Below are 121456 nucleotides of genomic sequence, written 5' to 3'. Positions count from 1 at the left end.
AATGACAGAAACCCCTTGCATACTTGAAAGTCCCAAGTGACGAAAGATGAGTCAGTAGCTAAAGAAGCGAAATATACATGATAAACATTCACCGTTAGCATTTGTGAAAAATATTGTTTGCGCTTATGCTAACGCTAACACAACCTAGGAGGTGTCTTGGCTGATCTGCCAATATTATGATGGAGCACTACGAGATGCTATTCTCCAGCGTAGCATCATCAGGAGTTTTAGGCTGTTACTGCAATTTTTACATATTGTGCTTTAAATAGTACAAGTTGCTGTCTGATATAAATGAATCTTGAGCCAATGTTCTAATGTTAGCGCTCACGCTAATACCGGAATAACATGAGAAGTGTCCTGGCTGCTCAGCCAATAGGATTCTAGAAATATGCTAATGCTAACACAGCAAGAGAGGTGTTGTAGTTGTTCCGAATTATAGTGCAATAGAAGATGCTATTCTCCTCATTATAAACAGGCGTAGCATCTGTGAGATTTTAATGCCGTTATTGCAAAGCAAAGTTATTAAATACCATGCTTTCAATTGTATAACTTTCTGCCTAATTCTTGGACGGAAGTCTGAGCCACTTTCTGGACTCAATAAGAACTAAACGGAGCATCTTTGTTTACTCTAGCAGCAAAAAGGAGTCGGAATAGCCCGCGCGAAAGTCTTATTGAAACACCGGATAATTTTTTTTTTTTTTTTGCAGGATCAACGTCTGGCGCAAATTATGCTGTTTGAGTGCGGTATGTTACTGTTCTGTGAGGGAAAACAAGCCAACATCAATAATAATTTGGGGGAAAAAAATAACAAAAAAGAAAGGAATCCATAAGATGAGCGGCGAACATTTGTTTTTGACCAGACAATTTGGAGCCGTTTGTGGACTCCCATCGCTCTCGCAGCCTAGATACAGGCAAATACACGTCGGAGCGCCAAAACAATGTCTTAATGGACCATCCATCAGCCGCTTCAGTTCGCCTGTCTTTGACCCGACGACTCTGGCGAAATTTCACTCATGTTCGGCTGCTTGGCTTCTGAAGACAAATCACAGAGGCTGTCTCCCTGTGATCGATTATCATCTGGATTTGTATAATTGTCTTGTTTTTTTTGGGGGGGGTGTTGCTTTTGTTTTTTGGGGGTCTTTTTGTTCTTTTTTCTTAACAGTGTGATTTACGTGACTAATGGCCGCTCGTTTAAGTCTCATGTTTAGCAACAAAGACAAAACCGTCGAATGCAGGAGTCACGAAGGGCCGTCTGAGTAGGCCGCGGTCCTGTTCTAAAAATAGCTCACCTCTGATGGGACAATTGTGATTTCCCAGGAAGGTTGTAGTCCTGATCGTTTGAATATGTGAGCACAGGCAGATGTTTATAGAAATAAAATCATGCTGGATCATATATATATTTATCCGATCCCTAATTGTCCTGGAAAAAAATAATTCACGTGATCAGTGTCCTCACCTAAATGAATACCTAATTGTGACATATCGATGGGGATTTTTCTTTTCGCCTGACGCTGATTCCGATGTTTGGCAGAGTAAAATTCCAATAACCGATGGAATCGGGCGATATATTCATAACAATCAATCAATCACACTTACAACAATAATGATTTGAACTGCAGACACACCATTTGACTCTTTTGTACAATACTTTGTCCTTTCGTATTTGTTTAACTTTACAGCAGAGAGGAAAATGGAGAAAAGTTAGAGGGTGGGGTCGAACGTCATTTCCCTTGTATTTAGTGTGTTCAAGAATAAATAAAAAGAATCGGCCGATATTTGACGCCGATATTTTGCCCAATATAAAACTACGCACATCGATGAAAAAGGTCAGGTGTTGTAATTTGGACACATTTATAATTTCCCAAGCGCATATCAAACCGGTAGGCCTTTGCATTTATCCGTTCCCCAGACAGAAGTTACTCTCGGCTTCAAAAAGTTTGGTGACGCCCGGTCTAATGCTTTACCAGCAGCAGGAAAACCACGTCATCAAAACATCTTAAATTTTGCTCCCGCTTCTCCATCAGCAATGCAAAAATACAACCGATGATAACAATCACAATAGAAATCATTATGATTATTTTTAATGAAGAGTCATATCACGCAGTAATAAAATTGTACCAAATATAGAATTCAATGTTTGTCTTTTTTTTTTTTTTTTTGGATGAATAAAAACAGCACATGAGGAACACATGCTCTCCATTAGACAGTAATTATTTATCACAATTTATTTTTATTTCATTATTTTCATCAGATAAACAACCAATGTAACTTGATCGGGTTTTAGATTTAAAAAAAAAAGGATTTATGTTAAATGACACGATTATACAAGAGGATTTTGGGCCAATGAAGAAAAAAAAAGCAAGAGTCTCACTTTTATCTCAGGATTCTGAGTTTATTCTGAGAAATCTGATTTTAAAGCCCAAACTCGGACTTTATTCTCAGAAGTCAGAATTCAGAACTGTTTAAAGTTGACTTTATTGTCAGAATTTTGACTTTAAAGCCAGAACTCTCACATTCAAGTTAGAATCCGGACTTTAAAGTCAGAAGTCTGAGAATAAACTTTAAAGTCAGAATTCTGACTTTATTCTCAGAATTTGGACTTTAAGGTCTGAATTCTGAGATAAAAGTGAGAATCTTGCCAACCTTGTTTTTTTTTTCTTCTTCTTTGGCCCTAATCCTCTTCCGTATGATGTATCTGCAGATGTGTTATTGTTATTATTATTATTATTCTAATAAAAATATTTACATACTTTTATACCCCCCCCCCCCCCCCCACCACCACCACCACAAATAAACAACAGAAATGCCTTTGTTTTTCTTTTTTTTTTCCCTCCCCCAAAAATCTCAGTTTTACTTGACGGTAATGGAAGTCAAAGTGTTGTGCCGCTCTTAAGAAAAACACGACAAAAAGCGAGCATCGGACAGCAGACCGCGGCGCAGATGTGACGCCGTGCGAAGCCTTTGGAGCAGATGTTGCACTTCACGGAGGTCTGCCTGCTACTTGAAAAGACTGTTGATGTACTCTGACTTAAGCTGCAGAATGAAGCCCCGAGTCCAAATAAGTGCTAATAGCTCATTTGGCGCATACACACACACACACACACACACACACACACACACACACACACACACACACACACACACACACACACCACTCAGGTCATTTTTTATGTCACCTAATGACTTTTCATCACTTGTGAGATTTCCTAAAATGTCTTTTGGTGCTAATTGTCGTTCACAGAGGGGGGTTTTGTTTTGTTTTGTTGTTGTTGTTGTTGTTGTTTTTTTGTGTCCCTGGAATCACGCCGACTTCCGCAAGGGAGCTGTTGAGGGGCATGTTTTGTTCCTCTGTCAGGCCCGGAATTGAACCTCGAGAAGCAGCCTAAATATCTGTGGTCAGCACCACAAAGTAAACACCATCCTGTCCTTGGGCGAGGACGGGCCAACAACAAAAGCGACAAAACATTTCCGTTGCTTTGACACGAGGCGAAATGTGATCCTTTCACCTGAGGCCACGGAAGCCCCGCATACATGCTTTTTTGTGCATAGCTCGATATTTTGAGTGGAAAATGCTTTTTGGCAGTACCCATCCACACAATTCTTCCAAAAACATTTGGGTTACATTTTTATTTTTTTAATGACCCGATCATCATGCATGTATTGCCACGGCGACTTTTCCAGCCATGAAGTTTCCACGAGAGGTTACACGTCCGAAGACGGCTTCACACTTTCTTGGCTATCCGAGTGACCTGCTGAAATGACTCGATGTCAAATTTGTTTGCACTGAAAATAACTTCCTCCGTTTCTCTTTCAGTGTGAATTCTGCGCTCAACATTTGATCTGACCCGATGCGCCGGTCAGGTATGTGCATTTTTATGTGAATATTATTACAGCTTTGTCAATGGGCTTGGGGTTTCACCGAGCTAGCGATTTTCCAAAGCTTTTGAGGGACTGAAAACACTTTGAAACTGTCTCCTCATTTTACCGACTGATGACGCGGCATCGATAGCAACCAAGGATTCATTATCCTGCCGCCTGACCCACGCCGCCCCTTTTGTGGCTGAAATTTGTATACTGTATATTTGTCTAATACGAGCGGCGTCGGTTATTCATTTCAAAACCAGAAGCCATTCATTTACGAATGCCGTTGCACTTTAGATTTGAATGAGGCAAAATAACATGCTTTTTCTCTCAAATATATTATTATAATCATTTGTTTCAGATGTACTGTAATTATTTTCAGTATAAAAAATAATTTGGTGTTCAAAAAGTCTTTTTTCAAACTTGAAAAAGAGGGGGTCGTCTTATAATCAGGGCAGTCTTATATTCGGGCCAATATGGTATTTATTTGAAAACAAAACAAATCCGTGTGTGTGTGTGCGTGGTTAACACCGAATGCAGTCAAGCCACAAACGCCACAATTTTGATGGAAAATAGTCTGCAGTACAGTCCTTAACCGATAAGCTAACAGTTAGCTTAGCCTCCTCTTGTGTTTCTTCTTCTCTATTCCTATTGTTTTCTTTTTTTTTTTTTGGCTGCCCTGTTGCACCCTGCCGCTTCTCACGAGTCAGTCACTGTGCTGCGACAGACGTTACATGTGTGGTTTGCTCTGTCGCTCATCTGGAGTTCTCACACATGCAGTCAGAACACAATTTTTTCTCCTCCCCCTCATCAGTCTTCGTGTCTTTCACATCAATCAATGTGTGTATGAACCGTGTACTTAATATTTTGGCCCCCAAAGTGTCACTTCCTCAATTTAATGTGGGCTCCTTAAATGCAAAACATTCAAAACAAAAAGTTCATCACTCAACATAAAATCATTTGCAAAAATGTGCGATTAAGCCCTTTGTACATTGTCGAGCGCCGACCGCACAACAATTTTTTATGTCTTTTGTGCGTGATTCGTCCTCTGATGGATGAAACACATATTTCCTATATTTGAGATAAAAGAAATGCTATTATTCTTGCAATATAAGAGGCCTTTTTTCTTGTCAGCAGCAACGTTGGAATCTTTTTTTTTTAACTATTCTTCATCTGCTGTGTGTCGTTGCTGGCGACAAGCCTTCACATGTGGTTCGCTATGTATTGCAAAAGCCTTGCTGCCTATTTTGTCATCCTAAAGTTGGAGGTGGCAGCTTAATTAAGCGGGAGACATCCTCTGTTGCGTAAAATGAAAGCCACAACAAATGCACTTGAAATAGGAATGAAAAGGAAAATTTGATGTGGGAGTAGTTGTGAGCAAGCCTGCCTGGCCGATCTCAAGGGTTCTTGTTCTCAGGGCCTTCCTGCATATGCCGTTTGTATGTTGTACCTGCGCTTCTGTGCGTTCATTTCAGACTTTTTGTTGTCCACGGAGGTTTCAAAAGCATTCGCTCTCTCTTTACTTACCGTATTTTCACGACTATAAGGCGCCATTAAAAGTCTTAAATTTTCTCCAAAATCGACAGGACACCTTATGAGTTCCAAAACCTGACTGACAGCCGACACGCTGTATATATAGAGAAAAGGCAGAAGTGACTGTGGACAGGCATGCGGCAAAGAAGTCGGCCAATCAGTGAAGGGTGGGCGTGTATATATACATATATGGAGAGAGAGAGAGAAAAGGCAGACGTGAGTGAGGACAGGCATGCGGGGAAGAAGTCCGCCAATGAGTGAAGGGCGGACGCTAAAGGGACGCCCCAAGCAGGTACCAACACCTGTATAGAGTGTGGCTATGTGCATTGTTGCAAAACAACTTCGGTTTTGGTTTCTAAGAACCCCCGAAAATAAATTCTACAAAGAGACACGCCCTACGAAGCTCAGTTCAAACTTCAAGCCATCGGTTATGCTTTTGGCATGCGTGCCCATCTCACAGCAGCGGTGAAAAACCAAGTCAAGCAAATGAACTCTGAGCTTGCCGTTATTCCCGGAGGCTTGACTAAAGAACTCCAACCGCTGGACATCGGCATCAATCGGGCGTTCAAAGCAAAGTTGCGACCGGGCGTTCAAAGTAAAGTTGCGAACGGCATGGCAACAATGAATGATCGATGGCAAACACAACTTTACAAAGAGTGAGAGGCAGCGCCAGGCGAGTTACGCCACAATTTGCGAATGGATTGTGGCTGCTTGGACGAACGTGTCTGCTTGCACTGTTGTTCGAGTTTTTGGCAAAGCCGGCATCATTTCTGTGGAGCCACAGGGCAATGAGAGTGACTGACAACGAGAGGGAACACGGCGTTTTTGATGGATTACCGGTACTTGCACAATTGTTCAATTCTGATACAGAGCATGAGGACTTTGATGGATTTCTGGGTGATGATTGATCGAAAACGTGAGTACATTGTACGATGGCTAAATAAAATACAACGGAACTCGGTTTTGCTTCCGTTGCCTTTTTAAAAACATGTTTTAGCTTGTATCTGTATGTCTTGGCATGCTACCGTATGCTTCAAGCTAACGTGTTTTTAGCGTGCACGCATGAATGCCGTATGTTTAAGCTGGCGTATGTTTTACCACTTTAAAATTGCGCCCAATAATACAGTGCGTTTTGTCTATGTGTAAAATACAGAAATAGCACCCATTAATGAGACTGCGGCCAACCATACGGTGCGCCGAATGGTCGTGAAAATACGGTAACCCTTTACTTAACCGCTGTCCCTCAAAGGGTTAAGGTCAAGTGCAGATACTAATGCATCCATCCATTTTCCGATCTGATTTATCCTAACAAGGGTTGGAGAGCGCGGTGCTGGAGCCTATCCCAGCCGTCTTCAGGCAGTAGGCAGGGGACACCCTGAACCGGTTGCCAGCCAATCGCAGGGCACACACAGACGAACAACCATCCGGGCTCACGCTCACACCTACGGACGATTTAGAGCAGGGGTGCCCATTACGTCGATCCTGATCTACCGGTAGCTCTAAGACAGATCCCAAGTAGATTCGAGGAGTGTCGAGGAGAAAAAAAACAAACAACCATTTGTGTGTCTTTCTACATGTCACTAATATATATTTTTTGTGTTAATGTACGCTGCACCGTAATCATTCTATCAGTCTCATTTTCACAAAAAACATTTAAAAATAAAATAAAGCAGGTAAATCTTGAATTTACGATGGTGCGTGATTACGTCACCGGAAGTTGTTAGCGCTCAGCAGTCTGCAATTGCAGCTTTTGATCAGAGCTGTTGCGCTCTATCTTTTAGCGTCATTATTCTCATTCAGAGTTTGCTTCGTGTACAATCACCGAGGGCACGGGCAAAGAATAGGAATCTAGGAGGGTCCAGGGAAGCACTTTAAAACGGTACGTGTGAGCTATGATAGTTAACAGGCTGCAAAAGTGCATTGCATGCCTCAGTTTCAGGCTGTTTCTCATCATGGCGTGTGTGTGTGTGTGCGCGTGTGTGTGCGCGTGTGCGCGCGTGTGCCGGTAAGGGTGGATCCCGGGAGGTTAATTGATCGAAAAGTAGATCTTCGGTCCAAAAAGTGTGGGCACCCCTGATTTAGAGTGATCAATCAGCCTGTCATGCATGTTTTTGGAATGTGGGAGGAAACCGTAGTACCCGGAGAAAACCCACGCAGGCACGGGGAGAACATGCAAACTCCACACAGGAAGGCCGGAGCTGGAATCGAACCCGCCTCTGCACTGTGAGGTCAAAGCGCAACCATTGGCCCCACTGGGCCGCCGAGATACAAATTTAAAAAAAAGAAAAGAAAAATGAAATTCATTTTAACTCTATGATTTTTTACCATACTTGTTTTGGAAATTTGCCACAAGAAAATAATTATTGGCATGCAAAATCTTGCTATTTTTTTAATGGCTCGTAAATGTTGGTGTCAACTATGAATCCGGAGCAACAAAACGGAAAAGCATTCAAAGGTGATGACGCTGCCTGGTAGAATCATTGCAATTCTTAATTGTGTGTGTGTGTGTGTGTGTGTGTGTGTGTGTGCATCAGTTCAAATCTTGCAAGAAAATGGCTTAAACAAGCTAAAAAGACCAGAAAATGTCTACTGTTAAATATTCTGTGACATTTTTTTTGTTGCCCAAAAAAAAATTATATATACACAGTATATATATATATATATTGGTGCAAAAATCAAATATCCACTCATTTTGTTGCACTTTTGAGCCAAGGTTTTACCATTTTTCTACACAGCAGTTGTCCGCAATCTACGTGTCCAAAATAATCTGCTGATATAATAATCAAAGTTCATCAGAATATCAAAATGACCTGATTGCATCCTTGGCCTGTCCAGTCGACAGAATCCACCAAAAAATCAAGTCGAACGCATTGATTTCTCTCAAATCGCCAACACCTTCTCACAGAATTCCATAGCAGAAGAACAGGATTTTTCCGTGTCAGAATGTGTGCTATCGTCAGTATATCTCGCCTGTAAAACGTCAGGGTTATTTATGTCGAACAGCGGCGTTGACTTGAGCGAGCGAAGCGCGGCGAGGCAGATTATGACGTGCTGGCATCCCAACACAGCACATCATAAAAGTCCAAACACTCCCCCGGGACATTACATTTGATACTGTTGCCGGGGTACACTTGAGCATGTTTTTCCCAACGTGTTGCACAACCAACTTAGAATCTGAAACGATACGCTCTCGTCTTGTCCTGGCTCCAAATAAGCCTTGAGTGGTACTGGCAGAGATCGAATCTGTCAACAGTCATTCTTATTTTCACCCTCTCCCCTTATTTTGCTCAGGTTTTGGATTTCCTTATAAACTCCATGAAATGCGGCGATTGTTCCGAAGGAGCAGAAACTGGAAGACTTTATTTCTCAACGCGTGGATAGAATTTGGCCTTGAATTCCGGGAAATGCGATCATCCCGATATCACCAAATCCCCGTCATGAATTTCACATGAGATCAGAGTGAGCGACATGAAGGATATCGGACTTTGGATCACGCTATTGTCCTGGCGTGGGTATTGCATGTGTACTCTATCAGCTTGTCTTCACCAAATAATGCCGCTATGTGAAACAGATGCGTTATTTTTTATTTTTTTGATTTCACATTCAAAATCATCAAATAGCAGCAACCTCAACTCCTAACCTGCTGGCCTGTTCATGTTTTTTTTGTGTTGTGCAAAATGTGTAACCATAAAGCGACAGAACTAGCCCAGTGAGAAAACGCATCGCTGGAAACGATGACTTTTAATCAGACAGAATTGACATTGAAATTTGGATTTTATTCGAGAGGTTATGCAGAGCACCAAAAAAGCGGCCTGCTGCAGCTGACGGGGTGGGAAAGCTTTTTTATTTGAAGGCTTCAACTATAATTGATTAAGAAAAAAAAAAGGATAAACCGGCCAAGTCATTCTTGGATGTGGCTTAAAAAATAAAATAAAGTCTGCCAAATAATTTGTTCAAAAGAGTTTATTAGCTCAACTGAACTTTATTTATATATATTATATTTATATATTTTATATTAAAAACATTTTTTTAAGGTGCTGGCCACTCTATTTGGCAGAATAAATGATGGCACCATGTAACCTGATCACATGATAAGCTGTCAACTGTAGTGACCGCTGTCCCTCAAAGGGTTAAAACATTCGTCATGAATAAAAGAACTTCTTTTTGCGGCCCCGCAAAGCAATCGATATGAAGTACAGGCGGAACAAGTGACAGTTGTACATGACTCAAGGACAAACCCCTGAGTATTTGCTTAGGGCAGGGGTGTCCAAACTTTTCCATTTGAGGGCCGCATGCAGAAAAATGTAAGGATGAAAGGGCCACTTTAAAATTCATCAACTTTTTGAAATGAATGCAACCAATACCGAATAATGTAGCGGGCCGTCTGCGGCCATCCTCTCACAAGAAGTTGAAATATGATATTCACGAACGCCTTGTCTTTCCTCCAAGCAACTTTATTTTATTGCAAAAAACCCAGAACTTGAATTTGTGCCATGAAATTGAAAGGGGCGAGGGGGGGGGGGGGCTTCATGTGAGTTCTCGATTCAGGGACCCAAATTATTCCCATGGCCTGTTTTTCCTGCTGATTGCCGTGATGCTCCATTCCCCAAAAGTCGGGTCTCTCAGGTTGGTTTATTATTTATTTGTGTTTGGAAACTGGACGAAGGATCAAGGAAACGAGCAGTTAGGAGACCATTTGCACATCCGGCCGCACCAATCGGAATCTGCGTTCAATCATCTTATTTATCCTCCCATTCGCAGGCCTGACTATGTGGGTGTGTGAGCGTGTCACCGTTCCAGATCGACGCATTGTTTCCAGCGGAAAGGACAAAGACCTTGACTAATCACTGCAAATTGGAGATCAAAGCCGCAAAGACAAATAGGAGCGTAGCGTCGCAATGCCGGCAAGTCGGAACGAAAACTGCATCACTTCTGGGTTGATCGCAGGTACTCGCGAATGGCGTCAACCGTGTTTTGTCAGCTTCAAAGCCAACCGCCGGGTTTGACGGATTGTGCAGTCGTTCTTGGTCGTCAGGATTTGAGGTCCTTTGCTTTTTAGCTTAACCCTTTCAGGGACAGCGGTTACTCCAATGGAAAGCTTATCAGGTGACGGGCTATCATTATTTGTGCATGAAAGGGTTAAATCTGAACCCATAACCTTTAATGAGTTTTTTGACCCCTACTAGGGGTGTCCCGGTGGACCAGTGGTTAGCGCGTCAACCTCACAGTGCAGAGGTCGCGGGTTCGATCTCGGCTCCAGCCTTCCTGTGTGGAGTTTGCATGTTCTCCCCATGCCTTCGTGGGTTTTCTCCGGGTACTCCGGTTTCCTCCCACATTCCAAAAACATGCATGGCAGGCTGATTGATCATTCTAAATTGTCCGTAGGTGTGAGTGTGAGCGCGGATGGTTGTTCGTTTCTGTGTGCACTGCGATTGGTTGGCAACCAGTTCAGGGTGTCCCCCGCCTACTGCCCGAAGACAATTAGGATAGGCTCCAGCATCCCCAACAACCCTTGTGAGGATAAAGCTGATTGGAAAATGGATGGATGGATGGATGGATGGACTCCTATTAGCTTTAAAACTTGCTGAACCAACTCATTCCTTATGGACGCAGTGCCATGCTGCGGCGGCTGGCAGTGGCCGACGCACCCAAATTGGAAAATCTCGAATAAGTACGCTGCACGCAACGACAGCCGATAGGAGAGATGATGGCGGCAGAGTGATTTCAGAGTGACAACAGCAAGCGGTTTTGGCGGAGTTCTACTATCAAAATAACATGAAGGGACAAAATAGAGCAAACCAGAATGGATTTGTTGTTCCGAGTTGTAGACCACGAGAAAGATGGCGTTACCGTGATGTGGTCGAAAAAGAAGCTACTTCTACGCAACGCAAACCGGGAAGCGCCTGATTGGACGAGCAGTCCTGGTATCACTCATAGTATTAGTTACCACCTGTTTTTTTTTCCAGAGGGGAAAAAAGGGATGTTGGAGGAGAGGCATTTATCTGCTTCATCATTTGGTGACATCATGGCGTGAAAACAGACCATCGTAACTGCATGCAGAGTCATTAACGTACGGCCGTAAAATAAAAGCACATGACGGGCGAGGTGTGGACAAGTGAGGCTGCCAGAAGCGCGGCGAGCAGACATCTGTGCACATGGAAGACCAGCACGGAAAAGACCTGAAGGCTGCGGGAGGTCAGCTGACTCAACGCTGAGACATTCTTTTGTGTTTGTCCTGCCAAGTTCACTAAACGAGCGCTGATATACAGGATAGAGATCGGGCTCACCTCATCGGCTTTGCGCTTGAGTCCCCAGGGTTGTCTCGAAACACAATTCTTGTATTCAAGTCTCCAGTTTCAGGTTTTTGTTTTTTTTTTAAATGTCACAACATAAGACAAAGAGGATGACATTGAAAAATCCCCTCCCCCAAAAACCATCGCTACAAACAAAAAACGGCAGACTGCTTTCGTATCATTGTGCGATATGAAAACTAAAAAAAGTGAAAAAAAAATGTATCCATGGCAACTGAAAAAGACAAAAATAAAATTTAAGCCTCCCTCGACAGCAGTGGTTCTTAACCTGGATTCCATCGAACCCCAGGGGTTCGGTGAGTCGGTCTTAGGGGTTCGACGGAGCCTCTGCCATGGAGGGTAAGACACACAACTCAACATGTTAATTACTTAAGACACGCCCGCTTGGCCATCACTGGCTGCAGATTATCACATGACATTGCCCTAGCCAATCTGTGCTGTGGGAAATTTAGTTCACTTAGTAGTCAACGTGTGACTGTCGTGACAGTACGTCGTACAATTAAAAAAAAAAAAGTATACTTATCTCTTGAAATTTTATTTACTTTTTTCTGTTTTTAATAAATGCATATATATATATATATATATATATATATATATATATATATATATATATATACACAGTATATATATATATATATATATAATATGAACGTGCATATTAAGTGGTTGGATTCGGTACCTCTAAAATGGTTAAGAACCACTGCTCTAAAGACTTAAATCCACACTTCACCCCCCCCCCCCCCCCCCCAGTCCCTGCCCCTCCTTCCATCCTGAGGTCAAGGCAGATGGGCCTTCAACTCCAATCTTCACTTTTTCATTCTTCGCCTGTGTTTCACATTTAGACCCGGGGGGGCGGGGCGGGCTCTGATTGTATTTGCTGCAGATGTCCACTTGGCAACTTGCTCCTGCCGCCTTTTGTGGGTGTATTTTGACGCCAAAGGGTCAGTTGAGTGAATTCAGGAAAAGTCGACACGTTCCAATCACTTCTTCAGTGTAACACAACAATGTGGAAATGTTTCATAGCTCTGGTGTTGATGGATCAAATTCACACCCCTCCCCCACCCCCGCCCTCTGTGCTCTTTGTACCTGAACTCTGTCTTCATCCATCAAGGAGCAGTCAGATTAGTTTATGTTCGTATGATTAACTCATGTTCAGACGAGTGCATGTTTAGAAAGGCCGCAGGTTTCAAATGTCAAAATAACAGACGCATTCAGGACAAGGAAATAAGTTTGGGAAGTTTTATTGTACTGTCGTCTGTGCTATCATCATCAAAGAATTTCCGTCAAGAAATCTATTTTGTAAATTAATTAATCGGGTTTGGGATTAGTACAATGAGTGAAGGGGAACGGAGGACGGACGGTCGTAGTCGCCTGTCACTGGTGTCGGGCCGAAACCTCCTATGTCTAAATTTGGTCAATTTCATATTTTTTTTCACAAATCAATGCCGATTGACAAGAGTCAGTCCCCCCACCCCCATCCCTGGATATTCACGTATTTAGTTATTATTCTGCTATCAAAAGCCCTTTCTCAGTCTTGTTTTTGTTCTTTTATAGTCACCAATCAACACATTTTAGACATCTGCTTGACTAGTTTTTTTTTCTCACAAATATCTTGTTTTCTCTGCTTCCTAGTCAGAAACCGATGCTTTTGGTGAAACCAACCCATGCTCTACTGCTGATTATTAAAGAACCGACAAAGCTAGAAACAAACTTAATTTTTTTTTTTTTTTGCGTTGAAACAACCAGAATCTACGGTACTCTTTCTGTTTGTAGCTTCAATGCTTATTATCACGGAACACAATAGTCAGTGTGGGTCTTGAATGATCAGTGAGAATGCTCTAGTCTAAAACCTCCTCATGCAATGGACTCGTCCATCTTACTGCGCATGTGCAGACTTGGTGAGATGCAGCGGGGGAGTGACATGAGTGGGGCTTTTCGGCACAAAGATGCACTAAAGCAGTCCAATGGTAAACTATAATAAATGTTGATTGATGTTCTTGTCAATTACAGCGAAAGCATTGCCATGATCCACGTGTTATTTCATAGTCTTCAACAAGGACTTAATGGACTTCCACGAGGTTCGAAACTGATAAAAGGGGAATGTTCTCAAATTTACACTTTTTAGGGCCCCGCAACTGGATTTGCCCCCCCCCCCCTCCCCCGAGGGTGATCTTGAAGACCCGCTTCAGTTCATGGGAAGAGAGCACACGCAGTCAATGGTTGTAATAAAAACCAAATCTGGGCTCAGCTTGCGCCCATCTGTCACACTGACAGCTACTGTTACCTCTCGTCTCAGCCGTGGCCTCCTGCAGGTGCTGCTGCTGAGGTCCACCGTCAGACAGACCCCCATTTTTTTATGTTTAGTGGTCATAAATCCAACTATCCACCCAACTTTAGTACCACCATTATTCTCAAGAGGCTCATATGGAGGAGCAATTGCTAGGAATGACGATTAGAGCTGCGCTGAAATAATAGTCACAATACGTCGGCGCCTCGACTTATGAAGTTAAATCGTTCCCTGATCGTTTTTGTAAGTCATATCACTCAAATCCTCCCATTAAAAGGAAAAAAAAGGATAGCCCCTCATCTGTTCCAGGCACCACCCAAAAAAACGGCAACGCAAAAAAATGATAAGAACAAGCACGATCGAGTATTGTACTGTATTCAACATTCAGTCGTAATCTTGATAGAATTTCAAGAATCAAACAGTTTGTGCGTGGTAAGAACTTGACGGGCATTGTGCTGCTCCTGGTGTGTGCCACAATGACACCTATAGACATACTACACGCAGATTTGGTGATAAAACAGAAGAAATCCGTCACGACGAAACTGCAAGGACATACAGTATCCATGTTTTTCACTGAGGATAAAGAATATATGCCTGTAAGTATTTTTGTGTGCTTTGTCCACTTGTTTTGACACCGATTTTGTTTAAATGCAAGTAAAAGTTTAGAAACACCACAACATTGATACGAGTTTTGTCAGCGCATCTACAGCGTTAGCATTCAGCTAGCAGACTTTTGGAAGACCAAGTTAACGTGGCTTGGTTGAACACAAAAGGTCGAAGTCTTTGTTTTAGTTTGTTTTACAGTAAACTTCAACTGAGAGTTAGTTTGCATGGCCTCGTTTCCTGAAGAATTTCTTCAAAACCTGGCAAAATGATGCTTGTTGTTAAAGTTGCTGCCACTGTCTCGAGCTAACTCAAGACAAACAAAATAATCGGTTCCATGACAGCTTGTACCGCGAAAAGCTCGGGTCAAATATTACTCCATCCCAAAATGAAATCTATGTCCTTGATAAGTGTTGTATTGCTGAAGTTTCTCCTTCTCCTTTCGGATTCGTCCAGTTACAAGACAGATGTTTTACCTTTGAAGCGGCGCGTATGATCTCTTTATGTTCACATCTCTGACACGATCTCTTCCGAGTGAACGCCTTTCATAAGGACGCCATGATAATCCACTCGTGACAGTTCTTATGGCAAATATTACCGTCCTAAACGGTTTGGAAACGCCCACGAGTTGTCTTTCGAGTGGATTTCCTCGCAAGGAAAAGGAGAAGTTGCATAGTGGCGGCAGGCGGAGTGCCGAACTCAAGCTATTGTTGACGAACTCCGTTGCTGTCACACACGGCTAAATATGGAGCCGTGTCATGATGACAAACACACCGTACATTTGGAATAACTCTGGCGAGCGAGCCCACTGAGGAATTATTTTCTGATTATATGCAGCAGCCTATTCTGGAAATTTTCCATTACACTGCGCTCTTGATTTTTGTTTTCGTATCCAAAACAAAGCTTGGGATCAATGTCTGGTCAAGCATCCTATTCATTTTTAATTAATCTGTTTGGGAAATTGCAATTATGTTTAAATGGGGGGGGGGGTAGTCATCAGATTTCACATTTCACAGCTTGATGGTAAAGGTTTTTGAGTCTTCTGGTTCAAGACTTTAACCCTTTGAAGGGCAGCAGTCACTAAAGTGGACAGTTTATCATATCCTGTTCCGTCCTCCGGAAGGAATCGTGAGTGACCTTGCAAGGTGGGAGTGGTCCTTAATAATTCCAATGGCTTTCCACAGGAGTCCGCCAGTGTAAATATCTCCGTTAGGAGGAGACTCTCCGTCGGTGTATCTTAAGGTGTTCCTCAGTGGGTGTTGGGGGGAGCTGGGCTTGCCGTCGTTTCCTAAGCAAGATCGTCTTTGACGTGCTTTCCCCACCTGATGGGAAATGTTGATGGATCAAGTTAGGGCTGCCTGGCTAGGCCCTCGTCCGTGATCGTCTTTGTCTTGGTGTGAATTTGCCTCCCAAGCCATTAGCCTGCGAGTTGGACCGCCTCCATGTAGGCTGTCTCATCGTTGTCCCTGATCAGTCCGACAAGGGTGGTGATGGTGTTGCAGTTGTGAATGAGACATTGATCATGTTTAAAGAGGGGAGCAGATGAGGGCGTGGGGGGGGGGGGGGGCGCATCCCTGTGGTATCCCTGTGTTTGGAATGAGAGTGAATGAGGATTATTGTTGAATTCCCATGCAAGGATGCGATTTGTTTTGAGTATCATATAGGAGATAGAAGCACAGTCGTGAATGTGAAATGGCAGATGATTTGTAAATCCTTTTCATGGTCTACTCGTCATCAATCTTAATTCCTGGGATCACTGTTGAATGTCCAAGCATGTGAAGCGATATATACCTAACAAAATTAGAAACCCTACACTTTTGTGTACCCATTTTTCACGAGCTGAACTCTTTCTGGGTACACAAAAGGCCTGTTTCTCTCAAATGTTCTTCACCACTCTAAATCTGTGTTAGTGAGTGACTTCTCTTTTGCCGAGATGATCCATCCATCATTTTAAATTGTGCAGTTTTACTGTATTTGGAGACTCCGGGGAGGGATCAGACAACCAGTCAGTGTCTGTTGTGACCACGAATAAACGTCGACCATGATTTAATGTCCGAGCAAGAATCTTGGTGATTTTGGGCAAGATCATGTTGCACATATTGGAACACGGACTTTTAAATTTGTTTATTTCTGGAGAAACAACAAAAATTCCCTTGACACAATACTTGTTACCATTCTATATTGAGATTTTTTTTCTCAAAAAACGAAACAAGAATTTTGACTGCAGTCTCAGCAGATGGAAAAAGTTATGAGCGGGCTGACAAATGAAAAGGATAAACAAAGATAAAGTGTCAGGCTGGGGCCACCAAGGCAGATGTCGTACAAGCTGGGCAAATGACTGAAACAATGTTGTGATTACATTCTTCCATGTGGTGTTTTTTGTTGGTGGCTCTCCTCTTTTTCTTTGTATGGTGGCCTGGAAGGTCATCACATGTGCTTCTCATCAGGCAGCAATGACTGGTCGTAAATCCTACGATCAGTTGACGTTCTCCGGCGATATTCTCAAGAGGCTCTTTGAACGGAGGAGCAATCAGTAGGAAGGAGAGATTAGGCCCACAATGAAATCACGTTTTATATTACCGGATACATGACGGAAACACGATCTGAAGTACAAGTCGAGATATACTATGAGTTGAGTCAGAGTGCAATCATAAAATCACACTCCAGTATCATATTAGAAAACATTATTTTCGAAAAAAGTTGACAAGAATATTACCACAAAAAAAGAATGGGGGGGGGCATCCACTATTATATAAATCAAACAAATTTTTATTCCAAAATATTTTAATAGTAAAATAATTTGTATGCCCTGTATAATTTTGCCAATGTGGGAATACTGTATACTTTTTAGATAAAACGATTCCATTTTGGAAGTTGGGTAAGATAAAGTTTCCCAGATCGGAGGAGGTGGACACTACTTTGGGGTGCAACCCCGCATGTGTACCCCCCATGGACAGCACTGTTTGCATCTGGGAGCCAGCTGCCACACTTTTGATGCAGAGGGTGGGGGGGGGGGGATTAGGGGTCACTGGTGGGTCTCCTTTAACACACAGCTGATGGAGTGACGGTGGGGAAGAATCTGATTTTAAGAGGCGAAGCCATGCGGACTGCTTCAAGGTCGTCCTGACATCACATTTCATAAGCTCGAATGTCTGTTACCTTTGGCAGAACGCTCTTGCGTAATGAGACAAACGAAATGAAGCTCGTTTTGCTTGGGAGTTAAAAAGGCTTTACTGGACGAGTAAGCTTCGGAAGGGTATCCCGTGCTGGTGAAAACAAAGCAGCTGATTACACGTGTCGGAGATGAAATGCCACATGGAACACATTAGCAACCTTAGACGAGCTGTCACAAAATACTGGAGAAACACTAGGACATGCAAAATGTGCTTGGTAGGAAAATAAACACACATAAAAAATAAAAATCAAATAAAGTTAAAAAGTGATAACGGTGGATCATAATTAAATATACTTGTATCATGGTCGTGGGCGTGTCCTGATTCCATCATGTATGTTTACATTTGCCCAAGGCACTCAACATTTACAATACACAAGATTACAGTATAAAGACACACACAGCTACACTTTGCGTGAGATCTTAGGTACCCAACCATCATAACTTACTCCCCCCCTCCAGCTCCAAACTCCCTGTATCAAATCAACACTAAAGTCCAAATTGCTAATGCTAAAGTGACGACCTAACCAATAAGTCATCTGTACCCTAGCCTCAAAGTAATGTACAAATCCTAAATCCCCTAGTTTTCAAAATCACACCATCAATCCCCCCAGGTCACACACCACGTTGTACGGAATGTAATTTCAGGTTGCCGCAGTGCTTGTGACAGAGAAGTGCAATGTCAAGACCAGATGAACTTTGACGAAGCGTCTGAACTTTTTTTTTTTGGTACAGTTATATGATTTCATAGTTACGATTTTTCATCTGAGGGCAACCATAACCGACGTGGACCACGATGAATACAGCCCTGAGAACCAGAGCTGCGTCAACATCACTATGAGGTGCCTTTGAGACTTTCCGATTTTCAAAGAGTTGAAAATTTAACTCCATTTTCAATGTGATAGGAAGATGTCATTGTGTTTTCGTTCCCACACATTTTTATATACAGTATATACACATTTAAGTGCAAGCGGACAATGATTGCTTGGTGACAGGGTGGACATTTTTGGCTCATGTGAGCGTTCTTTGAGCACTTATTGGTCCTTTATTTTTGCAACGTGATTCACTTAGCAAGCCGACTGTGTACTGTAGAGCAAATATGTGACTTTCTGAAAGGCTTGTTCGATTCATATTTCCGTGGATATGTTAGGCTTTCAGCCACCGCTTCCAAAAGGATAATCATAATTGAACTGAAAACGCCATGGGAATTCTTAAAGGGGCAGTTACCCCATTATGTCAGGGTTGACTTTGAGACCCATTCATTCAAAATTGAACATACCATGACCAAAATGATTTGCATGTGTGCAAATATTTTGTCACTTCTACAAGTACCTCCGTTTTGTTCTTTTGCTACATTGAGACAATGACAGTTGATTCTGATGAGGACAACAAAGGCACTTTATAGTGATCTTGACTGAGAGACTCTAATCCGAACCATCTCTTCTGCAACAGGTGTCCAATAAACTATGTCTCAAAAAAAAAAATCTAATCAAGTACATAGAGCACGTAACTAAAAACCACCCCTGTGAGGAGCAATGACTGAATGGTCCCAACATCGGCCTGTCTAAATGGCAAAAAAAAAAAAAAAAAAGAAAGAAATTCAGTGTCCCCTGTTTGCCGAGCAGAACGCTGTCTATGCCTTTTCCAGAGACTTGTAGTATTCTTTCAGCACAGCCCAGGCCTTCGGCGCCATGAAACCGTCTGGAGGGTTGTCGCCTTCGCGGGCCATCTTGCGCATGCGTGTGCCCGAGATGAAGTCATAGTCTTGATGGCTGCGGGGGAGAACATTAAAAGGTTTACTTTTGGCTTGGCTTCAAGCTTTTAGGAATTGGAAACAGGGATGCTTTTGGAAGACTGTGTTCTTAGAGTCGGAATTAAACAATACCAATGTCACCATGTATATCGAAAAATGATAATGTGAGGAAAAGCTGTGTGGCTGAAGAAGTGAAATTTTTTTTCGGGTATGTTTACATATCGTTTCATGAAACTTGCAAAGTTGAAGTGATTTGTTTTGTTGAATCTGACTTACTGACTTGTTTACGCTACACTTGTTTGGTAGAATTGGTTTTTTAAAAATATTAATTCATGGTTCATTTGCCTTTATTTTAGCATAAACTTTACTTGTAAGACCAACACGTTTATGTATAATACATCAGATTTTTCTAATACAGCTTAATTTATTGCTCATTTGTAAAAATAAATAAATAAATAAAATACATTGGAAAAGGACTTTGACAAAAATGATTATAATTGCAATATTGAGGGGAAGGAAAAAAACTTTTCAAAATCATTCAGCCCTACTTGTGAAACAGTGATTTGAAGTATTAATACTTACGTTTTGATCTAAAACTGTTTTATTGACACAACCTGTATAACGATCTGAAGATGCCCTCAGACATAATCAGTCCATGACCAAAAAAAGAAAACTAAACTAAAGCAAGGACTGCTCTTTGAATCGAGTCCACCGAGAGCCATGCCCAGGCACCTTTTGTTTTGTGTACATTTTATTCGATGTGAAATTGGAAGCAGCCTCTTGTGACCTGAACCATGACTTCTTCATGTTGGCAAAACTGTCAAGACCTCATGAGAGAACACTCGGATGGGATTTTGCGTTTCTTGCAGTGGCGAGTCACTTTTGAGCTTTAAAAAAAAAGAAAAAAAGAACGAAAACTGAGTGAACTGTTCAGACCTTCGAAGTTTTGTTCTCGTACGGAATGTTCTTGATAAACTCCATGTCACACATTGTGCTTCACGGGCAAACAGAAACAAGCCATAGTCCATACCAACGTTCACCCTCCCCATTCAGATTTTTTTTCTTCCTTTGCCATTTCACTTGCGGCAAAGGAGGAGGAAAAAGAACGGTCAAGCCGCTTGGTGCCACGCTACTCACTTTTTGGCCTCGTAGAAGTCCATGGCTCGCTTTACTTTATTGTATGCGGCGACCTTGAAGGGGACTATCTCCAAGGTAATGAGACCTGGGGCCATGGTGAGGACTTTGGCCCCGTGGGTGGGCTCGTACAGGTCCTTCCCCGTGTCGGGGTGGGGCATGCCGGCGGGGTCGCGGCCCACGATGTAGAAGTTGGCGCCGGCTACCATTCGAGCACGGCAGTGCCACTGCACCTGTCATGGGAGGAAAACATGCTGATTGGCAAATCTGGACCCAAAAAAAGGGGGCTGCAACCATTTTAGCGTTTAAATCAAGCTTTCACGAAACAGAGTCGGGGGAAGGGGGGCGGGGGCTTGGAAATTTAGCGCTGCCCATCAGCCTAGTCTAGCTGGTTTCACCTGGGAGTTGATTAGCCCATCGAGTTTGTCCAAGTATCAGCACTTGAATTTGCTTGCAACCAAAATGGTTACTTGAAACTTACTGTTACTTGAAACGACTCAGATCTTATTTTGGTGGGGCCTGGGTTGTTGGCTTGCAGATTTCAGATATGGGTCCTTAAATGACAATAAATCTGTTGAGTTGAGTTGACAAGTCGGCCTAATTTTGTGCAAATGGGTGAAACTGGTGTCAGGGAAGTTGATTTCCAGTTTTCCGGGGCGGTGCTTCTCTGTGAACCTACGGCGGTTGGGAAACACGAGGGAATTCGGTAGACATTCACCTCGGTGGGCCCGGCGTACATCATAGGTGAGGGGAAGATGGCGACGATGGTGGAGTCGGGGTTCAGGATGCCCTCCTCCAGCACGGCGGCGTGCTGCCTCATCCGCCACGGCAGCGGCACGTCGTCATCCTTGGTCCAGCCGCCCAGCGGGTGCAGCAGGAGCACGGGCCGGCGATAACCGCGCTCTGTCAGACGCTTGTGGGTGTCCTGCATCAGGAGAGCGTGGCCGTTGTGAACCGGGTTGCGCAGCTGGAAGGCAAACACGGCATCTGCGGAGGGAGGAAACGTGGAATGGAATTAGCGTCTTCACTGATTTTTAAGGGTTTCTTATCCTCCAGTGCGCTACCTCCAAAGAGGAATGCTGGGATGAGTTTGGTGGGGAGGAAGCACTTTCAATTCCTGTCGGTTTAATGATCCAGAGATGAAAGACTTTCCTGAAAATTCAAATGATGTCTCTCTCTCTCTATATATATATATATATACATACAGTGTACATAGACAAAAAATCTCCATTCAAGTCCTTTTCCTCAAGCCATGACCACTTGAACGTGTTCCTAACAATCGCATCGATTGCACGTATGTATGTCAGCTTGCCTGTCTACCTGTTTGAACATTGCGCTGGCCGATCACGCATGAATTACTTTACACAAAACGCTATTCAAATACTTGACATTCAATGATTAATCTGCCTTTTGTGTGCACACGCGCACCCTTTGTGGCTTCCGTTCTCCTCAAAATTTCGAAATCTCCGAGATAGGCAAGGCCATGAGAATGCGAGGGCAAGGGGTGTTACTATTCGTAGTGTTAGTGCCGCAACATGAATACGTTCGTGAAAGCAAAACAACAAACTCAAACGCGTGTTCGTTCAATGTTGTCGACTAATACCCGGATTAATTTTAGGCAATTTTTCCTCAATTTTCAAGAGGAATTTTCATGAAAATTTGAAAACCCGGAATTCTGGGAAATTCCGCAGGACTTTCATCACTGATGATCTTGGCCCCTGCAGAAAAAGAAAAAATACCTGCATTCATTTCTTTAAACTTCTGTTTGAGCTCGGTGGGCGTCAGTCGATACTGGTCCAGTCCGTCATTCCAGTAGATTCGGTCAAGGACCTGCAGGTCGCCACCGACGAGCCAGTCGCCGCTTTCCATCACCATCTGAAACAGGAGTCGGAGCAGCGATCAACGCTGAACGCAAACACAGTCCAGACACGAGACGTTCGCGGGCCGTTTAAAAAAAAAAAAAAAAAAAAACGCGGAGGCGAGCTGGAGTGGCGCCAGGCCAAGGTCTAATAAAGTCCAGACTTATCAAATCTGAAACAGCGGGGACACTCACAAAATAGATCCAAAGTAGAGCCTGTTCAAAAGGTTTTCTTCGCTCAAAGAGGTCACCAAGCATACAGGCTGTTTTAGCAATCTTTAAAAAAAAAAAAAAAAAATGCCGGTTTGATGGCTGTCTTTCGACTTGGTGAAACAGCGTGTGGCTCGCTGCCCAAGGTTATTTTTGTGCGCTCCGTTCCAAGTAACTGTCATCAATTCGATGTTATTGTCACGAGACGGCGGTGTAAGTGAGACAGCGGCTGTCATGTTAGTCAGAAAGACCTTGTATACTGCGCTCGTGTGTTTTCCCGATGCAACATCTCATCTTCCAACAGAAATAGGGGAACTATTATGGTTGTATCATTGTGAATACGGTCATATAGAAAGCGTTACCTTGACAACACGCATTAAGACGGCCGGACGTCAAGCAGTTCTGCCGAACGTGACCGGTTTTGCAGCTGGTGAATAAGGGCGCAGCGTTGGCAGATCGTGTTGCTACGATTCCGAATTTGAATTGCAGGTGAACGGCTTCACACAAAAAAATTCTACAATATTCTTCTAAAAAATAGCGCTGTTACGTTACATGCGCCTTTCAGAGCTCTGTCTGCTATTTGTGGAGGAGGGGGGAAAAAAAGCTTTATTTATCTTATCTACCTGAGCCTCGCAGCAACAGACTGGAACAATTTACAACACATTCAGTGAGAGTGAGTCAGCATCCAGAAATAACACCTGCCAAAGCGCACTGGACCAAAAGCGGGAGATCAGGAGATTAGCCCGGGCGTCCGGACAAATTGGGGAGGAGGAGCGCCTGACCCCGACAGCTTCCCTGCTTTTCAGTCTTTCCATCAGCCAAGTGAAACGGACGCCACATCAGATCTGTGTTCTATCAGCGCTGATTCCGAGGCAACGAATCGTGCTTGTGCGGAAGTTCATCACTTTTTTGACGCTTTTGGGTGTAAACATTTGTCTTTTAATGGCACGCCTGCTCGTGGAAGTGCGCACTTTCGTCCAACCTTGAGAGCCACCCTGTTGGGGTCGGTCAGAAAGTGAGCGGCACCACCGGTGTTGCTAAGGCTATGCCCACACAAACATTGCTCGGTTTTTTTTTTTTTAAGAAACTTATGTTTTTTAATGAACTGTGGGCCTTTGTCCACACGGAAAATGAGTTGGAGAGGGTGGAAAAGTGAGCTTTTGGAAAACTGTGGTCAGGATGAAAACAAAGTGTTTGAGTCCAGACTGGGGGAAAGAGCATTCGTGGGATGAGTGCAGACTCATTTAATGTCAAAGCATTTTTTGTCAACAGATTTATTGTCGGATTTGACGTGTGTGGCAACTGATGTAAAAATCAGAAATCAGTTATCGAAAATTACTCAAAACTAGGGCTCAACTGATCAGGATTTTTTTTTCATTTTCAGGCCAATTCTGGTGTTTGTCAGAATAAATCCCCGATAACAGATTAATTGACAGCGTAATTTAAAAAAAACACACAAAAAAAACCTTAAGTATTGAATAAAATTACTTTTTGGTCCCTGAATGCCGATAACAATAAAGAACTGAATCACAGGCTCAACTTTTGACTGTCTGACAATACTTTATTTGACTTTAAACATAAAAAAATTATAAAATAAAAAAATCACTCATTTTTGGTGGTGTTCAAAGTTTCAATCTTTGACATATGTGGTATATTATATGGTGGGGCGGGGGGTGTCTCTGGCAAGTAATCAAGTCGGGCCCTACTCAAAACATAGCTGGTACAATTAATGAAGGTTTTATTATGCAAGTATGGGACACAATTAAGGGGGAAAAAAATCTAAATCTCATCCCAGGTTGTGCCCCGCGCCTATCTGAAGCACCCTGGTCATCATCATTCCGAGTCTGCGTTTGGCTACTGACCTTGATGTAAGGATGGCTCTTGCATGCGGTGCCCCACTGGCGGGCGCAGCGCTCCTCCTTGCGGTGCTCGTAGAACTCGGGGTTGCGAAGGATAGCCACTCGCCTGCCTTCGTACACCAGCGCCATCGCCGTCAAGCCGTCCAGGCGCTCTTTGTCCTCCGACGCCACCGGCAACACCACCGGCACTGAAAGGTTGATCACACCGCCTGGAGCACAGAGTGAAAAATTTCATCAGCAGTTATTTCAAGTTAGGTCCGGTATTTGGACAATGCCGAGAGTGCGTCCAAGTGCGTTTGATGACCGTTTTGAGAATTTGCCATGAAAAACGTGAGTGCTCTCGCACATCATGTTCTATTCAAAATTGTTGGGTTAACATAGCAAAAACATCCCTGCTATTACCCACATACATAGGAACCACGCTGCCGAATGAAAATGTTCAAAAAAAACGTATAAAATGGCCTTGTTAGATGATGGTCATATGATTTAAGAACTTGAATTGTGAACGCATGCTGATAAGTTATGATGGATCTTCTTGCTCTATCGTCAGAGGGCGATACAGACCCCCGGCGCGCTGTCGTCTCGTCCCAATGTGCCGGCCGAGCAGCTGCTTCCCATTAAAACTCACACGAGCCAGCAAGACAGACACAAACAGGACTTTTGTTGTTCATCTTAGCAGACCGTTCAGTTAGCGGCGGACTGCCGGCTTTGATTGACGTCGAAAATAGGAATTCCTCGTGCTCCCCGGCTGCAGTTTACTGGCACGCTGAATGACATGTCAATCTGGGACATGTCGACACCTCATTTACATACTCGAGTTATCATTTCAGCTTTTTACTTGAGGATATTCGTGCTTGGACAGCCGTTGTCATCAGCACCTGCCAAATTCTGACAATGATACAAAAGTGATGCTATTTTTCCCCCTTTTATTTTAAAAATGTTTTATGCATGTGCATGTAACAAAAACATTTGGCAGAACAGCTCAAGCCTGAGGAATTGGAAAAGGGTCACATGGAAAATCTTGGAACGTTTGTGAAGCATAAGTTGCAGTTAATCGCACTCAAAACTCCTTTCATTGCCAAAACAAAGAGAGGTTTTTTTTGTTGCTCTTTTTGAATCCGAACGAAGCTGTCAATAATCAGGGTGCCTTGTTAAATTAAATGCATTACTTCTGATATTTTGCAGATGTCCAAGTGGAAAGAATTCCTAAGGTAAGCTTTCCCCCATCTAGTGGCCTTTCTGGTGTACTGCAAATATACTGTAAAACGAATTGCTTTGGTGCCAAGCAAACAACCGAATAAATATTGTCTCTCTCTTTTACTAAAAACGGGTGGGTGTTCTTCTACCGGTAGATTGCTTCTCGTCACTTTTTTTTAATGATGAAAATGCATGTGTTAATTTGCTTAATTCTTTTTCCACTAAGCCAATATGAATCAGAATACAGAGTTTCAACTCCATAGTGATGGCACATAGAACATATTGAAAAATAGAGGTTTGTCTTGAGTTTCCCCTACAATGCTGCGTCTCTTAATATTATTATTTTTTTAAATACCATCCAGCAGGCAGTCAAAGTGGAGACACTGAAGATACTCCCGCTCCCTCATGAAGCCGTTGAGTGGTGTGGCCCAGCCTTCGGCCAGCACCTGCACCCACTGCATGTCCACCTGACGGTCACACGTGCAATCAACATCTGTAAGTCTAATTTACAGGCAGTAGAATGTCATAGAAAATCAATGTTTATGGATTTAGAATGGATAACAAAATGCTGAAACTGTCACGTTCCCTTCTAAAATTAACAGTGTCCCAACATAGTGGTTGTAGTTTGCCGGGCAGGAAAACCACACCAAACTATACTGACAGGTGTCGCTGTCTTTTTTGTTTAAACAAAAGAAGGGCCGTGTTATATCTGTAGAGGCACAATATATGACACAGCTCTTGTACTGATTCAACAAATTGCATAAGTGGTCGTAATATGGTGGTTAGCCTCACTACAATTGCTTGTGCCTCTCTGAAAAAAGGACAAAAAAAAAGGAGAAACCTTTCCAATCTGAAGAGAAGGCAGCGACTCCGCATCAGCTTTGGCCAGGTCCAGTTTGTTCTCTGGAACGTATAACTCTTTCACCTCATAGGAAGCGTCCACCGGTACAATGTCCTGCGATGATGACAGAAACGCAAACCAATTGAGAATCTGTACGGTCCCGGCGGACGGGTTGGAGGGAGATTGTTGGCTCGGCATTCACCCTCTCCTGAAGCAGGTCAACCAGCTGCTGGATGCACTCGTTCACGCTGCAGGAGTCGGTTTTCAGCACCAGTTCAGGCGCCTCGGGTTTCTCGTACTCTGAGTCGATCCCGGTGAAGCCTGCGCAGCGGCGTGAAAAATGTCCGGTTTCTATGCTTCACGAGTGCATTATGACTTCATTGTCAGAACATTCTGCGTAGGAATCCCACAGCTGGACTTGTCAAAAGCCCTCTACCTCTGATTTCGCCCGCTCTGGCTCTCTTGTAGAGGCCCTTGACATCTCTCTGCTCGCACACGTCCAGCGGGGCGTCCACAAACACCTCGAAGAAAGGCAGCCCCGCCGCTTCGTGGATCTTCCTGGCGTTGAGACGATCCTGCAAACAGCTCGGTCATGAGAAACAATTGGGTCGAACTATTTCTGACCACTGATGATGGCACAAAAGAGAGCAAGCGCTCTACAGCTTTTTTTTTTCCTTAAAGAGAAATTCAAACTAAATATTGAATAAAATTACTAAATAAAAACTTTACATTGCTCAAATGAAATTAAACTTCAAAAACCTTTTTGAAGTTTAATTTGGAGTAGACGGGGCTCAGAGCTAAAGCAGGCAGCATGGTGGTCGACGGGTTAGCACGGCCACCTTAGAGTGCAGAGGTCGTGAGTTCGAATCCAGCCCAGGCGTTCCTGTGTGGAGTTTGCATGCCAGTCCCGTGCCCGTGTGGGTTTTCTCCGGGTACGCCGGTTTCCTCCCACTTTCCAAAAACATGCATGGTAGGTTGACTGAACGCTCTAAATTTTCTCTCGGTGTGACTGTGAGCGCGGATGGTTGTTTGCCTGTGTGTGCTCTGTGATTGGCGCGCAACCGGAACACCGTGTACCCCTCCCGCTGCCTGAAGACAGCTGAGATAGGGTGTGGCTGCGAAAGCGCTGTAAAAAATGTAGATGGATTGCATTCCATGACCCAATGAGAATCGATAAGACACTTCACATGGAATCCCCACGAAAAGCAGTCTTATCAGAATCGCTCAATTTCTTTCCATTTCCATTACCCACCCTGCTGTAGGGGGAGATGAAGCTGGCCAGGCAGACCAAGCCGGCGTCTGCAAAGAGCCGCGCCACCTCGGCAATGCGCCGGATGTTCTCCTCGCGGTCCTCAGGGCTGAAGCCCAGGTTTTTGTTCAGACCCTGACGGATGTTGTCGCCGTCAAGCGTGTAGCATGGGATGCCGTGGCAGACGAGATACTCCTCCAGGGCCATGCTCACCGTGGTCTTCCCAGCGCCGGACAGACCTCAGCCGCAAAAAGAACGACCAAATAAATCACAAATTGGTGCAGATGTAACCAGACCCAGCCAAGCCTCACAACTTACCAGTGAGCCATACAGTGCATCCTCTGAAGCCACCTCTGGTGCCCACCACCTGCCCACGCTTGTTCCTGCTGACGTGGTGCGCTTGGTAAGTGACATTTGTGGCACGCTGTGCCCCCTGTATTGATTCAGGAATGAAAATTGATTGGTGGTTGAATTCACCCTTAGGAATTGGGTCGATTGTGGTCAGGAGTTGTTGATTAATTGCTCCTTGATTAATATCTCATCAACACTCTTTTTCTCATTGTAAACTTTGTCGACATCCAGTAACCTGTCGCAATGATGTTGGATTTGATCAAGTTTTGGTGCAAAATGTATCGTTTTGCGTTGAACAAACGACACGATGAACGAGAGTGGCTGCCTTTCCAGCAGCTCCTATATTTTGTAGTTCTTCTTCCTTTCATAACTTTGCTGCTGTGAATTGGTAATTTCTCCATTGCGAGACTGAATAAAGGGGTTCTTATCTTATATACCGTGCACACTTTAAATAGTATTTAAATGAAATAAACGAAACAGAACCCAAAAAAATCGACGATTCAAACGGGGCGTACAGAAATGTATTTGAATTAATTCCTTGATTATACACTGTAGTCATGTCCGGGCTGTCCGGGCAGTAACGACGGGGTTGCGACGAATGGCCCTTGGCCAGGTGATCGCGGCTCAAGACACTCACCCAATTCTGCGGCGCGTTGGTCAGCTTCTGCTTCTTGTACGAGTTTCCGTATGTCTCCATCGTATCAGCCCGCCGATCCGCTTACTTTGTTCCGCCGTTTTCGATCGCTTTTAAGATCTGAGGAACCGTTGTCCGCGTCTACCTGTGATGTGTGCCCAACCCGATGCCGTTAGGTGTCACCCGAGCACGGAGGAAAGCCTCGGCAAATTGAAAAAGGGAGCGACCGACAAGAACCGGTAGACGAGCGAGGGAGCCCGAGCCACGTCGCCCTGCGAAGCTGTGACGTACAGTACTTCCTTTCTTCTTCTTCTTCGGTTTATAATACGGTTGCCGAATAACTTTTAGTGCATTACCGCCATCTTCTGAAATACTGCAGATTGTGGGTCTGAACAATACAGTACTACTGTACTGTATGCCAGAGCCTCCCATTTTATCCTCTCTCCAAACAACAAGAACAGAAATTTTAAACGTACCCCAGAGCAACCGATGAGCCTTACTTGATAACATTGTTACTATTCAAAATCTATATTTCTTCCCTGAAAAAAAAGAATACTCCAATGTTCAATTGATGTAATTTGGTCATCACTCCATTTCTCCACATTTCGTTATTTTCATCATATCATGTGTGCAGTCGGATGTGAAATTGACACTCGACAAAAACCTAAGAAATTCGAAATGCCGGTTAATAAATAACCGAGTCAGCTTGCTAACTGAGTCATGATGCCAAGCGACGTGTATTCATAAACTGCTAACATGAGCGAAAAATGATTACCTTGTCAGCAAATACACACATTGTGGCAACAGTCTAAAGCACTTAATGTAAAAACAAAAAAAAGCTTAACGGCGCTTTCAGAGACTGATGTGGGTACAGGCAGAGATGTCCACATTCGTGTTGGTGGCGATTGGTCGTGGTTTTCTAACCAACATTAAATCTTACGCTGACACGAGGCGTTTTAGACCTTCCCTAAAATGTTGCTCTTCGCTTGTATGTCTTGTTGCAGTTAATTCACATCAAAATCAAACCTGGGAGTATAACCATTATGCATTTCTAACAGCATCTTGGGTATTTATTTATATGAAGTGAAATTAGAAAGAAGGGCCCATAAATCATCGAGCAGCACACTAGAGGCCGCCCTCGATCCGAACACAATGCACAGCACACCAGAAGCCGAATCGCACACCTCTGTTCGTCACAGAGTCCAACGTCACCGCTTTGGCTTAATGACGCCCGTCTTTTCTGACGTCGACACCGGGTGAGTCGACGCGATTGACATTCGAAGGTGACCGAATGGGATGGACGCGAGCGGAAGGGCGAGCGCAGTCTGGTTGCGGTTGGCGCACGGCAAACGATGGGCGGCGGGGAGGAGCGAGCCCCGGAAGGCGAGGGTCTGTCCCTTGAGGAGCCGGAGCACTCCTCCCTGAGCCGAAAGAGCTAAGCATCCTCTGCACACTCTTGCCGACACTGCGACGACGATACAAGACACCCCGAAGACCGACGAGGACAGGTAAGACTCCTCCGAAAAACGGACTCTTGCTAAAACTTACTGTTGCATTTCGAGAGGGATCCATTCAACAGTGTTTTCTGTGTTGTACTTTGCAGTGCTGTCCATTAGAATGTAACTTGGCTGTGCCAAGCTACCCAAAGTATAAGGCTCATAATGTCTGTCATAATTTAGTATCAAGACAATTGTAAAGGCGGACTTTTTGTATCGGCCCTCATGTTGTGACCATTGAATTTGAACTGATCCTATCAGTTTTCAGCACCCCTGAGACTTCAAGAGAAACAAAGAAATAATAGATTGTAGTTTTTATAATCAGCATTTGCGGGTTAAATACTATTATGATCTTTATTATATCTTTATTTTTTTCCCTCTCCCTGCCCAGTGTTTTCCTTTCTGAACTCTGACTTTAATTTCCCCATTGCGGGACAAATAAAGGATATCTTAATATTAATTATTATTATTCCTTCGTGGTCATATCTATCTTATTTATATCAATCAATCTAGCACCCTTTTTGAAAGTGAGATCTATGTCTTACATGCTGATGAACGCGAAGTGCCACCAGTTGGACACACTTCTGAGAGAACACATGTACTCAGATTACCTTGAATCATGTTACAGTTCTCGTCAAAATGAATGATATTAATGGATGGCATGCGAAGACACTGATCAAGTTAACAATTTCTCGTAGCGATTCAAGAAACAGAAGAATATCATCATGCAACAATGTTCTAAATTTCAAATAATCGCTCCTACGACATTATGAGGAAATCACAACGTCCTCTCACTCGCGAGCTTTGTTTAGAACAGGCCTGAGGGCTACTCATGTGCCTGCGGGTACTAGGTTGGTGATTTCTGGCCTAGTGATTAGCATGTTTACCAGACATCCGTCCGGTATGCAGTTTGCATGTTCTCCCCTTTCTCGGACGAATTTTGTCCTGGTACTCTCTCTCTGCCTTCTGGCTACATCGAAGGATAATTACAATGGCAGATTGCAAACCAAATTAAATAGCAAATTATCAATGATAGTCCGATGAATTTTCCTCTGATCATGTAAATCAAAACAATGTAGGCACAGTATATGTTTCATATTCAGAAAAAAAAACAGATCCAATGTTTAAGCTGTGTGTGACACGATGACATTTGTACTGGTTTGTGTATCTGCTACACAGTCCAAAAGTTTGTTGTTGTTTTTTTTGTGCTATTTGACTTTCTGCCACATTCCAAAAACATGCATGTTCGGTTTAAATTGCCTGGCGGTCTATATACACTCCATGGACTGTAGCTTTCTTACCTGCATGAGATGAGAACATACAAGCAAGACGTTCAACTTTTATTGTGTCCCTGTGGTTAAGAACGCTTTATAGGTTTGCGTACACATGCGATGAGATCAATTCTGAATAGCGTCGTACATATTGATCATAGATGAGAGCAGCATCAAAACCTCACTTTGAAATAGAAGCATTAAAACATTTCCAATGCTATGTTGGTTTTTTTTTTTTTTTTCGATTCCGAACTCCCAGATGTTGGGAGGCCCGCCTGAAAGGGAGAGAGTGTAATTACAAGACAGTGCAAATGACCTGTTGCCCCACCCATGAGTCTCCTCTGGAGCATGGTGTTTAACACTGTGTGTGTGTGTATCTAAGACAGACTCCCTCCAAGGGAGACGCCCAGTCCTGCCTGTCATTACTGACAACGTACGCCACACTTGAGACCCGAAGGCACCCGGGTCCACCCTGTCCAATAAGAGTAAGCATGTTTCGCATCACATGTGGCTTTTCCACCTCTACCACACATGTGTTCCAAGGCCCCTTCATGTCCACTCCATATGTGGTACCTCCAGGTCTGCCCTATCTCACATCCAAGGCACCTTGGGCCACCCAATTTCTCATCTAAAGGCCCAGCAACAGGCCAGCTACATGTGAGATGTAAGGCCCCACCTGTGGTCATAAACCTCCAACATGTCCACTCCATTGATAGTTCCAGTCATAACCGCAGCTGACCGTTCTTCCAAACCCGATGGATTTCGTCTCAACAATCTGAGGTCAGGGGAACAAATATGTGGGAACACAACCCAAACATTTCAGCATGTTCAGAGCTTGAATATTGACAAAAAAGACATTTTCTGGAGCCTTCCATGAGGGCTCCGCCTTTTGACATGACTTTTCTTTGTCACTGCCTTTGATGGAGACAATCCACATGCTGCCAGGAGGTAAATGAGTGGGGAGCTGTCGTAGCATGTTATTACCGAGGCCCCAAAATGGAGGCCCAGCCCTGGTTCTTGTGGAGTATAAAACACAGCCTTCATCCGGGCTCTCTGGAAATAGCCTGGTTGAGTGCAGCCGGCCAAGTTATCCATTACGCCGTGTGGACATGTGGAATTGCTGTTCTTGTTTTTTTTTTTTTTTTTAAGTCATTTTTCCATCACCACTCATTCCCTTCAGAGCACTGGCGGGCACGCTGGCCGGTGGGAAAAAAAAAAACTTCTCTTTGCTTCCCATCAGAGCAGACTTGCTTGAACACTGCTGAACAGTGATGCCATGTTTGAAAGCATATTTCCCTCATGGGAAATATTGTGATTCTTCCGTTCCAGGGTAAACTGCAACCATCCTCAGACCTTTACAGGCTGTACAGGAAATCTTTCAATTACTATGTTGTGTTTTATATATACAGTATATATATATATAGTGCAAAAAGAAGCTAACTTAAAAAAAAAATGAAATAGCAAATTTTCCCAAAATGCTTCTGAAGTCCCAATTGTTTGTACTTTTGCTGCTTTTTCAACCACATTTAATAAGTTTAAGGCCCCATCATGTCCATTTTTCATGCCATCCAACCCGGTCGACCCTATTAACAGGGAGACAGGTGAAAAAAAAATCTTCATATTTCTTCATTCAAATGAAATGCATTCAAGCATTAGGCAGTTGTGAGTGATTTTCTAATTATTTTGCATCGATAGACACGACGGTTCCCGGCAACATAGACGTTACATCATCTCATGTACAGCAACGCGAATGAGCTTGTGTTGTTTGCACGTGGCCGCCGTTAATCAACTTTGCGACTCCTCCCCGCCTGTCAAAAGTGGTCATTCGCAGCCATCCATCAGCCGCACCTCGCAGTGTACAATCCACGATTCTCAGACTGATTGTCATTTGTCCCTCCCTCCCAAAATTGATCGGGAGCAACATGATACCTGTCTATTTCTATCCCAATTCTTTGCCCGGGTGCCATATTTGTCCACAAGTAAACAATCCCATTGTCTATGCATCCTAAGTAGGCTCTCGGTTAGGATTGCTATTCCCAGAGCCATTAGCAGTTAAAGGCGCCCTTTAAAACCTTTTAGATGTGAACTAATGAAAATGTTGGAAGTAGAGAACGTCGTACGCTTGATGTAGGACTTCCACTGGCCATTACGTGGAGCACACTGAAAAATATTGTGATTGTAGACATTTTACAAACGGTTCACTTCTTGCTCCATCCACTCTCACTCGATGTTTAGAATTGGACAACATGTGGTAGCACCCAACTGGAAACCGATGGCAATTGCGAAATTTGACTGAATAAAATTCCAATTAAGCAATGAATTAACCAATTAACTCAAAAATATTTACTGTGATAAGTCAAAAAAATAATATTTTGGTCCTCAATGTTTACAACAATAAAAGTTTGACTTACAGGCAGAACATTTGACTGTTTGAAAATATTTGGTTCCTTAGTATTAGTTTTTCCAACAATTGGTAAAAAAAAGCAATCACTTTTTTTGGGGGGGGGTGTTTGAACGTCATTATCTTTGTTTTATGGTGTTATGCATTATGAGTAAAAAGAAAAAAAATGGGCAAAGCCACCGGGTGAATTTAAAGGAGCCAATATCTGCTGTTGAAGTCTTCTGGCCGATTAATCGTTTGGGCCCCGAATGCGCATAGAATCGAATGATTTTCAAGCGCAAGAGTCAATTCAATAGCCCATGTTATTTGCAGTCTGCAGCTGAAAATTATTTGACCCAACGTGGCGCCGATTGACGTGTAGAAGTGCAGATGACTGAAAATAAGGAGGAATGTCGAATTTATCACAGAAACACAAATAGTCACAGACAAGTGGAAAAATGAAAGCGGAGAGATTTTTATAAAATAATCTTGGGCAGAGTTAATTTTTTATTAAAAAAAACAAAAAAGTACCGGTACTGTAATTGATTGAACCAAATAAAGAATGCATGGAATTCTTGTTGCAGTCCCTCCACCTCCATTCAGAGGGGTCCCACCTGTGAATGGACAGAGCAGGAAGCCATGTCGTCGTCCCAGGCGGATAGCATGAACCAAAAAACGGAAGGCGGTGCCGGGCACAGCGGTGACAAAAAACCCTGCCCTGTGCACACGCCAGGCTCGGGCGACACCAAGCGGGGCTTCCGCAAGAGCAGGCACAATGACTACGTCAAGATCTCCATGAAGGAGCCCGAGGTCAACCGCCTGCCTCCGGAGTGGTGGAAAACGACGCTTCTCTTCTTCTATGCCGGCCTCAGCCTGGTTCTGACCACGGTGGTCATCACGGTGGTGCACGAGAGGGTTCCGCCCAAAGAGAGCATCCCGCCGCTGCCCGACACCTTCTTTGAATACATCGACAGAGTCAAGTGGGCCTTCACTGTTACGGAGGTTAATGGCATCGTGCTGGTTACCATTTGGTTCCTGCAGCTCTTCTTCTTCAACCACAAGTGAGAAGCGTATGCATACCGAGATCTGTTTCAAATATTTTGCTATCACCTTTTAGTGATGTTTCGCTTGAGATTTTTGTAGGGCGGCAAATAAGTATTTTATTAAAGTGTTAAATGTTGCACCTCAAGATGCCGTCTTGGGCCATCATAATGTCCTTGCTGGTCCTGAGGTCCTTGATACCGGCATTTTAATTATTCCAAGAATGAGATCAAAATGTACAGAGAGGCTGCATTTAGCCGTTACTGCGAGTGACTGTTGGAGGGCGCCAGGAGAGCAGAGACTGTTGGTGTTTTCAAAAGTAAGATGAAGAATCACCTGATGCTGTCTTAAGTTAAATATATATTTTTTCCTATATGCCCTAAAAACAGTTTGGTAAAAAATAACCCAAATTCAGTCAAAAGTGACCAACTTTATGGGTCATATAATTTTTAGGCTCAAATGAATAACCCACGAAATAACACGAAATTATTAATAATGTACGGTAAATGTTGCAGGTCCATTGTATGCCGCCGTTACTTTTTCCTCCTGGGCACCTTGTACTTGTACCGCTGCGTCACCATGTACATCACCATCCTGCCTGTACCCGGTATGCATTTCAGCTGCGCGCCCAAGGTAAGCATGACACAAACCCCGGAGGTGTCAGCAACACCAACAAGAGAGATGGGGCTTTTTTCTTCTTTTATGGATATCATTCAATTCATGTGTGAACACGACGAATTGCCGTCTTAGTATTCCAATGCCAATTTTCCATGGCAAAATTTCCCAAATGAATGCAGCTCTTTTAATGCATTTACCTTGTCCGTTCTCATTTCTCAACCGATTCAAGCCATTCCAACGTCAAACTCCTCAGCCCGGCAGACATTTGCTATGTTAGCATACCAACTAGCACGGTAGCATGTTAACATGCGAACACTTCTCATTCGAAATAGTGGCTGTACACATGGCAAAATATCAAACCGTTACACCGACCCCTAGCATGTTGTCTTTTTACCAGTTATTATTAGAAATAATACCGGATTACAAGGCAAAATGTCAAACCCATATCAGTCTGTCTGAGCGCTTTTTGTACTTTCATTCACGCGATGTTAGCCAACATCAAGATGTAAAACCCCAATCAACCCGCCTCTGGAGTTTTTGTACTTGTGTTGCGGTCTCGCTACTGTGAGCATAAGAACTGCTTGCATTTCGTCAACAACTTCAACCTCACTGGCTTTGCTTTTTGTCAGCTGTATGGAGACTCGTATGCCAAGTTCCAGCGAATTCTGAAGTTGATTTCCGGCGCCGGCCTGTCCATTACCAGTTCTCATATTATGTGCGGAGATTTCCTGTTCAGTGGACACACTGTGATGCTCACCCTCACTTACCTGTTTATCAAGGAATGTGAGTCATTTTTATTATATTTTTCTGCATTTATGTATACAGCATGTGTGTTGCTTGCCGTTTGTGTATGTATGCCTATGTACGTATGGATGCACTTTCAAGTGTTTACTGACTGGGACAAACTGAAACGCATATAAAAAATGAGAACAGTTGCTAGGAGCTGCTGTAAGGTCACACTTGCATTTTAACCTAACCGAGCTACCCCACCTCCAGATCCTGACGTCACAAACTCGTCTACGCTTCTTAAATGCACACATCCGACGCACAAATACTACAGCACATCATGAATTTATTATGAAACCAGTTTATTTCTTCCCCTTCTATTTTATTAGGTATTTACACAATACTGTATACTGCTATATTTGAAAAACATGTAACAAAAAGTGCCGTTATTTGGTGGGCTGTAATGGATTAATGGCATTTTTAATCCATTTCAATGGGGAACATTTGAGTTTCAAACTTGGTCACAGAATGAATTAAACCCGAAAGTCACGGTCTCATTCTAAACTTAAAATGAGAGAAAATTATTCATTTTGTTTGGCGTCACTCCTTTGCCGTGTGGTGGGCTTCCCCCGCAGACTCACCTCGCTCGTTTTGGTGGTACCACTTGATGTGCTGGCTGCTGAGTGCCGTGGGCGTGGTGTGCATCCTGGTGGCGCACGAGCACTACAGCGTGGATGTGGTGGTGGGCTACTTTGTCACAACGCGACTCTTCTGGTGGTACCACAGCATGGCCAACACACAGGTAGGTGTCACATCTCGACAGCTAGTTTGCTATTTTGTAACATAAAATTTGTCAGTTCATTTTTTTTTTTTCCCGATGCTGGCATTCGCCGTCCTGTTCTCCCCCTCTGCGCAGTGTGAGTGCTCACCCAACAACTACCTCACCAACACCTGGTGGAACCCGCTGTTCAACTTCATGGAGCGCAACGTGAACACGCCCGTGCCGCGCGTGTACGGTTGGCCCATCAGCTGGGCGCCCGCCTGCCTGAAAAACCCTTGTAAGAAGTACTCCATGGTACAGAGCACACGTGATGAGTGACAGACTCGGGGGAGGCTAGGGGGGCGGCAGTGTTCACCAGATAAACGTGCCAAGGAGGTTAATTATGCTTTGTCTGTGTTTTTGCTGTTGTAATTTAAAACAGCTGCATAGTTGTCTGTTTCTCTATTTGTGCACGTGTGTGCGTGCGTATTACCGTAGATATTCTTCTGCCAGCTTCTAGCGCAGAGGTGGCATTTAAAGTGCATTTATAGTGACTTCACTTCCCAAAGTAAACTTCCAAATTAAAAAAAAAATGTTCAATGAGCGGACCTCACTATGACTGTCACAAGGTGCCTTAGTTCAGTGTTACCCAATCTTTAAGGCGCCAAGACACACATTTTACATCCCCAAAAATCTGATGCCTCATGACAAGCAGTCAGCCAACCACCAGGGGGCGAATGCATCTAACAAGAGAGCAAGTCGTGCTGGGAGAAGAAAGCGCAGCAAAAATTGGAGATGAGGAGCATCATGATAAACAACTCATCTGTTGTCTTGACTTCGTATTTGCAAAACAAATGTTGACACAGTTAGCCATTTCTAAATTTTAAACGCTTTGGTACAATTTTAGTTCTTTTTATTTATCATCATTTACTCTTTCAGAGTTTAGTAATATTTACTTTGCACCGGCTTAGTAATATTTACTTTGCACTGGCAAAGGCATACAGATGTTTTCCTTGCTTGAGGGAAATTGTGATTATAACGAAGGTTACAATATTATAAAATACAATATTACAATATAGATCAAAATAATCATGATTATCATTTTGGCCATAAACATGCAGCTCTAACTCATGCCATAGCATCATTCAAAAATATACCCCAAAGTATATAGTACTTCAGTACTAAATATGAAGTACTTCCTGAACTAATGTTGATATTTGGCGGTAGTAATTCACGATCTGTCCCTATACGCAGCCAGCAAAGATACATGAACAAGGTTACATAATTTGTAGTCCAAAAAAAAAAATTGGATCATTTTGCATAGCACACCTGATGATTTCCCACAACACACGAATGTGTTGTGGCACAGTGGTTGGGAATCACTGCCTTAGTGGGTTCAACTTTAGTCTGTGTGTGTGTGTGTGTGTGTGTGTGTGTTTACCAAAACTGCCTTTGAGTTTTTATTATTCATAATGATTAATTAAACTTGATTTTAGAACCTCTCTATTTATGTGTATCATCTATGTGGTATTTGCCTTGTATTAAACTGAATTAAGAACACTTAAGTGTCTTATTTGCACTTGCGAATTAGCCAAAACGTTAAAAGTCCCAGGCATGACATTGATCTCTTAGATTTTTCCTGAGCTGTATATTGTGGCCACAATTTAGATTCTCCCTCACAACTGTGACATCTCTGGGTGTTCATGAGCCGCGATGTTTTCGCTTCCCTTTTTCACATTTTTTTACACTGTGATGCTATAGAAAAAGCTTGACAAACAAACTGTCCTGGACCAAAAATAACATGTTCAAAATAGTGTACACGACCAGCACCTGTGTAAAAAAATCGATGGCATTAATATCTGAGATTAGTTTTGGATCTGCGTGCGTACAATGACGCTAAGCTATGGTCTATACTTTCTATTACCTTTGATAGCACAGTCGCCCCTGCCAGCATGGCCGCCACATTAGCATGCTCTTGGTCTGCTCTATTCTACCATAAATCTGTTTGGCTACGACGGAAAACAGAGCAAGCCGGAAACACCCGATCAGTCTTTGTGGCTAAACGCGAGCCAATTCTAAAACTAATTGACTTTGAAACACCACTGGATACGATTTTCTGTCCGTTGCATCCAGGGTCGGATGGTTCCAGGTCCCTTAAATCGAGGTTCAACTGTATGAACATGAATCATTCCTGGACAGTTGGTTATATGCATTGAGGTATGATGTTGCATTTTAAACCCTATATTGTCTTTTTGTCAGGCGCTGCATATCAGCGTGTGTTGTACCAGAGAAGTGAGGGCAGTTCCATGACTGAGGATAGCACTACACAGCCGATGGGAGATAGGGTCATGCTGATAGGTCTCAATTCTTTGAACCATGAGGGACAAGCGCTCGGCTGCAAGTCGTCGGAAGTCGCCAGCCGAGCCCTTAGCATGACTCGGCACGACGACGGCTCCTCCTGTGCATGGAGGAACATTACCAGTCTGATCAGGAGACTCGTGTATGGTCACTGCGACACACGAATATGTGACCTCCCACGTAGGGAATGTGGGGAGTGTAGTTAGGCTGTCATTTGTGATTCTTTTTGTTTTTTTAAGTTTTTTTTTTTTTTCTTGTAGATCGCAACTTCAAGATCAACACAATCGTTCGAAAGTCATGTACCTTCCGTCCCCTTGGTACTGGTGCGTGCTCACACATTCCAAAAACTTGCAATGTTGGGTTTAGGACTCAAAATAGATGCATTGACAATAAAGTTGTATTCAATTCAATTGTAAAATACAAAAATAAAATAACCTTCCGCTATTTGCAGGTAATAGAAACTGAGCACAGCCATGAATCAGAGAAACCACGAGTAATTAAAAAATGGTTCTCATTGCCTATATAAGTCATTCAAAGCCGTGATTTCCAGTGTGTTACGTTCCCCGCTAGTGGGACGTGTGCTCCATAAAACCATCAAATCTCAAACGGCATTTTACAAACAAGTGCGGCACTTTCGGAATTACCAGTGGATTCACCAATGGAATCCTATTTTATTAAGTACAACACATTGCATGATAATCTGAGACCACTTTAGATGTTCTTTTTTTTTAGCAGCACACCATTTTACTTTAATCATTTCTGATATATCCGTAGGCCTGCTGGTGCTATTTTTTAAAGTACTGGCCATGGAGAGATAAGTATTTTTTGAGGTTGTACTTCGGGTGACAAGTTTGCAAATCATTGGTTTAAAGCGTGAATAACAGTTCAAACTAATAACTGGGTGAGACTTAACAGGGATAGAACGTCTTTTTTTGTACTTGTGTATGACTTCTCGCCCCAAAGTCATCTTGGACAAACTCCCAACTCATCCCCAATCCTAATGAGGACGAGCTATAGAAAACGGATTGACGGCGAGAGCAACAATGATCAACAGAATTGATCCGAAGTGACAAAAGTGTTGAACCATTTTCACTGCAGTGTCAAACAGCAAGCAAGATTGGTCAGTGAAGATATCTGAGCCATTTGACTTTGAATTCCTTCCAGTGTCTGTCACATGACCAATGGACCATCATTTTATTGGCCGGATAATGGTTGAAGTGTGAAAATGGATTTACTCTCTCTAACCTGTGCTCTGACTGTACCATTTCATTTTGAATTTGAATGTCGACTTTGAAGATTTGTATTTATAAGAAATGTAAAACACGTTGATAAAACAATTCTGTTGAAAATTTATATTGAGAATCAAAAAATTACACTTTGATGCCTGCAAGACAAGTTTCCGGGATAACTGAGCAAACCAACCTATCAGAGAAGCCTATTTTTTCTGTCCACCAATAGGAGACCAGCTCACCACAACATTGGACAGATAGTTTGTGTATGTTTACCTCGAAAAGCAAACATGGTTTGATTTCGCGTACTAATTTAGTACCCTAACTTTCACACTATGCTCCCGCATTGGAGCAAGTCGCTGCTGTCTGAAGTAAACGTTGCAACTTTGCTCGTCTTCGTCGTTGTGTATTTGTCTCTTCACTACCACCTAAAACGCTGCCGCCGCCGCCACCGTCGTCTGGCTAACATACCCCCGGGTCCCAAGCCCCTGCCGATTGTGGGCAATTTCGGCGTTTTTCTCATCCCATCGTTCATCCGGAGGAGGTTCGGGAACGCGTCGAAGCCAAGCTCGACACCAATGGGGGCGCTGACGGAGCAAGCGGCGATCTACGGCGAAGTGTTTAGCCTGTTTGTCGGCACACAGCTTATAGTGGTGCTGAACGGCTATGACGTCATCAGAGACGCTTTCCTCCACCATCCTCAAGTGTTTTCAGACAGGCCGGACATCCCTGCGGTTACCATCATGACCAAACGCAAAGGTGCGTAATTACTGGAATTAATGTATTCGTATTCCAAACGCTTCAACTAATCTACCGTATTTCACTTACACCTTCGTAAGTTGTAAATGTAACAGCATATTGAATAGTTTAATTTTGTTTTTATTTAATTACACACAGAGGTGCAATGATTAATCAGCAAGTATCAATTATCAAATGAAACAATTATTTTTGATAATAATATATCAATAAACTCAATGTAAGCCTCAGCAGGAAATTTCTCCGATTTTTTATTTATTTTTTTGCAGTCCACCGTGAAATCACTTACTCCCTTTGGCATTTTTTCATTTATTGACTTTTTTAATGGCAGTAATTTCTTAAATCGTATTTTTAATGATTTAATGAGTGTCTATAGTAATGAAGCTGGATGTAACTTGGGAAGTTACTTGCTTCCGTACTAAATCTTCCCTGTTGACAACCATCTACGTCACCGCCACAACCAAGGTATCGTCTTTGCGCCGTATGGGCCGGTGTGGAGAAAGCACCGCAAGTTCTGCCATGCCTCCCTTCGAAACTTCGGTGTGGGGAAGCTTAGCCTGGAGCCGTGCATCCTCCAAGGCCTGGCGACGGTCAAAAGTGAGCTGCGACTACGACAGGAAGTTGGCAAGGGCGGCATGGACTTGACGCCGCTGGTCAGCAACGCCGTCTCCAATGTCATCTGCTCTTTGGCCCTCGGCGAGCGCTTCCCCCAAGACGACCGGCAGTTCGCGACCCTGCTGGGCCTGATGGTACGAGGCCTGGAGCTGTGCGTTAACAGCCCCGCCGTCCTCATCAACATCTTCCCACCACTCTACCACTTGCCCTTTGGCGCCTTCGGGGAGCTCCGGCGTGTGGAGCGTGACATCACCGCCTTTCTGAAGAGGATCATTGCTAAGCACCGCGACACGCTGGACCCAGAGAACCCCAGAGATTTAGTGGACATGTACTTGGTGGAGATAGCCAGCCAGAGAGCTGCGGGTGTGGAGGACAGCAGCTTCGATGAGGACTACCTCTTCTACATCATTGGGGATCTCTTCATCGCTGGCACTGACACTACCACCAACTCTCTTCTGTGGATCTTGCTCTACATGGCCGTGCATACTCACGTCCAAGGTAAAAAAAAAAAACAACGAACAGAATCAGCAACCAGGTGGCTTCCACAGTAATAGAGTTTCCATGCTATTTGCAAATAACAAGAATCCTCGAGTAAATGACACCCCTTAAAGGCCTAATTGATCTCAAAACGCCATTCCACATTGAAATGAATGGGAATTTCATTAATGCGTCCTAATGTGTTTTTTGATCAAAGAAATAGCACTCTAGAGTAGGGATAGACAACTTAAATACTGGAAGGGGCCACAATTTTCCATCACTGCTACTGACAACTACCAAGAACTAAGCGGAGGCACAGAGGGATCGGTCGCAGGTGTACCGTTACCCGAATTAAGTTAAGAATTTCACAAAATGGATGGAAGAATTAAGATAATAACATTTTTGCTTCTACCGTGGATTCAGACAAGGTCCAGGCAGAGGTGGACAAGGTGGTGGGACCATGCCGTGTTCCGTCTCTGACTGACCGGGGTCGTTTGCCCTTTACCGAGGCCACCATCATGGAGGTCCAGAGGCTGACCAGTGTGGTTCCGCTGGGCATTCCACACATGGCATCCAAGACCACAGGTGACATCATATGACACCAAATCGTGCCGATTTCTTTTTTACCTGTGCCAAGCACATAAGAATGTGTTTTGTGTGTACAACTTCCGTTTTTTTACTGGGTCCTATTTTAGCAACACATTTTTGTATATGTATAAGGTTTTCTCTGACCAATCAACCAATTGGAGGGCATAAAAATGCTGAAGTCATCGAAGGCCAGTGCTCTTGGCCCTGTGAGATGAATTTGAAATCTGATTCGTCAAACAGTCACAATGACTAGAGTTGAAGTTACTGAGAAGGCCTTGCTGGCCCCGAAAGCTGAGTAGTTTCACTTGATTTTTAAATTATTTTTACTTTTGTGCAACACATTTGCAGACTTCCGAGGTTTCACGATTCCGCAAGGAACGGTCCTTCTGCCCAACCTGTGGTCTGTCCATCGCGACCCCGCCGTGTGGGACCAACCCGATAGCTTCAGGCCTCAGCGCTTCCTGGATGATGAGGGCCAGCTGGCCAGAAAAGAGTGCTTCATGCCTTTTGGGATCGGTACCTTACTCATCCTACATGGCAAATCTGCGTGTGAACTTATGTCATTTTCTATTTCTCTCCTGGGTGTCAGGTCGCAGGGTGTGCATGGGCGAGCAGCTGGCCAAGATGGAGCTCTTCCTCATGGTCACCGGCCTACTGCAGGCCTTCACCTTCCGACTGCCGGACGGAACGACGCCGCCACCCATGCATGGACGTTTCGGATTGACGCTGGCGCCGTGTCCCTTCGCCGTGTCCGTCAGCCCTCGTGAGTGAAATCAGCCAATTGGATGTCCACAAAGGCAAACAGTGCAATATATTGTACTTACAAAGTCACTAGACACTTTATTGGGTACACTATCGGTACATTATCATTTTGAATTAGTACTGTAACGCAGGGGATAACAAAAATGCTGGTTGTTTATTCACAGTTGAATGAACAAAGCCTGGTGATACATTGTTCACCTGGTCACTCATAAACCATGGAAATTACATTTCACCTCGCGTGAGAAAATCACTTTTGTAGGCCAGGAAACACGAGCAACAAGCATCCGTCTCCCAGCATCTGTGTGCACTAACTAGCGGATCTGTAGCCCCTCCTTAGTGGGATTTCTTTTTGCTAGTTTCCCCAATGTGTTACAATACACCATGCACATTTTTAAGTGTTATTTTAATTAAAACAAATATAATTGACACCATGGCGTCCATACATTGAGAAATGTGGATCAGTGCGGTTTTGCTGCTGTGTGGTTTTTGATTTTTATACAATCTTTAGTGAACATATTACAAACAAAGATATCAATACACATAGGAAAGAAAGAATAGCCAAAGGCATGTATTTTAAATAAAAACATTAGATAAAGAACATAAAGTAACACTCTTCTTTGTTGGTTTTGCAATCCAAATGGTATTCCTACCTATACTGTTTGCTCTCCGCCTCAAAAATCAAAGTTTTCAGTGACTACATTCTGTAAATTGAATTTTGCTCCGATAATTTTATTAGAAAGGCTTCCGGGTTTTTTCCTCCGACTCTGCGTTGTCTCGGCTGGCCCGTCGGCACCTGTTACGTGGCGTCATCAATGTGTGTCAAAAGTCACACAGGCGGAGAAGCGCCTGGCGTCACGTGACCAGCAACCGTCCTGTTAGCTTCCAGTAGGTGGCCAGCTACTTGTCGTTGTCATGGCGTTCTTCGGGCACCATATGTGCAGAGCTTTCTCCTCATCGGCCTTCAGGAGTGTGGCCATCAAGCATGTGGTCATCATCGGCGGAGGACAAATGGGTGCGGGAATCGCTCAGGTGAGCCGAAAAAGAGTTTCGAGTGTTAGCCCAGCGGCTACGTGGCTAACCGATTGTCACCGAGAGCCTGGTGACCTCACGAAGACTGTCACCTGGATACTAACGTGCAAATTAAAGTATTTGCTGTTATTTATGCTGCAGTTTATTCAACATTTGCCTCCCTTGAAATGTGACAATATATGTCGTTCAATGAACTCACCTAGCCAAGTTCACTTTAACTGCAGTTGAATGTTTGGCCAACAGATGTCGCCGCCGGCTTGGTTTGTGCCCGCTTAGGAAACACGCAACTGTAAAAGTCAATCATTTTCTTATGTTCTTGAGTTTTTACTTGTATGGGCCAAATTCACCCTCAAGATTCCAGGCTGAAGGTGGTGGGACTAAAAATAGTTATTTCACAGTCGAACTGTTGACTTCATCAATAAATTGTTATATATATTGTTCTGGAGGGACATAATATGAACATTTAATTTTTAATTGTGAATCAGTTGTTCTTTAGAGTGCCTGCCCAGCCGTCAATTATGCCACTTATGTAGGTAGGCATAAAAAAATAACCGCTGCTGCTTACATACGATGACAGTTAAAAAAATAAATTCATCACTTAAAAAGAGCAAAACAGCACAAAACATAGCAATATAAAGTCTCATGCTGAGTCAAAACTGAAAAACAAAATGTATTACATGTCCTCTTATGAAATATAAAAATTACCAACAAGTTAGATGTCTTTCATCGGCGTTGCCTGAGATCCATCCTGAGGATCTCATGGAGAGACCACATCACCAACGAGGAGGTGATGAAGAGGGCAGGAGTGGCTGAACTGTCAGACATTGTCTCTGAAAGGAGAAGGAAAATGATCGGCCACGTACTCCGACTGCCAAGAGAGAGACCGGCAAGTGTGGCCATGGACTGGATGCCAGAGGGTGGAAAGAGGAAGAGAGGTAGGCCAAAGAAAACGTGGAGACAGACTGCCAAAGAAGACCTCAGTGAGATGGGTGTCAGCTGGCATGGAGCAAGAAGGGTCGCCAGTGACCGGAACAAATGGAGGAGGCTCCTCGTCCAATGTTCCAAATAGGAGCGGGCGGAACTAACTAACTATGAAATATAATTTCAAATAGGCGAACCGCTGTTTACGGTAAAATGTCTAAAAAGAAAACGCAGCATCATAAGTGCATTCTTTTGCCCAGAAACTCCTTGAATGTTTGCGTTAGGTTGCTGCGTCGACAGGTCACCAAGTGACGCTGGTGGACACGTCAGACGCCATATTGACGAAGGCGGTCAAGGGCATAGAGGCGAGCTTGAAGAGAGTGGTGAAGAAAAAGTTTGCTGACAAGCCTGAGGTTAGTAGCCTGATCGTGGCGAAAGAGCAGAGCTGCAACTAGTTTACCTAACGCGTTCATATTTTCTTTCTAGACGGGTGAGACGTTCATTGAGAAAGCTCTGCGCAACGTGTCCATCGCTACAGACGCCGCCGCTGCCGTCCAGAGCGCAGACCTCGCGTTAGAGGCCATTGTGGAAAACCTGAAAGTCAAACAGGATCTTTTCAGCGTGCTTGATAAGGCTGCGCCGGCGTAAGCGTTGCAACCTTAAGGGCTTCCTGTGTGCTTTTTCCTTCAAAAGCTGCAAAAACACGATTGAGTTATAAGTGTTCGTTAAAGGAATGGAGAGTTCACACCATGTTTAAAAAAAAAAAAAAGAAGTATGTGTCAACCGAATCTGTTTATTATTTAAATGTGAGCACGCTTTCCACATTATTGAATTTTTTTTTTTAGATGTACCTGAACTATGCTGGTCCATTTTAAGTCTTTTAGGTGTCGGTAGCACTCTTCTTTCTTCTGCTCTTTCTTCAATCCAATTTCTGTCTGACTTTCAGACACACCATATTTGCCAGCAATACTTCGTCGCTGCCCATTGGCGACATCGCGAGCGCCACCTCCAGACTGGACCGCTTTGGTGGCCTGCATTTCTTCAACCCGGTCCCCATGATGAAACTCGTCGAGGTAACGCAACACACAACCTAACGAAATGTTGTTTATTCGCCTCACAATGGGGATATTTAATCTGATACCGTCTGCATTTAACAAATTAAAAATGACCTCTATCTGAGAACATTACAACAAATCTATTTTTGTTTGACCAAAATTGAACATTTAATGCAGTACCTCCGCATGGATGATGTCACTGTTCCACCCCCGCCAGGTCATCGGAACATCCGCCACGAGCCAGGAGACGTTCGATTCCCTGATGAACTTTAGCAAAGCGCTGGGCAAAACGAGCGTGTCCTGCAAGGTAGGACGGAAGGAAAGACAGGGAAGGTCGCCGTCTTTCCTCCAGTGAGGAAAGTAAACCGCAACGCTAGCCGGTTAACCGACACGCTTCCGTTCAGGACACACCAGGATTCATCGTGAACCGTTTGCTCGTCCCCTACATGTTGGAGGCCGTTCGTCTGCACGAGAGAGGTACGAAACCGCTCTTCCGAACTTGGATCTATGCGTGTATGCCGATGTCAAACTATGCCCCCGCGCACCGTCCCGCTGCAATGTGTCTGACAGAGTTTTGGGGAAAAAAAAAAGATGTTGCGCATAAGTCACGACAGCGGACACTTGCGTGTCATGGAAGGTCACGTGATTGCAGGTCACGGGTCCAAAGAAGACATCGACGTGGCCATGAAGCTCGGTGCTGGCTATCCAATGGGACCCTTTGAGCTGCTGGACTATGTGGGTCTAGATACAGCCAAGTTCATTTTAGATGGTGAGTCGAAATGTTGCTTTTGCAAGACGACAAATGAATCTGGGCTCGGGTTGACCAATTTGTGTTGTGATCAGGTTGGAGCGCCATGGAGCCAACTAATCCTCTCTTTAGCCCGAGCCCTTTGCTCAACAAGCTGGTCGCAGATGGAAAGTTTGGCAAAAAAACGGGAGAAGGATTCTACAAGTACAAGTAGCTTCACTTTTGTTGGGAATGGCGACAGCAGCGGAACCAGGCCGATGAATAAGTACCGGTACAATGTTGCTGTGATGATAATGTGACTCACGATAATGCTGTGTGCCTTTTCCCCTGAATAATGATGAGATTAGCACTACCAAAATGTGCTAACTGTGGATCATAAATAAACACAGGGGTTGGGGGGGGGGGTATTTTTGTCAATTACCAATTGTTTTTTGTTTTTGTATTTGAACAATGAAAGAAGCTATTTAACACTCTTGTAGTAATATTTGAAAAGCATGACTTTGGCGATCGTCAGAGAATGCCCTGCCATCCTGAAGTGAACACAGGGGGGTGCTGTTGCTCTTGAAATGAGAACCTAAGACTCGCTTAATGAAGCTTAAATTGTTTTAGGTCAACTTTTCACACAAATTATTAGTTATGCACTCAATCTGACTCATTTTCACTCGTGTCCCAAGTTTGGTATTACTGAGCGCTCTACATATTCGTATGTACAGTGGTGCCTTAAGATATGAGCCATCAATCTCATTGCTTGCTCTGACTTGCGAGTGTAAACTTAGGATATGAGCGCGTTTTGCTGCCAGGTGGGACTCGACTCACTTCACCCCAAGCGTCAGTGGTGACAGATAAAATGTGTGAAAGGTCTGTGCATCGACTGTGGCTATTCACATTTTCTGTCGGCCAAACATTTAGCGATACAAAGAAATACATAAACGGATGCGAAGTAGACATTTATCGGTCTGAAAAGGGTTACAAAGCCATTCCTAAAGCACAAGGACGGCAGCGAAGAGCGGTGAGAGCGGAACAGTCGTGTCCCTTCCCCATCTGTGGCCAGCCTCCGAAAATTAACTGAAGAACACAGCAACCACTCATCCAGGAAGTCACAAAGGAACCCGGGTCAACGTCTAAAAAAAGGTAAGTGACTCGACACAAGAAAAAGACTACAGGGCAAAAATGACATCCATTGCAGAGTTCCCAGGTGAAAACCGCTCGGCATCACCTTTCTGTCGAGAATCCATTGGTCGTCTTTAAGATTTCATTGTACCCTGCGCAGATTCAGGACACTCTGTACCAAGTGCAGAAAAGCAGCCCCAGGACATAACTGAGCCTTCTCCGCGTTTCACGGTAGGGACAGTGTTCTTTTTTTTCTTGGTATGCTCCGTTTTGCTTCTGTGAACATCAAGCTGATGTGCCTTGCCAAAAACGGCCAGTTTTGTCCCGTGTCTGAACCAGCGTGCCACATAGCTCCGATTTTTGTCAACACAGCGGGTTTGCCCACCTCATCATGTCTCCTCATTTGCACTTGTGTGTGTGTGTGTGTGAACTGATTGACTTGAGGTTTTCAAAAGGAAAGCTGGAGTGAAGGTTAAAAAAAAAGGAACGCCTTATAAATTAAAATCCTAATTTAGATCTGAATGTTGCTTAAAACTAACCCTTTGAGAAATTCAGAGGAAAGTCAAGAAGGTGAAACGTCAGTAGAAATAGATTTGTAGTTAAGATGGGTTCATCCAAAAATAACTGCTTAGCATCCCAATTGAAACCAGGAGTGTCCACACTTTTGAAGGGCCGCATATGGAAACATCGAAGTTGGCCGCCTTGACATTTTTCATTTCGCACTAAACCATTTCATCAGTGGGGGTAAAGACCTGTGAAGTTGACAAAAAACATTTAGGTAATGAAGCAAAAATTCAATCAATGACATTTTAATATCCTTGGAGAGCGACTTTTAGCCTTTAACTCGACTTGTCTAAAATGTCCTTTCTAATCTTGTCGGACGACCCGCTCCTTCACTTCCTCTGGTCCATCTTCAGTGTGGTACACACCACCAAACAGCTTCAGGGATTTCCACACCTCCATTACGAACACGCACACACATGATCAAATAAGCAAATTGTGCCTTTTTATTGATTTTTCTTAAAAAACAACAAAAAACGTGGAAACATTTCAAAGACGATCACTTGGGAAGCAAAAATGCTCCTCCAAGATGACAGCGACCCCACATCGTATAACACGGGATAGGCATCATCATCAAAATCATCGTGGAGCAATAGTAAAATAGAGAAAATATTACAGAGATGCTTGCGTGGGAGGGGGCGGGGGGATGACAGAACAAAACAAAGAGCTCACCATTTTGCTACCAGGAGGGAAGGGAAAAAAGGTCCATTGCAATAAAAGAGACTGTCAAGTGCTGGAGTAAATATAATATCTGCTTCATTTGTCTGCATGTCCATCCACAAAATATAGGCCTCACTCTCGTATGTTGCCTGTAAAAAATAAAAGTCCAAGGAAAATGAACTGGGGAAAAAGTACACACACACACACACACACATTCACCCACTCACAGCATTATTTTTACAAGATTTCAAAAAAGAAAGAAAAGGGGAAAGAATGGCTTTCAAAGCTTATGTTCATATATAAGAAATGTACACCATGGTAAAACAAGGGCTCAAGATGATTTAAAAAAAAAAAAGTAAATGGAATAAAAGGTTGATCCTTTTGGCCAAGTCGCTGGTCCAACCTATTCAAAAATATATAAAAAAAAAATAATGTGATGAGATGAGAAGAAATCCCTCCATATTCCTTAGTGCAATCCAAAATAGGCGATTGGTCCGTTTGGTCGGAGGGGGGGGCGGGGAGGTACCCCGAAATGGTCGCTGGACTCCAGTGAAAAAGTGGGAATGTTGACCCGAGCCAACTGGGGGGAACACCCCATGGGCCTTAAACTACATTTCTGGAAAAATATAGTCCACATATTTATGATTGTGTCGTATCAAAATTTGTGCTCACCGATTTTGGAAGCTTTTAGTTAATTTCTCGCGGCCTGTTCAGTTTCTCACTCCTGAATTTGACAAAAGAGCGAACAAATAACTTAAAAATAACTTAGTTGGAGTGTGCAGGTGGTGTGTGTTGATTATTGGTGCGCGATTTGTGTGTGTACAGGGAGTGACACACGCACACTTTGAGTGAACGAACGTGAGTGACGGTGATTGTCGTGTTCAGTTCAGTGTCTTTCCAACAGGGAGAGTGTGACGTGTAACTTTTAAGGGGTGTGAGGTGATAGGTGTTGGGTTAGTTTCGGAGGTGGGGGGTGGTTGGTCCTCTGAGGGTCTTCATGGAATCTTAGCAGGCCTCCATCTCAAGCAGAGGCCCCGCAGCGGCTGCCTTCGCTGTGCATGTGGAGAAGTTGTTCCGTTTTCCTCCTGTGATGACAGAAAGACGTGTGTGGCGGTCATTTATCACCATAGCAACGAAAAGGGGTTGCGTCAGGAATTTTTAAAATATATATACTGTATATATACTGTATATATATAAACTTCATATCAAAGGCATACAAATGAAACACGTCTGGAACAGATGAGGGACTATTTCCTGAAAATCTACTTTTTTTCTCTCTCTTGAAAAGATCCATTCCTATTCGTAAGAACGGTAATATTAGATTTAAAATTATATCTAAAAACATGTCAAAGTCCTATATGATGGAAAGAAAGTATTTCTCTGTATTTGTGACATTTCACAAAAAATGTGATCTTCAAGAGGAGAACTTTTGGATACTGTATCGTTTTTTTTTCCAAACCCCGTCGTTGCATTTACTTTCAAAATGAAACTAATTTGATATTTTTGCGGAAAGTCGAGGGAAAAGGGCATTCGTTAAGTTTGAGTGAAAACGGCACGTTTTTAAAGAAAGTTGTGCATCAAACAGGATCGGCCATGAAACGCAGAGGCCAAAGGTTGACCAGTGCAAAGAGTAAAAAGACAAACAAATAAATAAATGATGTCACTTCTCAAGTTAGCATCTTCCCGTTAGCCGCAGTATAAATCATCTTCACCACATGCTGCATGAAAGCAACCACGGCCTCCCATCTCGACATCTCCAGCACAACCCTGCAGGTCCCCCCCCCCCCCCCCCCCCCCCCCGCCGCCCTCAACTCCTGCCCTTGCAGCCGCCGCAGACATGAAACGATCTAGCCTTCCTGCTTCGGGAAAGAGCAGTGTGTGTGTGTGCGTGCGTGCACGCGCGTGCTGTCGGCAGCGGGCCAACACTTCACAAGGTCTAGCCGACACAAACACCAGGATTCAGGAGCAACTTGACCCCTCCTCTCAGCCTCCTCCCGCCTGCATTAGCACTCAGGAATGCTGGCTAGCCTTTTTTTCCCCCCTTTTCACAGGAAATGAAGCACTCCTCTGTTCATACACACACACGCAGACACACACCCACACGCACGGTGATCCCTGTCCCGGGACACAAACTCTCCGCCGGGCGTTTGAAGTACGTGAGGTTAAGATAACTGGCGCGGCCTCGTGTCTCAATCGCCGCTTTCAACCTCCCGCGCGCCCAATCAAAAAGGGCCGCGGTTGGGAAAGGCCCGCCTCTTAGCATCCATTCCGCCAGTCGCCCCCCCGGCCCCCCCCCTTTTTTTTTTTCTTTTACTGGGCTGTTTCTTCTGGTGCCATTAAGAAGGAAAACACGGCGGACAAATTGGTCTTTTAAAAGGGGCTGGGAGAGAGGCCACAAGCAACATGGCAGAGGGAAAATTCACTCGATGGATCAAAGTATTGGGTCCATAATCGAGTAATTGAACAATTCGGAAAGCAAACAAACATACGTTTCTGCTTTCGCACCAATTGATTTCTTCCCTTGTGTCTTTCAGATGGAATTTGCCAAAGCAGGACATTGTCGCACCCAAAATGCGTGTTTACGCGGCCGCTGTGGGTTGCACGTTCAGATGATTTGATATATGATTTTTTTTTTTTTTTTTTTGGTCGAACAAAAAGTTGCCGTTTTAGACCCCCTCCCACCCCCCCCCCACTCCCTCCTTTTGTATTTTGGAGAGCAAAACAAAAAGCACTATTTGGAACGAAGACTTGATGGGCCCGTAGGAGCTTGAGAGCAGGCGGTCCGGTGACCTTGGCCCACATTTGCCGGACGGCTTTTTCAAAAGCGGCAGTAAAGTTGCGCCAGGGAAAATAAAAATGAGCGGGCCCATTAAAGGAGGCACCTGGAGGAGAAGGAAGGGGAGGTTTTGCACGCTCAGCACTGCCCCCCCCCCCAACACACTTTTATTTTTATTTATTTTTAAAAACGGGCCGTCGCAAGGCCGTCCAGGAAGCGCTCGAACCTGAAAAAGGGTGCCCACAAACCGCAGGCATGTGTGGGTGTGACTAATGGGAGGCGCTGGCCACATCAGACGCGGTAAGCACGGGGGGTCCGCAAAGATCGAGTCTGGCCCCCCCCCCCTACCCCCTCACCTCCCCCGCCAACGCGGATCAGTCTGAGTGGGTGTTGGGAGTGGGGAGGTCGTGGCGGCACGTTCAAAGAGTCTGAACAATGACTGGTCCCTTCACTGTGGTCCCACTTGAAAGCGAACATGACGAGGGAGGGAAAGGGAAGGGAGTCCAAACTTTGCAGAATTTCAGGGCTAGCACGCACTTCAGGCCAGCCACTCAAAAGCTGCTTTCTTCTGTATTCATGAGTCTTGATGTCAACCTCAGTCACTACAGTGGACAGCTATTCAAAAGCTGTTTTTTTTCCCACTCCTGGACGTGAATGAGTCTTGATATTACATCAGTCACTACAGTGGACTTGAACCATACTCTTGCATATCCTGTCGCACAAAACAGCTTTTGAATTGGGTCCACTGAATTCATAAAAGTAGGACAAAAGAGCTGAGTAGTAGTCCAGTGTAGTGACTGATGTACATTTTTCTTTAAACCACGTGAGCTCATTCAAAAGCTTTCAAGGGTGGTTGTCATAAGTGACGCATTAGAGGGTTAACGAGCAGAAAATGGAATGAAGCATAACGTGTCCCCTCCTGCCTCAACCCAGTCAGTAAAGGCATCTGGCCCGGATTCGGCATGAAGCTGGCACTGCTGGCCTTGAGTCGGCACTGGCATAATGCATGTGGGCCGAACACGGCCCAGGAGTGGCAAAGGAGGCACTGGCTTGACTCTGGCAAACCAGATGAGTTCCAGTTGTGGAGTGAAGTATTTGGGCCAGAAATCAATTTACAACTCCGGCCAGCCAGTATTGAGCCACCCTTAAATGCAGTTTCAGATTTATTTTTTCAACACACAGCCTTGTTTTACAATTGCACACTGATGCGGAATTCCATTCATCACACACACACACACACACGCATGCACTCGCGCGCCTTTTAGCCGAAAAAAAACAACCATGTATAGTAAGGCGTTTTTAGACAAAAAAAACGACAATGTATGGTAAGGCGTTTTTAGCCAAAAAAAAGGACCATGTATAGTAAGGCGTTTTTAACCGAAAAAAACAACCATGTATAGTAAGGCGTTTTTAGCCAAAAAAAAAACCGACCATGTATAGTTAGGCGTTTTTAGCTGAAATAAATGACCATGTATAGTAAGGCGTTTTTAGCCGAAAAAAACAACCATGTATAGTAAGGCGTTTTTAGCGGGGAAAAAAACGACCATGTATAGTAAGCCGTTTTTTTTCCGAAAAAAACCCAACCATGTATAGGAAGCCGTTTTTAGGTGAAAAAAAACGACCATGTATCGTAAGGCGTTTTGAGCCCCAAAAAAACGACCATGTATAGTAAGGCGTTTTTAGCCGAAAAAACCAACAATGTATAGAAAGGCGTTTTTTGCTGTAAAAAAACGACCACGTATGGTAAGGCATTTTTGGCCCAAAAAAAACCAACCATGTATAGTAAGGCGTTTTTAGCCCAAAAAAAAACGACCATGTATAGTTAGACGTTTTTAGCTGAAATAAATGACCATGTATGGTAAGGCGTTTTTAACCGAAAAAAACGACCATGTATAGTAAGGCGTTTTTAGACAAAAAAAAAAAACGACCATGTATATAGTAAGGCGTTTTTAGCTGAAACACCCCGACAATGTATAGAAAGGTGTTTTTAGCCGAAAAAAACGACCATGTATATATAGTAAGGCGTTTTTAACCGAAAAAAACAACCATGTATAGTAAGGCGTTTTTAGCCAAAAAAAAAACGACCATGTATAGTTAGGCGTTTTTAGCTGAAATAAATGACCATATATGGTAAGGCGTTTTTAACCGAAAAAAACGACCATGTATAGTAAGGCGTTTTTAGACAAAAAAAAAAAACGACCATGTATATAGTAAGGCGTTTTTAGCTGAAAAAACCCGACAATGTATAGAAAGGTGTTTTTAGCCGAAAAAAACGACCATGTATATATAGTAAGGCGTTTTTAACCGAAAAAAACAACCATGTATAGTAAGGCGTTTTTAGACAAAAAAAACGACCATGTATGGTAAGGCGTTTTTAGCAAAAAAAAAAAACGACCATGTATAGTAAGGCGTTTTTAGCCGAAAAAAACAACCATGTATAGTAAGGCCTTTTAAGCCGAAAAAACCCCCATGCATAGTAAGGCTTTTTTAGCCGAAAAAAACGACCTTGTATAGTAAGGTGTTTTTAGCCGAAAAAAACCCGACAATGTACAGAAAGGTGTTTTTAGCCGAAAAAAAAACTGACCATGTATAGTTAGTTTTGGTTGTAAAGTGTCCGAGAGTGTCTTGAAAGACGCTTATAAATAAAATGTATTATTATTATTATTATAAGAAATTTCAGGGGTTATTTTTACTGACCATTCATTGTTCATGACACGTACAAATGTTTGTTTTCCTAACACACTGTCCATTCTTGTTTTCTTACAGTTCTTACAGCCGCTATGAGACCTAACAGCCTAACATCTTGGGCCTCAGACCAGGAAATTGATGTCACAAACAAAAGATGGCTACATCTGGCTCCTGATCGGGATGGTGACAGGAAGGAGAGCATGAGAAGAAAAGAGGACATGGAGAGCGCAACAATTTGATGGACAGAAAAATACCGTTCAAGAGTAAGCTGCATTCCAATTTGGACTTTGTGTTCACTGTTAAATAAAGAAAAGTGCATTTTTCCAGTGTATGTGGAGTTATATGTGAGGTTCACAAATTAGGACAATAAACATATTTTTATAACAGTTGTTTTTGAGACTTTTTTTAATGTGGGTCAAATATGGCTCATGAAAGATGTGGCTTAGTTGAGGTTGAATTCAGGCTGATATCAGGAACCTGTTCTGGCCCAGTAGAGTAGGGCCAGATATGGTTTTACAATGCGGCTCAGATCTGGGCCGAATGCGGCCCACATCGTGGATGCCAGACGTGGGCCACTGCAGGACCGTCATTCATTGAGGTACAGTATGTGGGCCGAGTGTACGTGCCGTGTCTGCCCCAGAGCTGGGCCAGACCAATTTTGCTGACTGGGAAGTTGCCCCCCCCCCCCCCCCCCGCCCTCCCCTTCCTCAGCAGATAAGCGTTTGGCAAGGCCCCGCGACTCGGACTCAGGAAGTGCCGGAGACATGACAAAGGCCCTCATGGCGTTTAAGCGCGGCGCTTGACAATGGGCCCGTGACTCCGGGTGAACGCACGCAGAGGGAGCAGTCTAAACAACAGGCCACGTGTCAACAAACACAGTTGAGGCTTTACAACAAGCTCCTTTTCATGCTCGCTTCCTCTCAAAGGAAGGAGGAGAAATATCAGATATGGCGGGAGGCGACTGCATATGTATCCCACATGGGGATCTAATCATTGTTTATGCTTATTGTACACGGATATGCGCTCGGGCCTTTCTCAGATGTCGAACAGTCACCTTTGACAGAGTTGTGTTTTAATACAAATATTAGTGCTGACAAGCGATTCAAATTTTGGAACGAATATGATCATCGCTCGCTCATAATATAGCATGAAGGAATTGTATGACGTTTGAAAAAACATGGCTGATTGCTGACCAGTGTGGCCAAAAATGACGTCCGTCCAAAATAAGGCTAATCACTACTATGTTAAAAAATTATAAAACTGTACGCTAATATTTTGATGCTTGCAATAACAACAAACACATTTTACGGCCGATTGTTGTCCAGTAAGGCGCTTATAAATAAAATGTATTATTATTATTATTACTGAACGCGAACCGAACTTGCCTAAGTCATAGCAACATGAATTAAAAAAAAAATAATAATTTCAAAACAACACATCAAGCTAATGTTCTGATTTTCCCAAAAATATGGCCGATTCACAGTGGAAATGGTCAAACAGGCCACCGAAGAATGCATTGTGTAACTTCGGGCGAGGAGGAACAGAACAAATGAAAACATTGTCTTTCATTTTAGATTACGTCAGATTGTTGCCCAATGTGGCCACATACTGCCAAAAACGACCAAAAACATACTATCATACAAAATATAATTTTTATGATGTTATGACAAAAAAATAATATTGTAGATTGTTAGATTGTGTTCTTTCCAGGTTGAATCACAACATATTCTAAGATTGAAAGTAAGCCAAAAAAAAACAAAAACAAAAAAAAACAACCTTGGATACCAGCGGAGGTTGCAACTCAACAAACAGGTTTTTTTTGTTTGTTTTTTGGTGGCATCTAAACGCAGCTAACCGCAATCCGGCTCTGTGGGATCTGCATAAATTGAGGGCTCGGGGAATTGCGGCATTATGCATATTATGTCAAGGGCTGTCACCGAGAATCAAGGGAGACGTCCATCCCGCCGCGGCTAGGCGCTGCTAATTATTGGATCCAAGATAAAAATGGCTTCTTAGCGCTTTGAAAGCCAACTGTGGCCAAAGAAGAAAAAGGAGGAGGGGGAGGGCAGGGGGTGGATAGAGAAAAGCAGCCCAATTTGGGGAGCTACTGGGTCATAAATCGATGGACGGGGTGGGAAACCTTTGTGCCATTTTTTTGACGCGAGAGTAGATTGGTCACAACTGACCGGCTTTTGCGGGGGTGGAATAACAGGATGCTGGCAGGGGAGATAAGTATCCATCCGTATGTATTTTCTGCGGCGCTTATCCTCGTTAAGGCCATCGGGAGCCTTTTCCCAAGTCAGCTGACTCTGGGCGCGAGAGAGAGAGGGGGGGCTGGGGGGGGGTCCAAAAACGTACAACGTTTTTTTTGTTTTATTTGAGTTATTGTTATTTGTTTTATATCAAGTTATTTGAGACATGGCCTCAATCGATGCATCTCACCCGCTTTGTATAACGGACACCGTGAAATCTTATTAAGGCAAAGCACCTCATTTAAAAAAAAGAAAAAGCTCCTGGATGCTTACTTGACAAAAGAAATGTGACACATGTCGACCATATGGAGCAGAGATGATGTAAAATTTTTGCTGGCGGGAAGTGGGGGCGGCGGGAGGGGGGGGGGGTGCTCTTGATTTATCCTTTTAATCAAAAGAGATGAACACTTTTTTTTAAAAATTCACTTCATCCACTGTTTGTGCTCCAAGAAACACACGCACACATTTTAATGGACGCAATGACTATAATGTGGACCTTTTTTAGGATGAGTCTGTTTAGCTTTTTTTTTTTTGCTCAAAGAGACTTCTTGTGTAAGAGGTGGGAAGGGGAGGTGTGTCTTACCATTTTCTCAGATGTACGCCGTTTTCATTCTCTGGCCCGTACCTGCAGAAAATGGCAGTTTTTAAAACGGGGGCGGGGATGGGCGGGGGGGGGGGGGGGGGGAGGGATTTCGAGGCAGCTCATCGCTGCTCGTTGGGTTGTAAACACAGCGAGACCATAACAGCGCAAGTGGAACGCACAGTTTGAAAATTCAAGCTAAACTTGACGTGGAAAGAAAAGATTTTCTTTTGGCTTTTTGGCGGGATGCAAAAACAGCACGATCATGATGATCGCTCAAGAAACAATAAAAGATCAAGGGGGGCAAAGTTCGCGACGCCGAGTGCCGTAGTGACGAAACTCGTCCGTACTGCCGGTTGAACAGGCACCGACTTCCTGTGAGACTTTTTAGCGTCGTGAGTACCTCAGGTATGAATTCAACAAGTGGGCTTTTTTTTTTTTTTTTCTTGTGCTTTTGTTGTGATGCCAACACAGACGCAAACGATTTTGGACAAGTGTGACCGCAGCGGTTCAGGATGGGAAGTGGGAAATCAAGTGGACTTCACCGCAAAAAATCTTATGAGAAGCGAAAACTTTTGTGTTTTATTCCAGTCCAGTCCGTTTGTATTGAACGTTTTCAAACATTTATTGAGGTACACATTTTAACTTTTTTGGATTGAATCTTAATTGAACCCTTTGAGGGAGAGCAGTCACTACAGTGGACAGCTTGTCAGGTTGCAGGATGCATGAAAGGCCTAAGTACCATTTTTTTTTTTCTTCCCTATCCAAGCACCGAGCCACTGTATTTCGACATACGAAAGCAGTCGATGCATCCCTTTGACTTTGGAGGTTGCATTTTGTTTTTTGGTTTTTTGGACTAGCGATGACCTCATCAACTTGTTTACGCAAGAGCGTCTCTTAAGACGCATCGAAAACGAGGTCAGCAGGAAGTAACGCTGAGCAGGCAGACAAACAAAAATGTGCAAAGCGCCGAGTCGCAAGAGAGAAACGACCAAACTAAGCCCAAAGGAGGCGTGACGTGGACAAGATGGCAACGGCGTAGGAGGGCGAGCGACGGGCAAGCGGGTGCGCGAACTCACCCGCAGCTGATTCCTGGATCTTCTCCCGCTTCCGCTTCTTCTTCTTCCCCTAAAAATATACAGAGGAACGCATAAAGTGTGGCTCCAGCACTCACGTTCACTAGACCACTCTGATTGGCTGCTGCTGCTGACTGTCATGTTCACTCATCCCCTGCCGGACATCCCGCCGCCAAGCCCCGTGTACACTCTGAAAGCCCGCTGCCGCCAAACAACACCACAGCTAAGCTAACACGGAACTCCATTTACAAATATCTTTCTTTTTGAACCAGTCGGATTTTTGATTCACCACTGTGCGCCTTCTCCAGCTCTCACCGTGACGTCGGCATTTTCTTGATTGGTTAGGCTATGTTTTCACCCTTTGATTGGCTGAGCTTAAAAAGTCAAGTCAAAAAATGTCGATGCACCTCCGCTGGTCTAAACATGATATTCTGATTGACGTTGAGTTTGTGGAATATGAATTAGGCAGGAACATGCACGCATTTGTATCCATCTCAGGTGGCGGCCATTTTGCCACTTGCTGTCAACAGTAATTGACATCACAGTGCCCCAGCTTGCGGTTGTCACATGACCTAACCCAGAGAGCAGGTGAGCCGTGATTGGTCGTTACCTAAGATTGATCTACAAGGGAGGATGATATCAAACGTGATTAAAAATAGATTTTCAAGGCGCACTTTTCAAGAAAAACTGGACTTTATGAGTCTAGATCAACCAACATGGTTGATAGGTGCTCGATTCGACCTGGCAAGCGACCGGCGTATCTGAAGCTCACGCGCACCTAAATTGTCTCAACAGTGCGCCCTGCAGTTGTCTCGCTGACCAATCCGCTCAATGACAACTCCCCGTTTTCTTCTCAAATTTTTTTTTTTTACCACCCCAGGGAGATGACATGGGGGGTAGAATATAAGTATAGATTCTCATGGTTCTAAAATATGAGCAGTACTTTTGCCCCCCCCCCCACCCTCGCTAATCCATTTATTCACAAGCTAATCTGCCATCATAGAGGAGACTCACACACACGGTCGGGGGTGCTCGAGGAATACTTGAAACTGACAGAGCACACCATTCATCACAACCCTTTTATTTTTATAGCTAGAGAGATAGCTATCTAGCTAGCTAGCTACTAAGCTAGTTAGAGAATAATCTTACTTAGCTATCTAGCTAGCTAGCTAGCTAGATATAGTGAGCGTTTTTACTTTTAGTTTCAGTATACCGTGGCTGGCTTCTTTTTCGCTAAATACCAATATCTCAAACATCAGTGAGGAAATGTCATTCAGTAAGTCATTTGGCGGCGCAGCAACAGAGGCAGGAAAGGAGGGAGGGTGCCGTCGATGTCCGAGGGGAGGCAGATAAACACCACAAAGCACTTTTCGTTTCAAATTCCAATTTTTTTTGGTTACTTATTTGGGCCGGTGGTGGAGTGAACGTGAGTGCCGGAGCCACACTTTTCATAAAGGCTGGTGCTCTCTCTCTCTCTCTCTTTCTCTCTCTATCACACACACACCCACGCACAGGTTCGTAGGACGAAGACTTCAATCCAACTTTTTTTCTTGGATATGTACAACTTTTTCTTATACACATATACACATTTTGTCCTCAAAAATATAAAAATATTTTCTCTCGAAAATACACTTACATGACTCTTTTTTCGTAGTATTATGACTTTAAAAAGTAAAACCTTTTTTCTTGAAAAATAAGATTATTCTCTCGATATGACATCACTCGAAAAACTATACACATTTTAGAAAAGTAAAAATTAACTCTAATAAAATCAATCAAAAAAAGTCACATTTTTATCTTTAAAAGTATTGTTAAAATATTGATCACTTTATTTTAGTACTATTACGATGTCATTTCAATCTCAGGAATATAATTTATTTTCTCAAAATAAACATCTTTCTTGCAAATGTATGATTTTTATCTGAATAATATCCAACCTTTTCTGAAAAAAATGTTGGTTCTCAAAGATATACAACTTCGCTAATGTCATATTATACTTCACAATTGAAAATATAAAAACGTTTCTTCTCGAAACCATGCAAATGATCTAAACACTCACTTTTTTCACCTCAAAACCGTACAGTACATCACGCTTGTAATATCTTATATCGTGTATCATATATGATTGTACTGCCACACGCAGGCTAATTGCACTGGCAGTTGCAAGAAAAAGTGACCCGACAATCTATCCAACGCTATGAAGTACACGTTAGGCTGAAATAAAGAGCCCGTCCAAATGGAGTCCAGTAAGCATGCAGGGCTCTATTGAAGGGCCCCTGTTTTTTTTTTTAACTTATCCCCCCCCCCCCCCCACACACACACACACACACACACACGCACGCACACACACACATACACACCGAGTCAAGCGCGCGCACACACATACACGCACCTCTGCAGAGCTGTACTGTTGGTACTTACATAGTTGTCTCGGGCAGACCAGCCTGGGTAGAGCTGCATGTGGAGCTGCCGTTCCTTGCGGGCTAACTCGTAATACTTAGCCTGCTCTTCCCGAGATAACGCATGCCACTGTTTTTCGCACAAGAGAAGAAAATATTGTCAGTTATTGCACCTTTTGGTGCTTTTGAAAAAAAAAAAATTCAGTGGAAGAGAAGACAAAACATTTGGTGGGAGGAAAAGCGATTACAAAGTGACGCACATGAGAGCAACAAGGAATATTAGGGCCAACCGAAAATGAAAAACAGACTATGAGACAAAAGGTGTCATTCTTGGGGGATAAAAGTCATATAGTTTTGAAATTGAGTGAGTGAGCGCCCCCTACCCGCCGTCCCAGGATCTGATTGATGGCGGCGCTCTCCTTCAGCGTGCACTCGGCCACCACATTGGCGCGCATCTCTTTCATGTAGAGCATGAAGGCGTTGAGCGGCTTCTTGATGTGCGGTCTTTTGGGCTCCTGCTCCTTTCGCTGCTCGTGTTGCGGCTTCCTGGAACCAAAAAAAATACATAAAGAGGCTTACGATATCATTGGCGAAAGACAGGGAGATGGTGCCAAAAGTGTGAGAAAATGACATCCGGTTGCGGCCGCCGTACAGTGTGTCTGGGCTGTGACAGGATCTCCAACCACATGTGCAAGTATTTGAATCATGTTATGTGTATCTCTTATTCACGTGGCTATCGCAAGAGTCCCCCCCCCCCCCACAATCCTGTATGTGCCCAGCCATGCCTTATGGGGGGCAAAGTATGGGAATTACCCCACCCTTCCTTTATGCTTTCTTTTTTTGTCTGTTCCATCCCATTCCCTCGCTGGGTGAAGATCCAGAGCCACTTTCAAGTAGCTGGTGTTCCTTTTTTTTTTTCCCCCCTTGCAAACTCTCGGCTGGGTTCCAGCAACTAGAAGCCACTCCAGTCGCAAGGCTCAGTTTGTGTCCCCAGTCGTCACGGTAACATAATACAAACACGCCATTGACCCAGCAGTATATCAGGCAGCGTGTTTGTTTTAATCTTTTTCATTTATACATGTAGAGAAGTGCTTAGACAAGCCTAAATTGCAACAACAGTGGTACCTTGACTTACAAGTGCACCAAATTACACAGAGCCCAAGCTTACTGGAAAAAAAAAATTATTGATGAAAATACGGAGTGAATTTGGTTTTTAATCAAACTACATGACTTTGACTTGCGCGTTGCAATTTAAGCTCATGTCGCAGAATTTCACAACGCGAAATACGGAAGTTAAAACACTTTGGATTTTTTTTTTTAAACACTCACCGTATTCTTTATCCTCTACCAAAAATGACCAATAATACTGCAGCTTCCTGAGCCTTCAGACGAGACCGTCTTCTTCGTTGATTTTTGCATGTAAGTGTTTTTAATGCCCCCTGGTGGCCAAGGCGCACACATCCGAAACCAAGGTACCACTGTAATCTAATTTCTCACCAACACATGGAGTCTCTCTCTCTCTCTCTCTCTCTCTCTCTCTCTCTTTCAGCTGCTGAACTGGGGTGAAACTTTCTAATAAGATGCCAAGATGACCGTGGTTAATGCAGCTATCAGCTATCGCCACTTCAGGGTGCTATCAGGCGTGTTGCGGTATCATCTGGGACCAGGATCTGTTGCTGGCTGAGTGCAACCTCACCATCCCTGAGGCTGAATGAGCCCCTTGATCAAGCCCTAGCCGAGAGATAAGATGCTCACTTCAAGGGTCGGCTAGTTTGTTCCCGGAATGGCGAAAGACCTGAAAGTGATACCGCGGTGAAAGTGGGCGGGTGGCGCTACTCACATGTGCATGATGTCGGTTTCGTGCAGGGGCTCGTGTTTGACCTGGGGGTTGACGATGGCCGGGTGGGGGATCCCTGTGGCGTGAGGGCCCGGCGGTCCCGGGACCATGTGGTGTGAGAACCTGCAACGTCAAGATTTTCTGGTCAAATATTGAGCAACTGGTTTCAAATCGAGAGCGTGGGACCAAAACAGTTGAGATCGACTGATTGACCGATCGATCGCGTCCATGTTTTAGGGATGGACTCACCATCCCAGCGGCGGCGTGAGCTGTCCCACTCCTCCGGGAGACAGCGAGTAGAAGTTGGCGATTTCTGGTCCCGCATGATGCCTGGACATTCCTACACCAGAAACAAAAAACACAAATGTCTGTGATCGTCTTGTGGTTATTGACATAAATCAGATGTGTGTGCCCCGTTGTTCAGTTTGGAATCATTTCAAATGTTGGGCTTTCATCAAAATGATGAGTCTGTACTAGAGCTGTCATTGACCAATAGAGAGCAAATTGATGAATTGGATAATCATTCATTTTGCATTATTGAACAGCGAAATGTGTACGTGGTGGGCGGGTATTGTCGTCATCCACTTGGGGTCGCCGTCCTCAAATTCCACCCTATAATCTCAGTGAGTGTGTTTGGCTTTAAAAAGGTGAGGCTCGGCTTGGTGAGTGACGTGGGGGGCGGCGAATCAGTTGATAGGATTAGCTTTTGGTTATTTTTTCTTTTTTTTGCCCCTTTAAGCTTACAGGAATAAAAGAACATTTGATTGTTTTGCGAAACTTTGTCTCGTACTTTCTACGTTAAAAAAAAAAGGAGAAAATTTTCATTTATGAGGAGCGTCGTTCTTGACCTGCTCAACGTGTCGAATGTCTTCAGGTAACTTCTGCTGTGCAATGCTGTGAACCAACATTGACTTGACTTGACCATTTTATTTTTGAGATAAAAAAAAAAAAAATTCCCATCATGCTGATCTGAGCTGAACTGAACTGAGTTCAACTGCTGGGTGGGAACGGCACCGAAATTGGAAGAAAACCTTTGCTGAGGAAGGTAAAGGCAGGTGAGAAGAAGTGCTCTTTCAAACGGACTCTGCTTCTTCATCGACACACTCGTGTGCAAAGCGGGTAAATGCCTGCAGATTAGCAGCACGCTGTAATCCCTCGCCGGAGCCGCAGCCGCAGCCGCAGCCTTTTCTCCCCGCCTCCATCTCTGTGGTCTGAGGAGTCCTTCCTCCTCGGTGAAGCAGTGCGAGCGGGGGCGGGGTGGGAGGGGGCTTACTTGTAGTTTCCCAAAGCTTGTGTCGCGGCGCTGGATCTATGGCGTGCGTAGCGCTACCCCCTGCCTACTAATCCAACCCCTCCCCACCCCTGCCCCAAGTGTCCTTCGAGCCCTCCCGAAGGCATCGGAGAAGGAGGCGGGAGACGCGGCGTGTTAACCTTGTCACTCACACCCCGAAGGTGCCGAAGAACCCCCCCCCCCCCCACCCCCGAGCTTCACGCGTTCACGTTGACACCCGGCATTTCCTTTCTCGCCGTCAAAACCATCTCCATCCCGATCACAGTCACTGTTTTATGATTCCGTTTAGTTTTTTTTCAGGATGGCGCAGGGAGGTTTCGACGGCAATGTTCAAAGGCCCTTCCGCTCGACCGTCCGTCCCGCCCATCCGCGCATCCCGTAATGAGACGATCCGTGATTGTTCTTCATAATTAACGAGCGGATCAAAGTGTGAGCCCGCTGAGGGGGCCCGCAGGACGCCGCTGCTCCGTCCTTCGCGGAGAAGACGGATTCCCATTTTGGCAGATTTGTTTTAGCTCATAAGCACGTGACAGTGGTTGAGTTTCAATGAAAATAAAAATAGGGGGGGGGGGGGAAAGGGTGTTGAGTGCGTTGATTAAAAAAAAAAAAAAAGTTATTTCATCGTGACATAAGAAAATAATATGGTATTTTTTTTTTCTTTGAAAGGGTTTTATTTTTCCAATTTCAATTTTGTAATTGGCTGGCAAGTTACGCATGGGACTGGATTCTGATTTCAGCAAGACAAGAAACAGGGTGTGTGAAATATGCTCCAATTATTGATGCTTGGGGTATTTTGATGGGGAAAAATGCCTTAAATTGCGCATAAAATGCACAATATGCGCACTCTGGGTATATCTAGTGTATGTCGAGTATTTCTGTAACAATAATTTGATCTCCTTAAAGGCTTCGAGTTTGACGGCAGAGTAAAAAGCTGCTCTTCTCTCAGCACGTGTCACCAGGTTTGCGGCAAACTTCATCAACTGTACGAGGTGGCGGCGACGTTTCTGTTCCGCTGTGATCGACAGCAACTATTTCCTGCTTGCAGGATGCCTCTGAAGACCGATTCCCTCTGACAGATGTGGAGCAAGCGCGGTTTTCTTTCGGCGTCTCGGCTGCCTTCATCTCACTTCCACCTTGTTATTTATAGGCGCTCCCTCTGAACCTCATCATCATCATCATCATCATCATCGCCAGCATCCCTGTCTGATCACTCTCCCGCTTTTCAAGTGAAAGAAGAAAGGTGAGGAGGAGGGAAAAAAAAGATAGACAAAAAGGTGCAGGAGAGCGGGATGAAAATAAAAGACGACGGCGGCCTCGCTTGATGTTGCGACGGAAGACGCGAGGAGGGAAAAGGGCAGCGCGATGTCCCGCGGGCGCCTTCAAATGAGTTTGGCGCGGGAACCAAGGTAAAGACGGCTCGGATGTGTGACAGTTGAGTTTTGTTTTTTTTTGACAGCGGACGCCAAAGTACACTCGAGTTTATTTTTAGCGACTTCACCCTTCAGCCTCTCTTTCAACTCGGAAAACGTCAAGGAAGGAGTGAAACATCACTTTTCTGTGCGTCACTTGCATCAAGATGTACGAGTTCTTTTTCTTCAATATTGCACTTGTGATTTATTATGCAGTCATTTTTTTTCAAAGTCCTCTTCCCATGTATTTTTTAATTATGTATATATAATATACATACATACATATATATATATATATATACACAGTAAAAAAAAAATAAAATCCTCGTCTCACCCCCCCCTCGGGTGGTGTCCGTCCCTCATTCAGCTCGGGTCCTCTACCAGAGGCCAGGAAGCTTGAGGGTTCTGCGCAGTATCCTTGCTGTTCCCAGCACTGCACATTTCTGGACTGAGATGTCCGATGTTGTTCCCGGGATCTGTTGCAACCACTCATCTAGTTTGGGGGTCACTGCCCCGAGTGCTCCGACCACCACAGGCACGACTGTCACCTTTACCTTCCAGGCTCTCTCCAGCTCCTCTCTGAGCCCTTGGTATTTCTCGAGTTTCTCGTGTTCCTTCTTTCTGATGTTTCCATCACTTGGGACCGCTACATCCACGACAACGGCTTTCCTCTGCCCTTTATCTATGATCACGATATCTGGTTGGTTCGCCATTACCATCTTGTCAGTCTGGATCTGGAAGTCCCACAGGATCTTCGCTCTGTCATTCTCCACCACCTTCGGAGGTGTTTCCCATTTTGACCTTGGGGTTTCCAGTCCATACTCCGCAAAGATGTTTCGGTAGACTATGCCAGCCACCTGGTTATGGCGTTCCATGTAGGCTTTCCCTGCCAGCATCTTACACCCTGCAGTTATGTGTTGGACGTATATATATATATATATATATATATATATATATATTACCGTCTTTCCCGCATTATAAGGCGTTTTGGAGTATAAGGCGCACCTTCCATGAATGGCCTATTTTAAAAGGGTTTTCATCTATAGGGCGTGCCACATTATAAGGCATTTAGAATAGAAGCTACAATAGTGGCTGCAGTTGCGCTATGCATCCACTAGATGGATCCACGCTAAAGGGAATACAATACAATACAGCTTAATTTATAGAGCGCTTTTACCACCGCTGCAGCTGTAACAAAGCACTTTAGAGAACATTTAAAAGATGACGTCCCAGAAATCAGAATATTGATCCATATATAAGGCGCACACTGGCGGCTTTTGAGAAAATTTAATGCTTTTGGGTGCGCCTTATAGTAAGGAAAATTCGGTGTATCAATACAATATTGTGGCCGATCTCCAGTGCCCCGATCTTTAAAGAGCCTGACCTGCCGCTTCCAATTTTGGCCGATCCCAACATTATACAGACTATACACCTTTAATGCTCCAATCAAGTTTTACTAGAAAACATTAAACATCACCCATGAAAGAATACAAACAGGTTGTCTTAGCTACACTTCTCTAAATTACAACGAAAAGCGTACAGTCACCGCACAGCAGAAGAGGACAGTGGGTGAGTTTTTCACAACTGTGTGGAGGCAGATGAGATCGGTGGACAAGATCAGTTTTAGTTTCAGGGACTGGCTAATCACTGATCCCCTAAAATTAAGGGATTCGGCACTGAGAACGGACGATCGACCGGTGTCAAGGGTATTCTGAGATGTCGGGAGCAACGTGCGTGTGGCGTACCTTGTGGTTTGGTATCTTGAGGGTGATGACCGGAATGGGAACCTGGGGCGAAGTGCTCGTCGCTGTACGTGATCAGCGGGGTGAGCGGGTGGACGGCATGGGACGGCTGCACCACGGGAACTCTGTTGGACTGCGGAGGAGAAAATGAAACGATCGATTTGACATCACCGTATGCAAGACTGTATGAGCATTTTTTTTTTTTCAGGTCGACATAATTTCCTGAATATTTTTGAGTAAGGGGTAGTTTTGAATCATGTTCCACAGAAAATGCCAAATGGCATTTCGGGACTCGGTAAAGGTTGACTGTCTGACACGGGAAAATACAAACTGCCTTTTGGACTACGGGGAAAAAATGTTCAAATGGGAGTATGCCGCAGAGCGGGATGCAAAAGCGAGGGGTCTTTCAGACGGGAGATCAAAGGTGGTTATTAGCCAGTGAATAAGGGGAGTTCATTTCAGGGGGGGGGGGGGTGAGAAAGGTGGGGGAGGCTTGGGAAGAGAAGAGAGAAGTCTGCAACGAGGGGCGGAATCAGCAGCCCACACCCCCGCTTCTCAATATCATCGCTGACTCACAGCCTGCCTTTTTGACAGCTTAAATAGTCCCGAGCCAAGCCCTGAAAAGTTGTGGCCGGACTCTCCCCCGCCCCCCCCCCCCCCTCCCATCCCCTCCCGTGGCTCCCTCCCTCTGCAAACAGTGCTTACATGCTTCAACAGCCGTGAACACATGGTAGCGCTTAGCTACGCTAAAAGTACACTGCGCAAATGGAGCCCAGACCTGCACTGCGGCACGCCTTCACATCCACGGGATGCAGATTTCCAGGAGAGGCGTCTTGAAAACTCAATTTTTTTTTCAACGGTCAAGTGAAACTAGAGGCTGCATTAAAAAGAAAAACAAGGGGCGTTCGATATCAGGTTTATTCAGAATGATACATTTACAAGTACGTAAAGGAAACCGGAGTACCCGGAGAAAACCCACGCAGGCACACGGTGAACATGCACACACGGAGGCCGGCGCCGGAATCGAACCTCGCACCTCTGTACCGTGAGGCTAACGTGCTAACCAGTTGACACCGTGCCGCCCCTACTTTTGACATATGAAATTTAACCCTTCGAGGGACAGCGCTCACTACATATTGCCGCAGTTTAGCGCCAACAACTGCGGATGAGGACTTCCTCGATGTCTGAAAAGTTTTTTATGCCTTACGTATCGGTGGCGGCTTTCAACAGCCTCCACGAGTACATGATACCTAAAGTAAGGCCGGTATCGGGCCGATACCGATAGCTGGTATCGTCTTTCACACAGCTGCTACATCACACATTTGTAAGCGATGGTGTTTTAAGGGTTTTTACAGAATGCGGGCAAGTCAGGATGTGTCTGAATTTGTGAAAGTAGCAGCTGTTTGAAGCTTAATAATTACCGTGATATTTATGCTAATTTCCTTGAACTCAACGCATGTTAGACTTAAGCTAGTGGACTTTAGTAGACACTATTAGAATAAGAATAAGAAAACCTTAATTCGTATCACAATGGAGAAATTCCCAATTTACAGCAGCAAAGTTATGAAGAAAGTAGATCAAAAAGTATAGGAGCTGCTGTAAAGGCAGCCACTCACTGATAGAGCTTGGTTTGACATTTTGGGGTGTAAATCAACAATTTTTGTGACCTCTTATGCGTGGATAACTTTGTGAAAGACTTACAAGGTCTTTTTATTTCCTCAATGTGTTGTTGTACGATGATCTGCCTTCAAAATGTATATTTTGTGGTCGGTGTGCTTCGTGCATATATTCCACCGTCACAGGCAAGTCTGGAAAGTCGACCCGGCAATAAACAAGCATTCGCCGTAGTTTGAAAAATGCAGCAAAAGATCTAGAAAATTAAGTGGACCATTCAGGAACCGTCAGGTAAAACTTGTGTTTCCAAACCGTTACAAAGCCAACGCACATATTTTCCACACAAAAGACAAGCAGATCGACTCCGCACCTTCCGACATCTAGCGAAAGAGCATTCAAGTTGTTCTGCCTGTCACTATACGCCATCTGCATAGATAGATGAACTAAGACAATAAATAATAATTCCGGGTCCCCCCCTTCAGTGAAATCGGATTATTCCCCTCGACACAAATGATGATCTCCGGGAATCACGCCTTTATGCAGTCAAGTCATTACACTTAGTGCCTGGTTCTTTTCTCCGAGGGGCGGGAGGGTCTATTTAAAAGAGGCGTTTATTTGTATTAAGTCGATGACACCCCAGGCGACTAATTTGGGGGCACGCTGTCTATCACGGTATGGCAATAAGGTTCTTTTTAGACGTGTTTCTTTGTTTTGGTGGTGCGTTCATGGTGAAGTGCCAAGGCGACATTCCTAAGTGCTTAGCAGATGAGGCTAGCCAGCGCTTGCTCGCCCAATCCTGACACACACACACACACACACACACACACACACACACACACACACACACACACACACACATTTGGACTCGGGGGTGACTGGAATGCGTGTATTTCCCAGAACCCCTCGCAGACTGGCACAGCGCTCAATCCGTAGACCCCCCACCTTCTGGGAACGTCCCGAGCGGGAACTCGACGCTGCTAGCGTGCGGAATACAATCTTGGCGACCACATGACGCTGCTGGTGTGCCACACTCATTACTGGGTGGAGAATGGAGCGGCTCCTCCTTAAACACCGCACGGAAACATTTCTCGCCTTTTTTATTTTTTATTTTTTTGCATCGCTGTTTTGAAACACCGACACGGCATAGGGGGGGGATCGAGTCAACCCAGATGATTTTCCGATTTCTGAGGTTGTGTCTGATTTGTGAAAAAAAAAATGCAGCGTGCTGTCTGTGTGTAAGGGTCCATTATGATTGTCTGGGGAGTGTGAGAAAGCCAGTTGTGTTGAAAGCAATTGAAAGCCCCTTTGCATGAAAGCTGTCATTTTTCCCGGATTTTCATGATGTCACCGTTTTGTATAAATGGCCTACAACACGGAATTGGCCAATAAAGTCAAACGGGCCAATTTCCATCTGGGGATAGCTGTGCTTTGAGATACGAGTTTAATTTATTCCATGATCACGCTCATAACTCAAAACACCCAGATCACAAATTGTCTTTTGTGATTGAAATGAATGCAAAAGCCATGAATCTGTTCCCGCCTTCCTTTCACAAAAACAACCAAAAAAAAACCCCCCAGTTTTTTTTTAAATAAGGAAAAATGTCACTCGATAATGTACTTGATAAAAACATACAATAATGATTAAAAATGAATGAATCCGTTTTGTCACACCACATCAATTGAATTCCGCTGCTGTCTTCCACTTTGGCCAGTTTGAGACAAAGACAGATGATTATATTGTTCAAGGAGACGTTACAAATTATTTTTATTCTGAATTATTAAGCTGCATGTGATTGGCTGCTGCATGTGGTCCTCCTGTGTGCAGCGGCCAATCATATTACAGCAGGGCGTGTAATATGATTCTTGGTCATTCTGCATCGGATGAAGGATATACCGGATAAACGCAAGTGCTGTTATGTTGCCAGTTTACATATTGTTGCTGCACCGTTTGTTTTCAATAAGCTGCTTGCAGAGTCAAGACTGCACGCAACGGTAGTTTGACATCGTCGTTCTCTCGATGTCTTGACATGGTCACAAATCAAATCATCACTTTGGAAGATGTGTCGCTGTGTGAAAGCGCATGATTATCTTGATTAATCAACGCTACATTCCTTCTTCAATTATGCCGCAACTCTGCGTAAAAGAAATCTGCTTCTATCTTCACATAGGTAAGCAAGGTTGTCTCATCAAGGCGAAAGGCTAATCACTTAGCGTGGGAATCCTCACTTTGGGATGGGGGGGCAGGCCTATTAACCCTCGAGGAGGAGGCGACCGGTACGTGCCCTCACCAGGGGCTGCGCCTACACTGACATTCGTCAGGGTGTGGGAATAAGATAAGAAGTGGCTGGATTATTATCTTTTTAGCTGGGGGTCAGTAACGTTTGTTCAAATGATCCAGGCGGAAGAGGACGGCGACCCTTACAGTAAAAGCAAGAGCCCGACCCACAGAGCACGGAAGCCCCCCTTTTGTTACAGCTTGTCCGATGGGATTTCAGTCAGCTTGTTAATAAAGGGCCGCCCTATTGTGGTGAAGTCAAGCGAGGAAAACAGTCAGGCCTCTGTGACCAATACGCACATTTATGGATACTTGGGTGCGCATTTGCAGCCACAACAGCCAATTGACGAGAAAAGCCGCCAATACAAAACAGCGGCGCACAAGCCGTTACAGGCGGTTCTCGGTTTTACAACGGAGCTCCGAACATACGGCGGCAACAGAAGCCCAATTTGTACTTTGAATATTAAAAGCGTGTCACACCCACCCATGAACATTCTTGTTCAACGGACATAACGGGAGGGTTAAGCAACTGTGTTGTTTGAATATGCTCGGGTTAGGTCAACTTCATTGACGATCATTGACGACGGTTAATTTGATGACCGTATTTTCCGCTCTATACGGCGCTTCGGAGTACACGGCGCACCTTCAATGAATGACCTATTTTAAAGCTGTTTTCATATGCAGGGCGCCCTGCATTATAAGGTGCAAAAAAACAGAAGCTACAATCGTGGCTGCGGTTGCTTTATGCATCCACTAGATGGAGCTACACTCAAGGGAATACAATACAATACAGCTTTATTTCTATAGAGCTTTCACGACCGCTGCAGCTGAAACAAAGCGCTTGACAGAACATTTAAAATACGATGTCGGAGAAATCAGAATATTGATCCATATATCAGGCGCTTCGGATTAGAAGGCGCACAGTCGGCTTTTGAGTGAAAGTGAATGCTTTTAGGCGCGCCTCATAGTGCGGAAAATACGATAAATTACTGGGATTGGGGGGTGTACAGATAAGCCACTATTTGCACGTTTTCATTTCCAAAACGGGCCCAACAACCAAGCAGCATGGGAATCCGCCATCCACCGCCAACTCCCCGGCTGTTGATGAACCAGCTCACATGCTTTCCGCACACTCCATTGTCGCTGCAGGCGCGAGGAGTCCTCATTGCATATAAATTACAGAAGTGGGAAGTGATTATTATGAAGAAAAAAAAAACTACCCCCCCCCCTTCTCCTCCACTCAGCAGAAATTGTATAACTGGGTACAAAAGCTGTGCTGTGAGATGAAGAGGGAGAAGCAAGTTAGCCAACGCTGCACGAACGTGCACGTGGATTCATGCTCGACAACCAGCGCAAGGAAGGCTGGAATCTTGCGCTGTCAAAGAAAAATAAAGGATTGAGAAAGGGGGAAAAAAAATGAACCATTTCCTTCCCCACCCCAAATGGAGTCGGTGTGCCAAGTGTGTGGTTGCCCGTGCTGCAACATTTTGGAGCGGCTCCCGCAAGAAGCCGGCTCCTTGCCAGCTTCAGTTCCGCACAATGAATTTCACTTCAAAAACCACATCTGAGCACTTCTGTTTCTGAAGGGCCGGCCAACGCTCGATAGGAACGACCAAACGCAATGCTTTGGGTATTTTTTATTTTTATTTTTTGTCAATCCTAGCCACCTCGCCACTCGTTCACTCGTGGAAAAATACGAATACTGGTAAGGTGTATTTTTTTCGGTTAGCATTAGCTTACTTTGCTTCTTATTTTTTATTTTTTGATTAGACTGTTCACAATGTTAGCATAGCTTTGGGAATATGTTTTGATAGAATGAAGGCCCAAGCCAATGAAGGCTAAAAAGAAAAAAAAATTGTAATCAGCTGACATGCGTTCAGGGCTCTCACCAAAACCAAATGGCTACTGTATACACACATTTGTGCATGCGCACGTGTGTGTGTGTGTGTGTGTGTGTGTCGGGTTAAATCCTTCTAAAAGCGATGGTCTTGAATTTACACCCCAGGGATAGATTTTGATCCTGAAAAAAATCCCCCTTTTTTCCCTTAATAATAATTCAATAATACAGTTCAAAGATGCTAAATATGAAATAATCACCGCAAGTTGCATATCATGAACATAGAGGGCCAGTGCCGGTTCTGGCAGGGACCCCCCCCGCCCCCGCCCAGCCCAGAAAAAAAAACGTATTGATGTCGGACCCTGTGATTGTTGACTGCAGTGTTCTCGCATGTTGACACCCTTGCACTGTGAACGTCAACACTGTGATCTCAGCGCCAAACCGGAATCGGTCCCAAAGTGTAATTACAGCATAACCTCCACAGGCTTCTTCTCCGCACTTGGCAAGAAGAAGAGTGTGCTGGGAAAACCGCTGCTCGGTTCCTGCTGTCAACTTGCAATAAAATGATGCAATGGAGGAAAACCCGCGGGAGCTGTCCAGATGAGCGCACCCACCTCACGCCGAGCCCTTTCGATAGAGCCGGCATTTTCTCAATCTGCTCTGATGAATCTGTAAATTTGTTCACTTGTTTATTGATGATGGTAATACAGCAGCACAGTAAGCGATCGCCCGACTGGTGAACACTTTTTCTGGGTGATTCACATTTACGTAAAAGTATGGGAAAACCTCATGGCCCGAGGGCCGAATGACGAGGACGCCGCTTGACACAAATCCAACTATTTATCGATCGACACACATCTGGTAGAGGTCCCTCTTAGCCAATGAGCTGCCAGGAAGGTGCTCGGTAATAGCCAATGGCAGAGCAGCTACAAGTATGTTGCGTTCAGGGAACTCGGAATTGCGAGTAGCAACCCAGACTGGATTTTTACCTTTCGTATCTTGAAATTCCTCGAGGCAAGATTTTCCTGTTGAGGCGTTTCGTAACTTGAAAATTTCGTATGAAGAGACGTTCGTAAGTAGAGGTACCATCGTCTAGTTTGGCTTCCACAGATTAGGCACAATCGACCACTTCGCAAAACTACAGCTCTCCACCGGTCCCGGGACCAAAGCACGCCAGTTCTCGGAATCTACTTCTCATCACGGGAAAGATTTGAGAGCCGCCAATGATATCGGAGACAAAAACTGTGGACCTAGAGTTAGAACGGATTCCAAAACCGTCAGCAAAGAGGTTTGGTGGGAAGGTGACGACTAGTGACGCCATTATTACCGAGTGGGAAAAAAAAAGCGACAAAATGACAATCAGGTGCATACCTGTCAACTTTTCGGAGCGCTAACCTGTATAAACTACCAAAAAAATCCTTATAAAGAGAAAAAAATCCTTATAACATACCAAAGCATTTTATATGTCAAAATAACGGCAGAAAAAAAACCCACGAAATTTTCAATGATATTTATTGTAGATCTCCATAATACAATGTCTGGCCGAAGTATGCAATGAATACTCTGCTGTTTTCAACTAGGAACCACGTGATTTACTGGAAAGTTACCAGAAATAAAAGCATTCGAGTAGACTAGCACCATTCTGGGCAAAAGCAAACGGAACTACCTGTTAGGGGGAAAAAATAAAAAAAATAACGGAAATTTTCAGAATCCGTATGATTTGTGCGATACGGCCATATACGTAAGATTCACCACAAAATCCGTATGAACTATGGCTAAACCGTATGAGTTGACAGGTATGCAGGTGCCTCAGAGTACACTGCGGAAACTTGTTCAGAGCGTGAGGGCGGTTGATGATGCGATGGTCTTGCGGCACACGTACGGGCATACAGTGAACACCGACAGTCTGGGACTTTTTCCGGATCCTTGTTGTGGATAAATGGCACTGAAGGGGGGCACGGGGGGGGGGGGGGGGTATCTGAGTCTGAGTTAATGGGTTACAGGACATGCTTTTGTTGGGTTTGTATAAAAATAAAATAAAACTCGACATCTGGCATGCAGCAATTTTGCAGGGGAACTCGGTATGAAAGATTTGTGCTCAACCGTTTTTCAAACAGGGGTTGCTGCAGCTTCATGCGAGTTCAATTCGAGACTTTTGAATTTCATTTGCAAATTAAACTCAAGACCGACTCCGACAATGTCCCCACTGTCCCGCGTTGCCCAGAAATACCGCAGCACATGAATAGCGTGCGTCCGCTCTTAAAAGAGCCCAAAGTGGACGAAAACCACATCACTGCTTTTGTTGGTTCTGCTATCATGACTGCGCGATGTCGCCGCGGGAGTCATTCGGTCAGTTGTTCTTAAAAGAATGTTCACTTGGATTGGGATTCAAGACAGTACACAGCCAGAAAATGTGACTTTTCATGTGTTGACATGTTTGGAAACGTGGTTGATTTAATGTTGAATTTAACTGAATGTAATTTATGGCTTTGTTTTTAGTTTCAGGAAGACTTTTTTTAGGATCCACAGAGGTCGGAAAGTGTCCGGTCCCCCAACCCCCCCAGGGAAACGCTGACAACACGGTGCAAAACTAGAGCATCCCATCCTCCCCTCCTCCACTCCATCTTTGCAAACCAGTAGAGACCAACCTGAGGAAGCTTAAATAAATAACCAATTACCATTTTGTGCAGCGGGTCGAACCCCGGCAGCTCGGCGCGTACGGCTAACGAGGGAACCACATCACTTGGCAGGGACGTCTCTTTGTCCAGGGGGCTTCATGTAACCAAACCCAATTAATGGAGAAGAAAGCCCCGCCGCAAGCGAGGTGCGGAGGAGCGCCACAAGCCCGGGGGGGTAATGAGTGGAACAAGCAGAGCCGAGCGTTGGGACCCGAGCGGAGGAGGCTACGAATAACAGGAAAAGCCTGCCCTGGAGACAAATTTACATCTGTGAAGACACCCCCTGATCTCCTGCCTCTCTCTCTCTCTCTCTCTCTCGCTCCCTCACTCTGCATTTTAATCGTAAATCCTGCACGCTAGTCAAGAGTTGACGCTGAAGGGAAGCGCTGGCACTCAAGGCCGAGGCCAGTTGGAGAGGGAAAAAAAAAAAAGTAGACAACATATAAAAGGGGATGAAGGATCAAGTCATAAACTCCCAAGAGTGATTTGGATTTTCTGTAATATGTTTGGCTAACTTTTACAGCTCAGGATGGCCTTTCACGAGACTCAAATTTACGACTAAAATGTATCATCGGATGGAATCGAATGAGAAACAGCGAGCGAGGAGATTCTGCAGGGCCAACTGTAAAGGAGTCATTATGTAAGAAACAATAATAGTCAACAGCATGATTGTAAAGTATATAAAGGTGTGAATCTTTGGGCAACTTTAAATACTATATGCACACGTGAAGAAAAAAAACTACATGAACGCAGTAAAAATGGACAGCTGTATTACTGGTTGCTGGGTAATATGGCTGAGAAATGTATCATGATACAAGTGGTTCGTATCAGTCGATACTGAGACATATTGTTTTTTTTTTTTTTTAACCAAATCACAATTTTAAAAAGTATTGAATGGGTTAAAAATCAACGATAACACAAACAACTATCCAGAGGAAAAATACCAGGGAGTAAAACGTTAATCGACAACGTTTTTGTGTACATTGTAATATAGTGTATTGTGCAATGTTTGTTGTTGTTTTTTTGGGGGGGGGGCGCTTTTGGCTTGTCCCAATATATAGTCATTCCAATTTATTTAAAAAAAAAAAGAATTTATTTCCATTCGCTTTAATTATGGTTCATTTTGTTTTACAGTAGTACATAAATATATATTTTTTAAATAATTTTAAATACGAGTAATTTGGGGACGGAATGAATGGAAGGAAACTCAAGGTGCCACTGGATGATGCAGACACTCATGGCAACCGAAAACGAGTATGATTTACACAATAGCAAGCACAGCCAAAAGCGTTACTGCAATGCTATTACAGTATTGTTGGAGGTAGCACCACAACTGTGTAACGTATGATAAATTTCAGGCCCCGACCCCACAGCAGTGGCGTGTTACGCTCGATGTAGGAGTGTCAAACGCGGTCACGCTCCACGGCACGCCTTGAATGAGTCTACACGCCAGCACAAAGGCGCTATTAACAGCCGAGTGTCTCCAACAGCACGAGATGGATTACCCATCATCCTCCAGCTGGCAGGAAGCGCGTGCGCTCCAAGCAAACCGAGCGTGCTTCCATCGCTCTCTCTTTCTGTCTGTGGCACCGATGAGCTCAACGAGGAGAATTTGTGTGAAATGTGCCTGGCCCAGATGAAGAAAAAAAAAAGGCTCAATCCGCTTTCTCAAAACAGTGTTTCCACTCTTAATTTTTAGATGTCACAGAGCTTCTTAAAAAAAAAAAAAAAGTGTGTTGGGGGGAGGGGGACTAACTTCGGGGTACAGAGATGGAATGGTACAAATATTCCAACTGGTTCATGTGATGTCACAGTCAGTTGACAAGTGAGTCTTTAAATTGATCCATTTCCTTATACTACGACTATATTAAATATGTACGGTACATAGTAAAATAATATATCTTTTATAATAGAAAAAATACTATCTATATTAAAATAATATAAATAAAATAAAATATCAAATGGTAGTATTATTTGATAAATAATGAATCAATAAGTAGAAAAGAACACACAGAGAAGAAATACATTATTTTAAAAATGTCAATTGAAAGGTAGAAAGATTTTGTTTTGTTTTTTTAAGAATTTGGGTTAAAAAAAACTTCCCAATGCCTTTCAAATAAACATAGATTTTCTCTATTCAAAGAAATCACCTTTAAATAAAATACATAAGACTACATATGCAGAAAGAATAAAATAAAACAACATCACATGAGATAAAAATTGTTTGACTCACATTGTAGAAAATGTATTATTTTTATTTTATCTCTTCGAATGTCCGGCACTCCTGTTTCCATTCCAGTGTCCTTCAACCACCATCTCCGTTTTCTTTCTCATATGACTAATTAAATTTTTAAAAAATCATTTTATTTCAGGGGCGGCCCGGTAGTCCAGTGGTTAGCACGTCGGCTTCACAGTGCAGAGGTACCGGGTTCGATTCCAGCTCCGGCCTCCCTGTGTGGAGTTTGCATGTTCTCCCCGGGCCTGCGTGGGTTTTCTCCGGGTGCTCCGGTTTCCTCCCACATTCCAAAAAAAAAACATGCATGGCAGGCTGATTGGACGCTCTAAATTGTCCCTTGGTGTGAGTGTGGGCGTGGATGGTTGTTCGTCTCTGTGTGCCCTGCGATTGGCTGGCAACTGATTCAGGGTGTCCCCCGCCTACTGCCCGGAGACAGCTGGGATAGGCTCCAGCACCCCCCGCGACCCTAGTGAGGATCAAGCGGTTCGGAAAATGGATGGATGGATTTTATTTCAGTAAACGGGGACCTCCATGTTTGTGGGGAGCTGAGTAGGTCCAAAGAGGGTTGTTCTTTTGGCCAGCTCTGGAGTGCAATTTTAAAGATGGTGGCGGTGTGCACACTGATCAAGCACCATGTGGAAGTTGGCCAACGCTTGAGTGTTGCGAGTGGGCTTTGGGGAGGGGCAGCATGTGTGGTGGTCTGGCAGGAACCGAGGGCGAACTGCGGGACGTTCACCGTGCGGCGGGGCACGGGCCTTATTATCACAGCGGTGCCCGGTCACATCAAAGGTAGTGCGGAAAAGGCCAAACATTGGGCTCCAGTGCAGCCATCGACATAGTACGCAAGCTCACACTTAAATACCAAAAAGCGGACCACACACCTACGGACACTAATTTGTCCAATAAAAGATACAAAGCGCTGTTAGCTTTGGGACACACTAACCAAAACCATTGCTAAACATCAAAAAAGGTTTTTAATTCGGAAAAACAAAACAAAACAAAACAAAAAAACCCTCAAGATTATTTATTGTTCGGTAGATGTGGTTTAGATCGAAAGTGAAAAGCGAGCCCCTTTAATGTGGTTAGCAGTGCTCCAAATAGTTAGTATTGTGGTAAACACACGTAGTTAGCAACCCTGCTAACAAATCAAATGGTGAAACACACATTTACATTTATACATCAACAATAATTTTGTTCGAATTTTGTTTCCAATACATTAAAACAAACTCAGGCAGGTGTTGGGCTGACAACAGGAAACACTTGTTGCATATATTTAAAACTAACCAACTTGCTAGCTAGCAAGCTAAAATGCTCGTTTCCGCATAGCATACTGTACACTGCATTGTAATTTTGCAGTGTACATAACTACTTTAACTATTTTTGAGCCATAATGTACTACTGTAACTACTAATGAAATACAATTTCAAGTAATGTCATATTTATCTAGCTAGTTCACGAACAAAGTTTTGTGGAGTGTATTGCAAAGCTTTGTAAAGCAATCGAATGACCCTGTTTTTTTGTTTTTTGTAGTTAAACTAAATGGTAACTAGTAACAGTGGTGGTAGTAGTACTACTACGAGTAATAGTAGTAGTAGTAGTAGTCATGCTTTCCATAATTTAGCAGTTTGTTGTTTTTTTTAAACAAGTTTGGGCATGGCATTTTGCATTTTTTGTTTTGTTTTGTTGTTTTATTTTATGGAGTAATATATAGTTGCTCCATGTTATATCATAAAGGGTTCTTCTATTGAACTGTAAGCATCACTTCAATTTGTTTTGGTTTTTGGCAAATTAAAGGGTAAAAGACGAAACCCAGTCTAGACTGCTGGCTTCCGTCTACTTTGGGCTTGGTGGTTTTGTCGGAACACCGCATTCAGTCAGCGTCGCATGCATTGAGCATGTCAAACAATGGCGGAAAACAAGCAGAGGGAATGTGCTCAAGATCATACAGGAGTGCAATATGAAACAGCCGAACATCTCAGGGGGGGCGCTAGCTGCATTTAGGCCGCATCAATAGCTAATTGCCGCGATCCAGTGCCTGTTTTCAAGCACGGGGAATGTTAATCTGGGAGCTTTAAATTGGATCTCCTTCGCAAAGCTCGACCACGTGCACGGCGGAGGGAAATGTTTGGAGCGCATTGGAGTTTTCTCCCCCGATTCAGCTGCCGTTATTTATAGAAATGTTGCATGATTTATCATTAGCAGCAAGGCTGAGTGAGTTTGCGGCGCCGACGTACGCGTTAAACGAGGCCCCGAGAGGTGCACCAAAATAAAAATGGCAGCACCAGCAAACTAGCGTGCTAGCCTTCGCACAATCAGAGCCAAGTGTTTTGACTGTAAACCAAAAAAGAGAAAAAATGTAAGTTGTTACAATCTTTTTCCCAATTTTGAAGTGGTTATTTTATACATTAAAATAAAACGAATTACAATGACCTAATAATGAAAAATGCATGAAGTTTTTTTTTTACATATGTCGTGAAATAAAAACTAATGAATTTAAAAATGATATCATAATAACAATAAAAATGATAATACTTAGACAATTTTAAATACTTTTTACACATTCAATAAAATAATAATTTTTAAAATAATACAAGATTACTTCAGAACCATACTAGTAAATGTAATTTGAATTGTATGATTTTAATATATACAAATAATAAAAAAATATATTACAATTTTTGATTTAAGATTAAATAATAAAAATAGGAATATGATTTTACAATACAAAAATGTTTTATTTCTTAAAAATAAAACATTTATTTTCATAACTTTTTATGTGTTTACATTTTTCCGCCCAAAATCACAACACAGGTTGGTTATTGTTTAATGAAGCTTTAAGAATGAATTAATGAAATTGTTGAAATCAAAACAAAATAAAATCGGAAATACTATGTTATCCCCATTATTTTAATGTAAAAGTACATCATATATGACGAAAATGGAAATTCTTGTTTGTTGTTTGATACGAAATTTGTATTTGCTTCTTCACGTTCAGATGGAAATCAAACTGGCGAGCACAAGCTAATTAACGTGCTAGCCTTCACCCAATAACAAAAGCGTCGCGAGCGAGGCTGCCTCGCACGAGCAACAAGAGCGGATTTGCCTGCGACACCTAGATAGCGCGCACCCCCACAACCCTGCAGCCTCACTTCCCTCGAGTCTCAGCTCGTGCCCAGGTATATTCTCAGCATGAATGGCTGTCACTTTGGATTTGGGAGCTCAGCGCTGACGGGGTGGGAAAAAACGAGTCTGGCGGGGGTCCCTTTATGTGACTCTACCTGTGGAGAGGACAGCGCGGGACTAAGCAACATTACACAATACACCTTTGGAGAGGAAAGGGTAAGACTAGAGTTGGCTGTGAGCATATTTCAACGGATGGGAGAGGGGGGCGAGAGGGATGGATGGCGGGTTGGGGCGGGGCGCTTTTGCAACGAGAGACGATATTGACCTAGTTTTCCGACGGATGCTCTCCCACTCACATGACGAGCCAGAATAGAAGCGACAAAAATATCGGCGGCTCAGGGAGCACGTCGTCTTCACGGGTGAATCACAAAGGGATCAGACATACCATGCGGGGGTTGCGTCTGTTGGGACAGGTCACGCAGTGCCCCTCAGGTGCCTGACCTTGCCACCCCCCGAAAGTCACAGAACAAAAAAATACGTCTTTTCACCTGAAGGCACACTCACTTAGCCTCAAATGACTCATTTCACGACTGTTTCTGTTAAGTTCTGATGTAACTTAGTCTTTTTATATCTCATTCACTTTGCTTTTTTTGTGTCGTTTTTGTGAAGTTGAAGGTGCATTGTTAAGCAGTATTCATGATGGCGGATCACTTGGCACACCTTTGGACTTATTCACATGATGGACTGGAACAATACCGTCAAGCCCACTCTTTGGGTGTGTTTTAGGGGATTAGGTGGTAAAGATGTCCGGCATCTGCCTTTCAGCCTGGTATTAGCCCTTAATCAGACCGTACACTTTCAGGGTCCCTGCTAGCATGTGAATTAAAAAAAAAAGTCTATTCAGATCCCAACCCCTCACCGCCCCTCACAGCCTAACAAACGGCTTTTCTGCTTCTCCACCAACCTCAAGAAGCTCTTCAAGGAGTTCAGCCAAACACGTGAGGACCCTGCCCCTTGTCAATTCGCTTTGCGATCGCTTTTTGTTATCTGTGCGCGAGCTTCAATGCAAACAAAGCAATGAAGCGGTAGAGGACAACGTCTGCTTATCCCCACCCCCCCTGATAGTTGTAAAGAGATGCTAATTTTGGATTTTGGGAGCACAAAACAAAGTCCTTAAGCCCGGTCGTATGTCGCAGTAAGGCTGCTGCACCTGATGCCATAGATACAAAATGTGCCGTGCGCACCTGCATCATTGTCACTGGCAAAACCACATCAATACTAAAACTAGGACAAAAAAAATCCACAACCAAAATGTTGTTGTTGTTTGGTTTTTTTTGCACTGAAAATTACATCATAGTGCCTAAGGGCTCAGCTTGTGAATGTCACATGATCAGACCTAGAAAACAGGCGAGCCATGACGGTGCCTGAGCCCTTGGGCACTGTGATGTCGTTTTCATTCAAGTACGAGCCAAAATGGCCACCCCCCTGAGATGGATAAAATTGGATGGATTTTTCTGCTCAATTCGTATCCCACATGTGCAATATTAATCCGAATATCCTGTTTAGTCTCGTGGAGACGCATAAAACATATTGTCAGGAACATTTTTGACTTGACTACTCCTTTCTGCCCAGTGTCAAAGGCTTGGTCTCAATTATGTTCTGGGGCTGCTGTGCTCTATCAGGCACCGGACAAAAAATAATAATTCTGATGGGCTATGAAAATACAGCCATGACTGATTGTCATGACCTCATTTTCATTCCATTTTTATGTATTATTGTGTCACATTCAACTGGGTTGACCACTACGGCTTTTCGTTTCACAATTTGGTAACATGCCTGCTCCGTCAAAGCGGAGGATACCTTGCAGGTAATTTGGCGTTGTTATGTGGGTTAACTTTTAAAGTAGCCGATTGGCTGTTTGTAATGATGGAGGCTGTCAGCGGGCGCAGCGGTCGCATACATTGCAACAGCTTTCATCTCAGGTACAGATGAGGGGTGGATTGATCCGCTGGGTTTGATGCGTTGTTTGATGACGGTAAGCTCAAAGTGAAGGGCGCCTGTGTGATGCCTCGCCATCGCGGGACATAAAAAGCTTCACCTGCCCCCCCCCCCCCTTCCCTGAGCTAAGTTTATGACCCTCGGTGGGTTTGAAGACTCCCCGCTGAGACGGATGCCGTTTTCCCTTGATGCCACATAAATACATTCAGCGAATCACCTTTATATATTTCTTTTCAAGCCACGGCCCGCTTCCTCTTTGGCTTTGTTTCAACTCAGGCCCTGATCAGAATAGGACAGTATAGCTAATTTATTTAATGCGCGGATCCCGCGAGGAAAGCGAGTGCCTTCCATCAGCCGGAGAGAGCGAGAGAGCAGCTCGATGATCAAAAGAAACACGGAGCGCTAGGCGAGCTCGTCAGAGGAACTAATATATTCTTGCTAGATATCTAAGTGGGTTTCATCATCCTGCATCAAGTGACTGCTGAGGGGGAAAAAAAAGAAAACAAGGTCTTGTTCTCATGCCGGTGACATCAGCGAGCACGGAGGGGGAGCAGAAAAAGATCAGTTATTTCCAACAAACGCAACTCAAGTGTGTGAATGGCGAGAAACGAGCATTCGCTCTAATGCTCGGGTGCCAAAAACATCATCTTACTCATTTTTATTTCTGTTTATTGTGTTAATGTTATTCAAGCCCAACCCAAAGTTGTGTTTTTCTGCAATTTCATCACAGAAAACGAACGATGAGGCATTGATGTCATGGCATGGCCGCAAAGCCACACGTCCAATCGAGGTTTCCGATTTGAATCGAAGGCGCATGACGTCACAACGTCGTAACTGTGACACATGTAAAATTACACAAAGCAATATTGAGCAGGCTGAATCGTTATTAGCAGTGGTGGAAGCTAACAGCTGATCCCCTGCCAGCATAATGTAGAGTAACAGCCAAGCTAAAGATTTAGGGCTCTAATGTCGGAAACAGACGCATTTGTACTTGGCGTCAAAACTGGTACATCTTTACTTTTGTGCCGGGGCAAGTCTAGTTTACTGTGTCTTTCTGGACGTTCCGGTGGACTGAGGGTGTTTTCTATTACACCCCCCCCCCCCCACCCCCCCGAGCACAAGACAATTTGATGGCAGAGGGGAGACTACACATTAGACAAAATAAAATCGGGTCTAAGTTGCAGCCCAGGTCACACACGGACATGAGACCGGCGGTGGAAGGCACTCTTGAAGTGCCCACTTCACAGCTGCCAACTTTAAATCAACTGCAAGATCGCCATTTGCGGATGATGTAAACATACTTGACACGTGCCCATCTCCTGCATGAACTTCAGCATCTCTCCTGCGCTGACGTTAAAAAGGGAACGAAGGGGAGCCATTTCCATTGGTTGGGAAACAACACTCCCATCATGGCACAAAAGCCCATTTCTAGCAGCGCACGTCTATGAAAATACAAAAATCAAACCCTCCACCCATGCGCACAGTTAGACTGCGCTTTATGATTGGCTTTCACGAAAATAGGGCCTGAAGAGTCCTTTCCGATGTATTGTTAACTTTAAAAAAATTTGAGTATCTTCAGTACAAGGCATCGAGTAAAGAAAATGACATAGCACCAGCGTCCTTGCACTTATCCTACATTTTTAAAATCAATTAATCTGTAACTTGTTTATTTTTAAGGATGGTAATGTGAAATTAGTTTGAAATGATGTGAAAGTGTTTCAGGTTAATAATTTGGGGCAAATGCAGCATTTGAACCATGAATATATTGGCGGCAATGTCATGCGCAAGACAACCATTTTGAGCATCGAAAGCAATGACAATGGTGTCTTCCTCCAATGTTTTGCAGTGTTTTCAGTCATGAAGTGACAACGCTGCAGTGTGAGAAGACACAATGGAGATGCGAAACAATCAAAGCTGCTTCGCTTTCCCCTCCAACTTGTCTCCCCCCCACCCCCCCACCCCTCCCACTGCACTCCAGCCATAGTAAATTGGGCGCCTAAGGCAGGAAACGTGGCCAAGCTTGCATTTGGGATCCGACTGCGTTGGGGCATGAGGGATAGAGATATGACAAGGGAGGATAGAGAGGGGCATGGGTGGGGGTGGGGGGGGGGGGGGTGCAAGGCAGTGAAAGGTTGCAGGAGGTGGTGGCGAGCATTGGTTGGGGAACAGGCCCGCAAATATGTGACATAATGCAACATTTCGCAATCTTTAGTGAGCCACAACGCACATTTTACATGACAAAAATCTCACGGCACGTCACCAAACAAAATGTGTCTGCTAATAAAATGATGCACCGCTATCACGGTTCATCATTCGCACTCCTGCTATATCCTGTATTTGTGAAACGTGTCTCTCTTTCCCAAGTTTCTTTTAGAGAAGACGCATTGTAATGCCCTCACATGTGGGAAAGGGGAGCCACAGTTGCCTATGCACTTTCCAGCCGTTTATCGAACACCAAGCGCGCATAAACACAATGAGCACAGTCACATAGCAGCTGCTGTTGGCCACAGCTCACTCCCAGACACTCACACAGATATTCGACTATGTTACACTACACCCCACCAGGCTCTGCTTTTTCCAGGCATTATTACAAACACACACTATCCAACATGTTTTAGGCTTTCAGTTTTTTTCCATGTTAAAATAGATGGAAAAAAATGTGTTTAAAGTGGGGGGGGGGGGGGGGGGGAGAAGGTGGTTGGGTCTGATAAGCCTTAAGGAGGATACACAAGTTAATTGCAACATCTAACATCTCGAGTAAGAACATTTCACTGTCCTGCCTGTCACTCGACGTCTATGGCATTGATAGATGAACAAAGAAACGTCATTTGTAGTCAATATATCAGCATTTGCAGACCATTTCCTGTGGCACACTTAAACTGCAAAACACACACAGCAATATCTAGCTAGCTAGCTATCAACTAGCTATTTAGCTATCCTTTTTTGCAGAAATTCAAATTGGAAAAACTCTAAAACAAAAATTGCTGACATCTATGTTGACGTTGTTAGTGCCACAGAGGAAGCAATTTGTTTTTACTGAATGTATATCTTTAAGGCTCGGGTCAATAAAAGCGGCAGCCGTTTTGTAAATAAAATCTTATTTGTTGTGAGATGCAGGAAATGTTTCACAGCAGCAAAACTTAGCAAAGGTATAGATGAACTTAAAATTTCATCAAAGTTGATTGACTTGAAATTTTGAGTTCACACAGCTTTTTTATTATTATTATAATTTTTTTTTAACAGTGTAATGATCTCTTACACACTAATATGGTGATTGGGAATGAGTGACATAAACCACATGGGGTTACAACACAAAAGGCAACACGTTTCATGAGCGCGCTGCGTGGCCTTGCTCCCGCGCCATAAACGTGGCTTCATCTGCAAGTGTAATCGCTCGTATTGTGGTGCCATTTTCTGCTGCACTGTATGACAGCTTCCCCCCCACCGAACCCCACCTCTCCCCTCAAGTGTCTGTTCCTGGTGTCTCCCAACGCTGCCAAACCCTGGTGCGTCTCCCAGATTACAGGTTACAGGAGTCACTAATCCGGGCCCGGGTAGAATTACGTGCTATATAGGGACAAAGCACTTCAAATGGAAACTGGTATTCCATTTAGATTGATTTTAGCATGTCTGTGTAAGAACACAGACAAAGAAAAATACGCAAAGCATGGAAATCATACCGCTAGCATGTACACAATCTTGAACCCACATTCCATAAATGAATGTGACAAAGGAGTTCCATTATTCAACACAAATAAAACACCTTCCCATAGGGCTTTATCAGTAGTGTTAGTTAGCATACTAGCTTAAATACGGTACAACATACGTGGGCTAAAGAAGTGCACTCAACCCCGGCATACTCGTAGTTCGGCACCTGCAGATTTGCATATTTGTAGATTCCCTACGGGCTGGGGAGGGGTTGGTTGATTGATCCGTCATTCCATTTTTGAAGAATTGTTTTTGTATTTATGCAACGATATTTGATTTTTTTTCCCCCCCCCGAAATGCATTTCTTTGGGCATCCATTATACACGTATTTTCATTACTTGCAGGCCGGCTTGGTATGACCGCGCACGTGGTGCGTTCAAGTACCACCGATAAAACAGGACTTGAAAATCACAGGTGAAAAATCGCCATCAATGATTTCAAGCTAAAAAGAACAACGACATCGTGCCAAAGTCATACCTTTATGACTTTGGCCTGGGTACCAAAACAGCAAATAGGTAAGTTTTTAAGCAAATAACGACGTAGCGTTTGACTGTAATTGCCTCAGAACCATGATGGATTTCAGCCTCGGAAAGGGTGGGGGGGATGATCCTAACGCCCCCCCCCCTTTTACTAAAGAAGCCCCCCCCCCCCCCCCCCCCCACACCTTTCCCTGCCTCTCCGGCATTCGCTCGCGCAGCCAAGACTTTCCATCTAGTAGGAGGCAGTCGGCTTTGAAGAGATCAAAGCCAAGGCCGGGAGCAGTTGCGCGCCCTGGGAATACGGGAGAGAGGCTTTCTGCTCCTCAGCCCTATTTTCTAGCGTCATGTCGGATTGCAGCTGTATTGCATTTCGCCAGTTTTCTTAATGCTCTTGGTTTTGACTTTGACATCGGTGCCGCGCCGCCCCCCCCCCCCCCCATCGTGGTTGCTTCAAAAACAAGGAGAGGAAGAGGAGGACGTGAAAGGAAAAAAAGTGAGCAAGGAAGAAAGCGGCAAGAAGCATGGTTAGGGTGGGGGGGGGGGTTGTGATCTGCCGAATGATTCCTATTTTCGCAACTCTATAATTGGCCGGTTCAAAAAAGGGGATGAAGGGGAGACATTTGTTTTCAATTGCGCTGCCGATATGAAAGGAGCGACAAACTTTTTATGGGGTTCCCGAAAAATTGAAGACAGGCTTCTTGTCTTTGTTCCCCCCCCCCCGCACAGTCAAAGGGCAGCTCTTTTTTTTTTTTCTTTCTTTTGGGCGAGACCACACAAAGTGAAGCGACAGCAGAGAGAAGTCGCCTCTTTTGTCCTCCCACAGCGTTGTGTGGCATGGCCTCTCCACCGCGTGTGCCCTTTGACCAGCTGTTAACAGGGATTCACCAACTGTGTTGCATTCTATTGTTCTTTTTTTTCATCCAAAATAGACATACGAAATATAATTCCATTTTGAGCTAATATTTACGCTACCCAAAATGTACTTCGGTGTGTTGTCAAATTATAATAACGCAGCAACGTAAAAGTGACTCGGTCCTTCAAATTCACGGGGCGGCTTTTCATGGGCGAGAGTAAGGCCGAACCGTATTGCCATTTAATCGGCAATTATTTTTCCAAGGTCCTCTCCCCGTGTATTTTTTTTTAAAACAAACACAAGCAACCAGTGAAGCTGTATTGCAATAAACAGTATCAGATTTAACATGTATATTTTGGTTCTTATAGGTTAGTTTAATGCTAAAATACCGGCAAATGAACCATGAATGAATCCGAAAGACGGTTGATCCCCTTTCAGTGGGAATTGCGAACTGACCAAATAAACACTTTTAAGCGGTGCAGCTTTTGCAATTTGACGAATTGTTCCGCCCTATGTCGGACTTGCGATGTTGTCAAATCCCAACTGTTCAAGGCGACAACATCTGATCTTACGCCCCCAGCCCCTCCCCTTACTGTTAACGTTAACTGCCTTTTGCCTCTCTGTTTGTTTGTGCGCACACACTGTTTGCAAAGCGTCTTTGGGCATTGAGAAAAGCGCCATACAAATCCACCCATCCATCCATTTCTCTGTATCGCTTATCCTCACTAGGATTGCGGCGGTGCAGGAGCCTGTTCCAGCTGACTTTGGGAGGTTGGCAGGTAACCCTGTGAACGGGTCGCTTCGATTTTTTGGTTTTATCATCTATTTCTATGATTACATTTAGTCATTATAACTACCATTAAAACTGAAACGAATAACGTATGCGAACCAAACTACGCCCTGTATCCATGAAAGAGGGGATTCCCAAACTGGAGAGATCGCAGAAGCAATATGGTTACACTTCGGCTGAAAAACAAACTGAAATTTATGGTACCCAGAAAACCACTTTGGCCTGTCATTTAAAAAAAAAAAATTAAAAACATACATAAATAAAAAATAAAATAAACTAAAAGCTAACCACATAAAACATAAAATGGATCTTGGTTCCTGATGCTTGGGCTAATTTCGATTTTCTTGGGATCAATCATGTGCGGGGAGGTTCTCCATTTGCGATAGATAGGACATTTTGAGGTTACCGACGGTGCATGATGTATTACTTTCTTAGCATCTTAAGGACGTTTTTTTTTTTTGAGGGGGGTGGGGGGTTATTATTATTATAATATTTTTTTTAATTCAATCACTTCATGTCTATAACTTGGAAGTGTTTGGACAAAAAAAATGTGACCAAAAAATTAATTAAATAATTAATTAATGTCTGTTACAAAAAGTGAACTTTTGTCAGTCTATCCCATCTATGATGCAAAATTGATTACCGTAGCAAATGACAATAATTTTGTTACATTGCTGAATGTGCTCATCCTGAGAGGCAATGGTTGTATTCAAGGGAGTGTTGATATTTAGCTCCAAAAAAAAAAAATCTAAAGCCTTCCTTTCAATGAACAGCTTGGCTCATGAACCCCCCCCCCCCCCCCACTCCCCACACTCTTCATCCTTCCTCTTTGTCCTGTAACTATGCAGGTCTACTTTACCAACCTCCTACACTGGGGACCATTAATATTTCAGCGCTGTCAGATACATGCATGCACCCACAGCAGAAAGAAATAATGAGCTTCTGAAGAAATATGAAACAGCAAAGAAGAGGAGGAGGAGGAGGAGGAGAAGGGATGAAGAGCGCTGACCATCTCGCTTCACGCCACAGAGCGGCTATTGATCATAGCGCTCGCTTCTTCGCCCGGCGAACAAAGTGGGCTCTGTTGATGCGCCGGCCAATCCTGGACACAGCCGGCGGCGTTTGCACCCATGTTTCACTCCTGTGGTCTCATTGTCAAGCCCCCTCACCCACCACCCCACCCCCAAAAAACTATGGCCCACCATGTGGCAGCTATTCATCTTTTTACTCACTTGATTGGCGGTATTGGCCGCGAAGCTTAACCCGATTCAAAACTTTTGATGCATGCTAGTGTCGCGGTTGCTATGGCTAACTTCAGCGCAGCTAACGTGGCACGTTCGAATTCATTGTCCTGCAGATTAGAATTGATGAGTCCCTTTTTTTATTGCCTGTTTTTTTCCCTTGTTGTTGTTCCGTATGAAATGGAATCAAAACACAATGGGGAGACAAAGTCCACCCGTAAATATGTTTTGCTTCGGTGCTAATACTAGAGCAGTAACAGTAGCAGTTGGGTAAGAGTATTTCTTCAACCCATATCTCACTGAACGGCCACAAAACAGTTAATTTTGTTGCGAGGAAATGTTGCACATGTTTTTAACACGTCTTTGGCATCGTTTTAGGAACCCTGACGAAAAACCAACATTCGCTATGTGCGCAGGCTTTAATGTTGTCGCACTTACACCCAATCTAGGACACAGTTGACGCGGCGGACTTATCAAAGTTGTAGAAGAGTTAGCACAAAACCTGTGTGTGTGTGTGTGTCTGTGTGTGTGTGTGTGTGTGTGTGTGTGAGTGACACAGCTATTGTTAAGCTTCGGATGTAGCATCAGAGCTAGCACATACTGAATGTGGAAGGGCCTTCAGTAGTTACAGTAAAATCCTGTGATGAACACGTACCCGTGTAAAATACACCCCCGCCGCCCCACCCCCATCCAAAATGAGCATCCAAAAGCATTTTTTTTCTCCTTGTAATTGTAGATAAAATCGTCGCCCGATTTGTATCATCGGGGTGAATAATACGAATAAATCAAGATTCAAAATATCCCATTTTCGTGTAAATGCTTTGGAATCCAGTTTCAAGGCTCCAGATTTTTCCCATACATATGATTAAAGTCTTTCAAAGTATTTTTAGAATCCTGCTTTTGAAAACCTTTTTGTTTGCGCTGTATGAAATTTTAGCAAGGGGTATTTTTTTTTGTGGGTTTTCTTGCTTTTAGATACAGTATCCTTACAGTATCGGCGCAAGCATATTTCGATCACGCGTTGATGCCCGTCTGTCCAAACCGAATAAAGCATCGACACGGAATGGGGGTCGGGGGGTTACAAAGGAAGTATCAGTGCAGTATAAGAGGTGCAGGGTGTCCCATAAGTCTTTGTCGCTTTTCCACTATAACCACATCGACACGGAACGCAGTACAAAGCAGACCTGGCAATTTTCCATCATCCGAGGCAGGATCAAAGTTGGAACAGATGTGGGAAGCCGACTGCGTGTAAGGATATGTCGCGGCGGCGGCGCATGGCTGTTCAGTATTATCATCACCGACAGAGAATGGAGGTACAAATTCGCCTCGGCTATTTCCCGACTTCAGAGGTAGTATCGGAGCCGTAACAGAGGCAGGACATGACTCTGTTTCTGATTAGGAAGTCGGCACCGGAGCCTCGAAAAACAGAACAGGGGAATTAGTGACGAGCTTGGCGAGGCCTCTCGACTGACCCTGGAGGATCAGCTCCAGGCCGCATGTGCTGAGTGAAGCCCCATGAGCAGGTGTGGCCCGACTGACCTGCTGGCCGACTGACTGACTCCAGACGAGCGCTGAGCACCCGATTTGGTTAAGTCGCATCCGATTCCGAAACACAACCACAAACTCTTCCTGTCATCATCACAGCAGAGACAATGAACGAAACTTAACATTTTTTTGGTTGGGATTCCGTTGTGGGCCGTCCGATTTCCAAGCCGGAGCTGCAAGTTTCTTGATTTAAATATTGACCACCTCTACCATTGGAGTGCAGTTCGGCCACAGAATCAATTGCTAATGTTCATACGCTTTCATGCGGGAAAAAATACGTTCTCAAAAATATTCCCATGTTCATCTGAATCCATCAAAACTTTTCATGGCTTCCCCGGCCCGCTCCTCCACAAGATATTTTTGAAATATAACAATCAAATAAAAAAATATATAAAAAACTATAAAACACGGACCTGCGTCAACAACCCAAAATTGGAGAAGCACCAAATTGTCTACACTTTCTGATCAAATCGATGCATTTTCCCAACAAAGGAAACAAAAATTAAAAATAGCAATTCCGTTGTCGCCTTTGCCCGATATCCCACAAATGAGCTGCCACTTTCAAGCTCTCGTGGTGTGAATCGGTTGAGTAAGTACAAGAAAGACAAATTCAATTTGGAAACCGTCTCCACTCATTTCAAGTCTTGTGATGCAGAATACCGTGTAAATCTTCACACAATTACACGAAGTTCACCTTCACTTCCATCTCAAACTGTTTTTCAAACATTAACATCCTATCGCATATAGTGCCCCCTGTTGGCCAGGAGGCTGAACTATGAATCCAGAAGCACTCGGAAATAAATCCCCCTCTAGTTACAGTATATCGCCAGAGCTCGACTTCTGTTTCTCATATAAAAAAAAGAGACGCTCACAGTACGTCCGAGCGCCGAGCACCATTTCACCGCATGAAAGGCGCAGATAAGATGATTGCAACCACATGGCGTCATTACAGCCGTACATATGGAGCGGGTGTGGAGTGGAAGCCCGGGCGTTAATGGCGCTGTTTAGAAAAAAAAAAAAAAAAAAAAGAGCCGAGCTATGGCGGCACTATAAAGTCTTTGAAAAGGGCCAAGTGTTTCTCGTGTGTGAGGTCCCCTTGGCGCAACACACATCTTTACGCCGCTCGGTAAAAGCTGCACTGCAGATGACATCAATGTCACCGCGACTCGCTTGCTTTATTGAGATCATCCAGCCGGGGAATTACTGAGCGCTTACGATCACGTGCGATCCAGCTGCTTTTCCAAGCATACCGAAGACCTTTGGAAGCTGCCCTCTCCAGTAAGGGCTCCTCAGCCTTTTGGAGTTCCGGGACCCCCTTAAAAGGGAGACATTTTTCCAGGGGCGCCTTCATATTCCCCATGACAATCATCTACCATGTCTACATTTACATTCTCAAGACTTATTTTCAACGATACGACATGACTGAAGTGGACAGTTTCAAAAGTGGAAGCAAAGAATTTTCCACGATAAAACCTCTTTCAGACTGCGCTGATCCACAAACGAGTTTTTTTGGCCCACGGACCTGTTACTGGTGGGTCGAGGACCGTCACTCTTAAGTCCATCCAGCGTGTACATGGATGCTTGTTGGTAAAGGCAGTGTTCTCAATATCCCGATAACGGGGATCCTCCACAGTAAGCGCTGAGGGCATGAGCCGAGAACACCCGAGCGGTCCGACCAAATCCGGTTAGGTAAGCCCGGGTTAGTGATTCCACGCTGCGAGACATTGCCTGGCTAGATCCGTCACATTCCCGCGACATCAAAAGGAAATATGAGGGCACTGTAACACCCGTGCCCCCCGCCCTCTCCCCCAACCCAAAGCCCTCCATCTTCGTTGCCACAAGGCAATTGAGCATTCACAGGACGAAAGACTCCACAGCTTTGGAAAGAGAGGGAGAGGGAGTACCCTCAGGCCACCGTTTGGTCGGTTTGCCACCGGACGGTTTGGTCCAGTCAACGTTGATCTGACTTGCGAGTTTGTGGACAGGGTGGCGATCGGGTGACAAAATACCAGCGTGACACTGCAGGACTTGCCGATAACACCCCCCCCCCCCCCCCCCCCCAATTACGAATAGAGGTGTCACACAGGCGTCCCAGCGGTGGTCCAGTGGTTAGCGCATCGACCTCACAGTACAGAGGTATCGGGTTCGGTTCCGCGTGGCTTTTCACCGGGTACCTCCCGCATTCCAAAAACATGCGTGGCAGGCTGACTGAACACTCGAAATTGTCCCTAGGTGTGAGTGTGAGCGTCGATGGATGTTCGTCTCTGTGTGCCCTGCGATTGACTACAAGCGGTTCAGGGTGTACCCCGCCTACTGCCCGAAGACGACTGGGATAGGCTTCAGCACCCCCCGCGACCCTTGTGAGGATAAAGCGGAACAGAAAATGTATAGATGGAATGGATGGAAGGCTGTGGCCTTAAAATTACCATCATGACATGAAACAACAACAACAACAACAAAGCAAAGAGACGTTTATCTCCGAGAGGAAAATGGTCTTAACAGCAACGTCCGCCCGCAACGTCCCTGCAACACTCAGTGACTCCACCCTTTCTCCTTCTAAAGCTGCTCCAGCACAGATGGAGATCACCTGCACGTCAAGCGAAGACACACACTTCCGCTCTCTTTCTTTCTTTCTTTCTTTCTTTTTTTTCCTTCAAAAATTAAACATGTGCATGTGGTTTTTGTGCGGCAGAGCCAGGACATGACGGCGGCAGACTATTCCTGGAATAGATCCATTCCACGGTCTTTATTTAGAATCCGTCATTTCGAAATCCCAATTTAGAGTTTAGGCGACTCCGAAAAACATCCTCTTCAAAGCCGCCAACACGCCAGATTCCCTCCCTATGCCCGTCATGACATCCTGAAGGTTTGGCAGGTTGAATATGACTCAAACGGTACACACGTCATCTGTGAAGGCATGCCAAAAAAAAAATGCTAACACAAATCACCTGTTCAGGAGTCTGTTTTGCACAGAAACGTGGGTGTGTAGACAGTGCGGCGAGATGACACTTCGCTGTGTTTGTTTCGGATCTCATCGAGCCAATTTCTATTCATCGCGGGGAAATATTTTCTTCATCAAAGCGGTGGCAAGACTTCATTGTGAATCATGTTGACTGCAAATTCAGATTTGCTGAATCAAGAAATCGCTTAAATAGAAAGTTGAACAAAGCTCAAGACAAACATTGATCAAGTGAGGTACGTCATATGATGATGATGATGAAAATCGTTATGAGAAGCATTATTGCGATTACGAGAAACAATGTGACCGAAAGATTTTCCCTGCTGAACAACGAAGGACAAGCCGAATCTCCACAGCTGAATCCCAATCAAAGCCAATTCGATCAAGAGGAAGACCGCTCTCTAGTTGTCTATGTATGCTAGCGCTTTTTTTTTTTTTTTTTTTGCAGAGAAGACGACTTAACGTGTGTAAAAAGAAAAAAAAAAGAAAAAAGAAAGAAACCCACATAAAAATCTGCTGACAATCAGCGGCTCCCGACAGCTCTGTCATGGCTGGACGGCATGTGTGCAGGAATGTCATGGTGAATGGAAATCAATCCAAAACGACTGTGACGGGGGGTGGAGGGGTAGGACGATGGAGGGGAATGAAAAGAAAGACGGAGCCTTTGATGTGAGTGAAAACTGATCCCAGGCCCGCAGATATACTGCGGCGACCGCGGCGGCTGCGACGCTGCCATCGGCTGAGACAAAGGCGGTAAAAATGACTACTGTTTTATTCAAGACGGATCCGAGAGAGGAAGATTCGGGGGAGAAAAGGAACTGTAAAAAACGAGACTTAAAAAAAAAAAAAAAAAAAAAAGAAATTGGCAGCGAGTATGCCCCGGCTGGGCCTCGTATATTACGTCTGCTGGGAAAGGTAATTTCCTTTGGTGGCTCTCAAGCAGACTTCCTCAAGCGCTTCCATGTGATTGAACACATGAAGAATGCATTTTTTTTGTTTTGTTTACAGTTCAGAGAATTGGATTGTCAAATGAATTGCATCTTGAAGCAATCAAGTCAAAATGGAGTGCACTGCTTGACATCAACTAGAGGTAGGGTAAAAATAATCGCCCAGAAAGCATATGAAGCATGCCCTTTGGCAAATAGCAAAAACACATAAGTGACATTCAAATTATGTTTATAATTGTCTATATTAATAGTTTAAACAGTAAATATATCTCAAACTATGATCCCAAAAGGCTTTCATATTTCAAACTCATCTTCCAAAGTTTTCCCTGAAGACGATCAATAATCTCCACAAACATCCCAGGCTGAACTTCACTCCTCGCTGACACACAAAACTAGTCCTGCAGTAGAGTTGGGACTTTTTTGTTATCTTTATCAAAAAAAAAAAAATAAAATCTGCAGTTATTGTGGTAACATTACAAATATTACAATAAATGCTAAAACGGCAACAATAGTATCAAAAAAAAGAAAAGAAAAGGAGAGAGACAAAGTAGCAGCCAGCATCATCGTAATACGGGGACCACCTGCAATTTCTTGTGATTTCACTAAGGGTGCGTCACCATTACACACAGCAGCAACGATTAGCCTCCGGATGAGTTCAAAATAATCAAATGTCAAATCATGGCAAGAATGAAGACACAAGTAACTTCAAAGAAACACAGACATCCAATTCACTGTGTCATATTGCACTATAACGTGCCAAATGCCAGTGGCAATGCTGCCAGTCGTCCCGGGTGGTATACGGAGACATGCGTGGACATAACAGCATTAGTGTGGACAGCTGCGAGGGGACACAGGAAGCCGCCAGTGACGGATCTGCAGCTGGCTTGATATTTAGGCCATTACACGGGGAGGACGGTGAGGGGCTGGGGGGAGTGGGGTTCACGCAGGCCCTGGACCACACTACTTCCTCAACTGCAGCAGAGCAGACCTCTGTCATACTGTAGCAATGATCACAGTTGCCATATTGAAATTTCAGACTCTTCATACCTCTTGCGGGAAATCTCCACTCTTTCAATTGCTTTTTTTTTTAATTTTTTTTTTTTTTGAATGAGCAGCCTCATTATCAAAGTTAAGGTTGAGGGTGGTTTTTATGATTTAGAGTGAGTCCAAATGGAGTGCGGCACTTGCCACTGATTCACTCCCTTCCCGTGAGTAGGCTGTAGAAGAAGAGCTAGCTAAGGTTTAAAGCCACGCACACCTCGGCAATCTGCTCGAAACAGAAGTTCAGAATATTCCGAGAGAGATTAAGCCATCCCTCCACCCTGGTGCAAAGCATTTACCCAGTACAGTATACGCATACTAGTCAAGTTAGCATACAAGCTAGCTAATTGCTCTTGGCTAAAATGAATGTATTCCATCACAATGCTTACTACTTTTTACACCAGGAAAACCATTCAAGAAAGTGTTATTTGTCTTTGTCGTAGGATTTTTTATTTCACCAATGTCATGAATTTATTTTCGCATTTTTATAATAGCTACCGTTGTTCAAATCTGGCATATAATTTGACGATAATGGTGACAGTTGGGTCCCGGGACTTAATATTTTTATTTCCATAACTACCTATGAGGAAACGTTTTGAAATGCTTTCCACAAAGCTGCAGTTGTAACAAAGTTTGATGGCCTAAAACAACAGAATTCAAAATGTACAGTACAACGGCAGGTGCACAAACAACACATTCAGAATTTGTCTTTAAAAATTGCACAACCTGTATTGTTGCATGCCTAAATCAAAACAAAATAGATGAGGCATGGTCAGGTAAAGGGTGAATACATTTTCTTAGGGCATCCAACAGCGGTTCGTCAACACATTTTACAACAAATACCACCTCAAAAAGACTCGGCTCTCCGAGTACCACCATCATGACCGACATTGAACCCTTTTTCATGCACAAGAAAAGCTGTCCACCGCAGTAACTGCTGTCCCTCAAAGGGTTAAATGCAGTAGCTTTGTAAGCATTCCTGTTTTGGTCCTAAGGAGTGTATTTATTTTTTCCAAGACATTGTAACATTACGTGCAGTTTGAAAATTAATTATGAGCTTATAAAAAAAAATAGCTAATTCAGTTCTAAAATAAAAAATAAAAAAATTTACATAAAAGTTAAATACAACTGAACTGCACTTAACAGGTGTATTGGACTGGATTTAAAAAAAAAGCACATGAAAAGAAGTGATTTTTTTCCACGTACCACTAGAGGGAGCCTACCAAAATAAATTCCGTTTCCCCACGATATTCACATTTATTAAGAGGCACCTGCATGCAGAGCTCGGCATTTCAGTTGGTACTGACCGTTCTGGGCATGGGAGGCGAGAGGGAGCCATTGGTCATGTAGGAGTCGTTCATGTTGCCCATCATGATGTAGCTGGGGTAGCTTGGGTATGCGTGGCCTTTGCCGTACAGGTCCTGATGTTTCACTGATTCAAAAAAAGAAAAAGAAAAAAATTAATGAGCAGTCTTGACATGTCACATTAAACAAACACTGTTACTGTACTCAAACAGAAGTCTCAGATATCTATACTGAGTCCGCTACATTCGCAAAATAATTGTAATTTCTTTTGACTGCGACATATTTTCTCTGCAGCATTTTTGTGAATGGTGACGTTTCTCGATATTGTGCTTTATTCTGTGGTAGCATTATGAGCGTGACCAAAATTCTAACCGCTGTACTGCTTTTTTTTTTTTTTAACTAATAATAAATCTTTGCTTCTATTTGGAGCGGTTATGTGACTGGTCGCTCGTGGTTACATTGGATTGGCGAGGAGTTGTGTGACAAAATTCTTGCTGACCAACCAAAACATGGCCCCAACACATTTTGGACAAAACTATTCTGACAAGTATGATTTATCCCAAAAGTTATGAAGTCAATGCATCGTGTCTCGACCCACCTCTGTCAATAAATCACACTGACGAATAATATCGCTTTAACCCACCAGCCCATTTCTCCCCCCGGCCTTTTGTCCGCGGCCTTACAATGGACTCCGACTAAATTGTATTATGTGCGGGGGAACAATGGAGCCCCTCTGTGCCAATTAGCACCAATTAGAAGAACATACAGAGTGTGTCAAAACAGGAGACGCCTCAACTGTTCCTCTATGACCCGACAACAAGACTAGGAGGAGGAGGAGGAGGAGGCGGCGCTTGATACAAGAGGACTCAATTCAGCGCCACTCGCCACTCAACTGTGTAATAAAGCCAAGGGGCGGGCGTGGGGGCGCTGAGGGAGTGTGTTTGTGGTATTTAGCCCGACGGCAACATGGATCTTGTTGTGAAGAAAGCCAGTGTTTGGTTTGAGAGAAGGAATGGGGTTAGGGGAGAGGAGGGGGGGGGGGGGCAAGGGGGGTGCATGAAAGGGGAACAAAGGGGAGGCACACTCCGCCTCAAAGGCCCCAGCGATGACCCGCCAAGCGGAGGTCACGTCACAATAGGCCCGCGAGGTCCCCGAGTGGCGCCCCCGCGTGTGACCCCGACGCGGCGTTTATTACGACCAACGCGTGATGGGTACCAGCTGGGTTGATCTAAATTTGGAGACGGGACCGTCCAATCAAAAAATGTTCACATCTGATGATAGATTTAGAAGAGAATGACTTGAAAATGTAATGCATGGAAGTAGTGGTTAGTACGTCAGTCTCGCAGTGCAGCAGTTCTGGGTTCAGACCTGAGCTTAGGCCTTCTGGTCTGCAGTTTTGCACAGAAAGGCAACAAGTGTATTTGGCTTTTTATCATGCCACGTGGTGTATTTATTTCTACGTTACTTTTTACTTTTTTTGTTTTCATTTTAAACATATGTGTACGTTCTCGTCCTGGTTTGAGATCAGGTCTGGAAAAAAAACCATGGAGGACACAGAGGACCCTGCAGTAAGACATTTCCGATCTATGGCCATGTCTCGGCAGCCATGTTGTGTACTTTGTTTTAAATCATCTTTTGAAAGCTTGCTAAAGATTTTATTTTTTTTTTTACTCCAAGACTGATTCGATGTGAACCACCAACTTCTGGCATTCAAATATTCTCTATCTAACAAGGAAAATAACAGATAGCTTTCATGTTTCATTTATCATTAGCTAAATTAGCATTTTGTTAGCTTCCAACACGAGCAAGGTTGCGGTAACATGACAGCATTCGTCAAGCAAGCGCTAGCTAGCTCTTAAACATCATGTAGCATGCACAAAGATTTCTTTTCTTCTTCTCTGTATGAGAAATCTGAAAGTTCATAAAAGGGCAAAACAAATCTGTGTACGGGGATCATTTTTTTTGGCAGAGGTTGGCGGTTCAAATTCAGGTTCTGGCCTTCCTGTGTGGAAGTACAATTATGATGCCTGTACTTTTGTGTGTGTAGTGGTGGAGGTGGTGGTGGAGCGCGGGAGACAGTAAAAACCAAAATGTTTCTCAAGATTGCAAAAGACTGAGTTTTCAGTCATGTTGAGGCCCTTATAGTGCTCCGTAGCAATAGTGTAGCATTTCTGTCCTGGCTGGGTTGCTCATTACCTAAATCGCTGGTAACAATATACAGTAGCTAACTTCTTTTTTCACTAGAATAACAGTTAATGATAATTATAATGGTTATGATTAATATTCCTGTCATGGCGGCTCAGTAGAGCACTATGAAACTTTTTGCCTCAAAGTTAGCCGAGTTTAGCTTGACTGCGACGTGCTTCTCCTCACTGGCACACAAAGCAATATGAGGCGGTCATGGCGTAAGGACTACACAATTTATGGTTGTTTTAGTTTGACAGTGGTTAACTTATTTTTACACTTGTATCCACTACTTCAATGCTTTCTCCGCAATAACTAATCAAAAGAGTCTAAAGTTTGATTTGGTTGTTGTTTGAATCAGCTTTTAGGACACATTGAAATGCAAGAATCGGTATGGGAAAAAAATAGTAATAATGTCCTTGAGACATTTTTTGTCCACCGTATTACAAAAGACACATCCATCTCATTCGGTGTCAATCAGTGATACTGGTAGTGAGGGCTAACTTTTTTTTTCTTTAACTTTGTAGGTGTGCAACTGAGTGAATTTTGAGGGGGTTATGCTGGGTACCACAAAATTACACAAATTTTCACCAGGTCACACACGCTTGCAAAAGCTCGATTTTTGTGTGTTTAGACCCTCCTAAAGAGACGATTAATTTGATGAAAAACAAAAATGATACTCTAAGTAAAACTGCAAGCAGCGTTGAACCGAAATGGTCAATTCACAATTCACTGCTGGAGATTTTTTTTTTCATCCTATGACAGATATGTCCACCTAAATTTGGGTGCAATGGATAAACTGTTTTTGTTGTTGTTGTTGTTTGTTTGTTTTACTTTGTGGCTGAGTGAGTTTTGAGAGTTCTAATGATCGACTACGGGAACTAGTGTTTTGAAATAGCTCGAAACTGAAGATGGAACAACATGTATTCTTTCTGGAAAGGCCTTGGAAGCAGAGTGACTGCTGTTTCGAAGTATTCAAAAAAACATGTCTCCCATTCCTGGCACAGGAAGGAGAAAGGAATCTTTTTGCGTCACTCACCATCGTCGGGATGTTCTCTGTGCTTTTCGTGATATGAGTCTTGGGACTGTCTTGCCGCCTGTGTGAAAAAAGAAGCCAGAAAAAAAAAAAAGAAGGAGGGGAGAAATTGAATGGCGGTGAATCGATTGGGAGGGCCTTCAGATGCCGTTCGACACGCAGAGCTGCTGATATGGTCAGAAGACCGCAGAATAACACGGCCTGAGTGAATGTGATTCTTTATCGTTTGTTTGTTTGTTTTTTTTGCTTGTCAACAAGGTGCACCCCCCCCCACACACACACATACACACATGCACACACACCAGCGTCTCTCCCACTTAATTAAGGCGGCATGGCCTTGAGGGGCTTTTACAAATTAACTTGTTTTCCTAGGAGCTCACTCATTTTCATTCCAGACGGCAATCATACGTCAATTGAGGCTGTCATCTTTTTTCTTTTTTTTTTTTTTACAAAATTGAATTTTTATTTTTTACAAAAAGAAAAATGCATTTCAAACACCCAGTTTTTGTTTGGGTTGATGAAAACACCGAATACACCCTCGCACTTACACACACACACACACATGCACGCACACATCATCAGGATGGCTTCCAGCTGTGCAAGACGGAACTTCTCCTGCATCCTAATTAAGATTCACTTCACGTCAGCCTCGTGTCTCTGAACATTTCGCAGTCTCAGGCCAGACAGGGGTCCCCAAATTTCATTAACACGGTGGTTAAAAACACAACATTCCAATAACATCCTCACTTTTTAGTTCTACCTCTACCTGTGTGTGTGTGTGTGTGTGTGCGCGCGCGGGCGCGTGTGTGTGTGTGTGTGTGTGTGTGGGTGCGCAAGGAAGATTGATGCCTTGTGATGGTTAGCAAACAAGATGAGCAAAAATCAAAGTTTGATAATATTCTAAAAAGAAATATAGCAAATATTAAATAAGAAAAAAATACTCCATATCTAAAAAAAAATTGATAATTATTTAGAGCAAATTTTGAATATGTTGAATGCACACTACAAATATTGCATTTTATTTTTACTTTGAGGGGTAAAATAAGCATCAAACATTTATTAGAAATGTTTAAATATTTAGGAAATATTTCACATTCAATTAATAGTGTATTTTATTTAAAATTCAAAAGAGGAAAAATATGTCATTAATTGAGAAGAAAATATTCCAAATATTATTTACAACAATGCAAATGTTTCTTCAACACACCGCAGATATTGGCAAATATTACAAATTGTCATTGTTATTATTATTATTTTAATCATCTGCTTCAATCCAACTAGCGCAGCACCTTCCCCAGATTCAACGCCGAGGAGTTCTCACAATAAGATTGCATGTCCAAGATTTACATCTGCTCATTCTGGATCGTAAAAATTTGGTTTGACATTTGTTATGACGTCACCTCCCGTAGCGACGCTTGCCTTTTACTAGTTTGTTGCAAAATGCAAATGCTCAAATATTCAAAAAGGAATACTTATAAATTTTTTTTTATTTTTTATGACACCCTCCAAATGAATGTTTCGGCTTGATATGATTGTCATCATGATTGACATCAATATGACAAGCTATTTTTTGTCCAATCAACGGCATTTCAACCCCCTTATTAACCGACTCCTAGCAAGGCCTTTATACATTGAGACAATTGATTGGTCATTTTCTAAATTAAAACAAAAACAAAAAACATGCTTTGAACTAAATAAATTTGCAGAATGCAGTGGTGGACAACTTACGGCCCGTGGGCCAGAAATCAGCCCTGAGAGAGCATTTCATCCGGTCCGCTGTGCAAAATGCAACCCTTGAGCAACTGTGACTCATCCAAAAAAAAAAAAAAAAAAAAAGGTCAAAAAAGAAAACCCCACGCATTCATACAACACACGATGATATAAAATGATTGTGAATGTACGAACGGGCCTCGGAGCACAATGTGCATCTTTTTCGGAGCCGGTCTTATTTTTCCAATTCAAGGCAAGTGAAAGGATGATTTTTGTATGAATGAAACAGAGGTTGAGGCCTCACGTTTTTTTGTTTTTGGGCTGAGCAAGCGACTCACATCGTGGCTGTTACTGTTGGGGCTTCCCTCGGACTCGTTGACCAGCGAGGACTTGATGTCGGCCAGGTCTCCCTCCTCCTCCGAGTGGCTGAGCTCGGCGAAGATCTGCTCCTTGTGAGGCTCCCCCTCGTCCTTGAACGGGATCATTTCGTCCGTGGCGCACAGCTCCGGGTCCCCGCCGCCTGACAACTGAGGCATGTCGTCTCGCCTCTTTTCGCACCCACAATCCTGTCCCCACCTCCTAAAAAAAAACAAAAAATGTGCTACAAAAAAAAAAAAAAAGGGTATAGGAACTCCCGGTGGGAAAGAGACAAGTTGCTGACCCCCTGCAGAGGGGAAACAAAACACAAAAGCACACCAAGGTCCGCAAATCACCACGTTTCACTCAAGGATGATTTATCCACGCATAAATGGGGGGGGGGGGGGGTGAAAAAAAAGTACATGTGATAGTCCCTTTATGGATCCTGGTGGAGAAGTCAAAAATTGTGTGCGGATGTGCGCATCCACGGTCCTTCAAATTGGAACGAAAGGCAAAAGAAAGGTGATGTTAAAACCAAAACACACACTCACACTCACACACACACACACGCGCGCACTCCGTGGAGAAGACTTTCCCGGCGCTCCTGCAGCGTTTCCACGGTGAAATGTAACCGGTGTGTGTGAGCGTGTGTTGGTAATGGAGCTTCTCCCTCCTCCTTTTTCCTCCTCCTCCTCCGCTCCAGTCAGCACTGATTGACACTCCCACTTTACTTCTCCCAAACAAATGGGCCGAGCACACAAGCCCACGCGTGGACCGAGCGCTCAAAACAAGCACGCGTGGTGGACGGAGGGGGCGGGGTGTCCATTTTTACAGTATTAGGGGCCATTCCTGGAAAGACCTGCAAGGCCGGTAAGAAAGTTGAGCCACTGAAAACTAAAGCGGGTTAACTCATTTTGGTCATTTTGCAGGAGGGATTGAAAGCTTTACGGCTGCGAGAAATGCGGGTTGATTTATTGACACAGCGAGGATTTCTCGATATTTGTTTTGAGAGAAATTCTCCTCGGATAATGGCATTCGGCGAGTTGAACTCGTTGTAATTTAAGATTTACACCCAAAACTGCTGGGTCAAGAGGAACCCAAATTGTGTGAAAGGGCGAACGCAACACTGAGTCCAAAAGGGAGCAAGTCAATGTTGGGTTACTTAAGCCATTTAATCCCACCGGTCACATTTGTGAAAGACAACAATGATTTAATTTACAGGGCTGGAGAGATTTTTATTACTGATTACTTAAAAGGGCAACCAATGACACCTGATTTGGACTTTTAAATGTCTGGGAAAAATTGGGGTTTAAATGGGTTAAACTCAGTGCAGGTTACGGATTTGGCCCAGCACTTTGGGTCAAGATTTGGGCCCAACAAAGGGTAACAGCGACTGACTGTACTTGTTTGAAGTCATTTGGACTGCTTCATTCAAATGAGAGTTTCCCAAACATAGTGACGGGGGGGGGGGCAATATGAGTTTTTGGGTTCAACCTTTTGTCATATAAATGCCATAAAAAGGCGCTATGTACACCCTTAAAAATGCCAGGTCAGAAATCGGACTGATCCGCTAACTTGGGTCAATTGGAGCAAACCATTTGGATTGTTCCATACAAAAAAAAAATAAATAAAAACGAAAGAAAGAAAGTTGGGTCAAATTGACCCAAGTTAGCAGGTCAGACCAATTTGTGACCTTAGGGATGTAGATGTGACTGTCAATATTAGCCCTGCTGGGACAATCATTCAAAAATTCTCATCCAAAGTGTATATTTCGCCACGTAAATGGGACGTCACAAAACGCACCACGGTAACGATACAAATTTCGTGCTCATCAATTTCCTCCATGTTGCAGTGTTTCAGGCATGCATGAGAATCCCAGTCGGTCTGAGCCGGCTCAACTTTATAAAGTGCAGCGCGGGGAGGAAGTGGGTGAGAGGATGGAGGGAGAGGGGTGAGAAGGAAGAGGGTGGGAGTGTGGGAAGGGGGGTGGGTGGTGGTGGGGGGGGTTAGTGGGGGCGGAGCTGCGGCAGCCTTTGATCTGGCAGCGGCTGGCTCTTTCATCCCTGTAGCCCTAGCCCCCCCAACCCACCCTGTCCCCCTCACCCCCTCCATCCCCTCTTCCCGACCTGCTTCCTCACCCCCCCCCCTCCTCCCCGGACTCCCCCCTTGACACCCCCGCAACTCCCCCCTCCCCTTTGTATGACTAAATTTGGTCCGAGTGTGGAGCCAGGCCAACATTTCCAGCAGCTGAGCGAGAGAGAGAGAGAGAGAGAGAGAGAGAGAGGGGGAGATCTAGGGAGACATTAGAGGGGAGGAGGCGGTGAAAAAAAAAAAGATCAAAGGCTTTTTGGGTTTTTGGAAGGCGCGCGTGGAAAAGAGCTGGGACTGGCGGCATTCCAGAGTAGAGCGGAAAGAGCGCGCGCACACGTAGGCACAGGCGCGTGCGCGCGCACGCACACACTTTCGTAAGAGTTAATTAGAGCCCAACAACCGAGCTTTCAGGGAGACCAAAAAATAAATAAAAAATAGCTAAGATTTCGTCTTGTTTTCAGCCACACAAAAAAAGGGAAGCTGCTGCTGTTTTGCCTCATTCTTGTAACTCGTTAATTTAATTAGCCATCTTGTTTCACAAATGACCCGAGCTCCCCAAACCACCCTAACAGGGACCGCTATTTATTTGTTTGTTTTTAGGGTGATTTATTTATTTATTTGTTTACCTTTGATATTGTTGGGGGTAAAGTGGCCTTCTTTCCTCCTCATATTCGTGGAATTTCAAACGAGGAGAATACTGGTAATCCAAATACAGGCTGGAGTCCATGACGAGTTTTTTCGAAGCTTTTAAGAACACAATATTCCGGGCACCCGCGGTTTACAGACAATGGCTGCGTGTCACGAGCGCGAAGCAGAAAGTGTTTCACATCATTTGTACATCATCAGAAGGGTGGCACCAAAACTCAAGGTGTGACATCATAACTTTCGTTTCTCCTAAACCAATTGTCAGCTTGTATCAACTAGCGCAGTCCAATGTTTGTCCGTCTCCAGTAGGGAGTATTTTCATTTTAAGTGATGATTGTTACAAGGACGCCAAGCTACGCTGCGGGCATGGGAAAGTTATACAGCATGACTGAATATGAGCAGAATACACACTTCAATATGCTTTTTAATTGGAGAAAAAAAAGGACTTGTGGCCTATCAAGGTAAAGGCCTGCAGGGCCCATTCTGCCACAAAACCTTCTATTTTGGCACCTAATGGTATATTTTGCCACTCCCCCAAAATGTTTTGTCACCAAATGATATATTCGATCCCATAAGGGGTATATTTTCCATTCCTCCATGTAGTGGAAGAACATTTAAATGTTGAGCCTTCATGTCGCTACATCGAGAGAAGAACAAAAAATTCAGGGACCAATGAAGAGAAATGGGCAAATGTCCAGTAGCGCACCTGCAGGAGAGTCACCCGATTCCAGAGGTGCCAAATTCATTGTTTTTGCCGCGGGCTACATTTTAGTGAGGCCCTCCTTTAGAGGGCCGGTATGGCCCTGAACCCAAATGAATATATCATTGGCTCATGTTACACACACACACACACACACACAAATTGATGAATAACTCATTTTGAGATCACAGGCTTATAATTAAAAAATTAAACGTTCAATTATTACATTTCAAAAGGCGGATTTGGTAAGAAAAAATGATTGCAATACAGTTTTGAAATTTAAACAAAAATCAGGAAGTTTATACAGATCATTTGCTTTTGCGGGCCACAGAAAATAATGTTGTGGGGCCAGATATTGCCCCCGGGCCTTGAGTTGGACATCATGCTCAATTTTCTTTGATTCTATTCTATTTTTGTTTTGTCATCCAACATCACAGATACTACAGTGTAGAACATGATGATGGTGAGCTCCGGTGGACAAAAATACTAACTGCAACTCACATGCATATATTCTGGTGTACCGCATGAAACTCTTAAAATGAATAAAAATCATGAAATAAATATTTGGTCGCCACTTTTCGTATTTCGTCAATCACGGAGGTGGTCTGGAACACTCAACAAGGTATTACTGTCCAGTCCATTTTCAGTTATATTTAACTTTTCAACTTTTGTTGTCTTCAACTCTTGCGCAAAAACGGAACCATTGCTTACAATGTTTTTTTTTCTCACTCTTTATATGCAGCGGTACTGTTGAAACTTTGCACTTTACGTTTTTTAATGAACACTTGGGCCTACTACACTCTTGTACTTGACTAGTTGGTCATTATAATTTTTGAGGCGCTACCTGGCGGGAAAAGGTTCGATGTTAGAACGATGATGGAAGTGCACCAGACCACTTACGGCGACAGACAGTGCCTTTGTTTGCGGTGTAATTGTGACGAGGCAACACCTTGAAAAGCACAAAAGCGAACGCCCCGCCGTTGGCATCGACACGCGGAACATTCCGATCTAATTTGGACCGGGGAATAAATATGAGGAAAAGGGGAAAAGAGGAGGAGAACAAGTAAGTGTGGAGCGCTACATTAGCATTTCTCCGCTAATGAGTTCATAAGAGTGACCCCTCTGGATGGCACATGAAAAGGAAGCATCCCTGCTGCGTAGTGACCTCAATTCACTTTCCTCTCACGACACAGATACTACATGAAGGCAAAGTATATATAGGAGCGACGCATACATAAGGGCCGTAATTTAACGTCAGCAAAATGTGATCATGCTCTATGAAAGGACGCCATACGGTACAATACTGTGTGAATGGTCGACACCGTGTTCTGAATTATCCATCCATTTTCCGATCCGGTTTATCCTCAGAAGGGTCGCGGGGGGGTGCTGGAGCCTATCCCAGCTGTCTTCGGGCAGTCGGCGGGGGACACCCTGAACCGGTTGCCAGCCAATCGCAGGGCACACAGAGATGAAAGACCATCGGCGCTCACACTCACACCTCGGGACAATTTCGAGTGTTCAATCAGCCTGCCATGCATGTTTTTGGAATGTGGGAGGAAACCGGAGTACCCGGAGAAAAGCCACGCAGGCCTGGGGAGAACATGCAAACTCCATACAGGCAGGCCGGAGCCGGGATCGAACCCACAAACTCTGCACTGTGAGGTTGACGCGCTAACCACTGGACCACTGGGTCGCCCCTTCTTAATTATCATTATTATTATTATTATTATTATTATTATTTATTTATTTATTTTAATTTCAAGATGCTAGGTTGCATTTGAATTGTACAATTGTAGAAATGCAATATTCTGGCACAAATTGTGACACTTCCGAAAGGGAATATTCTGCCTCTCAAGGGAATATTTTGCCACCGGAATATTATCCCCTCCCAGCCAAATATTTTTTTACAAATTGCAATATTTTGGCAAATAAATGCAATATTCCATCACAAACGGAGATTTTTTTTCCTTCCTTCAAAATGCTGGCTTTCACCTCATTTTGCCACGAAATTTAATGGACACACTTTCCATATTCGGTCATAATTTTGAGGCAGCGAGGCTTTTAGGGGCTTTTTTTTTTTTTTTTACCTTAATGAAAAACTGAGGAGACAAAATTCAAAATGGAAAAAATATAAATGGAGGGAATTGGAAAAGGACAAACCGCCCCAAAAAAAAGAACGGACAAAAAATGGAGACCAGACAGGAATGGAAAAAGAAAAAATATACATAACCACCCCCTTGTCCCAAAAAACAAAACAAAAAAAAAACCTGTCAGGTTTGTATTCGAATATTAAATTTTTGTCAGAATGCCATTAAAAAAAATCCTTGCCAGAAAATACTCTTGCGAAACGACACTGTGAACATTCCGCATGTTCACTTCTTTTCTCGACACAGTCTGCATTTGTTTAAAACTGGAGATGATTGTTGCAAAAATTCTCTTTGTTGAAACAACGCGCTCGAGGTTGTCTACTTTGGTCTCCTCTTTAATTTGTTCTCTTTTCACCGCTGCGCAAAAACACTTCAAACCAGAAATCTTGCTAATTGTCTGCAGTTTGCCGCCCCGCCGCTGCCGTTGTGGAGCGCGCCGACTTGCGGCGGTTGTGCCGCGACGTCACTGAGCTCGGAGGTTAAAAAATTCCCTCGCGCGGCTTCATCCCTCCACCTGCTCGTCATCCCCTTCCGTCTTCCTTGATGCGAAAATTACAGTCCTGCGCCGAGACGGGACACAAACATCAAATTAGGATGAAAAAAGCCGGCAATTAAAAGTGTGATGAGACGCCATTGATCAACCAAAAAAAAAAGAGCAACTTGTAACTCCTTGGGGGGGTGTACGACCGAGGTGAGTGATTATGGTGCTCGGATTGGTAGGCGGCTTCATGAAGGGGAAGAAAAAGTGTCTCGGGGGGGGGGGGGGGGGGGTACGGCGAAGGAAGGCGGTGATTTATGACCCCTGCTCACAGCCACACCGTCATTAAAATGAAATGATCTCGACGGAAATGCTGCCCCTGTGGAAGGAAACGCCGCAGGCCGATAAAGACGCATGTCAACAAAGTTCTCAGCAAAGGGTGACGAGGCAACAAACTGGTTGAAAGTTTTCGTCAAAGGTTTCACGAAGGAACGACAACGTTGGTTTGATCGCGGTGCGGTAAATGTATTTGTGTGTTAGATGAAAAGTTATTAGAGTTAATGGAAACTAACAAAATCGCTACAACTAAAATTTTAGTTTGGGAGGAGGGGGGGGGGGCAAATAAAATAATCTATCCTTCCATCCATTTTCCGATCCGCTTCATCCTCCCACAAGGGTTGCGGGGGGCGCCGAAGCCTATCCCAGCCGTCTTCTGGCAGTAGGCGGGGGACACCCTGAACCGGTACTAAATTTCACGTTGCGCTGTCGAACTGGCTTTGGGGGACCGAGTCTGGATTTTGGAATCCGAACCTTAAAAAACAGTGCTTTCATTGCACCAAGCAATAATAACGACGCAAAGTGGCACATCACCGTTTATGATTTGCCCGGGATGACTACACTGAACCAGGCCGGGCCAGCTTCTCCACTGTGCACTTTGTGTGCATTGTTGAGGTCCAAATGGGAAGCGGATCCCGGTCCTGCGAGCACACACGCGCCGCCGTTCCTTTCATCCCACCGTGTTATTGGAGAAAGCGCGGTGCGTTGCGTCAGGGCCCGGCGTGTCGGTGTACCGGGTCAGAGTTGACTCCCCCCGCCCGCCCCGCGACCCGCCTCGTCATCCAGTTACTAATCAAGCGCACGCCGCACCTCGCTGACCCCGCTCCCGCGTTTGTACCCGAGATCAAACGCGGGAGCGGCGCTGCCTCTGGCCCGCTCTTATCAGCCTGCTTGTCTCATTACATCAACACGCAGGGCTAAACAGTAAACATCACCTAGCCTGCTTTGACTCTCGGCGGACACGTGTGTGTGTGTGTGTGTGTGTGTGTGTGTGTGTGTGTGTGTGTGTGTGTGTGTGTGTGTGTGTGTGTGTGTGTGTGTGTGTGTGTGTGTGTGTGTGTGTAGGGTTATCAGTTCTTATCCGGATAGAAAGTAATGTTACTTCTGGCCCTGGGATCCCATTATGTCATTGTTTAGATTCCTTCCATGAGAAACATATCGTGGCATCAAGCAGAAACCGGTATTTCATCAGTGGTAAGGCAGCACGGTGGTATAGCAGTTTTCGCGTTTGCCTCACGATCCCCAGGTGGAGGGTTTTAACCTCAGCCCGGGCCTTCGTGCATTGGCGTCAGTGTTTGCTTGTCGACAAGTACATTTGCCCTGCAATTGACGGGCAACCAGTCCAGTGTGTACCCCGCCTCTTGCCAAAAGGGGGACACGCATTTTAGAATCTGGACGGAGTGATTTATTTTAATGGTCAAAAAGAGTTCCAGCAGAATGTTGGACCCAGTTAACATCAGGCTCCAATTCGTTCACTGCCGACGTTTGATGTCAACGGTGGTGAATGAATAAAATTCTCATTGACCTTCCGGATCCTGGTCACCACCTCTTCCAGCACGTTCCTTCAGGTAGGCTCTATCAAACGACATTCCAGAAGCTTCTTCCCTCTTGCCATAAACTCCCTACACAGTTGACTAATCATTTTGCTTTTTTTTTTTTGCCAATTTAACATGCGCCACTATTGCGGTATTCATTATGTGTTACATCCTAAATGTTCTTTGTGCCATAGTTGCTTGTCGCTGTAATACTAGAGTGGCCCAAACTGCCAGAGACAAATTCCTCGCATGTTTTTTTTTTTTTTTAACATATTTAGCCAATAAAGACGACTCTAAATGTGGTAAAAATCCCAAAGGAAGTCCGGTGACGCTAAAGCCCTTCTAGCCATGTTTCGCCTGCCATCTGCTTCATAAAGCTCGGTCGCCCAAGCGTGTCCTTTAGCACCGGCACACCTTCAAGGCATGTGACAATGGTGGAATGTTCAGTAAACATTCACTCGTGTACCAAACGTCCTTGCGTTGGAATTAAATTGTACCAGGAAGACTTGTTTCGTTGACCTTCCAAAAGCCATATTATTATTTTTTGTTTCTCTCTCCACTTGTTTGTGACTTCCGCTGCTGTCAATGTCATTCGCCCTCTTTTGGTTTCACTGCTCCCATGGAGTTGCCTTGGCGTTGACTCGGACTGACGCTCGCAAACACGGTAGCCCCGGGGTAAAGGCTCTGTTTTCATCTCGGTCCAGTGAAGTGCTCTTACCTTCTGATATGTCCGCAATTGCCAAATTGTGCTGAGGTCACCTTTTTTTCCCCGGCGCAGCAATGATGGAAAATGAGGGTCGTCGGTGTGATTTTGCTTTAAAAAGACGGCGTACGACCAGGTGACCTAAAATTGTTTATTTACTTCAAAGTGGGAGTATCGGGTGTGCAGAAGCCTTCAATTCCAAAAAAAAAGCAATTTTGACAAAGAGTCAGCTTGCTGATGGGTTGTTTGCTTGTTATTTATTTATTTATTTTTAATGACGTTTCCTGGTGTACCTGGCCTCTCATCCAAAGTCACCTGGAACAGTCTCCGAAAATGGACATTTAAAGAAAAAACACAAGGGTAGGATTCTGGATACACCCGCACTCTGCTGTTCCCTATTCAAAGACTGAAAATGTTGCACTGGCACTGACAGAACACCAAAACCGGATCGGTTGATGTGCAAAACATTGCCAAAGGTAAATGTTGAACAAAAATATATTTTTGCTTTTTTTCCCTTTCTTTCGTCAACATTTTCAAATCGATGGCGACTGGATTCATCCCAGCTGTCATCGGGCAGTAGGTTGGGGACACCCTGAACCAGTTGCCAGCCAATCGCAGATGAACAGAGACAAACAACCATCCGCGCTCAGAATCACACCTAGGGACAAGTCTGAGTGTTCAATCAGCCTGCCATGCATGTTTTTGGAATGTGGGAGGAAACCGGATCACCCGGAGAAAAGCCACGCAGGCACTGGCCGGAGCCGGAATCGAACCCTGCACCTCTGCACTGTGAGGTCGACGGGCTAACCAATCGCCCACTGGGCCGCCTCGTATTATTTCATGTTGAAGCGAATACATGAACACCAATGCTAATTTGTCCATCAATCCGTTCAGTACCGCGGTTGTCCATCTGAGTTCTAAGGGCGCAGAAGCCTTTCCTCACTGACGATTGTCGTGTTTATTTACATGCCAAATGATAAATGCACTTTTTTTTCCCTCCAATGTTTACCTGACCTGTCAAAACTGATTGAATGTTAACAAGCTTATCGCTTCTCCAAAGCCCAAACAGACACAGTGATTGATTCCGAAACGGCACCGTCTCATCCATCTGCACTGTATCGCTCTCATTTTTGGAGCAGATGACACTTTCTTAGCATACATTACACGTGCATATCATCTCCACTAATCACACTATTTGTGGCGGCTGATTACGGTGTTGCTTAAGATGTGGTTGTGGGGGTGGGGGGGGGGGGGGGTCCCTTTGTGCGTGAGCTAATGATGTCCCTTTGTGACGAGGCCCGGGCGCGAGGGCTGAGGACACCGCTATAGACTGGAGAAGAGCTGTTGTGCGCGGGTTTTAGTCTGACTGGCAGCTGCGATAATCCGCCCTTTGTGTCTCCAGCAGGGCCCCACTGAGCTCCCCTGACAGGGACCGGCGTTGCCGACTCCGGCAGACAGCCCAGATGGGCCGAGCGATGCGGGGGGACGGGGGGGACGGTTTCAAGGAGGGACAGGAGATCCACGAGAGGCGCAAGAATGAAGGAAGAACTTTCCATCCCTATTTGCAAAAGGCCCACAAAAATAAATGAGAATGGATCGTAATGTGGATGGCGGCACGGTGGTTGACCGGTTAGCGCGCCGGCTTCACGGTGCAGAGATGCGGGGTTCGATTCCAGCTCCGGCCTTCCTGTGTGGAATTTGCATGTTCTGCCCTTTGCCTGCGTGGGTTTTCTCCGGGTACTCCGGTTTCTTCCCACATTCCAAAACATGCTTGGCAGGTTCATGGAACACTCGAAATTGTGTCCCCTGCGATTCGGGGTGTCCCCCGCCTACTGCCCAAAGACAGCTGGAATAGGCCCCAGCACCCCTAGCGACCTTTGTGAGGATAAAGCGGATCGGAAAACGGATGGATGGATGCCTTGGGAGAGCTGTCGTGTCAACTGGTCACTCAAGAAAAAGTTCACAGACAGCCAAGCAAAGGAGTCAAATTTAACCAGATGAAGTAGCTGTATTTTTAGGTAAACACCAAGTACTTTTACTTGCCGTCGCTGACATTCACAACCACTGGTAAACGGAAAAAACAAAAAAAGTGGTATGAAAGCAAAACTTTCCTGGGAGTTTGCGTTCGATTCATACAAGTCATGTTGGGAGCTTCGCGCCTAAGAAGCCCTTCTCCTCGAACATGATGAAATGGTCCTTTAAAGCGCTCTCTTGAGGGGGCCGGCACTTCAAGGGCTCCTCAGAACCCTTAGCACTGCCTTGTATCACCCCAGCGGGAAGAAGCGGGAGGGGGGGGGGGAGAGGACCGGGGAGACAAACACGATGGGGGAGAAAGCTCTAAAACACAAGTCTGAGCAAGAGTCACAAATGAGCAAAAAGAAAAGTTGAAATGAAAGAATATTTCTGAAGCGATCCTGTGATCAGACGAGATAAGAGCGGAGTCAATTCAGCCCCGCATCGGGCGGGGTGGAGTTGGGTTGCTTGGCTCTTTCCAAACTCCAGCGAACGGAGGACTAAGAGGCGAGGAGCGAGAGCAGCGTGCCCACCAGCTTTTTACTCGGGGAAAGCCTAATGAGTTCCTGTGGGATGGGCGCCGGCTGTCAGTCATCGTCATTCTCCCGCAGCTCGTCCTGCGCGCCCAGAACCAAGGGGCATGAAATAATTAAAAGATGGCCGCCGCGGCTTCGGGGAGGTGGAGGAAGTCGCAGCTTGTTTGGCTCGCTCCGCTGAGAGCGAGCCATTGAGGCGTTGGGGGCATTTGAAGAAGTCAGAGCGCCCGACCGTAATTCGCGGCGAGGATGGCCCGACGGCGTGATGACAGCCGATTGCGTAATGCGAACAATGAAAGGGGGGGGGGGGAATGGCGGCAGGCACAGCGCATCTTTATTGAAAGGCAAAGAAACAAGAAAGAAGTGACTGGGCACTGAGAAATACATTTTGAAGAACAAATTAGACTTGTCGCTGTTACGTCACTGCATGGATAGATGTACAAAGATTCATCATTTGTAAGAAAGAAATTTTAATCGGAGATGGCTTTATGTGTCCCTCGACGCAGTTTTGACGCGATCCAAAATATAATACAAATTTTGATCGATTTTCTTTTTTGTTTGCTTCGAAGTTTGACCTTAAAAAAATGGGGACGGATTTTTACCATGTAATTTATAACTTTGATTTTTCAGAAGACAAAAAAAAAAAAGAAAAAAAATTCTACCTGTCGCTGAATCCAACACTTAATTAAAAATATTATTTGAATTCATTACATACACAGTATTTTTGTCGATGTCAATTCTTATTATCGTATGACTCTAATAACGATAATTAAGAAAATGTCTGAAAGTGAACCAGACAATGCAAATATTCTTTGGAAAACTGAAGCCAAATGTGCTGCTCAATGACAACATTTAAACCGAATGTCCTGGACAGTGTAAAAAATGTTGCTGCGGATTATTATATATATATATTTTTTTTTTTCATACATCATCAAATTAAGCTGTATGGAAAAACAAATTGGTATGTGAACACAGCCAAAGTGTTTGCAGCACAATATCACAATACATGTCGCTGGAACCCAAACATGGACGACTGTCCTGGTGAGCATCACAGAATGAAACAAAGCGGCGAGCTCGGGTCAAATCTGCATGTGAATGGACGGCGACGGCTTGACGTTAATTGCCGGGTGAGCGACGGTGTCCAATTGGCAAGGCTGGATGTGGGCAGCTTTGAAAGCGGAATTTATTTATTGACGCGAGTCGACGTGTCGTCGGCTCGGCGGATTCACAAAGGCCTCAAAAAGGATGAGGTGCTCTTACTTCTTCAGCGTAATACAGATAAGTGTGTTAGAATCAATTACATTTGGGTGGGGGGGGGGGCTCCAAAATGCATGAAAATGCAGACATTTTTGCAAGTATTCATATACTGGTGAAAATTGACATGATAGGATTCAGTCAGTCATGCCGGCTAGAAAGTTGGAAAAATTTAGTCCACCATCACCAGTTTCACCAGTTATCATGAAATCAGTTGGATAATAAAAGGATGCTTGATAAGGTCTTAACTCATTGATGCCATTTGAAAGAAGGATGTGAATTTTTTACGCTTTTACGCCATCGACAGCAACGTCGGCAGAACATGGCATGAAATGTCGTCGATTATCTCGAGGATGTGCCATGCAAAAGGACACTTATAATTCGCCCCCACAAGTTCAAAAATTCTAGACTCGATCTTTGTGACAGGGAGCAAATCCATTGAGGCGTAAAACTGCGCCGAGGCAGGTTAGACCGAGTGTTGGTCATTTCGCAGATGCGTGCGAGCCGGTGTATACTTGTGTTGCATTATGTTGCCCTAACAAATCATGAACTTAAAATCAAGGGGACGGACTGAAGTGTGATTTATGGCTTAACCGTTATAACCCCCCCCCCCCCCCCCCCCGAGGGCCACCATAGCTAGAATGTGGCCTGTGACGAAAACAAGTTTGACAACCCTGGTTTGGATGATATAATAAATAAAACAGTTCAAATATTTGCAACCAGGTTAAAAAAAACTGTTTCTATTTTCAGTTCACTACTCAGTCCCTTACTCCTACTCCTTTGGGGATGGGTCCGAACCCTTCAGTCCAGTGATAAGTCAGTGAGACACAACCCCCCCCGCAAGAGCGCCACAAAGATTCCAGATTTGCGTTGCTCTCACCGAGTCAGTCAAAACACCTGCCGCCCGAGGTTAATTGCATGTCCGTCTCTTTAACAAAAAGCATTGCGAGCGCCTCGGTTTGCGTAAACATTTGGCAATTGAGACATGGCTGACCATGACAGGCAGGGGAGACGGAATGGGCATCGGCTCACGGGGGGGGGGGGGTGCGAGGCTGGAGATGACAGCCAAGGTTGGGCCATGAGGTGGGCCAGCGGACCTGGCTCCAGATCAGAGGCGGCGATGTTGAGGACGCCAGGGGAGCCGGAGGCAATGTGCCAGCGGTGATTCTCTGCGATTCCCTCAACGGGCAGGCCAGTTACAAAACTGTGGTCGCAAAGACATCACCCCAAATATTTTTAAATTCGTCTTCAGTTACTTGAAGGACTGCAATCCCTCAGTATAAAAAGCTCGGTTGAATACTTTGTTCGTTCGTCTAACTAGAGCACATTTTGGAGGGGCAAAATTCCAAACCCGTATTAAGCAATTTTTTTTCTACCTAACTTCTCGCTAACTTACAAGGCAAATGAAATTATTCAATTTTTTTTTTTACTCTCTGTGATTTGCTTAATTTTTCCTAATACCAAACAAGTATTGCGCCGAGGGTCATCTCGATACCACCATTTTGGTATCAATGGTACCAAAATAAATTTCGATACTTTTTGTCATTACCGACTATTTTTCGAACAACATATCGATCGGTGACAGAAAATAAAAATAGCACAAAGACAAGCTTTTCTAACGCACGCAATTTTAAAATGCGAAACCCTTTCACAACAGTGAAATAGACTTCAAAATACTCGACTTTCCTTTTTGCACGTGACATTTTTTTTAGAACAGTCAAGTGTGAATTAATAAAATGCATGAGGTTAGAACAAGGAGTAGAAACAAGATTATTGAAGATAGCTTTTTCTGCTTTCCATTCCAGCGACTCACTATTCCATTTTTTTTTTCATTATGTGTCCATGGCTCGTCAACCTCCGCAGTCTCCGGCGGTGAGCAGAGCGACCGGCAGGCTGGATGCTGCGCTGTCATGGGCTGAGTGCTCCAGTCGAGGCCCCCTTTGATGGTGTTGGGGGATTATTCATCCTGTTCACTGAGTCGTGTGCCACTGCCACATACGCAGCCCACTCTTGACAAATAACCAATATTTTGCCTGCACCGGAAATCTTGACACAGGCCCACTTTGATGCGAGACGTTGTCAGCCAGATAGTGACACGTTATTAAGTGCAAACACTAATTTGAAGTTGTGTGTGTGTGTGTATGTATGTTTTGTGTGAAAGTGTGTGTGGAAAATAAATAAATAAATACATAGAAATGTGTGTATACATATATATATATATATATATATGTATAGACCAACAAGTGTGTGTGTGTGTGTGTGTGTGTGTGTGTGTGTGTGTGTGTGTGTGTGTGTGTGTGTGTAAGCGCAAAATGCAGGTGTCAGTCTTTTTTTTTTGAAAAGGGATGACTGCCTCGAATGTGACATTGCCATTTGCAAAGCGTGTGTTCAGAAAGGAAAACTTGATGAAGTGAATCGGTGAATAAATGAATGGCAAATCTGCGGGGGGATTCATGTGTATCGTTTCCCTGAAACGTGATCAATTTCTTGAAATTCAGGGGGCATTCGACTTCAGAAGGTTCCACTTCCATGCTTTGCTTAAATTGGAGAAGAGCAAATTGGGGACGCAATTAAGTTGAAATCGACAGATGCTGTTGCAGAGTCTCAGTCAACGGCGTCATGTGCGAAATGTGTTTTGCTAACAGCTGGGTGGAGTCTTTTGGCAAACAAAGGCATACGTTTCAACCAATCTAATAGGCCACGTGTCAGTCTTTCAGGGTTGTGTGTGTGTGTGTGTGTGTGTTTGAGGTTTTTGGGGGTTTTTTTCTCCAGAGGAATTCAGGGGCATCTCCTTAATGGCACCAGGAGAGCTGCCCGATGGGTAGGCGAGCGGCACGGTTCCACATCAGCTCATTAGGGCCCCGGACCGGCGAGCTTGGAGCCACATTAAAGAGCCGCCATGCCTTTCAACATGTGCCGGCTGCTCTCCCTTCCGCTGGAGCAAATGCATTCACACCCAAGGAGTTTTATCATCGAGGCGAACATTTGTACAATTCTGCCATAGTGTTTGATATCGACACTTTTAAAAGCTCGCAACTTTGTACTGTTCCCGTTGACCGGAGTTGGAGTTTCTTGCTCTAGGGCTCCCTCAACAGGTATGAAGCGGGACTTCCTTTCAAAGGAGAATAAAATGCGAAAACGCCGTCGAGCTAATCTGCGCGTCCAACAAAACCCACTGCAGCTCTGTTTACTCTGCGCAAAACCACAATTGCGGTTGCTCATTCACGAGAACTTAGACAATGTCCAGGTCGTGATTATCGGGAAAAATCTTCTTCTTCTTGCACATCTTGTTCTTGCAACTTTTGAGTATTTTTTGTAATTTTTTCAGTTCCTTACTTTGTTTTTAAATACTACACCATCATCAATCAATATATCATTATTTTACAGCAATCTCCGAGAAACAATTCAGTCTTTAAAAAAAAAAAAGGTCATTGGTCATTAGCATTGTGTTTTGTTCCATATGCCATGCTACCAGCCACCTTCCACAATTGAAATAAACACAAGGGGTAGAAATAATCCACAAAGGCGGGACGGCAGAGCAGTGTGAGCACAGGCCAGCGGGGGGGCAAGAGAGCAAAGGGGGGAGATGTCGGCCAAGTCCCGCACAGTTCAAATGTCCAAGCGTGAGGACGCCCTGACATACGGACCAATCGCAGTGGCGGCGGCTCCTCCTTTCTGACTCCAGCGATCAAAATAATCCACTGAAGTCCTCTTCACACACTCTGAAAAGAAGTGGTGGGATCTCCTCCTGCCGCGTGAGGTTTGACTTTGGAGGTATCACCGGGTCAAGCCTGCGCTTATCATTGTCATCATGATGACACACCCGTTTAGCGACCGGTCCTTGCGTTTGGGCTGGCCTTTGCGAGATTAGTTTGCTCACTTTGGCAACGCTCGGAAAGAGGCCGGTGCCTGGTGATCAAATTGCCAAGGGAATTACCGCACGGCAACACTCTCTGCGTTTACGATTCAGACGGGAAGTTGGTTGTAAACAAGCAATCATGGGAGAGCTGTTTGGATGGGAATAGGCTTCTCTAACAAAATCTTCTGGCAAATATTGCTTAGGTGAATGAAATGAGCGTAAGCCATTTGCTCCGCGCATCAGGTGTTTCAGGATTATTTGTATTTTCACTCGAAATATGCCCTCAGTATCGCTCCGACAAGTGATTGTGCTTGTTACACAAGAAAAAATGCGGGGGTTCTTTTGAGGTGCTAGAACGGATTAATGGCATTTCAATTCATTTCAATGGGGAAAGCTGATTTGTGAAATTAGTGATTTCACTTACAAGCGTGGTCACCGAACAAAATAAACTTGTAAGCCAAATTACAACTCTAACTATAAAAGTGGAAATGTGACTTACAAAGAATATATGTTTTTTGACAGATTAATATTAAAAAAAATGTCATGAAAATTAAAGATAGATGAGAGAGTGTAAAAGGTTTTTCTACTCAAGTGAGACCCCGTCACAAGTGTCACACGCACTTATTTTCCTCTTCTCACCATATTTCAATTAACTTTGCATTCTGTGACTTGGAAAAAAATAAAAAGACTATTTGATCTTTTTAACATGATCCCGCCATGAACCTGTCACTAGCAGGCCTTTGATGCCGCGAGACACCCATTGTGCCAGCGGAGCACTGCGGGATGCGGTGCATGCGACTCCGCAATGGAGGGAGAAGGCGAGAGGTAAACACTGGTGTCCCGGTAATGCGCTCCTAATAATAACAACAACAATTCTAGCACCTTTCAAGGGACGCCCCACTGAATATGCGGCTCTTGTGGAGTGGAAATTGGAAATCAATGCGGTGAATTCAAAAGGGCAGTGGTAATCTCATTTGTTGAGCTTTGATGCACCGCTGTATGTAGCTTTGAAATTGCTAGCAAGATTTGAAGGTACTCATTTCACCACCCCACCTCCCGCCACACCGCCTTACACCACCCTCATTTCTTTGCCCAAAGAAACACCCCCGCTCACTAAAGCATGCCCATGATGCCACGCTAAGGCTAGCTTGACTTGATGGAGTATTGCCAAAAAACGAA

The 121456-nt window shown here is 44.2% G+C and overlaps 5 protein-coding genes across 16 annotated transcripts; 3 read left to right on the top strand and 2 right to left on the bottom strand.

Moving 5' to 3' along the window:
- Positions 1–16704: 16704 nt before the first annotated feature.
- papss1 (3'-phosphoadenosine 5'-phosphosulfate synthase 1) lies at positions 16705–29005 on the bottom strand. 4 transcript variants are annotated; one of them, XM_086121155.1, is made up of 12 exons: positions 28857–29005; positions 28187–28301; positions 27872–28107; positions 27056–27194; positions 26822–26940; positions 26620–26733; positions 26134–26245; positions 24585–24790; positions 22394–22529; positions 21373–21641; positions 20658–20887; positions 16705–19539 (listed from the first exon to the last, which is right to left on the bottom strand). In XM_086121155.1, the coding sequence occupies exons 1-12, from the start codon at positions 28914–28916 to the stop codon at positions 19401–19403; spliced, it is 1875 nt and encodes a 624-aa protein (XP_085977281.1). In that variant the 5' UTR covers positions 28917–29005; the 3' UTR covers positions 16705–19400. The 4 variants fall into 4 exon arrangements, with proteins under 4 accessions (XP_085977281.1, XP_085977285.1, XP_085977284.1 ...); XM_086121157.1 differs by lacking the exon at positions 16705–19539 and adding an exon at positions 19836–20407; XM_086121159.1 differs by lacking the exons at positions 27872–28107; positions 28187–28301; positions 28857–29005 and adding an exon at positions 27379–27839.
- A 132-nt stretch (positions 29006–29137) lies between these two features.
- On the top strand, positions 29138–38705 carry sgms2a (sphingomyelin synthase 2a). Of its 5 annotated transcripts, none has more exons than XM_086121165.1 (8): positions 29138–30361; positions 32007–32105; positions 32200–32400; positions 34585–35061; positions 35557–35674; positions 36289–36442; positions 37021–37187; positions 37302–38705. In XM_086121165.1, the coding sequence occupies exons 3-8, from the start codon at positions 32318–32320 to the stop codon at positions 37482–37484; spliced, it is 1182 nt and encodes a 393-aa protein (XP_085977291.1). In that variant the 5' UTR covers positions 29138–30361; positions 32007–32105; positions 32200–32317; the 3' UTR covers positions 37485–38705. The 5 variants fall into 5 exon arrangements, with proteins under 5 accessions (XP_085977291.1, XP_085977290.1, XP_085977294.1 ...); XM_086121164.1 differs by having other exon boundaries at positions 32003–32105; XM_086121168.1 differs by lacking the exon at positions 32200–32400.
- A 477-nt stretch (positions 38706–39182) lies between these two features.
- Positions 39183–44356, top strand: cyp2u1 (cytochrome P450, family 2, subfamily U, polypeptide 1). Of its 4 annotated transcripts, none has more exons than XM_086121163.1 (6): positions 39183–39362; positions 39764–41491; positions 41954–42601; positions 43004–43165; positions 43517–43661; positions 43758–44356. In XM_086121163.1, the coding sequence occupies exons 2-6, from the start codon at positions 41068–41070 to the stop codon at positions 43933–43935; spliced, it is 1557 nt and encodes a 518-aa protein (XP_085977289.1). In that variant the 5' UTR covers positions 39183–39362; positions 39764–41067; the 3' UTR covers positions 43936–44356. The 4 variants fall into 4 exon arrangements, with proteins under 4 accessions (XP_085977289.1, XP_085977288.1, XP_085977286.1 ...); XM_086121162.1 differs by having other exon boundaries at positions 43517–43684; XM_086121160.1 differs by having other exon boundaries at positions 43517–44356.
- A 144-nt stretch (positions 44357–44500) lies between these two features.
- hadh (hydroxyacyl-CoA dehydrogenase) lies at positions 44501–55864 on the top strand. Its single transcript, XM_086121174.1, has 10 exons — positions 44501–44959; positions 46165–46293; positions 46367–46524; positions 46827–46953; positions 47153–47242; positions 47340–47412; positions 47588–47704; positions 47779–48878; positions 48954–49024; positions 55557–55864. Exons 1-8 carry the CDS (start codon positions 44843–44845, stop codon positions 47895–47897), a joined length of 930 nt encoding a protein of 309 aa, XP_085977300.1. The 5' UTR covers positions 44501–44842; the 3' UTR covers positions 47898–48878; positions 48954–49024; positions 55557–55864.
- Positions 49778–104678, bottom strand: lef1 (lymphoid enhancer-binding factor 1). 2 transcript variants are annotated; one of them, XM_086121169.1, is made up of 11 exons: positions 103962–104678; positions 101917–101974; positions 98696–98820; positions 68068–68197; positions 63872–63962; positions 63626–63745; positions 62169–62331; positions 61808–61915; positions 59390–59438; positions 58314–58355; positions 49778–51099 (listed from the first exon to the last, which is right to left on the bottom strand). In XM_086121169.1, the coding sequence occupies exons 1-10, from the start codon at positions 104157–104159 to the stop codon at positions 58321–58323; spliced, it is 1077 nt and encodes a 358-aa protein (XP_085977295.1). In that variant the 5' UTR covers positions 104160–104678; the 3' UTR covers positions 49778–51099; positions 58314–58320. The 2 variants fall into 2 exon arrangements, with proteins under 2 accessions (XP_085977295.1, XP_085977297.1); XM_086121171.1 differs by having other exon boundaries at positions 59390–59432.
- Between the last annotated feature and the right edge of the window lie 16778 nt (positions 104679–121456).

The sequence above is a fragment of the Hippocampus guttulatus genome, chromosome 9 (assembly GCF_054856545.1).
Source record: "Hippocampus guttulatus isolate MCC_2025c chromosome 9, RoL_Hgut_1.0, whole genome shotgun sequence".
NCBI classification, from domain to species: domain Eukaryota; kingdom Metazoa; phylum Chordata; class Actinopteri; order Syngnathiformes; family Syngnathidae; genus Hippocampus; species Hippocampus guttulatus.
Note: the sequence above shows the minus strand (reverse complement) of the source record. Positions and strands in the feature narration are given on the sequence as shown.

What these genes read in the sequence shown, in the direction of transcription:
- papss1 (XM_086121155.1), bottom strand. Translation starts at nt 28,916, where the DNA reads ATGGAGACATACGGAAACTCGTACAAGAAGCAGAAGCTGACCAACGCG. An exon ending in ATGCACTGTATGGCTCACTG is followed by an intron (nt 28,108 to 28,186) that starts GTAAGTTGTGAG and finishes TTTGCGGCTGAG; the next exon opens with GTCTGTCCGGCGCTGGGAAG. An exon ending in TTGACCTGCTTCAGGAGAGG is followed by an intron (nt 26,734 to 26,821) that starts GTGAATGCCGAG and finishes TCATCATCGCAG; the next exon opens with GACATTGTACCGGTGGACGC.
- sgms2a (XM_086121165.1), top strand. Translation starts at nt 32,318, where the DNA reads ATGTCCACTCCATTGATAGTTCCAGTCATAACCGCAGCTGACCGTTCT. An exon ending in CTCTTCTTCTTCAACCACAA is followed by an intron (nt 35,062 to 35,556) that starts GTGAGAAGCGTA and finishes TAAATGTTGCAG; the next exon opens with GTCCATTGTATGCCGCCGTT. An exon ending in TTACCTGTTTATCAAGGAAT is followed by an intron (nt 36,443 to 37,020) that starts GTGAGTCATTTT and finishes CTTCCCCCGCAG; the next exon opens with ACTCACCTCGCTCGTTTTGG.
- cyp2u1 (XM_086121160.1), top strand. Translation starts at nt 41,068, where the DNA reads ATGCTCCCGCATTGGAGCAAGTCGCTGCTGTCTGAAGTAAACGTTGCA. An exon ending in CATCATGACCAAACGCAAAG is followed by an intron (nt 41,492 to 41,953) that starts GTGCGTAATTAC and finishes GCCACAACCAAG; the next exon opens with GTATCGTCTTTGCGCCGTAT. An exon ending in CATGGCATCCAAGACCACAG is followed by an intron (nt 43,166 to 43,516) that starts GTGACATCATAT and finishes ACACATTTGCAG; the next exon opens with ACTTCCGAGGTTTCACGATT.
- hadh (XM_086121174.1), top strand. Translation starts at nt 44,843, where the DNA reads ATGGCGTTCTTCGGGCACCATATGTGCAGAGCTTTCTCCTCATCGGCC. An exon ending in AGTTTGCTGACAAGCCTGAG is followed by an intron (nt 46,294 to 46,366) that starts GTTAGTAGCCTG and finishes TTTTCTTTCTAG; the next exon opens with ACGGGTGAGACGTTCATTGA. An exon ending in CTTGATAAGGCTGCGCCGGC is followed by an intron (nt 46,525 to 46,826) that starts GTAAGCGTTGCA and finishes TCTGACTTTCAG; the next exon opens with ACACACCATATTTGCCAGCA.
- lef1 (XM_086121169.1), bottom strand. Translation starts at nt 104,159, where the DNA reads ATGCCTCAGTTGTCAGGCGGCGGGGACCCGGAGCTGTGCGCCACGGAC. An exon ending in CCAACAGTAACAGCCACGAT is followed by an intron (nt 101,975 to 103,961) that starts GTGAGTCGCTTG and finishes TTTTTCACACAG; the next exon opens with GCGGCAAGACAGTCCCAAGA. An exon ending in GATCCAGGAATCAGCTGCGG is followed by an intron (nt 58,356 to 59,389) that starts GTGAGTTCGCGC and finishes CATTTTCTGCAG; the next exon opens with GTACGGGCCAGAGAATGAAA.